Source organism: Manacus vitellinus, unplaced genomic scaffold (genome assembly GCF_001715985.3).
Source record: "Manacus vitellinus isolate BGI_N305 unplaced genomic scaffold, ASM171598v3 scaffold_3_pilon, whole genome shotgun sequence".
In the NCBI taxonomy this organism is placed as follows: domain Eukaryota; kingdom Metazoa; phylum Chordata; class Aves; order Passeriformes; family Pipridae; genus Manacus; species Manacus vitellinus.
This window is the reverse complement of record NW_021940535.1, coordinates 44,166,968-44,311,146: the sequence shown is the minus strand read 5'-3', so window position 1 is coordinate 44,311,146 and position 144,179 is coordinate 44,166,968. Positions and strand designations below refer to the sequence as shown.

Below are 144,179 nucleotides of genomic sequence, written 5' to 3'. Positions count from 1 at the left end.
TTGATTAAATCTGGGGCTAAGACTAGCTTCAGCTGCACCTAGATTTTCAGAAAGCAAGGGGGTCCTTTCTGCACCCCTTCAACAGGAGGGCTTCTTTAATAAACTTTGTCTGAAGCTCCTATTCTGCCCATGACAACAGGTAAAGGCAATCTGTACCAAAATTATTTTCTAATTAAATTTATAAAAGATTCTCCTGGCATAGTGCTACTCAAAGGATTGAAAATAGAAACAGAGAGATATCCTGCCCATAATGCTATCAAACAATAATTCTGCCGGGAATCGTGTCATAATGGGAGGCAAGGAAACGTAATGGAAAGAATAAACAAAAGTGGTCAAGTACATGATGTTATTTATAAAAAAATAATTCAAGGAATTAGTCAAACTAAGGACTTCAGATGTCTGAGGGTGGAGGTATCTTGTTTCTGTTAATGGTCAGGAATACATCAGCAACAGGTCCAGAAAGGCTGAGAGGTGCTCAGCTGCCCCAGCATAGGCTGTACGATGTCTGAGAGACACACAGGTGCAGCACAGAGCCAACTGACTCCCTGCAGTGAGGGTTTGCTGCTGGCACTGGGGGGTACCTGAAAGCACACATTGAATAGAAAAATGAAAAAGTATGCATCTGAAACAAAGAATCAACAGGAATTCTTTAAAATGTTCTGTGTATATCTCAATTCTTCCAGACAGCGACAGTTCCTGAAGTGCTTCTCCACAAAACCTTACTGGTGATCTAGGGCAGGTCATGCATTCCCAGTGACCTTTCGCTGCAATAGGAACATCAGATTTCACCGTCATGTTTCAACATACTTCCCTGAGGTGTTCCCTTTGTACAACATCTTGAGTTCCATTTTCCTCATTTTATTGTGTTGTTTCAGGGATAACCTGTTCTCCTTTAGAAACAATTTGTGGTTTTCTGCGTACTGTAACAAGCATGATGAAATATCTTGCAAGGTCTCATTTCCTGTTGTATGTTGAATGTTTTATTCATTTCAGCTTGAAAATTTTTTTGCAAGAGAGAGAAAGTGGAAAGAAGAGATGAACAGAAAACTTGCTGGATGCAAATGAAAATCCCTCACTTAAGATCTGGACTTAACAGTGTAATTCAGTATCACTTTGATGCCTTTTTTTTAGGGTTGATATGTCATGGTTCATATGGGGAATAGGGTGATGAAGACCTTAAGAAAATGTCATTTAAGCACAGTCTGTTGTTTCAAAAAAACCATTTTGCCTGGTTTCTATTCTACAAGAAAATGTCCTCTATTCCCTTTCTCCTTTTCAGTCTAGGGCACCTAGAGAAAAGAATTGCATTTAATTTGGATTCTTTGAATCAAAAAAATAGCTTGGAGAAGTCTTTAGGTCAGTACATATTACACCTACAGTGTGTAGTATAGGACTAGTTTAGAGAATAAGAAACCTTATTTCCTGGAGCTTTTCACAAAAATACCAAAAGGAACATACTGCAGAAACACTCTTGGCTATTTGCTGGCCAGTTCTTATCTGGACTATTACCAGTGTATCTGCTGAGGTTTACTGTGAGTTACTTCTTTTCCCACATATATATTGGAGTTTGGCAGTATTCAGAAAGACTATTTCATATTATGATCTGTTTCAACTTATTAGTCAGAATATATTCTTTATTATACCCACTCAGAAATATTCCTCTATTTATTTTTAAAAAAACCCAGCAACTAAACAACCAGAAAAAAACCCAAACCAAACCAAACCAGTCCCTAAAGGACAGAGAAAGCTAAGTTTTAAGTATTGTTTTAGGAAAAAACATATTTTATATTTCTTATAGGTTAGTGGTTATGGAATTTACAGCTATGTAGTGTTGGTGTGTCTTCCTACACAGAGAAAGAAAATTTTCAGATCTTGCCCTTCTAGGGTTCAAAATACCAAGTAAGAGCAGGAGGCAGTCTCTGCCAGAATAAAAAACCACCCCCACACATGGGGCCTGATAGTGTTATTGCACCAACATCACAAACAAAAGCAGTTTTGAGGCATACTGCATCCTCAGCTGGCCTTCAATACCATTTTGGCATCTCTAAATTAATTTTCTTCAAATGGGAACAAGAATACAGACACAGGAAAGGAAATGGTGTTGCTTCATCCCAACACAGATTTGCTTCTTGTCACAACACGGTTTGGGCATGCACTGAGAGGTAATAGCACATAATTATTCTGAGGTGTCTGAACACAGCCTAAGAGAATCAGGAGCAAAAATTCCATGGAAAATGTACCCACTTGAAGTATAGAGTAGGCCTTGTAAATATTAAGGCTTTTGATTGTAAATTCAGTCTTGTAATCCTAGTTAATCTGAGGACCTTTACTGAAACACATGGTACATTTATTATGTTTTTAATTAAATATAAGAACATCCTGGCCTGGTGAGATTCAAACCCTAATTCACTAGATCCAAATAGAAAAGAAAATTATTTCCTGACTGAAACTACTGTTCACTTGCCTGGAATGCACATTCCACATTTAACATCTTCAGAGAAGGGAAAGCAGCTGTTATACAAAGGGGTATAACACTCAGAGTAAATATTGGGAGCTGCAAGATGAAACAAGTATGAAGATGAATCATCAGGAATGTTTGGCTGAGCCTTTGTAGTCGTATTCCCATTTATCTAGAGCACTCAAATGGCAAAAAGCACAATGACCGTGTGATAGTTTCAGACTCTGGCAAGTTGCATTCAAAGTTAAAATGTTTGAATTTATATTCTGTAGCTCTTTCTGATTACACTGTTAGGCTTGTAGATTCCCAGACCTTTGACTAAAACCTCTTTCTCCATGCTTTTTTAACTCATTCAACTAATTTTAATACCTTAGGAAGGGTTTTGACATGGTGTTCCAAGATAGCCTTTAATCAAACCGGTGAAACACAGTTTCAATACATGGGCTATGAGGGGAAAACTGACTGGGCAGGGAAGGGGTTGCAATCAACAGCATAAAGGGTAACTGATAATGAATTCCCTACAGTATTCCTCAGGAGTCATCAGATCACAGAATTATAGAACTGTTTAGGTTGGAAAAGACACAGAACCACTCACTGCCCCAGCATGGAATCCACTCCCTCAGCTCAGCTTTGGTGGCTGCGGAGCAGCTGTCTATGCTGGGACCGGTACTTTCCATGTCTTTTTTAATGACCTGAACAATGGAAACTCAGCAGGTTTGTAGAGAATATCAAATTGGAGGGAAGGGGTCAGTACAGGAGGGTGGAGGAATTTCAGAGGAATTTCAATGGACTAGGGATACGGACTGCTATCGTACTCAACAACGGCAGATGGAAAGTCCCATACTTGGGATGGAATAACCGCACTCAACTGCACACACTGAGGGCTGCCAGCTAGAAAGCAGCTTTGCAAAACGAACCTGTGATCCTGGGGGGCATGAAATGAATCAACATTGCATCCTTCCAGTGGAAAACATACTGGTATCTATTAGCAAGGGCTGGCGAGCAGGTCCAGTGATTATTCTCTTCTATTCAGCACCTGTGAGAACTCACATGGAGTACTGTGTCGAGCTTGAGCTTCCTAGCACAAAACAATATTGTCATACTGGAGCAAGATCAGCAAAAGGGTCACCAAAATGATTAGTGGGCTGGAGATGAGTAGGGGCTGAGACAACTGGGTTTGTAAGCCTGAAAGAATGAAATTTAAAGGAAGGTCTACAAGTGTTTGAAGAGAGGGTATAGAGAAGACAGAGCCAGACTTCTCTTGGATGTGCAGAGTGATAGGACAACTAGCAGTGGACACATTGCAATAAAGGGAATTCTGACTGGTATGAAAAATCATTCACAATGACAGTAATCAAAAAAATTAAAAAGAGTATGCAGAGAGACTGTATCTCTTCATAATGGAGATATTCAAATATCAGCTGGATACACGTCTGTGAAACCTGTCCTAAGTCTGGCCCCACTTTGAGCAGGGAGTTGGACCAGATAACCTCCAGAGCTCTTTTCTCATCTGTTTTATTCTTTTAAGACAGATTCCTCTATAGGCAAAGTTATTCCATCTATTCTAGGTTGAAGTGACTTACCCAAAGTCTCTCTCTCTTCATTGCCTAACATTATAGAAAATATATTACATAAATGCTATCTTGTAGATGACAAATATTACACAAAATAAATTCAACTTTCCTTATTCTTCATCCAGGAAATTTCTCATTAAAACAAACAAACAAGCAAAAAACCCAAAACAAAAAAACTAGACAAACCCCCTCACACTTCACCCTATACAACGAGTTTGTTAGTTATTTAACACCCAGAACAATCATAAATTTAAAACAGAAATTCTAGAGAAAAACAAACTAAACCTTAGATGAGAAGTATGAAGAAAATTAAGTAGAAATAATCCTATAAAAATTTACTTTTTTGTATACAAAATTCATTTTAGATTTACAAATCCATAGGCCATTATAATCACAAGCTACACTCCTTAGTCTATATACCAGAAATTATGTTATAGAACCACTCAACAATGATTTCTTTAAACACTTAAGCTTTTGAATAGATCCGTTAGGAGATGGCCTTGGCTAAAAACCTCAAACACTTGCCAGCTGAGATTAATCAAAGAAAATGATGCTGATCAATTTAAGAATAATAGATTTATTTTACCTGTTAAGGTGTCAATTTTTTTTGAGAAACTAAATAAGATACTTCAAGCAGACTGATAAATTTATATATTAGTGAGGTTGGACCCTGGCCCAGAGCTACAATTTTAGCTGTTAGACACCTAAGCCTGAGCTACTCACTGTAGATTCCTTTTATACTGATAAACAGCTAGACCTCTCAAGAGAACTAACCTGAGAGAGCACCTAAGTGCCAATATATCACATTCTAGAATTGCCTATTTACCTTCACTGATTGCTAAAAAACCCTCAAATGACTAACTCAGAGTAAGGGCATATTAGTGTTTTGGGTCAGGAGTATGTTTCTAAGGCAAATCTCAGATTGTGAGTGGGGACAATGCTTTCCTCTGCAACAGAAAAACACATTCCAGGATCACAACTGAATACTTCTGCTGAGACTAATCAGGAATAATCCCTCTGAAACCTGTATGGTATAGATCTCCACTCCTCAGAATCAATTGGTTGGGTTCTACATGTTCATTCCTATTGCTTGCATCATTTTCTAACAACAACATAGTCCTTGACTGAACTTTAGACCAGTATGTTTAGTAGAGATTAATCAAATTTTAAAAATTCAGTCACAACTAATTCATGTTTAAGACTACTCATTTATGCCACTATGAGGGTACAGATTATCTTCCAGTTTTCAGAATGAGATGTCACTGAAGTTCTCAATGGATTTCATAAACTAGAACTTGTCTTCATTTATTTATTTATTGACTTGAAATTGAATTTGAAAAGTAACCTTCCTGTGATAGACAATGCAGAAGACCATGGTTTCTCCAGTTCCCCATGTTCTTCAGTGAGATTCTGTCTTGTAGGCAAGATAAGAATTCTAATAAACTATTTGAGTGGTGATTAAGCTTCATTTCAGGGAGAACCAGGAAGAACCAGGTCTACCAGACCTGAAACAGTTTTAAAAGTCACAGACTCTTGCTATGCAATTCAGATGAAAGTGCATGATAAATAAAACGATTGAATCAAAATAATTTTATCTACTGGAAATCTCACTCATGGACAACTGGGAATAGATGGGGGCATAACTCACTGGTGATGGACTTAATAATTTATTTCCATATAACTTTATTGTATCTTTGTATTTAAGTTATTTCTTATATTTTTGTTGCTGTTGACTTAATTTTTTTCAATGTTTATTCAGCTTGTGGTGTTCCTTTTACCTTCACTGTATCATAAATTTTTATAATAAAACAAAATAACTAAATTCAATAAAGATGTACTAAGTTTTGCCAGGTGACATCGTCATTTTAACCCAGCGTGACATAACTTAAAAATGTACTTTTTGCTACTTTTAGTATCCAGTGGAAAATATACGCTGCAATAGTGCTAGACATTGTAGGAGTTTTTCTGTCAAAATACATAGGCCAGTGAGATGACTGTGCTAAGTCCTGTGCCTTACAGTAAAGCAAAACTTAAGTGACTCACATTTTCCACTCAGTTATATGCCAGGAGTATGAAGAATAGCCATCAATTCCAACTTGCAAGATTCCCCCAAGATCCACTCGTGACAAACACATCAGTCCCACATGAAAGGTAGCATTTTGGAAAGCAGCCTTGAAATCAAGTTTGAGATGATTAGTAGAAGTTACGAATACCTTGTAAGGCCACTCCTTGCCACTACTGAAAGTGTATTCTCTGGGGTCTTGAATCCCTCACAGACCAAATTAGGCAGCTGGCCTAAGGGTTACAAGGCTTTTTTCCAGGCTACAAAGCCTACTGAACTTAGCATATGGCAAGGAAATTGGACATTAGGAGGAATACTGGACATTAGAAGGATTTTTTTTCACAGAAAGGGTGAGTAGATATTGGAATGGGCTGCCCGGGGAGGTGGTGGAGTCACTGTCCCTGGAGCTGCGTTAAGAAAAGACTGGATGTGGCACTTTGTGCCATGGTCTAGTCAACAAGGTGGTGTTCAGTCAAGGTTGGACTCGATGATCTCAGAGGCCTTTTCCAACCTAATTAATTGTGCAATTCTGTGAAATGGCCAGGGGTACACTAGAAGGAAAGGAAAGTAGATGCGTCAGACTTCTCTCAGTGGAGAGTCATGAAGTGTGGACTGGCTGTGAAATTCCCCAAGTCTCATTGTTAAGTCATGGCCAGAGATACTCCACTCACTGCCAGGAAACCCACTAATGAAATTCTGTGAATTAAAAAAAAAGATCAACCCAGCCTGACACTGTCAGGCATGCAGTGTACAAACAATTGTCCATTTCATGAAATGGAAATGTAAACCAAAACAAAAACTGAGCTGGGCATTAAAAAACTTCTGCAAATTACTGCAAATTGAGGTGTCTAATTTGTAGGAAGGGTGGAGAGTATTTTCCAGCAGCTGGTTAGAGTAAAATGAAACCATTCAGTGCTGCTCTGAACACAAAAAGTGAAAGCTGGGAATTGAACATCATGATTTTGCACAGTGAAAAATGAAGTCTATTAGGCAACTGGAGCAATCTAAAGCACAAGAAATTAGAAAATTCAGTATAAAAAGTGTTTTAGCTATGTATGTATAGGAAGATTGCATATAACTATCCGTGTCACACTACTGACACTGCTTTCAAAGCCCATGGTATATAGATTAAATATTTATTATACAGCCATAAGTTTTTTCTACTCAGAAGTGTTTAAAAAAAATGGTAACCTTTCAAGTTTGTTTGTTGATTTTCTTTTATCAACAAAGTATGACTTCACAATTTTTAAGGTCTCACTTTCCTCTGTAATTAAAAAAAAAACCCCAGTCACTATAAAAGTTTGGTTTAAAAAATTTCAACTACTGCCATTCTCAGATCTTCTGGAAAATTACTTATTTTTTTCTGTACAGTAAATGAATGCAATTAATATTTTTATGTATGGATTTACATCCATATACATACACATCGGTTTAGAATATCTTGCAATTATATATTCACCATTGAAAATATCCTCCTGAATTCTGATAACATCAAGAATTAAAATAAACATATCACATTTTATCTTTGATTATGAGATGGGTAAATATGCTACTTTATGCTGTGAAATATTCTGGGACTTGTGAAAAATTGTATCTGTAGCTAACCACGAAAATCATAAAGCTTTAAAAGTATCTAATAATTAAATGTTATTTCAAATACCTCTTGTAAAAAACATGAACTCCTTTGTGTTCAAAAATTTAAACTAATTGAAAGCATGTTTCTTATACATTTCTATTTAGAAATAAAAGTTTCATACTTTCATGTTTCTAGGTTGTGTGAAAAGTTAGATATAGCTTTCTAAAACCAGACCTTATAAAATGCCTTTGCAATGATGATGTGTTTTCCTATAAGTACCCTGTTTAAAAAAAAAAAGAAATGAAGATTCAAACTTGTATTTGTTACTGCGAGTCAGGACAGAGCTCCTTATTACTGAAAATCTAAATAATTGAGTGACTTATAAATATCTTCTAAATGTCCATTTCTGGGAACTGAAAAGAAAATGGCTTCATTCTCTTCACATGTTTTCTCCTCTTCTCACTCATTTTGCACTGAAGTTAAGCTTTACTAAAGTAACCTGCAAAGTGTGCAATATATGTAGCAATTTAAAAATTATCTTCTACAATTTGGCCATCTGAAAATAATTAAAAACATTAATGTTTTTGAAATTTCTCATTAATTTAATTCAGGCCTTTTACAAAATCAATGGATTGAGGTAGTCCAAAACTCTACATTAACAATTCCAAAACTACCTTTGTCCATTTATCACAGTGTGAAAAAGCTGGTTTATCATACTAACGCACCTACCTTGTGTGCATCACTCCTTCATTTAAGCATACCTGCACAAGTGCTATAAGCCTAAAATATTTTTTTACAAATGAGGTTTGTACCCCCTGGATTATGAGGCTGCATTATATTAAGCAGATGAGAGTTCTGGTCTTAGATCTCTTGCAGGTTTATTTGCTGGACTTTACTTAAATAGGGGTGACTTGCTATGAATTTTTAAAGAAATGAGTAGCCTTATGTTTTCCCAAAAAACAAAATGAAGGCGCTTAGTCTCTGGAGACTTCCAATTACACTGTAGAGCAGCAAAAATGAGCCATTTGTTTTTTTACCGCACACTCAGCTACTTTGTCAAATTTACAGATAAGAATGAAAAAATAAAGCAAAAGTCATTGAGAAACCATCTCGGATGTGTCCATACTCCTCTGTTTTATTTTTACAGACTTAAAAATCCTCATTTCTGGAGATGTACTTGAGAACCAAGGACATTAAATTTTCACTGGAAAAAAACCTTCTCATTTTAGATTGTATTATTCATTCTTCCTGGTTGTCCCCCTCTCTTTTTAAATCCTAAAGCTTTTACATGCAATAATTAGTAAGAAACTACCAGCTTCTGAAAGGTTGTAAGTCCTCTGGTCATTTCTAATTTCATTCAGAAGTCATGTAATGAAATTTTCTTGCAGGTAGTTGGTGAAATCTTGTGAATAATGGAGTTTTTCCATATTATAGGCTAATGCATATTGACCATCTATTACAGTGCACATTACATATATATTTGGAAGGGGAAAAAAAGTAGCTATAACAGTAGGCAGTAATGGCTGCTCTATAGAAAGGATTATTTTGGAACAATTCCAAAAAAAATTGAATTCATATTAGATTCCTGAATTATACACTTATGTTCAAAATTTCAGTTCTGAAAGCCTTAGAGATGCCTGAATTTAATAGAACTTCAGCTTTTTTAAGTCATTTATTCCATCCATGGAATGTTCTTCCCCTGGAGCCCAACCAGCACCTATCTCATGTTTAAGCATGGAGTGGATCCAGCATCTGACAATCTGAAAGGAGCCATTCCGGTACTTTATGAAGACAAAATGAATCAGCTCTCTAGAGAGAAGTCGATGAAGTTTGCTTTTAAAGCATATCTGAGGAAGAACAGTAGTGCTTATTGCCCACTGTGTAATAAATGAAACTTATTCTTGGACTGGAAGGCTGTGGCAGCTCTCACATTGCCTGTACTGCCTTAGTAAGCAGTTGAGGAAGGCATAAGACAACCAAACATAGCAGATAACACAAGCTGGATGGCTATTATGTTCATCCCTTGTTGGTACGGGGTACCCTAATCTTCAGGTTATACTTTATTCTAAACTGAGGAATATCACCCACATTTCTGGCTGTTCCTCTGTAAGTATACTTTTTTTTTTTGGAATAGAGATATCAAGTTAACACAATGGTCAGCAGTTCTACTTGGATGAGGGTGAGGTTCTGTTATAGCCTCTCCAACAGTTTATTCTAGGTTAAGTTCCCAAAGCATCCCTACTGTCTAACCAACACAGGTCCTGGGTTGATGTACTATGGGGTAATGTTTAGGAACACCAAGCCTTTCTAGTATTTGAAAAGGGAGCCCAAAAGCAATGCTGACAGCCTTGGATGGAGGGCACTGCCTTAGGTCTTCTAATCCATCAACGCACATCTTTTAATCTAACTCACATCCCACAGGGATATGTGATGACCTAGCACACGATAACCCAGCACACCACCTGCCAACCCCATTGTCCTGTGCCCTACATACAATATGCCTCTGCAGGGCCTGCACTGCATGGGCACAGAGTATCTCATTTATAATAACGAAACTACAATGAATGAGATGTCAACTAACATGAACATGTCAGCCAGCCAGCACCCAAAGTAATAAATCTTAACTCTCCTCTCCATGTGGACATGGTAGTCTCAGAAGATGTCCATGACCAGCACCAGCAAGCTCCAACACAATACCAGGGTACTGATGATGAGTGAGAGAAGACGAAAAATGCCTGCCTTTGTAGGCCCTTTATGCTTTTATCCTACACTGTAAAGCAAAATAATTGCTCTTTCCCAAAACATTTGCCCTTGTATTCAATCACTCAATCATAGAGCAGTTGAGATTGGAAGGGAATCCCAGGAGGTCACCTGGTCAGTAAGCAGCAGACACTACCTATCTCAAAGAAGAACCAAAAAATTTCCTTTTCAGCTCAGTTTCTCAGTGGACTTATGTTTCAGATCTGTTTTATGGCATCTGACTTTTCCAGGTACCCTTTCTGGAACCTTTTTGCCCAGCTCAGGAGCCTAGACTCCACATCAGGAAATATGTAAAGATAATGAATATTATGAGGCTTAAGAAGTTTGCAGAGATTTGAAAATCAGTAGTTTTGCTATAATTATGTTTCCTTCTTATTTTATTTCTGTTTCTGTTACTTTATTGGTCTTTCTATTCTTTCATTAGTGCTTTCACAAAGCAGGAATTTCATCTGCCAATCACAAAACACAAGGTTTTCTGATGAGAATTTCTATACTCCTGTATGTCAGTAAAGGCTTTTTGTGCATCTTATCGTAACTGTCAGTCATTTATGCTTTCAGCATAGAAATACTTTGTTTTTAATTGCATTTGCCTTTAATAAGTGAGGAATTATGCAACTGGATGGGAATTAAACAGTTAATTGATCAAGATCTTAATTTTAAATTTTGAATGATGAACCGTCACAATTCACCTAATAGCTGAACTGTATAGCTAATTAGCAGATTTTCCAGAAATATTTTTGTATTATTTTCTGACAGAGTTAATTAATAAAAATTAAATGCTAGCAAGACTTACATTCATGCGTACAGAAACAGGGTAAGTTTAAATTAAGTTTTAACAAAAGATGCGAGGTTAATGCAAAGATGGCCATAAGACGCATGTCCATGATTTTTAAAATAATTGATTTTTTTTATATTTTGAATATTAAAATCATGATTTTCAGAGACTGAGAGATCAGCACTTCCAGGAAGCCAGGCCTTTTGCTAGTGCCTTGGTCTGGATGCCAAAATAATGACAACTATAATGCTTCATATTACAATATTGGTAAAAGAGATTATGTAAACCACAAAGTTCTTCCAAACACGAACTCCGGAATATTCAGCACATAGAGATTGGTCATTGCACTGCACATTGAAAACTGTACACTGAAAGAAATTAATGAGAATTCCAAAAGAGATATACAAACTTCAGGAATGGAAAGCAGTGATTATTAAATGCTATGGAAGGAAATGATACCAAAAGTAGCAAGGATTAACCATTCTCAAATGACGTTCAGGCCCCATCAGAATGTTTAACCAGAATGTTTGTACAAGTACAATTATTTTAATTAGTGATGTAGTTGTGAGAACATCTGAAAAATAGGTAGCTTTGTTTTACTGTTGTTTTCTGGCTTTTGGATCACAATTCAATCTAGCTGAGTTAATACTTTCTGAAGAATGTTTACTCTGGCTCACATCTTATGAAAAAAAATATGCAGAAACGTCTACCTTCCAGCACTGGCACATATTGGATTGCATTATACTTCCCATCAAGTTATAAAGGTTGTGTGTTAATACAAAATATAATTTAGCACTACTCCAATTAAAAAATTGTATCAGAATTTAAGAGGTTGGGAACTTTCTGAATGACAATTAAATATTGGTATGTTTAAAATGGTCCCTCTATAGTGGAGTATCTCTCAAAACAGCTGTGCTAAGTACCCTGCAAGGCCTGGTCCTGGTGAAATCAGGAAGCTATCACTCCTCTGCACTACTTCTTGAAATGCAGGGAGGTTCCTTCAGCTTCCTACAAATATGAAAGCGCAAGATCTTCGGAGTAATGTCTTCAGGCCATGTTGTCCATAATTGTCACTCTCCAAAACCTACCCCTACCACCTAGTGATGCTGCATACACAGAGGTTCAGAACTCAAACAATACCTTTTGAAATAAAAAAAACCACATTGGAATGCAATCCAAATTTAATCACGTTTTCTTTTCTTCTAAAATGTAGCATGCTAAAATGAGAGAATACTGACAGTCAAATAAAAAGGAACTAAGACCCCATAATCATAATTTGATATTAAGTCACCATTGGTATTCTACATTCAACCTCTGTACTCTCCTATGTCTAATGTCCTAACAGTCACAAACACTACAACCTATTACAAAACTTCATTTAAATTAAGAAGTGAGACAAATAGTGAAGGGTTTTTTAAGCAACCCGAATTTCTTACCCATGAAGCATCAGGTACCTACACGTCACAAAATACTAGTATTCTCTCCCCTTTCTGGTAAATATTTTAGTTTCAGGGTTTTTCATTCTAAGCTATGATGAATTTGCAGGACAACTGCCTTGTGGAAACCAAAAAGAAAAATCTATATTGTGGAAACATGGTTTACATCATGCTGCAGCCTCCTCAACTAAGAATGATGTGAATGGTTAAATTATGACAGGAAAGAGTGAAAGCAATTTTTTTTTTTTTGAGAGCTATGATGCAATCATTTCATTTACAGGACTTTACCTTGAAATTCTAAGTGGTGAGGTTAGATGTTTAATTTCCAAGATTTTTGGATTCCTTTTCCTGAAGAGCAGGAAATTACTTTCTCTGAGACGTCACTTTCACTTTCTGCAGGTTTCTCACAGCCAGGTGCACCTTCGCAAACAAAGCCAAAAAAAAAGGGTGGGGTGGAGCAGAAACACCTCTCCCACACACAGACACAAACAGAATGGGATCTTCTAGCACAAGGAATTTTTATAGTTCCATAGAAATACTGACAGTATTCAATTACCTCATTTTGAGGAAATGGGCTGCTGTTCCTCAGTCAAACCAGAAGAAAGAGGCCAAAACACAATAAAGACTACGGTTCTTATGATCAGTAAATATTCTATGAAATAATTTTCATTACTTAATTCTTTTACAAGTCTTTTTTGCTTGATTGCAAATACTTTAATTAGAAACATGGCAGAACAAAAGTTTTACCACATTACTCTTGAGATTCTTATAAAAGGAAAACCGCAATGGAGGAAGAAAACATTAAAGCAAAAAAGCTAAAGCATTTCAGATGCCAGTCCCGGTCAGTCATGGAGTTCCAGTGCACCAAAGAAAATTATATTATCCTGAAATGTGAAGCCTAATGTTTGAAAGCTAAGCAGGGTGGGAAAAATGAAGTGGCAAATTTTCAAACTGACAAATATCAGTCATCTTTCAGACCAAGCAAAGTTAAACACCACACAGGTAGTATTTATGCTGTTAAGATAGTCTAAATTTAAAGAGAAATACATTTTTTTAAAAATCTAATATTGAAAGATTTGTAGATTCAAGTAAGATTATTTATACAGCTAGAAAAAATGTAATGTTTCCTCTTTTCATTTTTTGTGTTTTTCTTCAAGAGAACATATTTGAATTCCTAACTCACACAAATTATTACAAAGACTAACAGAAGTGAACTGGAGGTTCTCAATATGGTTATTTGATCAGTCTTCTGAGAAAGAACCTCCACCAGCAAACATAAAATAAAGAAATCTTTTGAAAGCTGATGTGTTTTAGCTGCAGCCACACTGCACTCCTTCCCTGAATACACTCTTCGAAGTGGTCCAACAAAATTTTATCAGAGATACAATAAAATTATTGAAAGAATACTTATGATTTAGTTACAAGACACTACCCAGCAATCATTGTACATCATCTATCCTGTACTCTTGATCTCTCAAGAAGCCACAGTGAGGAGAGGAAGAAATGAGAAGGTAAAGATAAGGAAGGTAGGCAACATTCATGCAACTCTTCTCCTCCCCCAAAATACTTCTCTGAATTTTTCCTATTGAGAGTCCATTGATGATGTAGTATATAACACATATTTTATAATTTTGATGTCGAATCACGTAAATTTTCACTCAACACATCTGAATATATATAAATCCCTGAGATGTAGATCCACATCTGTAGCATCAAGTTAGGTAGTCAGGTGGCTCACACTGAAAGGTGTGATCACAGCGAAATAGGCAATGAAGCCTGAAAATGTTCCAACTTCCAGCAAGGATGTCCACTTCGTCCTATTACCAGTGCCCTCTATTCAGTACTGACACAGCATTATCCTAAGACAGCAGTACCTTCAATTTTACCCTGCCCTACTGTTTCATGTATTTTACAGTAAATATTCAAGTCCTGTATAAAGAATCTACTGCTGAAAAGATGTTCATGAGACACCTCCAATAAGGCCTGTTTTACCACACACACGTAACTACTTATTCACAGACAAGGAGCAAAAATTGCCCTTAATTCCAGATGTCAAGTTTCTTATTACAATTCCTGAAGATTTATGAATGGCACATAGAGAATTATCATCCACTACCATTAGTAAAGTAAAATTATTCAGGATGGGCAGGTGTTCTTTAATGGGGCAAACTGACAAAATGTTACAAATGAAAGATGCAAATATGATTTTAATGAACTTTCCAAAAGCTGGATGTTGGGTATCAAAGGACTTTTAAAATTACAAGCCAATCCATATAAAAAGAGCTTTAAAAACGTGGTGCAAAACCCTTTCTGTCTGCAGTGCAGTGCTTCACATTTGGCTAAACTATCACAGAGAAACTTTAGACAGTAAGATGAAGGAGCTCCGACAGGTATGAGATAACAAGAACAATACAGTTGGATAGTAGACCTACTTTGAGTGGTTGAAAATCCCCAAGGAGAAAACTTAATGAAAAGTTTTGATATTACTTGTGGAATTAAAATATGTGTCTATATACATGTGTGATGTACATATATGTGTGTTCATATGAGCTTGTGCTTTTACAATTGAAAGTAAATATAATAATTATAGAACTATAAAGTTAGAAGTTCACATAGAATGAGTACCATTAAACCTTACTGTTCAATATTACTTACACAAGTATAAATCACGTGGTTACATTCATATTTTAAATACAGAAGACAATGCTGTTCATATTTAAAAACTGTGCTTTGTATTTTATCACCTGCACGTGAATAGTTACAAAATGTTAACAATAAAGTTACACTAAAATCGAGTAAAATTAAAAAATAACATTTTGTTCTACAGACTTCAGTAATTTAGTTTTTATCTGTTTAAATAAAAACTTCAAAACATGAATATGACACCTACATCTAGCCTCTCTATTGCCTGGAAATCAACACACCTGAAAGGATGGAATACTGAAAGAAGTTAGTTTCATTCTGCATCATCTACTGAGAGGAGGTGGTCAAAGATTTTTAGAAGTGGGAGAAGAGTATTTAAAAGGGACTCAGCAGACAGAATGGTACCCCAGGATTCCTACAGAAGTGCACAACCAGGAGCTGAGTACTATCCACAAGGTAGGCTTCTTTATTTTTCATTACTGATTTTTCTAGATGAAATTAATTTACTCATTTAATTTTTTCCTTTTTGCTTTACTACTGTAACACAAAATGAGAAAACAAAATCTGACTAAAATACAACCTTACATTTAGGAGCAACTGCTTTAAATCATGTTACGAGTTATAGGTAACAAGGTTACAGGTTACTACACAGCAAACTCCTGGGGGAAAAAAATCTAACTTTAATTCATTATTAGTAGGCAATAGTTTATATTTAGTCAAATTTTCTACAGCAAATAATGCCAGTTTTCTGGACACTGTATGTTTATCCATATAGAAATGTAAGAGAAAGTATTTCAGAAAAACAGAATAGGATTTTAAAAGAGAAAAACATACATGCAACCCTTTACATATTATATGAATACTACAAAAAAGGTTTTTCTTATACAATTTTTTTCTCTTTATACATTGGATAAATGTATTCAATTTTTAAATGTCCCACCATAAAATCAGAACTCTTAGGCCTATCATAGTACATTAGTAAATACAGAGCGTAAGTTAACAAGCAGAAGCAAATGATTGGGTACCCTTGTGTGACTTAACAAAACTGTAAAACCATCCTGATTCTATTAAGCCTTCTGTCTTCTTCTTCTAGTTCCAGAACTAGACAATGTATTGCCCCAGGAGCTGCTTCTTCCTCTTAACTGTCTGCCTTATTGCTGCATCCCTTGGTAACCACCAACGCAACAGCCACCAATGGTGCTTCGAAAGTGTGCAGTGGAGCGAGCTTTTACAGGAGATTGAGGAGCTGGTAAGTCCAAGTGTAAAACACTGTCACAATCTATAGACGTCGTTTTCCACCTTTCTTCCGTTTAGGTGTAAGGAATTCTCAAATGTGTAGTAACTGCCTGTGTACAGGGGTTTTTTACGTAATTAAAAAGTTATGAGTCAGATGCCCCTTCTCTACAAAGCCCAAAATCTTAAATTTAGGCTTTTTAATTCACACTCATCCCATTGAATATATGACATTTGTGTGTCTTGCCAAGAAGAGCTCCACATCCTCCCCAGAGCACTCATATATTTTAGAGGACAGAGTCATCCGGGATTCCCACTAATTGGCACCATCTGAAACTATAACACTGTAATTTCCTTTACCATAACATAATCCCATTGAAAGGAAAGGACATCCACAGTTTGGTACAAATACTCTCTGAAGGTGTTTTTGAAATCTGCTATGTGGAAAGCATGTTTCCTTTCCCAATTTGGCTTCTTTTGAGGCCTGCCCTTTCCTCAGCACAGTACATACAGAGATCCCTGGAAAATTTGAGAAAAGGTGAAACAGGTAACAAGCAGCTATTTTTTTCCATTTTAGATAGACTTGGGAACATACAAGCAAATGAATCCTCTACACACAAACTCATGAGATACAGTGTCCTCTGTCGATGTAGTCACTTGAACATTGTTAAGAAGCCAATCGAAAAGTGACTCTAGTATGAATTGTTTCCATAGTAAACTTCATTTTGCACATGCTTAAAGTTTCTACACTGATGTTTTCTTTAAGAACAAGAGAGGTTTTTCTTTGGAGTGTGAGGAAGTGAGCACCGAGGATTTGTGTTTCCCCGAGCAGATGCTGAAAACAGTAAGTAGAAAAATATATGAAATTGGTAATATCTCATTGTAGCAGCTCTACCTCACACAGCCCATGCACATTGTCATGAGATTTCTACACTAGAATTATGCCATACTATAGTACAGGTTTAAATGATAAATCTGACTGTCAACTTTTCAGTATAAGTTCTTTTCCCTGACAGGCTACTTATTGAAATCACCGTTTTTTATCTTATCCTATTATTTAAGCCACGATGTCACTTTTACAAGAATAAAGGCTATATGTTTTCTTGTTAGTCCTGTTGTTCAAAGGGGAAAATTAGTTGGAATCAGTCGGGTAGCCCGGAAACTACAAGAACAGCATGACAATCTCAGTTTCAGTCAGAAGCAGACGCCATAAAGGCAGGGCAGGGGTAATTTTATGTACTGCTCAGCACATACATGCACTTCATGTGCACAGTTCACTTTCAGTCCAGGTCTGCAATGCCACAAAATAAGAAGGTACTCGTTGAGAGTGTGGTACTGCACCCCAGCAACTCATTTAGCTCGCTTCCAGCTCATCTCTTAAGGGAGGTTCTAAAACGCACCCAGGGAACAGAAGGGACAGACGACAATATCGGCCTCTCTTGTACTTCCTCTTCTCTGAGGTAGAGGGAGCTCCCCTTCATCAGATATAGAGAGTGCTGGGAGGAAAGACTTGCGCAGTCTCTTGTCCTGGCTCTGAATTCAAAAGATCTGCATTTGACTCTTGGCTTTTTATTGACTATTAGTTACACATTGCACATATCTAAGCATATAAATGCAGCCCAAAAATGAAAGATACATTTACATTACAAAATAAGGGTCCACCTTATGAAAGCAACTTGAAAAGTCTGGAATTGAAGCAATTTATGAGTTGCAACTGGAAATTGAACATACAATTCCCGATTTTCAAAGAAATACTGTCTTTGCAATGCATATTACTAGCTACAATGTTTTCTACTAAAAGAATTAGAAAAGTACAAAAACGTGGTGAAAATTGTTTAAGAACTTATGATAACTAGACTCAGGTAGTTGAAAAATTAAATGACATTTAAGCACAAACTTCAGAAACCAAATTTCTCTATACTTATTTTTGGTCATCACAGGTTAAATATGATACTGCAGCCATTGTTCATATAGTGCATGAAATTGCTGAGTTTTTCAAGAGAGCAGACACTCCTTTTCAAGATAAGAACACTTTTCTAAGAGGAATGTATGAGGCTTACGCTCAGCTCAAGACTTGTGTAAGTATAATTTTTTTTTATTTACACTGTATGATATTCAAGTCAGATATTCATGGTGAATAAAACTGATAATATGTATGCTGAAAATGCAGTAGAAAACTTGAAAGACTATATTTTCAAATAGTGATACCTAAACATCTTTCTGCAAGTAATTACAGGCATCTTTCAGCACTTTTACTGACCTCTATGATATAGGCAATTTTAAATTCCCTCATTTTGTTTATGAGCTTATTTTGAGAAGCGATGCCTAAAAAGCCAGTACTGAACTTGCTTCTTCCTAAAGATTGCACTAGTTCTACACAGAAATACTTATTCTCACTCAATATGAATTTTATGTGCTTTTCTTTAAGTACTTATGACTCCTGTCAAGACAAGCTAACATAAAGAATTACATGCAAACTGTAGGTAAAACACTTCAGGAAAATATTAGATTTGCATTCAGCCTATTTCAGCTGAGTAAACTACTTAAACAAATAGTTAATTCAGTTGGGGTCAGCTTAAGAACTAATTACAGAGGACAAAGCCTCAGATTTACTGTAGCTTCCCTACAGGGCAGGCACTAGATTTGCTAAGAAACCTGCAGGAGAACAAACGTGGATATATAAATGTAGAGCCTACTGTACCCTTCTGTGTTGCTGGGGAGGGAACCTGCTGCACTGTTCTATAGGGGAGGGAGGTTTCCATGACTGGACATTTGTCTGAGCAGGAGGATCATATAAGCACTGAACTAAAAAACCCACGCTGCTGCTTCTGACTAGGCCAGGCCCCAGGACTAGATGTGTACAAGAGTGGGCAATAACTAGTTCTTAATATTTAAATATATATATATTATATTATTTATATATATATACACATGACAGACATATGCACATCAATAATTCTTTTTTGTTTACTGATTGAACATAATCCCATTGGTACATCCATAACATGTCAATGACCACCAGGTATTCTGAAATCCATTTCCTTCAAAGACAGCATACATAAACAAGACCAGTATTTGTCACAAAACAAAAAAAATCCATAAACCCTTACCTTGCTTTGAACATTGATATATTCATTTCCTGATCTCTCTGTAAACACAGCAAGTGTGTGCTACACTACCTTTAGCATTAACACATTCAGCAGGATTGCATATGGCAGCAGAACGACAATGCCCTCAGTCAAGGATTGTATCTATCACAGGGCAGTGTTTGAACTTCTATTTACTGTTCAAACTAACAGTTTCTTTTCCATTAAAATAACAGCTGAAGCCCAGACTTAACATTATCCATGAATCTATAGTGAAAGAGTGCTTCGAAAAAATGGATAAATTTGTGGCCAAGGTAAGTAGGCTGTTTCTTTACTTTCAGCTCAGTTTTAGGAATTTTAAAGATAAAGAGTAGCTTCTTATAGAAGCAGTCCCACTGCTGATCAGAGCTGTATGAATCCGTGAGACTGTGCCACATTACCTCACACTGCGGATTTTCACTCACACAAAATCTTTTGGTCCACATCCATTTCAGGGTCAATGTATCATTAAAAAAAAAAAATAATTCTAATTCAGCACCATAACCTTTGGCACATAAAGTCTGTGCCTTTTTAGAAAAACTTAACCTCACATGGTTCAGGACTAGCCATGCATGTGATGATGGAAAAGCAATGATCATCACATATACCAAAGAACATTTGTATTTTAGCTAGACTTCCTAAAATTAATCTTTTTTCTTAAATTTAAATAAATTATTACATACTTGTTCTCAATTCACATTTTGCTTCCCATAATACTGAATGTTATTTTTTGTGAAACAGTTAATAAACACCTCTTAATAACCTTTTCTTCAGTCAAATGACCACTGCGTTTGGCAAGAGATCCATGCACTGTCCAGAGAGATACTCCAAAGAATTGAAAACTACTCCTTCAAGAGAAGAGCAACACATTAGCAAAGTCAGTTTCCACCCCATACTTCGAGGATCTACTATCATGTCAAGATCTAAAAATTAAAGGAAGACGCAAACAGACAGTTTGCATTTAGGACTATAAATAAGTTAATTTATTTTTGTCAAGATATTTTTCTAAACTACTATAAAAACTTAAGCCTTAATAAAAATGAAGCAAAAGAGTATGCCAATGTTTGTGTTTATTTGTTTTACAAAAAAAAAAGGAAACATTTTTCATCAAATAGGTATCATAGATATGGCACTCCAAATCTTGTTTTCAAGCTGAGTACATTCATCAGGTTATGGGAATACAAACCTCTGACAGCCTAATGCTTTTCCAATGTCTCATACCACTCATTTGCACTCTTGCACTTTTACCACTGCAGCTACAAGGCTCCCTGGCCTTTCATGTGTGAAAATTATGCCTGTTTCCACAACGCCACACTGCCAGGCCTCCACGGCCATTCGGGAATTCCGAGTTTCAGTTTGGTCATCCAGATGTAAATATTATATATGTATATGTGTTTTTAAAAAAACCCAACAAAACAAACAAACAAAAATCTCTACATCCTATGGTACAGACAAGACTACAAACAGCAAAACACCTTTAAATGCTTACATGGTATCTAATAGGCACTGGCAGCACTGCATACTGGCACATTTTTCCAAACAGCTCACTGATTATTTGAAAGCCTGTAAAAGAAGATAACATCTATGAAACTGACAGTTTTGAAGGAGAGAAATGAGGGATACAGTAAATGAACAGTGTTTTATAACATCTTTTAGTGGTCAGATAAGCCTTACTCCCATGGTTCTTGATTTCTAGGCACTGGTTTTCAACCTGTCTCTTCAGAGAAACACAGATGTTATAAGAAATCTTTTGAAAAAGATTCTAATATTCATACTTAATTTAGATTGCTTAAGAATGAAAAGAGTAAAAATATTCATAATACCATTCGTGTGTCAATTTCTTACCATTCTTGAACACTGGACATCAGTTTTGTTTGGGGTTTTTTTTAAATCTGGTTTGAGTCTTTACAGCCAGCCTAGCACCTCACTGCAGTATGACATTCCCAAACCCAAATGATTCCCTTAGCTCTCCTTTCAAAAAATGGCTTTGGGAAAAAAAAACCCAAACAAAACCTTTATGTTTTACAGAGAAAAATAAGAGTAACCACTTAACCAATATTAACCCTTTTAGTTCTATCCCTTTCTCACCACGTTTAACAACAAACACAGCTGTGTTGTTTCATGGCACATTCATTATACTGCCTCATTCATGCATCATCTGAATTGGAAACTGTTCACTCAGCTGAGACCTGATCAGTGTGCAGAGAGTGCAGACAGTCTTCCAGTTGTAAAAAATAATCCCTTGAAGTTGCACAGTAATCAGTACAAGAATCAAAGATCTTCAATGAATAAATTCAACTAAGGCAAATGATAAATTAAAATAATGAACAGAATTCCCATGTCTTTGAACTAAGGAAGTGCTTTTGCACCCACTGCACTGCACTCTAAGGCAGATATTGGTATATATTAGTGCGGTTTGGATATGGATCTGACCTTTCTATCATAACCAGTACAGTGCCAGTTTATCTATACTGATAGCATTAAATACCTAAAAAGAAAATAATAATTAAAAAGGCTTACCATTACCTTTCCAATGTGTTCCCTTGAATATAGTTCCATTTAAAATATATACATATTTATTCCTTAACATGTAGACATCTGTAAACTGAGTTTTGGTAGAACTATTATGCTAATACATCTGTCTAAGTATTTATTTTAATAATGGTTGTAACCTATTTTAATCAGATTGGAAAGTACACTAATTATTTAAAGTATTCAATGCAGAAAATATAAGCAGACAATAACAACTTTGCAAAAATAAAGGAGTGAAGAGATGCACTGTGCTTTCAAGTGACAGCTAGTGAATCATTTGATGAATGCATCATTTTTACAGTGTCTATCGCAACCTCCTGCCATAGAGGAAGACCAAATAGTATTAGGAAGTTTTTAGGTGTCTAGCAGAGGTACTGTGCATTTCAAATAGAAGCCAAGGACAGAAATTTTAATTCCTGCTGGAAAAGTTGGCAACCTTCTTATATGTTCAATGAATAAAACAATCTGTGCTCTCTTCACAGGAATATATTTTTCTGTGTATTCACAGATACGTGGGCAAAGCAATATTAAAGAAAAATATATTACACTAAGACATCTCTTATCTTCTCTCTGGGGGATCACAATCACAAATCATGGCCACAATCCACTCTGTATGCCAGACAGTGACAAAAAATTTGGACTAGCAGGTATAAGGCCTCCATTAAGACCATTCCAAGGACATCTCTCTCCAGCACAGGGTAGTACAAAAATACCTTAGCAAGGTTTAAAACACTTGGTTATAACATGATCAAAATTGAGGTTAGAGCTCATAGTATCAGTTCTTGAATTAGGCTGTGAAGCAGCCTTGATTATACACAAGAAAAATGCAACATGAGTCAAAAAATACCAGTGCATACATAGCTCACTATCATGAGCAGTTTATTCCAATTTCTTTTTCCTGAAAAACTATATTAGAATTGCTAAAAGTTTTTATGTTTTGGTAAAAAAGGACAGAAGATATTCAGGATCTTCTAAATACCATTTTTACTGAGACCAGATTTATTAATGAGTCTCTAATTCCAAGCTGTGGAAGAGACAAGAGAGTGGTCACTCTTTCCAACATACATGCAGATCCATGATGACTTTGGAGGTTTGCATGACTGCATTCTTATTTCCATAGGCTTTTCCCAACATTACACAATGTAATTTGATTTTAAAATCTTCCCCAGTCTGTATCAGATAACCAATACCACATTAAAAGTCTGGTGGTACCCTCCTTATAGCCTGAACTAATTAATTTAATGAAGCACATAACATAACTTGGTTTGTGGCTCAGATTCAGTGCATATATTTTAGTGTATCCAATATGGTACGTGCTTGTAGTTGCCCTTGACCCAGCTGTTACTCAGGATAAAAGAACCTGGCGGCAAGCACATGTGAAAATGGAGATATTTATGTTATTAGCATATGACAAACCAAATATACACTAGTCATTTAAAGTCTGAAGTTTCAAAACATTCCATTTGCACAGAGATATCTCAACAGGGACACGGAAGAGCAGCATGAGACAAAGTAGTGAATGGGAGAATTCTGCTTACTGGTGATTTTATCCAGCTATGGCAACTGAGCTGTTCAGACAACACAGGAAAACAGTAGTGCATCAGCTTAACATGAACTCACAGCCGAAAACAAGAAGAAATGAGTGCCACAAATCAGCTTCTAGACTTTAATGAGAATACATGGCTTCCAGTTTAATCAGAGCTAACCACAACATAGGAAGAAAGCAGCCCCACATTGACATTTTATGTGATCTTCACTCAGACATAAGAGAAAAAACCTTGCTACAGCAAGGCCTGTTGCAGGCTGGGGAAGCTATTTGTAGCTAATAAGAAAAAAATACCTGCCCTGAATTATACTCCAGAGAATTCTCCTTCTTCCCTGATCATAATAGAGAGTTTTCCATTTAGCTTAAGCTTGTATGAGTCAAGAGTCCACACTGAGTATAAAAACCCTAACACTTTATGGTGCTTTGATGAAGGGATAATTTTGTATTGTTTTATTGGACTTTGTCAACAACACAGTCTTCATGTGACAACCTTATTGCTGTAATCATCCTAAGCCTGGGTGTTTAGTTTGATTTAGACAATTCTAAAATATTTATAGAAAAAGATGTTAAGGATTTTATAACAACCATGTTTCTCCTTCCAATTTACTTTTACTACTTCATCCACTGTGATGATACAACATTACTAAATTTCCACTTCTTGAAAGTCCAGTATAAGTTAATAACCCCATTGTCTGTAGCTCCTTTCAAATATCAAAATGTTTCTTTCTAATAGAAATTGTTCACAGACAACACTCTTTTTGACAAATGGAACAGCAGTTCTGCAATAAAGAGGTTGCACTTTATGATAAAAGCTCTTTTTCTTTCCTATTGCGTTTTTATATTGTTTTTATATCCTCTCCATCTTTCTTCCTGCTTCACACACATTTTCCCTGCACGTGCTACAACTGAACATTAGAAAAACTCAGAAATGTCTTGCTGAGATACCAAATCCTTTCCGAAGTAAGGCTTTCCTTGCAGCATGAAGGTCTGAAAATATTTCTGTCATCAATGATCTCAGTTTATAAGACACTGACCAGTTTACCTGCAACTCCAGCTTTCTCCTCTACAGGGGCAGGTCTAACACAGAAGATGATGTTTGACCTTTGTCCAGCACAGCGGATTCACAATTGCCATGGACACTCAGCTCTCAGTGTCTCTACTGATAAAATTACACAGACAAGACTTCAAGAACTGTCTGGACACAAAATCCTGTGCAAAGTGCTCTAGGATGACCCCGCTTGAGCAGAGAGGTTGGACCAGATGACCCCACAGGTGGTCCCTTCCAATGCTACCCATTCTGTGATTCTGTGACTTCCCTCTCTTGTCACGGAGCTCTTAATGTTGTTGGATAGAGCAAATTATTACCTCAGATACTGCTCTTGATATTAAAGCACAGTCCATCTTTTTGTTTTGTGGATCACTTCTGCCTCTTAAGAAACAATGTAGATAATCCAGGTAAAACTGCCAGTGAATATTATACATTACAGATAAATAATGAAAATATTAATTATTTACATTCCTAATATAAGCAATAGACTGTTCTAAGTTTCTAGTAAGTTAAAATTCAACTATGGTCCTGTGAATTTGAAGAGGGGGAGAAGTTTAATTGTGTTCAATGTATTTATTTTTTAAATGGGCAGATCTAGCTCCAAAACATGAATTATTAATAAAACTAAAACACTATACCACTTCAACTAAACTGTCATATGGTACTTTATTACAGGTGAATTCTTTATTTCTTGTCAAAGAAATTTTCTTATTAAACTCTCCTGTCCTGAAAGAGAAAACTAAATGAAACCTTTATTTTTAAGTACAATATCTATGCGGAAAAATTATTCGAAGTTATTTTGAAAACTACTTCAAGATTGCCTTATATCTGATATCTCATGCAAATGAAGTTTAACTTGAAGGTGTAACCCACAGCAGAGCGGAAACTGTGCTGCAAACATGACCATGTGAACTCATCACAAGGCTGGGAAGGTTGTAAAACTGAATTAGCTCCATGATAAAGGAACAGAACACAAATCTCCTCCCACATGCCCTTTTAATGGGATCCTTGTGCTGGACACGTGCTTGGCAGCCTCTCCCTCCAACACCCATACTATATCTTTCCTGTTAAGTACAGTTATCACTATTTGTCCACGTTTGCCAACTGACTGACAGCTGCTTGAGGGTGCCAAGGAAGGGACTGCTGCTCCAGACTTGGCTCCATAGCACCAGACCTACTCTACAAGTTATATTCAGTTTCATTTTCAGTACTGCCCTACTGAACTAACTCCATAGCAAAATCCTACCCCTCGGTGACATCATCTACAGCAGCACGGACTGTGGCCTCCTGCACAGATTTCAGGAGCATTCTGGCCCTGAAAACTGCAAAGGAAATGCCTGCAATGTCAGTTATTTTGGCCTCTTCATGTATCTAACAATTCTTCTATCTAAACAACTAGGTACCCCCTTGTGTTTGACTCTCTGAAAGCTATGAACTGTTTCCTGCCTCCTCATTAATCACAATCCTGCACTGACTCATGCTGCTCACCCTGACAGCCACACAGTGAAGATTTCCTCTCAGGATTCCAAGTTCCTAAAACTACACTGGTTCTTTCTTAAAACAGAATTATTTTCAAGAGCAGCTGTAACCAGGTTGGTAGTGTAGCCATGCTTGTAACCTCTGTCAGATGTTTTGAGCCTGTTACAGTGTTCCCTTCCATGGAAATTCTATACCATACTCCAAAGAACAGTCACATCCTACACTGGGACACAGGGGAGGAGGTCAGTCACATGGATCTTCTGATTCCCTGAGGGAAAAAAATTGAAGAGAACTTTACTGTAACACTTGTGAAAGCAATGTGAGATCTGTGCCAACCTTCCTTGGCACTTAGACACAAAGAATTTTGGAAACAAGAAGAAAACAATTGTTTACTGGCCCAAATAAAAGAAAAATTGTTCCGAAATGTATGCCTTCAATCATCTGCTTATTTGCAACTGCACTTAGAGATACATAAATACTTGCCTTCTAATCCATTCAGCTAAGAAGTTATTACACACATTCATCCCCAGTAATTTACAAAATTGAGTAATAGTTACAGAATCATAGCATAATTTATGTTGAAAGGGACCTCACAAGATCTAAATTCAACCTCCTGCTCAAAGAAGGGTAAACACTGAATCCCAGGCTTTGCCCAGTCAGGTCTTGCAAACTGCCACGGTAGAAGTTGCAAGAAAAGCAAATATTCTTCATATCAGTTCACATTCTTTTGTGATTCCTGATAAATTGCTTCTATTGGCGGCAATATGAAGGTTAAGAAGGCATTAAAATGTTCTTCCTAGCAGACATTTTCTCTGCTATATCTGTTCCTGTCTTACTTATCCTTATGTGATTGGTTTTATTCTGTGTTCTGCTTATTTAACTTTCAGTTATCCACCCTAGTCTGGCCCTACATACTGGAAGGGATCAGAGTTTCCCAAGGTAATAACTTGCTTGATTTATACAGTACATGTGTGACTCTCAAGGACTTGTGGATCCCAAGCTAAGGACAGTAACATTGCAGCAGAATTCTTTCAGGAATGGGATGGGAATTCCTTTCCTGCTCAGCTACCTAGCAAAATGGAAGCACTTTGCCACAGGTGTCTGATTGGGTTTGGTGAACACAATCTTGTGCCACTAAAATAGAATGAAGCTTCACAGGAGCAGACCATCAACCTGGAATTCAGTTGATCCCTTTCTTGCCCAACAAAAATTATTTCCCAAACTCCCAATGACCCCTCCTATTCCTGTCTACTCCTTTAGAATCCACTCCAGCATGTCACAAAACTGAGCTGTTGCTGTAAGATAACTTGTCCTTTTGGTTTGGAGAGTAAAATTTAATTTGATTGAGTTCTGAACTCAAAAAAGCAATAATGATTAGTAAATACCCTGACAGATAACCTCTTGTATCATGTTAATTAAGGAGTTAATTTTTCATCTATCTAGAATATTTGTTTTCCTTTGCAGTAAGAAGCATTTTCTTTTTAATGACTCCACTCAGTTGCAGTTATTGTACCTGCTCTTTCAGCAGTTGTTTAGTTGGGTTTTTTTTAAAGTGCAACTATTTAATACATAATATTGAGATTCTACAGACAGGATACTGTGTGGGGCATTTGGTCTCAGCAGCAAATAGAAGCATTCAAGGTCAAGGAAACACTGCCTTTCTGGAAGGGAAATGATAAGCCTAAGATCATTGACTGTAAATATTAAACATTAAACATGCTCCAACTATGCTTGATCCCAACAATCATCTTTCAATTTACTCACAATATGCTGATTATTTTCACATATGATCTTAATGGTATTACTTAAAAAGGATTTTGGTCACTTGCAAAAACAATCAAAGAAATCAATTTTTCTTCATTAGAATTCTAAGAAGTTCCAAGGAATTATAATGCAAGTAAAGAAAAAGAAAAGTAAGAAGCCATATATTTAATATAGTCTTGGCACTAGCTCAAACTCTTAAATTTTATACTCCATAGAAGTTTACAACATCATTTATTTCATAAATAAAAACAAAACTAACCTGTTTTGGATTTTTTCCTCAGCTCTATTCCATAGTTCAAATACGTTTCTTAAATTCTCAGCTGTGCCTGTCAAAGTATCTCTAAACTGTAGGTTCTGGCATATGCAGTATGGGGTTTTTTGCTTGACTTTTTTTTGTTTTGTTTTGAGGGTTTTTTGTGCTACAGAATGTGAGATTAGACTTTTTCCGGTGTCACTCTCTGCATCGGATGCATACATATGCATTTTCCCCAGAAATCAATATTAAATACATCTTTGTTAACTAATTAAATTTCATAGACAAGGAGAAATGAGATATTAGTAATTCCCCTTCCAGAAAGAAAAGAGACCACATTGCATAAGGCATCCAGACTGGCTTCTTGCAAATTAAAATTACTCCAACAGTCATTAAAGGTTATTTTTTTAATTCCATAAATAGAAACATTACATATTTTTCATCATCAGTTATGATACCAAATCAGTGTCATATAAATATTGAGAAGCAAGAATATGAAAATTGTACCAGGTAACTACTATACTAAAACTAACAAGTGAAAAAACTCCTGACACTCTTATCTTCAGTGTTAGGAAGAAAGAGGTGGGAAGGAAGTTGAAAGTAGTGAAAGCAAGGAGGAGAAAAGGAAAATAGATGATAGGAAAACACATGAAAGAAAGAAGAGTAAGGTTGGAGTGGGGAGGAGAGAAGTAAGAGAGCAAGCAGATGCTAGGAAATGAGGTACTGACTACCAGGGTGCAGTATAAGTAAAAATAAACACGTCCTCTTAAAGAAAAAAACTTTGCTCTTATACATTATTCATGACACTGTAACAGAATAAAACAACACACATATACACCAAAAAAAAAGTAAAGACTGCTTCTTGAAGTGCAAATTATTTGGACCAAATACCTAACTTTATTGCTTTCTCTAAGTACTTGCAACCTCTCATAGCCTGATGGTTGCTAACACAGAAGTTTAACAATTACCCCACAATCTGCTCTATTACCAAAATGGCATATCTAGTCTCATCAGTCCTTCAAAGAACTTTGTGGCACTGTAATCCCCAGACAGTTTGTGGAAGAGATGAAGATGTCCTGTATACATTCCATTTAGAGCAGTTACGCTCTCCCTTCACCTCACAATCCACCAAATCAATGTCTCCATTAGATTCAGGCAATTTTGAATCCTCTTTCAGCCAAAAGACACCACACTGAATAACAAGAGCCTCTGAAGGACTGGGGTCACAGTAGGCACAATAAAAAGTGCAGTCATATATCACTCTGTCCATCTGAGCAGTCTATCACTAATGGCTGCCTGAGGTCTCCACAACCACGCAGGTTATTTTAAGAGTTGCTGGAGCTTCCATTTCCAGGCAAGTCACAAAACTGCCAAGAAAGCATGCACAATCTCTATTGCCAAGAGTGAAATCTATCCTCAAAGGGAAAAGAATCCCATGAGAAATATATATCAAATTCATTGCTTAGCAGTACAAATAAAAGCAACATAAATTCTATAACTTATGCAAAACCATTTGGTAAGTAGGAAGCTGAGTATTTACACTGCAACGGAGAGCAAGTCCATCTATTTAACTCGTGTATTAAAAAACATATAAAGATTGCAAATCATAAACCACAGTTTCAATCAGTTTAATTTAAGAAAAACTAAAATTCTCCAGTATCACGAGAACTGTTGCATATCTAGGGGAATTTCTGCATATTTAGGGGAACTGCTGCACATATAAATATTTGGGAAACTGCATTTTTAATTCATCATATCAATAATCACGTAACTACATTTATATTACCTTAACTATAATGCCATGTTAATTCTGGATTATAAAATTCTAGTCTTTGTGGAAGGGAATGACCATTGTGATGTTTGCAGAAAATCAGAGCTTACATTTAGAAATGAAGTTACACTTACCAAACCAATTGAATTAGATCAGATCATTACTAACGTTACCATTTTTTAAAATGTAGTTAAGAGTACATAAATATAAGTAGAAAAACATTTCTGTAATTTTCTGGTTGTTTTTCTTTTCCACATAAAAATTATTTCCAAAGTCATAAAACAGGGGAAGAGACTACTGGTTCCTTAAGGAGCCCTAAGTCACACAAATCATACACATTCTTTATCTCTCCTAATTCTTTCAGAATTTTCTCCCTTGCAGTTACCTCCATCAGTTCAGTTGAAGGAAGAAAATAGACAAAGCTTCAGGTCAAATTGTCCATTTGGCCCCAATCCACATAAGCACTTAGTTGATGTGTCCTGTATTCATGCCTTTTTGGAAACAAATGGCTAAACACTATTCCAATCAAACTCAGCTGAGGAATATGATATCACAAATCCTCAGAGAACTTCTTAGTATCATCCACTCTTCAACAGAAGTGGCCTCCATGTAAAATTCCACAGTGCATACCTTTTATATACATAGCCAAACAATGACAGCACACGACTAGGAAGACACGACACACGTGACTCTGTGAGGTAAGTTTTGCCCAAGTGCAGTGAAACCTTCCTCCACAATGTGTCCCATCACTCAGGAGGACATTTTTCTGGACCAGGACACTCCAACACTCCTGCTGAAGCTATTGCAAGGATTCACTAAATCAGAAGTACCATACAAAGGATAATACCATCTATAATCAATTAGTTAGGGTACTCATCTATAAGTTTTGCATTCTAGACAATGTTCTAAGATTATTTTTCATATTTTTACACTAAGCACTAAACAAACATGATTCACATCCCATAAATAGTACTGATTCTCCTTGATATCCTAAAATCATTTACACTACTTAAGAGAAAGCTGCAGAAGTGCCACTTTCTGAGAATGCCATCAGTAGCCTATATCCTTTTAATACAGATTATGAACAGCTATACATGGCCCTACCCATTTCCCAATGAGACATACACCTTTTGGCTCGCTAGTATGGTGCGCTGGTTTTGGCTGGGGTAGAACTAATTTTCTTCACAGTGCCCAGTATAGGGCTGTGTTTTGGACTTGAGCTGAACACAGGGTCGATAATACAGAGATGTTTTTGTTATTGCTGAGCAGGGCTTATACAGAGCCAAGGCGTTTTCTGCTTTTCGTACAGCCACACTGGGGACAAAGTTGGGGGTGCATGGGAGATTGGGAGGAGACACAGCCAGAACAGGTGACCACAACTGACTGAAGGGATATTCCAGACCATATGGCATCATGCTTCACATATAAAGCTGGGGGAAGGAGGAGGAAGGGAAGGTTTGGAGTGATGGTGTTTGTCTTTCCAAGTCACTGTTCCCTGCTCTTCTGGGGATGCCTGAACACCTGCCTGCCAGTGGGAAGCACTGAATGAATTCCTTGTTTTGCTCTGCTTGTGTGTGCAGTTTTTGCTTTCCCTATTAAACTGCCTTAATCTCAACCCACGAGTTTCCCAGCTTTTATGCTTCCAGTTCTCTCTCTGATCCTACTGGTGGGGGAGTGAGTGAGAGGCTGTGTGGGCCTTGGTTCTGGCTGCCGACAGTCGCAAGCTCACGAATTATCCTGTGGTACCAAACAATGGCTCACTGTGGAAGTTTTCTAGGTGAGAAAGGCTTATGTATTCTTCTCCCCCAAACCAGGAGAAGTAGCTTAGTCAATTGTATGACTCATTAATCATTTAATTAGCACGTTTCCTTTAATCGAATCATTAGTCAGGGTTTTTTTCCTGTTTCTGAGGGATTTTTTTAAACCTCTGAGCAATTATGATGACATGTATGACTAGCATGGCTTAATTTTTCCAAAGAGAGTATATCTGACACGACATATCTTTTATAGTAACATACATCCTTTTTGATCTGCAATAATTTTGGGGGGTGTTTAGCTCAGTCATGAATTTTTCTACCCAATAAAACATGAAGAGCACACTTTTAAATTAAGAAGTGGATTCCATGTCACATCAAATAACAGTAAGATGCATATTAAGGAGCTTAGAACTTGGTTTTTTTTTTTCCCAAGAATAAAAGTTTGAAAGTTAGAGACCCTAGAAACACACAGCATGTTAGTAGTATTTGTTTGATGGTAGCACTGAGCAGTGAATTTAGCAGCTGGCAGCAGGAAGAAGAAAAAACAATGCCACATAATGACCCCGCTGAGCACAAATTTAAAATTTTAGTATGTGTCATTTAAGAAATCATACATGAATTTACCAGAGAAGAAATAACTATCAAGCCTAAAGACCACATGACATATTTTCCATATAATTACTTATTGAACATTTTCCATAAAACCCTGGAGGCTTCAAAGCTACTGTGAGCTGAACAATAGCTTTTGGTTTTGAAGCTATGTTACAACATTCCCATTCAAAATGTTTTGGTTAGGAATTAATTTCCTACTGATTTATTATATTTTACATTTAGATTCTAAGATAAAAACACAATGGAGGAAATAACTTCTAGAAAAATGCTGCTAAATCATTGCATTTTTAAATTTTAATTAGAAACAGTTATCGTTAAGTAAACATAGCAATTACATTTGTGCTTTTCAATTACAGAAGGCCATTCAAGTACCATTAAAAAATCTTGTAATTTTATTTCAGTGGGAATTTACTCAGTGCCTTAGATTTGTACCTAAACTGTCAACTGCAGAGTCAGGTACAGCAAATTCAAAGCAACAGCCGTTTGACGTTCAAGAAAAGGTTGTACCTCATGTTCAATATATGATTTTCCTTCATGATGAATATAGTGATGTTTTATCAACCCTCACTGAAAAAAACATAAAACATCCTCTCTAGATGACATGTACAGCCAGGGAATATTGTAGCACGAGGAGTATGGGAGCATTATGGAAGAAAGCAGTCAGCTCTCTTAAGGAAATCACTGTCACCATCTGCCCAGAAATGATAGCTCAATGACTTATTCGTTCCTTCTTTTCATGCTGATCTGTGCATTCTATAACCAACCTGTTAAATTTTAAAATGCCAGGATTTCTGTAAATCCTTCCATCTCATTTTTTGTTCTCTGCCTGGTTTTTAATAATATTAAAAAGTTGAATATACAGAAGTTATTTGTCGTTATGATTCACAAGTGTCATGAAAAAAACAACAGCTGGGCAGAAGAGACAGTTCCTCTAAGTGCCTCAGACAAACCTGGAAGTGTGGGCTTATGTATCACCAGATGCCAGAGAATCCACACATGCAAGAAAGGTCTAGCTGTAGAAAACAGCTAGTTTCAGTTGGCTGGAAATTCATTCATTCAGCCCTATTATTCCTGCAATAATCTCATTTTCTGTGGGCATAACTTGTTCTTCCCAGTTTAACCTAATTGCAATGGAAAATGCTGTGCCAAATGTAGTAGTGGTATTACAGTTTCACAGTTCAAAGGCAACACGTGTAATGATGCTGGCACAGTAAGTGGAGGTGGGTAGCAATCCAAAGTATTTTAAAGGGTCAATCAGGATTTTTTAGTTAGTGATAAGATTCAAAGATAGGCAGATAGACTTTATCTATATGGCACAGGGAACAAACAGGCAATGGGAAAAGGATACATCAGAGCACCTGCAATGGGCAGTATCAGAGAACAGTCAAAACACAGGGGCCCCCTCCCTACTCCATGTAAACCGATTCTATTTAGTGTTACAGTAATGGGACAATTATAGCACCTAATGTAGCATGCAAATTACCTGCTGAGGTTTTATTCAGATACACAGTTTCTTTTTATCAGTTTGCATATCTCGAAAGAGCCTATTCTCTTAGTGTCAGCATGATTTATACATGTGTACCTAGCTCCATTGCAAGGATAACCCACAAGGCAAAGTAAGACTGTTTTCCCCAACAATCTTCAACACTTAAGCCAGGCAGTCACTCCTTTTAAGATTATAGGCAATTGTATTGCTGCTAGATATTTATGTATGTTAAGACAGCCTCGGGAACAAACAGTTCCATATCCTTTCCTCTCCTCCCACCTCTTCTTTAATGACCTGACACAGCCAAAACACAATTATTCCCCAAGAGCTCTGCTGAAGAACAAGGAGCAGCTGTAATAAATGATGAAGACAGTGAAATCAGAGGTAGATTCCTAGTTATACAACGGTGATAAAATACATCACTTTTAAGTTTATGATGTACCATTAAGCAATTGGAGAAAAAAAATACTTTTGGAAAATAAGCATGAAGGCTGTATTTGGAAGCAAGAGGGACAAGTCTACTTCCAGATAAAGTGTGAATGCTTTGGCTGATGCAAATAGCCAACTTTAAAAAATGGTGAAATATCTGCACCAAACCAAACAGAAGAAATAAAAATCTTCCTCCAAGTGCTGCTGAGATGACAATGGTCATTGGTCAATGACCTTAAAGTAGTCATAATAAGTTCTATTAGCAAAAGACATTCCTATTGATTTTACAGGTTTGGATCAAGCCCCAGATCACCCAAAGGCCTTAATTTAGCTTTTGTAGACTTACTCTCCAGGAAACTAACATGACTTCAACTCAAACAAGAACCCTTCGAACACAGTGTGACTCCATGGATATTTACATACTTCTATAACAAAAGTTCACCTTCCTTATAATCTGTGACTCAGAGTTCTCTTCAGACTCAGGAAAGGTTACAGTAAATTCCCTGCAAAATCACTATTGTTCATGATATGCAAACGATTTGGCAATAGTCTTTTCTGTTGTCAAATCACACTCATTTTAATCTCTGTAGGTTTGCAAACGTGAGCTGCCCACACTTTAGGTGTAGACGTCAATTTGTAGATATGGCTTCTTCAAACATTTATTGAGTAATTTTGACTCAAAGTACTCAAATGACTGTACTGCCACATTGGTCTGTGGGAAAGAAGACAGGATGAGCACGTGTATTTTTACAATGTGAGTTGTCTATGATGTGATGAAGATGTCGAATAAAACCAATAATTATTACAGCAATTAAAATATAAAACTTGAGTCACCATTTTGATGCAGTTCCAGACTCTCTCCCTAAACTGCTTTATGATTTTTGGCAAGTAACTTAGCCCGATTCTGCAAATACTTTTACTTACGCTAAGTGCCACAAAGAACTGTATACAGGATAAGGTAGCTTTATTTGCTTAAATTACCAAAACTGGGGGCTCAAACTGTTTCTCTGACCATACACACTGCTATGATTAACAGAATTATTCTGTTGTACCCTAGTGAGGTGTTGCAATACAGTGAGTTTAAGAGAGCACTGTTCTAGGAGTATTAAGCACTTCCCAAGAAATGCAACCAGTGCCCAATGGGAGAACAAGGAAGGCAGAAAGACTGGGATTCCTACTTAAGAGTAATTTCTCCCAAGTGCTTTGCCTGTTGCTCTCTTAGCCTCAGTCTCTAAGCTGTAAACACTCACTGAAATAAATTCCTTTTCCTACTGGCTCCTGAACTTCTATTACGGCAGAAGTGAGATGCCTCAGCAGGGAGACACACCTGAGGAGGGATGAGAAATAAAAAGAGAATGAGCAGAGCTCCGGACCAGTGAGTTTCCCTGCCTGCCGAGGGCCGGGCCCTGTGATACGGCCCCTTGCCAGACGCCAGGAGGATCGACTCTCTGCCTATTGTGCATTCCCAGTGGGAGCCGCGCTCCGTGCTCCCCGCCGGAGGCTTCCGAGCAGGCGTGCGGAGGAGGCAGAGCCGCCTCAGAGGCTTCAGGAGTCGAGGAGCCGACACGCTGGAGGCGGATTTCCCCCCGGAACCTGCGCTGACGGCAGCCCCAGCACGGCCGCGACCGCCGGGGCGCTCCCGCCGAAGGGGCTGCCCAGGGTTCCCGCGGGCGGGCGGGGACACCGGCGCTCCTCAGCCGCTACTGCGGGCAGGATGAGCCAACTCCGGCCGAAACAGCTCCCTCCCCCGCGCTGCAGCCCTGTTGAGGCGCCAGTCATGTTCCCGCATCGCCCCCACCTGAGGCGCCGGGGGGCAGGGAAGGGGAGAGAAGGAGGGAGGATAGGCGGCGCTGCCACCCCCGCCTCGCGAGGCGCCGCCGCCGCCCCCTCCACCTGCCCGCGCCCTCGAACGCCACCCGGCCCACGCCCCGCCCACGCCTCGAGGCCGCAGCTCGGCCGCTCATGGCGCGCCGGGCCGTCAATCACCGCCGCTCGCGCAAGCCGCGGCAGAGGTCGGGCCGCGCGGCGCTGTCAGCGCGCGGCGGGAGGAGCGGCGCCGGGGGCACTGGCGGGGGGCGGTGCGCGGAGGCCAGCTGCCGGGCTGTTGCTCCGCTCCAAGGCTCTGCTCGCTTTTCTTTCTTTTTTTTTTTTTTTTTTTTTTTTTTTTTTTTTTTTTTTTTTTTCCCGAGCATATTTTACACAAGCCCGCTCGCTCACCCGCAGTTCTTCTGCGGAGGTACACTTATCGGTACTGCCACACCTAGCGCGGGCGCCGCTCAGTCTCTTCCCCGCAGAGCCCGCAGCGCCCGGTCGCAGCGTGAGCGGCGGCCCGACCCCGCGGGCCAGGGGCTCCCTCAGCCACCGCGCCTCTGCCTCGCCCGCCCCTGCAAGCGCCGAGTTGTATCATTCACCAGCCCAAAGTTCTTCAGAGCAACCTTCTCGGGCGCACGCGGAAGGCCATCGGGGTGCTGGACCAGCGGCCGGCGATGCCCAACGGTAGCGGCTCACACCGCGCGCTCCGGGTGAGGGGGGGATGAGGTGGGAAGCGCGAGAACGCGGGCGCGAGCTGCGGCATGGCGGGGAGTGGGGCAGTGGAAGGAGAGGATGAGGAGCCCCTCGGGGGCGGTGTGAGGGGGACAGGAAGGAAGGAAGGGCCTCCCCGGCTGGCAGGACGCCCGTGCGGGAGGCCGGGGGTGCCGTCGCAGCGTGGGCTGCCCCGGGGCTGGCGGCGGGAACCCACAGTGCAGCACATGGAGTGGAGAGAGGGCTCCGGGAGTGCGCCACGCGGGATTGCCGTGCTTCTCGGCTTCCTCTCACCCTGCTGGCCTTCGAGCCGGCTCTCCTACTAAGAGCATTTAAAAGATAAGTAATAATTCTGTGCGGCCTGGGTGCCTGAGCTGCAAACATCCCCTCAACCATTCCTCCTCCCTCGCTGTCTCGTCACGTTTCCTCTCAGCCCGCCTAGGCAGGGGAGAGGGTAGAAACACTGCAGTAACTTTTACCACCAAGATGTCTCGTCCCCTCGGGAGGTGGTGGGGAGAGGAGGGTGAGGAGGGATGGCTGATGCGAGCGGGGGAGGAGGAGGTCGTGCCGCTCTGCACGGCGGGTGGGAGGGAGGCTGCGCTGCTGGGGCTCTGCCAGCCCTCGCCTCATCTGCTTTTCGCTTCCTTCTGGCACCAGGAACACGTCTATGTGCCTACCCGTGGTTTAGAACGCTCAGATGGCAGTTTACTCTGCCCCTCTTAGGAGTATGTAAGGAGTCTCACCTCCTTAAATCTCTTCAGCGTAGAGGGAGTCGTAGCTACTACAGGACAGGGCGAACAAAAGACCTACAGACATTGAGAGGGAAGGGCAAGAAAACAGGCTTCATCGCAATATACCTAGTCAAAAATTTAGGTTTTTCTACTCTTTCGTTTCCCCTTTTCTACCAGAAAACCTCCTTAATAGTTCGAAGTTTCAGTTAATTAAAGTTTCAAACGGGAAATGCGCCGTGCGATTCCAGAGGACTCTTGCTCTGCGTGTGCCAGGAGAATTGTTCAGTGATGATTGTTTTTAGCTCCTTCCCTTAAATTATGGTTATTTTACTTTTTTTTTTCCCCGGGAGTATCTCGAAACTACTTTCTCTTAAGAGAAAAAGCGGCACTCATCCGCATTTGTGAAGAGAATGGTGGGTGGGGGTCTCCTTTCTGCTCGGGCTCGGTGGTTTAGTGACCAGTCTCTCGCCAGCTTTTACACGAGGTGTCGGGACCAGCCCGCAGCCCCGGGCAGGGAATCCTGCTCGGCTGCCCCGGCGGCAGCAGCAGCCTCTCCTCTCGTCTCCTCTCCTTTTCCCCTCGCTCCACGGTGCGTCCATGTGGCGGTAGCTCGCATGGACCAGTGTCTCCGCGCTCCCTCCCACCGCCGGTGTGTACGTGATCCGCTGCGAGTCGCTGCAGATTCCGCCTCTTTGCGTCATCTGGGCTGGGAGAAGCATCCTCCCTCCCCCTGCCCGCAGAATAACGGGGAGCCCCCGGGTTTACCTGGGATTATCCGAAACTCTAATCGGGATGAAAGGGATTTGGTGCCATCGGAGAGGAGAACGTTGCAGTTCTGGAGGAAAAGGAAATTGATGCGTTTAAAAGGCTTCTTTTTTGCCCCTGGGTGGGGTTACACTTGTTCAAGTTTTATGCTCGGTTTGCTCTCAGTGACATCAATTCCGCTGCTAAATGATTCTAGGAGGGACTGGGAATCGGGGCATCTCTGTCTTAATGATCTGGTCACCAAATCGCCATTTTAATTTAAAAGTGTGGCAGGGCACTGCCTCAAGCAGCAGTAGCATGTTCAGCAAGAGGCTGAGCCCTTCAACTTGCTTCCGTGTGGCTGGAGATTATATAATGCAGCAGCAGATGCATCTCCTTTTATAAAGTAATCTGCACTTGCCACTATGTGAATTAAGGCATTTAAAGGACTCGCACAATCCACATCTAGACTTTATTATCTGGCAGATTGCCACTGAAGCATATTTACAGGGAGAGTTCCAAAGTAACAGGCTGGGAAAGTTGCTGTCTGAGGAGTGGGGTTGTCACAAAGACCAAACAAAGTACACTGGGTGCCTTCCAAGCTGGTTTGTCGGCAGCATTGTTGTCCTAACTTAGAAGAACAAGGAAATAAAAACCCTAACATTTTGGAACTTGATAATTTCTGCTGAATCACACAGCACAGTTGAGGTCCATAACCCTGTGTAACCTACCTATCTTGGTAACAGCATAGATGTCTAAAATATGCAACCTCAAGTCAGTTTGCAGACTAGATTAGGAGTTAAACAAGGGACAGAATGAGTCATGCCCTGTCAAGGTCATTTGTCCTCTGTAGGACAGAGTGTAAACCTGTGAGAGAGGTGAAGTCCTGAAGTATAATGTAGAAGGAAATATACTGCTATTACTGATGTTTGAAAATAGTATGTTCAAGCAAAATGTAGGTGAAGCAAAGCTACTAACTCTGAAGTAGGCAAAAAAGTTTTAATATTAAAAACGAGTTCCAGTCTCCTGTTTTGTTTTGGACTTGTTAGACACTAGAAATCAGAGTATCTATAATCCAAACTAAACTCACAAACAGTTGAGTGGAAAAAATACCCATTATTGTTGCAGTAAACACATAATCTTCATATCAATAGGTGCCATGATTTAGATTGGGCTGTAAATCTTAGTGCAGATTAAAATATACATGAAATTATTTTAAAATAGAAGTTACTACCTTTGCTGTTATTGTACTTCTTAATAATTTAGAAGTAGCATTATGTAAATTACACAAGCCATTCTATTTGTAGGGCTTGTTAAGTTTTCAATTACTTCCCCCCATTTGTACTATTTTCTGAAAGTTTTTTTTTTTTTTCCTTTTTCTACCTGTAGAATATTAAAGACTATAGAATGTATATGTGTTATACCAGGACTCTTATGGTTTAGTCATTGTTCTTTTGTTTGGTGGAGTTAATTTATCAGTGAAAAAAGATTGGTATTTTGTACACCTAATGTGCATAAGTACTAAACTTGATAGTCCATCACTTTAGCTTGCCAGCTGTTAAATTGTGAACTAAAATACTTCCCACCATAATCATGAGTGCCTCGAGAGGCAAAAGAAGTTTTGACAATTGATTCTCTATAAATATTGGGTTGGTTTTCTGGGCTATTTCTAAATTGTAGTGGTTGCAGCTCAGAAAAGTGGTTTAGTAGATGGGTTTTAAGTCTCACTTTTGTTTTCCCTTTGTGGGATTTTCTGGCCATGGTCTGCTTCAGGTCATGAAGTACACTGCTTGTACTTCATGTGGGTTACCAGTGGCTGCCACAGACAATTTTGGCCACCGTAGGTCACTTATGTTCCACAACCTCCAAACAGCTGCTTATTCTGGGACTGTGGTAGGTACAGCTTCACAACAGGAAGAGTCATCCGGGAGCTGCTGGATGAAGGTGATTGTGCACTGCTGGGGAAGGATGTGTGTGTGGCTGCTGAGCTGCTGCCCAGTTTACTGGCTCTGGATTATTGTCTTTGAATATGACCATGTTATTTTTGAGATAAGCTCAAAAGATTCAGTGTTGTGGAAGACAGCATAAGTGAGGGACATAATGGTCGGGAATATCATAGCCCATCCTGCTGCAGTAACGTTTGAAACATTACAGGGTTCCCAACATTTCAAGGCATATTTAGTATAGTGGTGTAGGTGTATGGCTCTTGTCCTGGTAACTTAGATTGGAAGAAGAAATCTTGCCACTGAAAAAATAAAAAAGCTCAACTCACTCAGCAAATACTGGGTTTAGAAAAGCTTAAAAAGAACCCTATAGCCTCTTGGATTCTGGACTTTTGGAGTACCACAGACCATGACTGTGGAAGCAAAGACCTACATATTTCTGCTCTTGAAGCATTACAGGCTTCCGAGGAACATGATGAGACATATTTAACGTGGTAGCACAGATGTACTGATCTTATCCCAGTGGCAAAATGTCTTTTTTCATCATAGGCCACTGAACTAGTACAATAAAATAAATAAGTTTTTGGGGTTTTTTAAGGCAGAAACAAACAAACCCAAACAAACAACCCCCACTCCTCTTATGTTGTCCAAATTACAGAGTTTTGTTTATTAACACTTAGGTGATTTGAACATATTCACAAGGAATTTTTGAATTCTGGCCCCCCCAAAGGCACCCAGCTAAGAATAGTGCATGCATATAGACATATATATGAAATCCATTTGTATGTGTCCAAAGATACAATGTTATAAATAGTATTTGGGTGTAAAATTAGAAATGTAGTTATTAATGAATGAGTGTAACTATTTCAATGTATTTAATATTTCTGAGGAACTGCTACTGTAATTAGTGGATTCTGTGATTGAAACTGGTCTCTTAAGATTTTTATTTTAGTTTTTAAGAAGGAAATAAATATGTGTTGTCTAGATGTTTTGCTGTTGTATATGTTTGTGCAGTAGAATGTTCTGATCTAATACAGCGTTACTGTTCAGAAAAATTGTATAGTATTTTCTTCAGGTGTCTAGAATAATTACTGTGATTATATGCAATAAAATCTGTGATGTCATGTCATTATATGCAATAAAATCTGTGATGTCATGTCATTATATGCAATAAAATCTGTGATGTAATTAAAAGTAAATAGAACAAACCCAAATTGTTTTCTTCAGGCTTTGTTCAGTTCTTGTACTTGACTGCTTTTCTTTTGATGATTATAGGCTCTTACATGCTTACTGACATAGCCATTTACATATTTGAATAAAGCCTTTTTTTGGATAATGTTTAGACATTTTCCTTGGTGTTTTTTGCTATATAGTCTTGTAAGTCTGAATCTTTATTCAGGGTGCTGAATAAACATATGTGCTAAGTCATTAAGCCTGTGTTAAAGCCAATGTTTATCTTTAAAATTGGTGGTACTTAAGTATTTCTTGATGCTTGTCCAAGATGCATAGTTTTGATTTTTCTTTTGTATGGTTTGTATTACAGTTATTTATTTAAAGGCATGTCTAGCTGACTAAAGTGGGGCAAGCTGGGCTTAAACACAAAATAGTGCAGAACCTCCTCTGTTGTAGTGGTGCATATGTACGTGGAGCAGGATTTAGGCACAGGAGAGGAATGCTCTTTTGGAGGCAGAGATAATGTAAGGACTTCTGCAGTACTGTTTGTAACCCTGCTATGAAAACTAACTCTTCTTTTTTTTAAAGACAATTGAATAGGCAATATCAAAGACAGTAAATTATCAATTTTTAAGTTATTCAGATGTTATGTAAAGCCCTGTAAGTAGTTACAGTTTACTTAATCTTTGCTGAATCCAAAAGAGCAAAATGAATCTTTTCCTCTTTCCAAGGCTTCAATGCACAAACAAGTGGTAATTCAGAAAGATTTTAAATAATTCTTATGTTATAAAAAAACCATACTGGTTTTACTCGTGGCTTTCTTTTGAAGCTGCTATTCTAATCCTGTATGTTTATCAGGCTGCATTTATTATTCAGGACTAAATCCATGGTTAACTCAGTAAACCTCTTTTTGAGTAATAAACATATAATTACATTTCATAGTTATTATGGTAATTCATAAATACTGTTGTAAGACTCCACAAATAATCAAATATGGCAACATTTTATTAGACAAGTTCTGCAGAGGCTTTATGAAATTTTGTGTATTTTCAGACTTGAATTACTGCAACCAGTGTATTTAGATTTAGGCAGCCAAACTGTAGCAAGCTAAAGCTTCAATGTGTTAACTGTATTTTGTAGGTATCAAATTATGACATGCTTTAGTCTTCAGCCATTCTGAAATCTAAGCCACTTGCTTAGGAACCTACCATCACCAAATAATAATAAAATGTATGTTGTATAAACTTAAAATGTTACAGTGGTGGTACTGGGAAGATGCTTTCTGTCAGTAATCTGTGGGGCTTTTTTTCCCTGGGCTTTTGCCCTTTCTTGCAGCAGGTAAATTGTGAATTTTACCCATTTTTTCATTCCAGAAACATGGAAACTGGAAGGTATTCACTAAGAAAGTATGTGGCTGTATTATGAATATATATGTAGCAAATACATATAGGTACATATAGGTACATATAGGTACATATATAAAAATACATAATATATATATTTTATATATATATATATATATGTATATATATATATATATATATAAACCCTCCATAAACAAAACAAACGAAACAACAGCAACCCTCCTCCAAAAAAAACCCAAAAAGCCAAACTCCAAAAAAATTTCCCTGCCAAGCAATGACAACAAAAAAGCCTCCCACACAACATGTGCACTAATAGAAGCAAGCTGTGGCTTTGGTGAAAGGAGTACTTTGTGCTGACGTCTTCCCTGTTTGTGGAAAATGGCAGTGCTGTGGTGGACTGTCAGTCTGGTCAAGTTAAAGGTCTTTGTCTCCATTTTTCAGGGGACATGGTGTGTGAAGGGGGTGGGGGTATTAATTTTGTTATGAAAACTGTTTCCCTGAGGAGATAACTTTGCCCTGCGTAGTGGATCTGTTTCATCTGAGATTTAACATGCTAACTTTCTTTTCAGTACAGGCTGTCAGATGAGATTCTCTACTTTCCTTTGGCATCATCCAGTTCTTCGTCTAAAGCTGTGCTTTTAGCTGCCTTGGCATTTGAGAACTTTTTCCAGCTCTGCCGCAAGGCTGACTCTGGCTGAAAGAATTCTTGCTGCTATTTCCTAATACAGAATTGATTTAAAAACACTTGTATTACTTGTAGCTCTTATCTTAAGTTGAAGTGACATTACAGAAACAGCAAAAGCAACTTTTTGATTTTGGCAAAGTTAACGTTTTTAGTTTCATATTGGTTACCTTCAGGGACTTCCCCGTGTGTTCTTGAGGAATTAATCTTAGAGAAAACCTCAGCCTCATTCTTTATTTAGACAGGATGACTTACAGCTCAGTATTTTTTCTACTAATGGTAGATACTATAGGATACTTTGTGGCTTGCTGTGTTGTGGGTTTATATATTCTAGTTACCGGCTTTTTTATTTCCAGAGAAGTGAACACTTAACGTCTATATGGAACATCAGAGCTGACCTGCTACTTTGCTATTTTGTTATATTTAGTGCATCAGATTTGGAGAATTGGTGCCCAGTGCTTTGCATTGTCATGTGTCTTGAATCCCTTTTCAACTGATGTGCCAAGGCTGTTTCTTTCTGTCTTCATGCTCTGCATAATCTCTTGTGTCTGTTATAGTTGTATGGAAGCAATTAATTTATTACTTTTCAAAAGTTCCTGGATAATGGGTAAGGTAATGCAGTATCGGAAGGGACGGGTTATAACAGAAATTCATTTCACCCATGCAGGGGCACCAGTGGAACTTCCAGTGTTGCTCGTGAGGTTAAGTGTTTGACCATGGGACTTTAATGGAAGATTTACAGGAGTAGAATTGTCAGATGTCTGTGAGCAGGGAATTACAACTTCAGCTTGCAATTCTGGAAGCAAAGTAGCATTTAGACACTTTCTATCAAATGAGTCTATGTTGCATTTTTTATGTTAATTTACTGCTATTTCTGTCTTTTTAAATGAGCATCTGTCCAGGTCAACTTTGACTCTGTTCCCAGCAAAATATTGTATGTATATAACACCTGTGTTACTTTGGAAATCTCAGAAAAAAGAACTGTTACAGTATAATTTCTCATTTCAAGAAGCTAAGTTTTAACTAGCTGAATGTTTTGCATTTCAGATAGAAAACTAATCATTATTGTGAAATTAATTTGCCTTCTTATTTAGTAGCTGTTACTTTTACAATGCTGTTTTACAGTCAGCAGCAATTTAATCTCTGATTAACACACATACTGGCATCCACATAATTATTGCAACAAAGACTAGGTCTGAACCCTTCGTGCTCATGGGCTGATTGCACTGTCATTAGGCAAATTTCTGTTTTAATAGATGCTGGTCATTTTCTCTAGGAAAGAATTAATGTTACCTTTATTTTTAAGACAATATTTGTAGCATACAGAAAATATTGGATGACCTATAACAGTGTTTTTGCTTTTTCTTCGCAGGTATGAATGCTGCTGTGCGCGCAGTAGTACGCATGGGAATCTATGTAAAAGCCAAAGTCTATTTTGTTTATGAGGTTAGTTTTTGTTTTATTCATTCTGTACTTTGTCCTCTGACTGCACTTGAGTTTTTGTGGAAACATCATGGAGATTAGTATAAATTAAAAAAATGTAGATGCCATCCCCTTTCATCATATGTTTTATTTAGTATTTTTTATTTTTGTGGAAATTTACTTTTCACAAGGTGTTCTGAAAATATGTAATTTAAAAGTAATTTTTTAAATGTATGGAATTCTTTATGTGCTACCAGAAGCTTGAAAATACTGAGAAAACCAGAGATGGTTGTCACCCAGCAGTGAGCTGTGTATCTGTGCACTTGTTAGACGTTTGACCCCATTTATTGTACTTTATAAATACTTCCCTAAACCCGGTTGAACTACTGATTTTTAACCTTTGCCTTTCCCCAGTCTATTTTCCCAGTGTATGATGAGGATGTGTCATCACCCTCATTTCACAGACTGTACAACTTGGTTTTGATCAAGAGTACTGTCAGGCTGATGCCATCTGTCCTGGCTAATAGGTGGAAAGTTGTTACTAAAAAAAGTCAACCAACAAAAAACCAACCAAACGAAAAAACCATCAAAAACCTGACCATTAGTGGTGTGTCCAGACATCAGAATTTTTTGGTTGAAGCTTGTGACTATGTGTGTGTAAAGGTTGTTACTTCTGTAACAATTATGTGATACGAAAAAATCATGAGACAAGTTTAATGTAAATGTGTAGGTAATACTTATGTGTATGTTTTACTGGAAGACTATGTTAGAGTTCTCTATAAAGGATGCTTTCAGTTTTTATATAATTTGCTGTAAATATATTTAGTAAGAAGTCATTCTGTTCCCACTGGAATTCCTGTACAAATCCTTAGTAGTTTGAGATTACTACAAATCATAATAAAAAGTTGATATGGGGGAAAACTTGATAGACAATATTCCTAGTAAACTGTAATTTTAATGTTTAATATAAAAATAAGGAGTACTAGAATTCATAGAAGTGATAGGAAAATACTTTGGTTTTAGTTTTGTGCATGCCAGATATACAATTTATCTTTTAAAAGTAGCTACTTACCCATTTTTTTCCATGTCTGCTTATTCCTATGGCTCATTTACTAATGAGATGCAAAGTATATTGAAATGCAAATAAGCAGAGGACTGTGCTCCAAAATTCTTTTGTACTACAGTGCTACACTAAGTTGCTCTGAACATTTAGTGTGTGCTAATTACATGGCCAATCTCTGGAATTCCCTCAGTGTTCAGCTGTTTTGCATCTGAAGTGGGTCAGATACTTGTCTGGAAGTAAGGAGGGGTTTTTGACCATCTTTAGGCCAGAACTTGGATTTTAATTTATTTTAAATTAGGTTTGACTCAAGAATTACCACCTCTTTTCAACTTTTAAAAATTTTTTTGTATCACAGAGTGTATTCAATGATAAATTTCTAGAGAAATTTGAATATTTGTTTTTTCTGAACTTAGCAAAATAGTTATGATGTTCCTCTCTGAAGTGTTAGAGCTTGCCAGAGTGAAGTCACAGATATTTCTGAATGAAAAGCAATTGTAAAAATCAAGTCAGTGTTGGGAGTTTTGAGTTACCATTATATATTGTCATTCCATCTTCAATGTAACATTGTGGTCTGGGACAAAAATGCACATTTCACTGTAAGTATGGGCTCTGAAAAAGATCTTTGCTTCTAGATTAGTCCATTCAGTTCTACATTTTGGGAAGTACCCAATGCTAAGCTTTATTCTTCTCTGACTTTGTGGTAATTGAAATATGAAGTCAGTTTTCTTTCACAATACATCCAAGTACTTCAGAGAAACACAGCTACAAGCTTGGAAATGAAACAGCTGTTTAATTTCACACCTTTGGAATAGGAAACAGATGAGGTGACAAGTGTAGTAGAAGGTAAAAATCTTAAAGTGAGACTTGTCACTATTGTTCCCTGTTATAAGCCTTTGAATGATGTATTCAGAGATGTATTTTTGTGTATACTTGAAGTTATGTAATACTTTCATTAAGATGTTTCTTCTAAATTACAGTTTATCGAATGCAGACGAGTGTGTTAAGCAAAGAGAATAGTATATTTTTACCCTACATTTTGAGTACACATTTTAACTAAGCACACATAGGTCAGGGGAAAGTGATAGTTGTATTGAAGTTGCTCTGAAAAAGTGAAGGAAAACCTGAAGTGACAATATCCAAAAGGAGAAAAAAGTTTTCTTATTTGGATCCAGAAATTCAGTTAAAGGTCTCAGACTTTTCAAGCTTACTTTGCTGTAGAGTCATCATACACTCTGTAAAACCAACTGTCTTCTACAGGTGTGGCCAAAACTAGCTCCTTATTTAAGTAAAACAATAACTCTGTTTTCCTTCAGTTTTCTAATTCCATTTTGCTTCATTTCGTGATGAGACAGTACCAAGATAAATAAAAATTGATAATGATTTAGATATGTCATTTGGTAGCCTTTTTTAAGTTGGTTTTACTAAAGCCTAAAGAAAGAAACATTATGTATTGGAATTCATGGGCTATTTGGACATACTTCAATTCCCAAAAGGAAAAAAAAAAACCCAAACCAACTTACGTAAAAATTAGGGTTTAAAATAATTTATATAAAAATATAATTTGTTATATACCATTCATATAATTAATATAAAACCCTGTAAATTTATAGCTATAAAATACAGTGAATTAAGGTGTTTTTTTAAAAATCTTAATTAATTAAAATTAACACATTTCAAAATTTTGCTGTTAATTTGTGGAAGAAATGCTTACTCTATCCAGTTGCCATACGTTCATGTGTTATACATCTTATCATCTTAAAGTATTTAATTTTAGTATATAAACAGTCTGTAGTCACCCTTCTTGACTAGCATCACATTGTTTCTAAAATCTGCCCCAGTCTGAAGTAAAATCTGAATACTCATGGTTTAATTTCACTCATGCTATGAAAATCTAGGAGATGGAAGTATGTGTAGAGTTCCAGGCTGCTCTAGGAGGCTAGTTGACTTTTTTTTTTTCACTAATCAAAAGTATTAAAGTCAGTTTGGGGGTTTTTTGTTGTTGTTGTTTTTAATTGAGAATGGAAAGAAAAAGTGATACCTCTCATTTCTGGCAACTCGTTTTAGAAACTGAGGTCTTAAATATTTTTACAAATAACCTGCCCTTTTTCCAGGATTGAAGCACATAGTTCCCACTGGATGCGTGCTCTTACTACTAAGCTATGGAGCTTTTAGATTCTTCATCTTGCTTAAGAGTCTTTTTCTCCAGAGGCCAGCATTGGAAATGCAATGGTACGGCAGTCACGGATTTCTGTGAGGAAAACTTCATGTCTTTTATGTGGTGGTCTGTGCACTCAGTGACACTGGTATTTTACGTTGTCAAGCAGTAGCTTAAAAATCTCAGTAAGTAAACTCAAATAACTTAAAGCCCCAAATGTCTCACATGTAACATATCAGAAGGTGGCTTGTTTTTCAAAAGTTCTTGTCTTGAGAGTGTAGACTGGAAGCAAGGTTTGCTGTCCCTGCTACTCTCTCCAGGAGTTGCAGTGTGTATGTATGTACCCGGTGAACATTTGACCCACAGAGATTTCCTCATGTTCATCTCTGAATGTTCAGATTTTGGGTAAAGGAAGGACAAAACATAAAGTGGGGCACATCTTCAGATACTGTTTTCTGTACTTTCGACAATTTATTTTTTCCATTCTTGCCCCCTAGTTTAGTATCTTAGTACCCAAGCTGCTATTTTTAGCATCTAGGTAAGGATTTATTTTTTGTTTTTAGTGTAAATTGACAGATTCCCACCCTCTTTTTATTAAGGTCTGTATTCACATCTACCAGTAACTTTCAGTAACTGTATAACTGTAACAGTGTTGAACTATTTCTTAACCTAATTCAAGTTAAATTCCACCTTTAAAATGGATTGTCCGGCCTCCATCAGTGTTTAAATAACTAAAGCGATAAATGGAATCATGATCGTTATTAATACTTTAATTATAATTAGTCATCTTTTTTTTTCTCTTTAGATTTTCTTGAAAGCTGTTTTAATTCTATAGGTTGTATCTGTTAATAGCATGGAAAACAACATGGAAATTCTAACTACATTGTTCAGAGGTAGCTTACAGATACTCCTCAGCAAACAACTGAATTAGGAAAAGCTAATATAACAGTTCAAATAGATCAGGATTCCAAAGGCTCCCCATCCTTACCTTGTAAGGGGAGGAATTGTTAATGCATCCCCAGTTCTCAGTTGTCTACACAGATATGGATTCCTGATCAAAATGCATGAATTCTTTCTACTTTAAAGATGCACGTTACAGGAATTGGTCATAGCTCCTCCTTAGCCTAACTATAAGATGTTTCAAATCTTATGGACAGTTCTCAATAGTAGTTCACCCCTTGGCTTTTTTCTATGTTTTAGATTCAGTAATATGTTAATTGAGGATTTTAATCCATGAGTCTCGTGATATGCATTATGTATATATTTACTCTATATTGCAGTTTCTGGGGTGCATGTCTTTTATTTTTCCTCTCAAGTTAGCTTGTGGTTCAGCTTACTAGAGTCGGTGTTACGAACTGAGTTAAGGTACACCACCACACTACTCTTTCAGGTTTTGTTGCTTATGGATCTTTGTGTTGTTGTAGTTGTCAATAGCAATACCAATTGGAACAGCTTTCACTCTGTTAATGAATGATATAAGGAACGTTGGATTCTTTGCTTTTAAAAAAGGGAAACTAGCAAAGCTGTGATGAGTGAACTCTAGGAATTTATGAGCCTTCATCAAGCTCAATGGAGCCACTGTAGTGTTTCTTCTCTGTGGTGACCAGTGACAGAACCCGAGGGAATGGCATGAAGTCGTGTCAGGGGAGGTTTAGGTTGGGTATTACAAAGAGCTTTTTCACCCAGAGGGTAGTTGGGTGCTGCAACAGGCTCCCCAGGGGAGCAGTCACAGCACTAAGCCTGACAGGGTTCAAGAAGCATTTTAGCAATACCCTCAGGGACACGGTGTGACTCTTGGTCCTGTGCAGGGCCAGGAATCAGACTCAATCCTAGTGAGTCCCTTCCAACTCAGCATATTCAGTAATTATTTCTGAAGATCTTTGCACTTTATCTGAGAAAGAATTTTTTTTTTTAAGTTGATGTGTAGATTAAGCATTATTCCTTTTCCAACTTGCCCTAATTTTGAAGAAATTGTGTTGATAATGTCTTAGCTTCAAGTCACTGTGTATACATGAGCATCCAGGACAGTATGTCCTGTATGTAGGGGCCTACAAGGAGACTGGAGAGAGATGCTTCATCAAGAGCCATAGTGATAGAAAAAGGAGTAATACGTTCAAACTGAAAGTGGGGAAATTTAGGTTAGATATAGGAAGAAATTCTTTGCTGTGAGAGTGGTGAGTCACTGCCACAGGTTGCCCAGGGAAGCTGTGGATGCCTCATCCCTGGAAGTGTTCAAGGCCAGGTTGGATGGGCCCCTGAGCATTGTAACAAGAAGATTTTTAAGGTCCCTTCCAACCCAAGCCATCCAATGTGTATGCATTAGACACATGTCAAAGTTAGCTGGAGAGGGTACATAATACTGAAAAGGTCTGTTGGATGATAGAAATTAGAGACAGGTAGTTTTCCATCTGGATGTTTCCTTGCTCTTACTTGATCATCTTATATGTAAGTTAATCAGTCAAGTCTCACTGAGCAGTAACTTTTCTGCTTTCCGCTTGGAATCTGTACTAGAATCCTAGAAAGCTTAATTTGAGTAACTTGTACTTTTACTATGCCCAGGTTATCTTTATATTTTTACCCTCTCCTGATAGTAAGGACTCAAAGTTTGACATAGTATTCATATGATGTATATGGCTTTTTAAGCCTCTGTAGGCTTAGTACATTTCACTGCTTACTGAATAAAATCTGCATATACTCTGAATCATGCCAAAGTATATGTCTCTAATTTATAATGTCAGCTTTGCTGTCTTCTGAACTCCCTTCTTTTTCTAGTTCTACCTGATTTTTTTTTCTGAGAACCCTAAAGCTAAATATGTACAGTTTTGCAAAAACTGCATATTAAAAAAATGGTAACTAGTTGTTCCTTGGCATGGGGAATATCTAAAAGTGGAGACATAAAACATTGTCATGGTTATTTTTGTTTAGTGTTTTTTTGTTTCTTTCTTTAACCTAGAGTATTTTTCTCCTTGGATTTAAATAAATGTTAGAAACTAAATGGTAATTTCAGTTTTATTCTGGTGTCTCTGTCAATTAGGATTTTCCAGGTTAGAACTTTGCTATGTTTTCTTATTTTTTTTTTTTTTCTAAATCAGTGTTCACAATATCACCTAGTGGAAAAGACTCTACAATTGTCATTCTGCTAGTATTTATGTAGACAGGTATGACAAAATCCTTCAGCTGCACGCTGGATAGGTTTCCTTCTTTCTAATATGTGTAGTTCTTTCCATAGTACAGCATGCAGTGGTTTCTGAAGACCATTTAAGTTAAGATATTAAGAATTTCTTAAATGTGTCACTAAAAATTGTAATTTCTTCTCTTAAATTTCTTTATTTATTATGGAACTCCCTCAAAAAAAAAAGATTATGTGACTTGATTTCTTTTATGAAAAAATTTTGGTTATTACTCTTTATTTTGTTTTGCTTATACCAACTTGGGGGGAAAAATATACAATGTGTTACAAAGGTAGATTCCTAAGATCACAACCTCAGGCTGAGGTTCTGTTTTTAAGAAATGTATTTTATAATGTGTTTCAAAATTCTTTGTAGTTTTTTTTTTTTAAAGTTACTATTTATTCCTAAGAAAAGAGTAACACATTGACATTCTAGTTTAATAGCTGTTTAATCTGTGTAAAGTATTACCTTATCTTCAGGTTGTCTTTGGAACTGGTCTTTTAGGAAGGGGGTTTGCTTTGCCTTTTTCCCCCATTAAAAAAAAGCAGTGATACCTGCTTGAATGTTGTTTCATTTAAATTGAGTATTTTTTTTATTCAGTGTTTTTAATTACTTAAAGTTGCATTGAAATTCACAAGGTGAGTATTACTGCAGTGGAAATTTTATGCCATTTTTAAGTCAGATTTCTGAAATACTTCTCTTTCAGGGTTACCAGGGAATGGTTGATGGAGGTGATAATATTGTAGAAGTTTCATGGGAAAGCGTTTCAAGTATCCTGCAAGTGGTAAGTGTTAAGGGGTGGGAGTGGGACACAAACCCTTCTTTATTTAAACAAAAGAGTCAACATTTTAGACCCAGCCAACCACTGTAATTATGTATTTGAACTCTGATGACTGAGTGGCCAGCATGTACCACTTTCAGTAGAGCCTGATTTCTACAGTATGGATGTCTGATACTCTAAAGATCTCGGTGTGGTCTTGTATTTGGTGCACAGAAATAATCTTGAAAACCTTTGTCCTAGATTTTCAACATCACATGTCATTAGCCTCCTAAAGCCATATTGAGAAGTCTATATTTAATAAAAAAGGCGTTATAGGGCCAAAACATGAAACAATTGTGTTTTGTAAGGCAAATATTTTCTTACGAAACCCTGTTGGCTTTCTGTGTAAGTGGATTTGGAATTACAGTAATGGATGTAATTACAGTGCAGTTCTGCAGAGCTCAGGTAACACCAGTGACTTTGTACATTTTTATTACAACGTTTCTGCAGTGTGGCCTTTTGGATCTCCTCAGCTTTTGCTCAGCATGGTAATGTTGTTACCTCTTCCAGAGCAGGTGCTATGTTTGGCGAAGAGGCCTTACTGCTTGCCAGGCTTTCTGAAAACTACCTCCAGGTGAAGCGTGGGTTTCTTTGGAGCTTTCTGTAAAGCTAATAAACATAAAAGAGTTAGCAGAGACTTTTTTTTTTTTTTAAACCAGTGCCCTGGAATACTGTGAGATATTTTGTCCACTGTGTTGGTTTTTTTCCTTTTTTTTTTTTTTTTCCCCCATGTCTATCTTGCAGAATCTGTAAATATCAAGTTGAAAGGGACCCATAAGGGTCATTGAGTCCTAAATCTGAACAATATGACCAAGAGCATCTTCCAGGTGCATCTTATGGTTAAGAGAAAATTGAGTTACCCTGGCTGAGCCACACAGGAGTATAGGCAGGAGCAGGATTTAGGCATATCCTGTACATGTATATAGGATAGATAGTATTAACAAAAACATCTGAGCTTGATGGATAGTAATTCAACAGACCAGCAGTGAAGCTGAGGATGTACCTTCCAGAATGTGTTTAGTTGTTTTGACTGGAAAGGTTTATCAGCCCAACATATATTTCTGTTTAATCAGAACAAGTAGTACATCGTTTCAAATATATAATTTCTTTTCCACTTAGACCTATGTTTTTTCTAAGTTTGAAAATACCTAGTTTAGATGTGTTTTTTAGTCCTGATTTCTTTTTAAGAACATCTTCATTTTGTATACATCTAATTTTTTGTCTGGAGAAAGCTGAACTGCTTCTATTCCATTTTTTTTTCTCCCACTGGCAGCTGTGCAACATAGATGGCAAATTAGTGCCTAAGACTGGCTTGAAAGCTGAATCATATATTGATAGGGCAGATCATATCAGTACAATGTCTGCAGATTTGAAGCTCAAATTTAGATTGGCATGACTGATTTATTATAAGTTAAAGTAAAGGAAATGTTTATGCAAAAGTGAGCTAACCATCTCCAGATTTGTTTGCAGGAAAGAAAAAGTTTTACAGTCTTAATTGATATTACTTTTTAGTGTGACAATAAATAAGGCAAAAATTAAACTTCTTGAGTGACTGAACAACATAAACACAGAAGATGTGTAAACAGTGTGTTCAGCAAGATGCCCAGGAATTTTGTGAAGTGACAGGGCACTTCAGTCATTTTTGAAAATAATAACTACCATTTCTGAAGGAAGTTCTTTAAATCATATTAATAAACACAGCAGATAATTGTAAATCGGAAAATTTAGCACTAGTCTGATCTATAAGGCATTAAAGGCAGTTCTTTCTGTAATTCAGTGGAATGACGATAAATGCTAATTTTGAATTTTAGGAATGTATTTTTTCTCTTACTGTAATATATTTCATGATATTGGGGGAAAATGTCACACTAAGGCAAATTCATCTAAATATTTAACTAGTTAGTATATTACTCTCACTAATGTCATTACATATAAGTAACAATTAGCCCATTTATTGTAATGCTACTGAAATTAATCCCAAATCATTTAACATTTTCCTTCTGGAGTAGCTGTTTATCAGTAAGTTTTTAGTGTTTTTTTCATTTTTCCCCTGTGTATCTATTCTCGAGAACATAAATTCCCACAGGTTTGTTAATTCTTTGTTCATCATCACTTTTTACTCAGAATTAAAGATGGATGTTATGCCACAACATTCATCGTTAATCCATCTTAAAAATATACAGTAACATACTAGACTATAAACTAAAACTGCTGTACTTCCTTTTCCTAGGGAGGTACAGTTATTGGCAGTGCCCGCTGCAAGTCCTTCCGTACCCATGAGGGCCGCCTGCAGGCAGCCTACAACCTGGTGCAGAGGGGGATCACTAATCTCTGTGTGATCGGGGGGGACGGCAGCTTGACCGGCGCCAACCTGTTCCGGGAGGAGTGGAGTGGACTTCTGGAAGAACTGGCACAGAACGGTGAGTTTGCCTTGAAGACCCTTTAGGCTTCCAGTCCGACCTGCAGGGAAGTTATGCACCCTAAACTATAAATCCAGAAACTATATCCAGAGAGTACTTCTAAAGTTCAAAAGTCAAATACATTCATTCTAGGAAACGGTATGATTCTTCATAAAATAAGTTTTTGATTTCTGTACATCCTCTCATGCATATCATAAAGGTTCGAAAAGGACAAATAAGTTACTGGGCAAGAGTCAGTGTGCCTTTTTTCCTCTATTATGAATCATTTTCAGGATCTGAGCTTTGAACCTTCTGCTTGAAAAGCCGTATGCCCTCATATCCAAACTGAGGTGGTAATTCCTTTCCTGCAACAAGCCACACGTTTGGCTGTTATAAAATTATAATGTCACTATTTTTTTAAGATCAGAACATTATGTGGCTGTTGATGAAAGTACTTCCAGCCCAGTAGTTGTCTTTGACAGCATCTAAGAGAATGCATAGGGAAGAGTAAAAGAGTAAAATAATGCTGTGTTGATATTACATGTTATTCATAATATGTAAATACTCTGATAGGTTCCATCCATTTCAGCCTTCAGGACTTCCTGAACCAGATGCTATTAGCAGTCCTTAATGAATTTCTCTTCCATAAATGTATACAGTCTACTTGAAAGCATACAGAGGTTTGCCAAAAGCATTGTGTAGCAAGGAGTTCTACAGCTTCACTGAATAATGAAGATTGGGAAGAATCTTCTTCTGTTTATTTTGATCCTGCTGGCTTCTAGTATCGTTTGATGTCCTGTAATTTTTGTATTAGAGCAAACAGTGAACGATCAATCCTCCTTCCTCTCTGCATGCCACTTGAGATTTTACAGCTGTCTTATTTTCCCTTCATCATCTCTTTTTCTAGATGGAAGAGTCCTAGTTTGCTTATTTGTTCCCTGTATGTAAGTTCTATACCTTTGATCATCTTTGTTGCCCTTCTCTGAACCTTTTCCAGTTCTACCATGTTTTGAGGTGTGGAGGACCACAACTGCACCCAGTATTCAAGATGAGGGCAAACCATGGATCTGCACAGTAGTATAATGATCTTTGTTTTGTTCTCTATTCTCTTCCTAATATTTTCTAATATTTTGATTTTTTTTTTGACTGCTATTGAGCATTGAAGCTGATTTATTAATGAAAACAGCATTATTATATTATGCTGGAAATAGCATTATTTTGTTTGAAATGTTAGGGTACATTTTTCATGTGTCTTAGTTTACATTTATCTGTAATGAATTCCATCTGATACTTTACTGCACATTGTCTTGCTAGTCTTCTTCATTCCTTCTCAGACACTCCATACTTTTAGAACCCAAATAATTCAGTTTGATCAGTAAACTTTGGCACCTTGCTGCTCATTCCCTTTTCTAGGTTATTGCTGAGTGTGTTGAACAGTGCAGATCCCTGTAGAACTCCATTGGTTACCTTGCTCAGATACAAGAACTTGCATTTACCATGGCCCTCTCTCTCTTATTTTTTCCCCTCTGTTTCACGTTATTTACTCGATGAGAATACTTCTCTCTTATACGGTGACTATTTAGTTTCCTCAAAATCCTTTGGCAAAAGACCTTGTCAATGGCTTTTTGGAAATCTGAGTACAATGTATAAACCATATAGCCCTTATTCATGTATTAAGTCACCTTTGGAACTCTAGAAAAGGTTTGTAATGCATGGTATACATTCATAAAAAACATTTTGATGCTTCTTCACAATGCTGTGTTTATCTTCATGGACATTAGTTATATTTTTCATTATGGTTTCTACTGTTTTTCTCTAATATAGACATTAAACACACTTATACATAGTTTTTGAATCCTATATTAAAAATTTGGTATTATATTTACTACCATCCCATCCACAGATACTAAGGTAGTTTTAAGTGCTTAAGCAGCTAAGGTACTTCATCCTTGAGATCCTTTAGAACTCGTGGATGATGCAGCATTTTCACTGGTGTCTTGGGAGACACAGCTAAGACTTAGAAGCTTTTCTGTTCTGTTTGCTTATTAATAATGAAATCAAGAGCCTTTCAGTGTTGCAGAAGAGAAATCTTCAAAAGTTTGATGCTGGTTTTTAATTGTTTACATATGCCCATAATCACATCCACTTTGCATCCTTTTACTTCATTGCATATTATACACTGAGACCACAATTTGAATAATACTGTGTAAAGTCAAAACCATCAATTTGAAGGTTAGTTACAAAACTTGATAATTTGCTAACGCTTTGAGATGGACTGAAAAGCTCTTATTTCCTTCCTTACTGTAAGGAGTTCTGTGCAGGATTGTTTTGTTTGGATGTTTGATTGGCTTTTGTTTGTAGTTTCGACTAACCTTGTTACCTAAAATATCTAAACATAATTTAATGTTTGGATATGTTTAATTTATGAAAGTAGAGCACCCAAGCAATATGTCTAATGAATTTTTTTTAATAGTTTTACAGCTTTTTCTCTGGATACTTCTTTACAGGAAAGATTGATGCAGAGGCTGTTAAGAAATATGCTTACCTTAACATTGTGGGAATGGTTGGATCCATAGACAATGATTTCTGTGGCACTGATATGACCATAGGTACTGACTCAGCTTTGCACAGAATAATTGAAGTTGTTGATGCCATCATGACCACTGCTCAAAGGTAAATTGTGCATATTATAGAGATTGATAACAAATATACAGTTGTTCATGCTTCAAATCAAAGTTTGCTATTGCTGCAGAATAGTGAAGGATTTAAGTTAATTTTAAAGAGAGATTAGGTAAGTAGGATTTGTGAGAATAAAAGTTCTTCTTGACTTCATCTTTCAAATGTCTTGGTTTCTCTCTGTCTTTGTAATTGTTTTTTCATCATTGCTGTTACGGCAGCACTTTAAGCATGTGATTGTGGAGATTACATCAGCTTTAGTGTCAGACTTTGGTTTTTAGTATGTTTTTATTCTTTCATAGTCTATTAGAAGAGATCCAGGTGCACTTTGAATAGTACAAAATAGCATGTTTGTATATAAGCTTTGTTTCATTAAAATTAAAGCAATTAAATTAGTAATTTTTTTTAATACAGGTATATCATTGCAGTTCTTAACTATGGATCTTCATCATTTACATTTTCAGTAAATGTTCACATCTCCTAGCTGCCTATACATGTTTTTGAATAAAGTAGTAGTGAAAAGAAATAATGCATTGGAAGATACGTAATTTTAAATACATTATTTAGTGTGACCTTCTGTTTTGCTAATGAATTCTGTGTTTGGTTAGCATGGTGAACAGGCTGTTTCTTGATATCAGGTTCAGTTAATTTGCTTTCTTATTTTTACAGCCATCAGAGGACATTTGTTCTGGAGGTTATGGGAAGACACTGTGGGTATGTGTTGTCTTCAGCATTTTGTGTCTTGTACAGGTATAATTATGAAGGGTCAAGAAATATGAACCATAAATCTCTAATCATTTGTTCTGTTTATTAGGTACCTAGCTCTGGTTAGTGCCTTAGCCTGTGGTGCAGATTGGGTGTTTATTCCCGAATACCCACCAGAAGAAGGCTGGGAAGATACAATGTGTGTTAAGCTTTCAGAGGTAATCAATTAATATGTTCGAGATTCCCTGATGACTTTGCAGATGTTCATTTGACAGTAGTGATTAAAAAATATGATCAGGACTTTCAGGAAGTCTTCATTTTTTGTGTCGTGCAAAGTTCTCCATGATCTTGAACATAAGAACTGCATTCTGCAATTTTTTGGAGGAAATATGTGACCTGCTCTGGGGATTACTTCCGATGTAAGCACTGTGTGTACCTTTCCTCAGTAATTTGATGTAAAATATTTGAACTTCATCAGTAAAAAAAACTGTATGAAAATAAAATGTATGAGAACACTTCAAATATTAATGGTCAAATATAAGAAGTATTTCCTTGAATCCTAGAAGCTTAACATAAAGCAATTGATTATAAAATTGTGCTGTAAAGTCTTTTTTTGTTTTTTTTTCTTTTAATTACATGGTTGTGCTTTTATTATAGAATCGTGCACGAAAGAAAAGGCTGAATATTATCATTGTAGCTGAAGGAGCTATTGATTGCCACAACAAACCTATAACATCAGAGAAGGTTAAGGATGTAAGTGTCAGCATCCCTATGATACACACTTCTGTTCTGTTCATAAGATGGGGCTTGCTGTTAACAATAACATTGCTGTAAAGTAAATCTGTTCCTGCAAGGTAGCTCATTACACAGTTGTATTTTTGTATTTGTGCTTTGTATTCTGAATCCAAGTCCACTTAAAGAGAGTCTTTTTTAGAGGCTATTAATTAGAAACTTTGATCCTTGTAATATAACATAGCAGTTCAAAAGCACCTGATTCATGGGTGCCTTAATTGATAGAGAATTGGAATTCAGCTCAAATCAGTTTTGTAAATCCTATTTCGCTCTGTATGTCTTGTAAAAGTATAATACTGGTCTGTCTCACAGTGAAGTTATACTGTGTGCTTTGGACAAAGTCTTATCACTTCTAAATGGTTGCTTTGCTAAAAATCTCATTTGTGTCTAGAAAAAACTTTTGAGCTGAAGTTATTCTGCTCTTTTTATGAAGGGTCCCTTAAGAATTTGGAAAATAGTCATTGGCAGAAAGGAGCTGTGACACTTTGGGTTTACCTGGGGTTTATCTGTCCTGTGAATATGAAGTTTTGTTTTCCATAGCTCTCAGTTTGGGACAAATCTTTGACTTTATTCAGAATTGCCGTTTTATGAATTAAAATTTAGCACCAAATGGTGTTAAATGTACATAGCAACAGCTTACTGTGCATTTATAGAAGAAACATTACTTCCTTGCTACAAATTTCAGCCAGTTAATACATTAAAAAACTACGAACACCAGGAATAGAAGATTGTGTAACTTGCAAAATTTTTTTCTGCTTTATGCTATTCTGTGCTTATTCCTAACCTTACATGCTCACTAAAGATATATTAATAAAGCATATCTTTTGCTGACTTTAACTTTGATATGTAACAGAGAAAATGGAACAAAAGTGACTGAAAGAAATAGTTTTATTATCATACTTTTTACTGTGAGTTTTAAAGCCTTGTCAGATAAGGTTAAAAGTCATCCTCACTGAACTTTTACTCAGAATCTTTTGGGACATGTAATCTTGCACATAAATTCACATGAAGTGAATAGAACACTGTAATTGAACTTACTTCAAGTATTAGAATATTTAGACCTTTTGTAACTGTGCAGAATGAAGCCATTGTAACTGTAGTTAAACCATTGCATCTAAGCCACTGTTTTGCCATTATAAAATGTTCCTTTAAATTAGGAACCTGGAGTTTAGGTTAGGAATAAACTAAAGAAATTCCTGTAATATTTTCATTATTGTTGACATACTAATGTATAGTATATGTATAATTTTATTATAGCAATGGCACATTGTGTATAAAATAATGATGGTGATAAATTTTGAAATTCTTTGCAGCTCGTGGTTCAGCGGCTTGGTTTTGACACCCGAGTAACTATCTTGGGTCATGTGCAAAGAGGTGGAACCCCTTCAGCTTTTGACAGAATTCTGGTGAGTGTTCCTAAAGTGACTACTCATGGCACCACACAGTACAATGACATTTCGATTATTTATTTGGGATGTGGTGATTCTTTACCTGATAAACTTCACACCTCCAATTATTATCTCACAGTAACTGTCTGAATAGTTCAAATTTAGAGTATTGAATCACTTTGTGTAGAGGAATCTATTAGGATTAAAATGCAAAGCTGTAAGAACAATCATCCGTACTAAAGGGTACTGAACAGCCCACAACATTCTCATCTTGCCAAGGAGTAACTGGTTTCAGCTTGATTCAATGAGAAATCAGGACCATTTCTGTGACTGGAAGCCTTGTGCTTTTTGCTTGCTTGAACACTGAAACATTATCTGTTTCCAGGCAAGTCGTATGGGTGTGGAAGCTGTGCTTGCCCTCCTAGAAGCTACTCCAGCTACCCCTGCCTGTGTCGTGTCCCTGTCTGGAAACCAGGCTGTCCGTCTGCCTCTGATGGAGTGTGTGCAGATGGTGAGTTTATGGTGGCAAAAAGCCAATTTATAGTTGTTCATTTACTACAGCAGACTCCTGTGTACAATAATTGTCTGTTTCGTTAGGACACTAATGGGAATGTGTGCAGCACTTTTCTGCATTTGGGAATGAGTAATGAAGGTCACGTATGTTCTCTATGTGTTATTACTTATTTCCAAACCACTAAGGAACAAAAAATAAATTTTGTTTCAGATCTTCTCATTATATTGGTCTAACAAATTCTTCAGATGCTTACATCCATTTACACGTCATACCCAAGTCATGTTTCTGCACTAAAACTGCTCAGCTTAAACTGAAAAAAAGAAAATGCAAAATAGATACATTGATTATTTTTTTTTTGTCCCAGGAAGGCTTTAGGTGTTTGTTTCTACTTTCTTCTTTTCCTGTACACTGTAATTTTTGCTGCAATAGAAAGTAGCTCATAAATTGGGGAAATATCAGTATTTTTTCACTGTGGAAATATATTAATATATGGGAATATATTAAATAATCAACTTCTTGTGTTTTTTAAACATACTGATTAATCAACTTGTTTTTCCAAGACTCAAGAAGTCCAGAAAGCCATGGATGAGGGAAGATTTCTTGAGGCTGTGAGGCTTCGTGGAAAGTATGGCAAATGGCTTATATCAATTTATTTGCTTTAGAAAAGCTAAACTGCTTTGCTGTTCTGCTGGAATGTACCATTTTATTTTAAATATTTTACTATCCATATGATTTTATGTGTTTGAGAATAAGAGAGGAGACAGAAGAAGAGTTGCCTAAATAGAATAATTGAAATTTTTGTTTACATATAAACGTGCAAAACAAAGAAAACTGTAGTTCACTGCTGTATCAGACTAGTGACTGATAGTAGGCTGAGTAGTCACAAAGTAAAGAGCTTCTGTGCTGTATGAGCTGACTGGTAGCAACCACACGTTTGTTTATTCGAGGTTTTGAGGCCAATCCTATGAGCTTGTTTGTAAGTAGCTGGTAGTTTTCCATCAGTGATGTTGGAGGGAGGCGTTCTTCACTCCTGTCAGGAGAGCGCTTTCTGTTTCAAGTAATTTGATAGCAAAATGCTTTATCCCCAATCCAGAAAACTAATTTGCTAGCTGTGTAGTTATTTTATATTTTATCGCTGTTATCTTACAGGATTGAGTATTTTTCTGTGTTCTCTCATTTCCACTTTTTACTGTGTTTTGCATTTTTAGTAACAGTGGTATTAATATTTCACCAAGTGTTTCTTTAAAAGAACTATGAGTTGAAAATTTTACTATTTCATTTGCTTATCTTACTTACTAATTTATTTAGGAGCTTTGAAAACAACCTAAACACTTACAAATTACTGGCGCACAAAATACCAGATGCCGAACTTCCAAAGGTAAGGGGGGTTTTTGAGTGTGCAATGCATGTCTGCTTTTGGGGTATCCTAACAAATAGTGGTTTTTTTCTGCTCTGCCCCTCATCCTACCTTAATACTCCCTTTAGTTTATAAAATTAGTTAAATATTATAGAATAAAGTTGTGTGTTGCAAGCATCTTTCTCTAATAATAAGTATCATTTTTTCAAAGTGAAATACCACTGTAAGTAGAAAATTTCTGTGTAGACAGTTTCTTTCTGTCTTGTATGTTGGGCCCCAATTGTTACAGTGTCTGGTCCTGATAGTTACTGTTTTACCCTCTGTTCCTCACCATGGAGAGAAGGAAGGGAGATGTAATCATGATTAAGACTCTAAAAATCCTGAGATAAAGGAAGATTCAATATTAAAAGAATTCTAACCTAACCCTTCCTTTTGAAGGGCAAAATCACTTGAGCAAGGGCAAGTCCAGGAATTCATGGGACAGAATATTGAAGACAGATGAATCACCTTTATCTGATCTAATAAGTCACTGTGCATAATACAGTAGTGGACGTTTAGTTCTTTTCTTTTTAGCTCCTAAGTTTTGTGTAAGAATAAATTTCAATTTATTAGGAAGCAGACACTAAATTTTGTGTGCAAACAAATTTTAGATGGGATTTTTTTTTTTCATTAAACGTTTATTGAATAATTCTGGGTTTGATCATTGTTGGTGACCGTGTTACCTCACTGGTTAATTCCTCTTTTAGTTGTGTTTTGTGACCATTTGTTACTTTATTTTTGTGATTATGTTGCTGTTACATTTTTTAGATTTTTTTCCAATTAAATAATTGAGTAATGATTACTAATATCTTCTCAATATTATTAAGGATAAAAATGGCATTGAAAATATAATAATGACCTAAGACTGACCTTCAAAAGATCAAGGAATTGAGGACTTTTTTGGTCGATATTTAACATTTTCTTTGCCAGATCAGGTGTTTGAATGGTGATTTTTTTTGATTTACCAATGCAAATTCAGGACTATTAGCTTTCGGGGTTTTTATTTTGTTTTAAAATACTTTGACCATACCTTCTTGTGATGAATGGCATTAGGAGGAAACGTAGGCTCATGTAATTATTAACTACTTGGATCTGACCACGCTAAACAAATTTGTGCTTCAGTAAAAGAGGTTGAATGAGAATTAAAAAGCAGATGAAATGTGCATGTCACAGGAACTGAGGAAAAAGCTGAACTGATGTGATCAGTAGAGCCAGCTGAATGCTCTGCTCCAGCAGTGCTTCTGCACGAGTTTGGCTGCTTCTGTTTCCTTTCGTTTTTCGATTATTCTTTGATTGTACCAGAACTAAAAAAGAAACCATGTATATTTTGTTTTGGGTCTCTTTTTCTGTCGGTTTGTTTGGGGGTGACAAGGGAGTGGTGTTAGTTTTTTGTTTGCTTGTTTTGGTTTTTATCAGGAGAAATTCCCTGATCATTACTTGACACCTATTCTGTTATTTTTGTTTTGTATTCCCATCTTCCAGGATAGAGCTAATTAAATTCTAGCTCTGCCAAAGCACCAAATTGATACGGTTTTGTCATATCAATAGTTGTATATGGTTTAGGGTCGTCCTTCTGATCTAAACCATGATGGATTTTAATATATTATGTGCAGGTTGTCAAGTTTTCTTGCCTTTTGCTTACATGGTTTGTTGTCATTTAAATTCTCTTTGCTAAATTTATGCAGAGTGTTTAAACTTTCCCAAAGCTCAGGCATGTAGAGTTTTAATTCTTTACTTTTATTTTGCTCTTGGTATTAATTTCAAAGGTGAAAGATTAAACAAAACTAATAAGTAGCAGTCCTTCATTATTTGGTTATGGATTATATCTGTTGTAAATCAACACTTCCTGATGTCAGTGAAACTGTATTGATTTATACTGCTGACAGTTTCTTAATCGAAGAGAGTGGCCTGTGATTTATCTGAAAATGAGAATTCCATTTCAAGGAATGTATGATATACAGAAGATCTACATTTCATGCTTTGCAGTTTAAATTTAATCCACAGATGCTGATTAGCATTTACACCCAGTTGCACTCTGGCTTTATGTACCAAAATATTTATTATTTCATGTTACATTTTAAATAGAACTTTCTCTCTTATGCTGCTTTTGGTTTAAATTGCAACTGTATTTTTTTTGATTTTTCAGACTTTTAAGTTCAAGTAGCTGCTTACCTGGGATACTCATTAAACTTGGGGGGACACTATATAAGCAGTTATTTTGAGTCATTATAAAATACTTTGCAGATTACCATCATCTGAGAATGTATGGTACTGTGAAAGATGCTGAGTGCTCCTGTTTCCTACTAAATTGTCAGCTGCTTGAAAAACCTGGCTAATAGCTTAATTTTAAAAGTTGTCTGTTCTGCTCTGCATGTTACTGATGATTCACATAAATGGTGTGGTGCTAGAATCAGCTCCTACTCTCTTTTTTTTTTTTTTTGGTGTTCAGGGCTTTTTCCTAAAAAAAAATATTACTGCTTTAATAACTTGAAGCTGGTTGAATAACACTGGCCATGCTAGATGGAACTCTGAATGACCTGGTCTAGTGAAAGGTGCCCATGGCAGGGTGGTTGGAACTGGATGATCTTTATGGTCCTTCCAACCCGAACCATTCTATGATCCTGTTTCTCGAACATAGCTGAGCTAGAATATAAAAACCTGAATAACTTGCAAACAAAATGAAAACACGATAAAACCTTACTTAAAAACAAATATTCTTTTCTTTTAGAATGGTTTGTCTCTGATATTCTACAAGTGGGGAAATACATGTCTATATCTTCTAGTTAACTTTAATCTTCAGTGGGTTTAGGGGCTTTGAAATTTCCTTTTCTGCATTCCAGTATTTGGCAACTGTGTATGATTTATAAATTAACCATGATGTAGAAATTAAAAGTGCTTATTAAGTATTATTTTTATCTTTCAGACTAATTTTAATGTGGCAGTTTTAAATGTTGGTGCCCCTGCAGCTGGAATGAATGCCGCAGTGAGGGCTGCAGTAAGAGTTGGCATAACTGAAGGCCACAAAATGTTTGCTGTCATTGATGGATTTGAAGGTTTTGCTAAAGGAAAGGTCAGTGTCACGTGTGTATTAGCTAGTTATGTGTACCACATTCCACATCATCACCTTTGTTTGTTCTTAGGAGGCATGTTCTGTCATAAGTGCTGTGAGAACTGCTTCTGTAGGTTCTTTAATTTCATAAAGATATATAAGACCCAAATTGTAACTGTATTTCTCAACTATTCGAGTCTATAGAGTCATTTATGCTGAATATTACTAATCACATGCTGCAGAGCTACAAAATTAGTTCAGATGAATCCTGTGTTCAAATTTTGGTCAATGTCGAGCATATTGTAGGATTTCCACAGAATAATTTCTGACTCTGAACAGTGAGTTGTTGCATCTGTGTTCCTTTACTATAAGAAACTTTGCAATGGAGCTTGTTGAGGGAGGAGGCTTCCCCCCGCCCCAGATGAGTTAGATTCTTCTATTCCTGTTTTAAATGTTAAGCATCAGTTGGTATACTGAAGAGAAACTGAATACAAGGCTAATGATGTCTATGCCTAGCTGGAGCCACAGATCCCAAAACTAACTTCAAACACCTAGTTTTAGGGTTTTGTGTTTCACATTCAATAGGAGAGAATGTGAAAATAGGATCAAGATATCAAACAAGGAGGCAGAGTTCATCATAGTCTGAAGGAAGAAAGAACAAATTGAATGGAAAGGGATTCAAGAGAAATTAAGTTAACCTCTTGATGCTGTTTTCTTTCTTTGCTGCTCAGTTTTAGTGATGTCTGTGCCAAAAAACTTGTTCCAGCAGTCTTACAAGAAGTAGTACCTGGTGTTGGCTGCAGATCAAGAGAAGTAACTGGATAATTACTTAACAGAATCTCCTTTGTTCTTTCTATTCAAAGATAAAGGAAATCAGCTGGGGAGATGTTGGAGGCTGGACTGGTCAAGGAGGATCAATTCTTGGTACAAAACGGTAATGGAAATATTTTTCCAATTGATATGATGAACTCTAGTGTTTTGGGGAATTTTAGAATCATTGTGTTCCAGCTTGGGTATCTTTATGGTACTGAACCAACTCTGAAGAGAGAATGAAAATGGGAGTTGGAACCTCAACTTAAAACTTTCCTGGGGTCCTTAGGTCCTTACACTTTAAAGGATTGCAAACCTAGAGTTTCTTTACAGCTGACATGATTCCTTAGTGGTTGTCTGGAAGAGTTATTTATATGAATAAATATTTAAAATAAAAAATATTGTGTTGCCTGCTCAGTTTATGATTTCAGCTTAATAATTAGTTCTTATTGCTGCAGAGTCTGTAAATTTTTATTTTTCTTTTGGTTTGATGATTTTTAGTACTCTTCCGGCAAAATATTTGGAGAAGATTGCTGAGCAGATGCGCACGAACAACATTAATGCCCTTATGGTTATTGGTGGATTTGAGGTACACTGAAATATCTTATTATGTCTACGTAGAGTAGAACTCCTACCAAAGTGAATAGACTGTTTCAGTTTTTACCCAGTCCTCATGTAAAATGCATTTGGTTACAACTGTAATTGATATACAACATAAATAGTGTTTAGGATCAGAAGTATTGTGAATCAGTGATTCTTTGGAAAGCTGACAGTCAAAACAGTGACTAGAACTGCTAAATGCATAAATAAGGTGAGCTTGCATTATATTATTTGTGCATTAAAATACAATAAACCAGTGACTTCTATAGTGCAAGTTCCAGTCTGTATTGTATCAATACGTGGAACATACTTGCAGAAGTTCTTGGCTTTTAGTAGTAATTGCACTATGGTTCCTTATTTAGCCACTCTTCTCACATAGTGCATTTCAAAATCTGTAATTGATCTAGAGAAGTATGTTCTCTTTTTTTTTTTCTGTATTTTGTGTTTGCTTTGTTTTACAAACATAGTGAATTTTTGAAATCTTGATTCAGGAAAATATTTTGCCAGCTCTTAACAGAGAAGAACATGCTCATTGCTTCTAGATAAGGAATGAATCATCATTTTTGTCCAGGCTGTTAGCCATGACCCTCACTCAGGAATATTAAAATTTTTAAATGAGGAGGAACAGTAACTGTGTAAATGAGGCGTAACAGTAACTGAGGCTTGGGGAACTAGTTTGTGTTGTAAACTAGTTACATGTAAACTTTGTTACATGTAAGTTATATATTCTCTTGAAGATGAATATTTATTGTTTGTTTTCAAATGTATATCCATTTTTAATGCTCTCTTTTTTGTGTCTGTGTTAGATTTTAGTAGTTCCTTAGTGCTCTGACTTGCTGAAGTGTGCTGTGGTAGAAATGGCTCCCTGTGTGGCCCTTCCCATTTTGTCACTCCAACTCTGCCCTTTATTCACCCTAATTTTTCACCCAATGCCTGTACCCAACAGGCTTACCTCGGACTTCTGGAATTGTCAGCTGCCCGGGAGAAATATGATGAATTCTGTGTTCCAATGATTATGGTTCCTGCAACTGTATCCAACAATGTACCGGGTTCAGATTTCAGCATTGGTGCAGATACTGCTCTGAACACTATAACTGATGTAAGTCTGCTCTGGTGTGTGCACTACTAACAAAGCAGTTCTGTTTAAAACTGATTCAATTGGCTAGAACTGGATATTTTTGTAGACCAGAACTTTGGAAATGTAATCTGGAAAATTACAGTTAGTTGATACAGCCACATTCATGACACCTGTTTAAAAAAGAGGAAGTCCAGGATCCCAAATACTTCCATTAGATTTCCCTGAAACTACAATGACCTGTAAATTTTTGAACTACAAAATAAGATAACATCTGCCTGTTGTGTACTAAAGCTGAGACTTGATGATTTGGTGCACTGTAGAGGGGAAAATATCCCCACCCATTGTACATAAGAGTGTCAGTATACCCAGCTGCAACAAACACTGAGGGAATATTGCTCTGTTCAGAAAGAGATCCTTAGTTATGTAATGTCTTTATTCCTCAAAGAGAATATGTAAGGTCCATATTTCTCTAAAAATAGGAATTGCATTTATTCTACTAATAGTAGATGTAATAAAAATGTGTTATCAAGTATACCTTTTAAAAATCAAATCCAGTAATACAATATAAATTTAAAATTGCATTATTAATCTATTATGAAGGAAAACTTCTTTACTTTGAATGTGACAGAGTGCTGGAGAAATCTGCCTAGAGAGGGTGTGGAGTCTCCTTCTCTGGAGATATTGTCAACCCACCTGTGTAATCTGCTTTAGCAGAGGGGTTGGACTAGATGATCTCCAGAGGTTCCTTCCAACCCCAGCCATTCTGTGGTTCTCTGGTTCTCTAATACTAAACTCAGTTGGGCAGAAAGCATAGTCAGCTGGACAAAAAGAGTTTCAAGTTGCTTTTGAAAATTAAATGACAATTCTTCTATCATTTAGCTGTATTTGAAAATTTTAATCATGATGGTATTTCCAGAAATTTGAAGGATTCTTCAAATCCTGCCGACTTCAAAAGCATTACCATAATTTTGACTGTTTGTTTTGTTTTTTTTTTTACTATACCAACATAAGTAATTATATCTTTAGCAAAAGAAACCTTTCAGTTAGGAAATACCAGTTTCCTTAACTGTCGACTTAAGACTGTAAGCTAACCAAAATTTATTGAACATATTCTTTATAGAGAACTTAGGTTAGAAATGTTGATGTTGTTTCCAGTTCTGGTAAATAAAAATATCTCTCCAAAATGACTGATCACAGACTAAGGTGAGTAAAATGATTGTGCAAAACATCTGCTTTCCTTCTTCTCTTACCTTCATAAGCTTTGTTAACTTAACTGATTTCTTTTTATAGGTTATTTCATGTAGAGGGGTATATTGTACTCAGTCTCTCTCTCTTTGTTACTTTAGTCTGCTTCATATTTAGGTTTCTAGATATCATTTGCCTTCATTAGATAAAATGTTGTTATTTCCATATTTTCAATGCAGTAGTTGAAAACTTTTGAAAATGATATTTTTTTGCTAATAGCTTCAGTCTTGGTTTTTTTGCATTTTATTTTGCCTAGATTTTTCTCAGAAATAAATACAAAAAATACTGTTTTTGCAAGATTTAGATTCAGTGGAGTGGAAAATTAAATTATTAAATTTGGGTGTTTCTGTGGGAAGTAGCAGACTTTCGCATTGGGGAAACATTTCTGCTTGGTATCTTCGCAGCTCCGATTGTTTGAACGTGGTTCACTAAAACTGCCACTGAGAAAAATCTATCCACTGATTCCTGTGTCATGCTCAGGTCAGGTTCAGTAGGAACTGAGCCCCATGTTAAATGCGACCGATAGGCTCGATACACATCACACAATTGACTGTGGTAAACCAAAGTAGGAGATGGATAATTGTCCATTAGATCTAGTTTGTATATAGTTTTTTTATTCTTATTACCACTGTTAGGTCAATAAATGCATCATAGTTTTTGATGTTCTCAGAGTAGTAGTACTCCTTCTGAACACCAAAATGTCATCACACTTAACTTTTCTGTGGTACTGTTCGTTCTTGTAAGATCTTGACAACTTGTAGTTAAGGTAAGTACAGTTGTAGTGGGTAATAAGGGCTTGTTGGTGTTTGGCATTATTAGACACCTGTCAGCTGTTTATAGCTTGTCAAGGTATATAAATGGTACCTCAAGGCTTGTATGTATATATTTAGGCATACCAGATAAATTTTTGAGGATGGCAGGATAAGAACACGAACTTTGAGTTTTCTGTGAAATGGAGCATCACTAAAATAACTACCACAATAAAAATACCTATATTTTCAACTTTATGTTACTAATTCAGTGAAATGAGTAGAATATTGTTTCAGATAGCAGACCTCAGGAATGTGACAACCAAGAAATGTTAGGTTTTTTCTTACAGAACTGCGAAAGATGGAAATTTCTTGTCAGATGCAAGTTAGATTACTTAATAGCGATCAAAAAGAGACCTTAGCAATACATTTTGCAGGTGGAACTGAAAAGCACCAACCTAGTCTGTAATTAATTAAGCAGAATGAATTAAAAGTTAGACTCTTGGCAGCAACTGACCATGGAAAGGATGAAAATTTAATTTGAAAACAAAACCCACTGATAGGCTAGAGGAAGTTGATGGAAAAAGGGATAAACCACAACAAGGTATGGAATAAAATTCATTTGATTTAGAAGATGTAGAAATAAATGGGGGAATGAAAAAGGTATTTGCTAGAGAAAAATGGAACCTGAAAAAAGAAGAGGCTAAAACTTGCTTATGTGTTTCTTTGACAAACTGTCTTTTCCTGTCATCAAAGGGAAGGGGGTACAGACTGATGAATTGCTTTTGTGGAAAAAAAAATAGCAAACAGCCCCTGAGGAGCAATGAAAGCTACAGTTAGATTGCCTTAAGGTGATCTCCACACATTTCCCTTGGAAAGCACAGACTCCTGTACCCTCCCAGTATATGTGGCTCCACATTACTCTGAACTAGGAAGCTGAAGATGAGCCTGCCCAAGCTAGTTACTTTTTCATCTGTTTCAGCTGATGAAACAAGCTGATGAAACAAGCAACAGCTGATGGGGAGCAAGGGCAGTAACTCCAGTCCCTTCCAGGGCGGTTTGCATTTAGATACAGTCAGCAAACCAAAGTCTTTGCTTGACTGCACATATTTTTATAAAAGCATCCTTGGTTACAACAATAACCTTTTAGTAACACAAATTTAATAAAAAAGTGGGAAATGATTAAACCACTTTATTAATATTATCCCTCTATGATCTTACTGTAGTAATTCTGTACAAAAAATAGTTATCTAGGAGTTATTAAAACCATTGATCACTTGCTTACCCTTTATAATTAAGTGACCCTACATTGAAAGCATTTTCATATTTTGCTGCAGTGATGCGAAGATGTTGCATACAGTCATCTAATGCTCATGCTTGGTGAAGGTACAGCCTTTGGATATGTTGGCTGAAATCACTTGCATCAAATAAAATGTCAGTATTTAATGCAAGTAAAACATATCTTAACTGCATCTTAACATATCATAAATTCAGACTAACCAATTTTGTTAGTTATTCCCCCAAAGCTCCCTTTGACTTGGTTTTCCAGAAGTCTCAGTATAAAACCTTTTAGAGAAACTCATGTTTTGCAGATCTACATGTGGTTTTACCAAATCACTGTGACTTTATTTTTTTGGTAGAAATGAAAATTCACAGCAGCCTGACTGAGTTGAGTTGGACCAGGCAGTTACAGAAATGTCATCAGTGAGGTCTCATCTACTCAAAAAACCAAAATCCCCACATTTGTTGTTGCTGTGACTATACAGCTTCTCAACTCTATGGGTCTGAAAGTTCAATATTTTAGGCTGTGTTTCTGCCTTAAACTAGAGGTACATCCTAGCACTGAGCTTCACTGAAAGTTGCATTTACAAGACATGCAAGAAGAGACAGATTTCAGGAAGTCAGTTAGCACTTATGCACCGACAGCCAAACATAACCTTTCACTGAACAGGATCTGCTCTATCTATGACAAAAGCCTAGAGAGCAGAACTCTCATAGGTGAATTTTTTTCCCATTATTTTCTTCTAAGTTATTGCTTAAATCAGTCACTGCATAGATATGCCTGGACGTACCTTGATAGTTAGCTAATTTTGATCTGCAATAGTTTGCTTCTCTGAACTGATTTGAGAAATTGAGAAAATGAGACTTCTGTGAACATTGGTCCTTTCAGGGAGAAAGATGAAGAAAAAGTAGTGTACTATGTAATCAGGCTTTCTTGTGGAGAGTCATTACATAGTCAGTTTGAAAAACTGTCACACATCATGAGATGCTGATTAGATTAGAAATAATTGGAATAATTTAACTAAAAAAAAATATATTTACTGACTTAAAACAGCTGCAAAATCTTAACCTTTATTTTGACATGATTATTTAGTTTGTAGAGTCTTTCAAAGGACCTACAACTACTTTTCAAAGAATCCTTGAACTATACTTGCAAACTTTATTAACTCATCCATGTGCACATGTTTCTGGATTTTTCTGACCTATATCCAGTTTATGTGCATAGAGGCAGATGTGTGATGTTGATAGAATCCTTGAAGACATGGGCAAACTTTTTTCCTTTTTCTTGGTGGAAATAGATGTGTGTCTTGATAGGATAACATAGTTTTTTAAAAAAGCATCTTTCTTTAAGCATTTCTTTCAAATGGCAAGGGTTTTTACTGGTTAATTTTTCTGAGCTCCTTAACGTATCAAACCTGGTTCTTCATGTGCTTTTTTGTGGAATGGTTTCCAGTCTGGCCTTATGCCATCCTTTTCTGCCCAGCTGCTTCAGACCTCTCTGCAGTGCACACTTCACGTTCAGTCTGTGCTAACTTGTACTAATCCTCTGCATTTCTTGAAAGAGCATTGTGCCAATGCAACCCCAGTGCACTGTTGTGGTATGAACAGGATATTTTCCCCCTCCCCAAATAATCTCACCAATTGTATTTGCTCGGGCCAATGGACAGCCACGTTTACCATCACATGCCAGGAGTCATTAGCAGAGCAATCCAAAGACAAAGAATGTGTCACTCACACTTGTACCACTGCTTCAGGCCTATGAAAGTTGTCTGCAGCTCCAGGAGGCGCGTTCCCGCTTTGAGGAGTTTAGCGTTCCTATCTGTGTGTTGCCTGCTACTATTAGCAACAATGTGCCCGGCACAGACTTTAGCATTGGTGCCGACACTGCCTTGAATGCTATTGTGGAGGTAAGACTGCATATCTTTTAAAAGTTAAGATGATAAAATGCATACTAGGAGGGTACTTAAAGACCTTGAAATGTCTAGTTTTCTAAAGTAACTCAGTAATGGTATTTTTTTACGGTTTATATTTAAGAGGTTTTCCAAGACTGATTAAAGATTAACCTTATAAGAAGTATTATATTGTGTATTTAACTTTTGGGTACTCTGTTCTGTTCTTTAAGACTGCTGCATTAGTGCTTAGGGTATTTGCTTTTACTGAGAATAAAATATTTTGCTTGCTTTGAATTCATTTTTATCTTATGTATTACTTAGGTAAAAGAAGAAAGCACATTTTATAAATAAACATCCCATTTATTGCATGAACTACTGACCAAGCTCAGTGCAGTAGAGCATTTTAAGTACATGATTAACACTAAACACATGAATAATCCTGTAGACTCCATCAGGCTTAACATATATAAGTGCATGTAAATGCATGCATAGCCTAAGCAGTTAAGTCTGTCACTGATGTTTGACTAAACAGTAAAAGGCCAGAACTTGCTATGAGTGAGTTTTTCATTTCAGTCAAAACAATCAGTTTTCTGGTTTTAGCTTTTTTCCCTTGGGTACAACCAACTGCTCTATGAGCTCTCTCAGTTGTTCACTTACCCTGTTGACTCTGCTGGTGACACAGCAAAGGGAACTGAGTTGAGGTCTAATTCAAGCAAATGAGTAAATCTGTGAACAACTCTGGGTTTTATCAAGCCCCTCATTAGCAATCTGTATTACTAATTATGAAGTAATTGGCCAAGAAAGTCAGTCTAGAGATTCCAGGGGGTTGAGAAATGCAGGTTTGTTTTCCTTCTCTAATGCAGTGTTACTTCTTTATGTACAGTGAAAAAAGTCCAGTAGATAACTGGAGGAGCTGTGTCAGAATACAGGATGGCCTGGTCCTTGGGAGCTGCAGGACAGCATCCCTGGGGTGAAGATGTCCCAAGGTGCAGTGAGGGCACATTGTAGCAATACATCTGTAGGCAGGACACAGGTATTTTTACTACTCCATTAGCTGCTCTCCCTTAGCCTGACATTTATAGAAGTAGGTAAGTCTGCTAATATGACTTCTAATAGTGATGCACCTTTAAAAGTGAAAACATTAAAACACAGTGGGGCAACAAATGATTCCATATAATGCTGCTTCCTCTTATTTGATTTTTTTAGTATTAATTGCAATTTGTACAGCTTTCAATAAAGCTCTCAGTAAAAAAAAAAGGTGTGTAATTTTATTGTGGTTAGTTTATTATTCGTTATAGTAACAGTGGAACACTGTTGGTGAAGTTTTGAATATCAGGATTTTTCATTAAGCTGGATCAGTTCATATGAAAGCTCAACTAGCAATGGAATTCCAAAGAGTGCTCCAAAAAGAGTCCACTTTCCTTCATGTTTAAGATGTCTGAAGCCTGCACCAAGCACTTGAGGTTTGGCCTTTCCAGCCTGTAGAGTAGTATATGAATTAATGGTTTGTTAAAATCCATCTGTGCCATTTTTGTATTTGGGTGTTTCTATCACAGTCATTCTGAGAAAGCAGGAATAGTGGAAAGTTTCTACTCTGTCTTTTGTACAGTCAAGAATAAAAACCCTTCTAAGTAGATTTCAAGTGGTTAGTCCCATAAGCAACTAATGATTTACATCCTTGCTTAGAACCTGGAGATTCTCAAAAGGCAGAAAATTACACTCTACTACCAGCAGCTGGAAAACTTTTTTGAAATTTTAGGGTTATGTTTTAAGTCTTAAGGCTTAAAATGCTTTAAGTCTCTCAAAATGGTGGAAATCTTTACAAGTTTTTATTTACTTAGGGTCTGAAGCCAAGATTTTTTTTTTTATAACATAAGCTAAACGTGCAGTACCTATCCAGTTTCTGGCAGCTTTTTAAAAGTGAGTTAACACTGGTTCAATTTTGCAGTATTCTGCAAAAATTCTCGTGAAGCAGTATCTGGAATGGGAAAGTAAAGTGCCTGAGCACATGCTAAAATCCTAGACAGGTAAAAGAAAGTGTTGTTTTGAAAAACTGATAGTAGGCTTCTGTGACATAGTTTGTTATGGAGATACTTTCTGCTTAGGATAACAGAATAACAATTCATATTCTCAATAAATTCATGTGAATTCTGCATCTGTGTGCATCTATGCAAATATAAAAATGAAACACGTATAAATGAAATTACATGTGTATCTTTTGCTAGGTGGACCTAAATAAAGGCATACACTGGTCTTAGGCTTTCAGTGCATTAAACTGTATTATGTTACAAGTTCTAGGGTTTGTTTATTGTTTTAAATTTTCTCACATATCAATCAATTATGTGTTCTGTGGTCTGTTAGGTATGTTTTTAAAGATCATATTGCTCACAATCTGAATTTCAGCTTGAAGTGGTATTTTCAGTTAGCTGAATGGATGTCCTGGTTTTAAAATTGAGAAACAAATACCTCAAATCTTACAGCATCTACAGTTACTCATTCAGAAAATCAGTAAGGCATGGGAATTTTTAAACGTTACCATAACTCAAGTTTCAAGATGACAGACTTCCCAGGTACTTCTGTTTCCTTGTTTTACTAAACAGAACTGGTGTTGGGGCAGTACATCAGTTTCACAAAATCCTTCCTGTCACAAAGCACGGTACATCCTATTTATTTATTTCTAAGACAAGGAAATAGGATATTTTTATTTCTCTCTCTTGCTTTTTGAAAGGAGGATACATTAATTGACAACTTTAAAATTACTTGGAATGACAGAAAAATTCATTACAAGAGTTGATTTTGTCAAATACATTTTTGAATATTATTAAAACCTAGAGGTGTGTCATAACCTATTTCCTAGTTTCTACATTTTCATAAGTTTCCTAGGTCTTGCCACACCGGAGATTGTTACTTTCCAAGTCTCTTAGGCAGCTCTAATAAATATTGGTTTTAATTGGTTTCATGTAAGCAACTGATCTTGTAGAGAACATTCCTTATGCTGGTCAGAGTAAGGTGCAAATGGAGATTGCAGTCTTCTTATAGTATGTACCTATTAGTAAAAAAGCAAAAACATTTTAAAACATGCACCAGTAGTGCTTGAAATAAAGATACTTGTGTGGATATTGTTACTGAAAAGTAACAATGCTCAGGACTTACAAAGTTGTAGCTGTTCGGTATGGTTGGGAATGCAGTGAATTTTAACATAAAAGAAATAAACTTCAGTGCTGAATAGAGTTAAAGAAAAGAAGAGAAACTTAGTCATACCAGAATTTATTAAAAAGCTCCATTATATCTATTTGTATCTGTGTTAAAAAACAGATACACAACTGTTAATTCTATTTACAAGCCAAAATGAGTTCTTGTTTTAGTATTTGCAGGAAGAAAATAAATGAGAGTTGATAGTAAAGAAACATTTTATTTTGACTCTGGTGTTCAGGGTATGATTTATATGAAAGACTTTATTTGGTAATTATTATAGTTAAATGAGTTATGCTGTTTTGGAATTTTTAAATATTTTTTTTTCTAAGTGCTTTAATTTAATTATTTTTTTTTCCAGTAAGTGACACAAAGTTGCATGACATACAAACACATTAAAAAAATCAAGCTTTTTTTAATGTATACTTAGAATATCTTGTCTCTGAGCAGACGTGTGACCGGATCAAACAGTCGGCCAGTGGCACCAAGCGCCGCGTGTTCATCATCGAGACCATGGGGGGGTATTGCGGTTACCTGGCCAACATGGGGGCCCTGGCAGCAGGAGCTGATGCTGCTTATATCTTTGAAGAACAGTTTGATATTCGAGAGCTCCAGGTATACAGCAAAAAAACCCATTTTGCTCATTTTTAAGTAGATCCTAAAGTTGTTGTACATCATAATATGTGTACATGAAGTAAATGGCTCGTTTAAGGAAAAGAAACAGTTTATATTGTGTCTAAAAGCTGTGCTTGTCATGCGGGTTCTTATGCCATAACATAAAGGAACATAGTATTGACACCAAGTTCAGTAATGACAAAAATAATTGTGTCAGCCATTGAACTCTGCTAGATGAATTGTTTCATTTTTAGTCTTTTGATTGGAATTCAGATTAAATGAACAGACTTAGGTAGTTTTAAAATAAAACCAAAAATAGAGCTAAAATAAAACAAATATATTCTTTCATTATGGTAGAATTGTGTTAGAAGGCTGTTCAGGTCAGGAACTGACCAGTTTGTCAGGTTTGTTAGGTACTGACTGTTACCACAGCTATTCAGAGCATGTCTGGAAGTGTTACTAAAATAAAGACCTCAGGCTTTAAGGATTACAGATTAGGGTGTGTTACATACACAAGCTGACATGGAACTTATCTCCTGTGAGGACTTCAGACTTGTGCAGTAGTTGGTGAGAGCTGTGGTCACGGACAAATTCAAAGGTAAACCAATAGAAATTTCCTGAAAGGCACAGACATGTGAAATGAACCATAATTATCCCCACTCATTTTTTCAGTGGCATGTACTCATCATATCCTGTAGGGGAATACCAGCACAGCAGGGTATCCATAACAGGACTGTTGGCAGGACTGGGAGTAAGGCCAGCTATGGTCTTCTGTGACAGTTTCTGTATTTTTACATATATCAACCTTGATGCTGTACCAGTATAGCATATAAAACCGCCTTTTTTATTAAAATCAGTTACTTATTGTATAGAGGGAGCTGTTAGTTCTAGCCCAAGATGAATAGTCTTGTTACCCTGGATCTCCAAAATTTTCGATTATTTGAATTTACACATAATGCTCTATGTGGAATACTTACAGAAGTTCTCAAGAAACGTAGGCTCATAAAAGTTGTTTAAGAGTTCTGTATGGCTCTTTGAAAATACTTTTGTTGTTTTTAGGCTAATGTGGAACACTTGACTGAAAAAATGAAAACCAGTATCCAGCGTGGTCTAGTGCTGAGGTAGGTAAAAGTAATTATAATAGATGGCATCAGTGATGCTGAGCATTTCCAGAGAGGTTGGCTGCTTGGCCACTTGGAATAACACTCCCAAGTTTGTACTCTTCGGTTATTCCTTTAACATGTGATTTTTACTAAAGCTGTTGCTCCAGAAGGCAACTCTGGGACCTGTCTGGAAGCTTAAGTCCAAAACTTACTTCTTTCTGTGTAAATATATTTGCTCTGTAGTCTAATTAATTTTATCCTGTTTTCAGTCTGTTTTCTCATCGGGTTTGTCCTTTATTCTAGATTCTTTCTTGCTACAGGTAGTGTGTACCGTAAATGTGTACACATACAATATGGCTTTTACTGTAAAAATGCTGCTTAGATTTTAGGAGATAATGTAGAATAAAATACCTTTCAGAAACAAAAATATTTAAAACACATTATCATGTTTTAAAATCTACCTCTGTAGGCAGCCTGTAGCTTCTCTCTTCCTTGATCATTTATTTTCAGTTTGCCAAATAGTGGAGGGATAAAAATTAATACCACCATAACCTGTATGAGAGTACCATTATATTTGTTCAGGTTCTACTAGTTAAATGATTGGGGTGAAAAGTATCCTACATTTACAATATTAGTAAGGAATAGCCTAAAGGTGCTGTTCATTATCCATGTTTTGATAAAGGGCAAAATGATGACACTGGATGTTGATGACTTTTAGTGCAGTTTTTCCTCTGTGTAATGAATTTGTCAGACTTAAAACAGTTATTTTTCACTGCTGGATTCCAAGTGACCTGCCAGTGATGTAAGTTCAGTAACAGTAATGCAGACTGCAAAATTATGAGCAAGTTACAGGGAAGTGAGCATATGTGATTAGATGAAAATGTCAGAGCCAGGATTACTCATATCAAGAAAATGGGAAAAACGCTTGTCATTCAATAGCTGTAGAAGCATCCAGTACTTCATAGTAAATTTGCTAAGTGTACCTGGCCTTAATTGTTACAGAAATGAGAACTGCAATGAGAACTACACAACTGACTTCATTTATCAGCTGTATTCTGAGGAAGGAAAAGGAGTGTTTGACTGTCGAAAAAATGTATTGGGCCACATGCAGCAGGTAAGTATAATCTTAAAGTTACACACAAGACTAACTTTGTATGGACAAAGAACATACACTATTCAAGCATTTCGAAGAAGTTTGACTCAGGATTAAAGAAAAAAAGTGTGGATTTCTGTTTGTAGGTAACTCAGAAGTACTGGGGGTTTTTTTAGCATTAGATTTTATTGCAATCCCTGTTTAAAAATCTAGGGAAAATATGCATAAGATTCTTAATGATTTTCATATTTATTCCTCTCCTATTTATATTAAGCAACAACTCCATTTTTTTTCTTATTATTGTAATACATTCTTGTATAAAACACTTATCTGCCCATGCATAATGTATCTGCCTTCTGAGCCCTGTAAGAGATTGGATTTCATTAGGGAAATCTGTGCAGATGGATATTATTGTGGAAGAGAGTAGTGGGGTACTCTGGCCTCTGTACTACATTTCTTTATCTCACAGTGCAGCTTGTTAGTGGGCAGAAAGGGAGTTTCTGATTTGGCTACACTTACCACCAAGGCTGAGGTGGAGGAAAGGGCCAACAGTGCCCTCCATTCATCTGAGATGTAGCACTGATTCCATGAGAATCCTACAGGTGCTGAACACAAATTTTTTTAAATGCCTTAGATTGATTTTTGTGCTGGGGTTTTTGACTTACTTGTTTTGCTAAGTGGGGGAAATGAAAATAAGAGACAGAGCAGGTCATTAGCAGAGACGACTGATAAAACAGACACAGATCCTGGTTTGATAACTAAACTAACCCTCACTTAAACTTTCACACAGGGTGGAGCACCTTCGCCGTTTGATAGAAATTTTGGGACAAAAATTTCAGCAAAAGCTATGCAGTGGATCTCCAAAAAACTGAAAGAAACCTACCGGAAAGGTGCAGAAATGTTTGGTGCAATCTCTTTGTCACTGTATTTGATTGTCTGTCAGTATATAAGACTACTCCACTATGCAAACAGACTAATGTTTATTAGTCAACATATTTCTTGCCCTCTTGATGTTTTTATTATTCAGTAGTGCCTTGCTGTGCTTCCTGCTGCACGAAGATTTCCACTTGAGTGAGGTCAATAATTCAGATAGCTATTATATCATCTTTCTTAAAAAAAATGCTAGTGTGATTGCAGGTTTTCATGCATGAAGGAATTGATGCTTATATAGTTACATGTGTTCTTCCTTTTTGTTTCATGCTGCCTTTATGGGAGACAGAACCAGGTAATGTGCCTTCTTTGGGAGTTTTTGTAAAACACTATTTCCTACAATCTAAAACTGGATGCTAAAAATCAGTCTTATTGTTGCTTAATTGCACTGTTACTTCGTTGGTAATTACCAAAGCTAAGCTAAAAAAGTGAAAATCTAACCCTATTAAAGCACTAATTGATGATCATTCTATTAAGTAATCAGTAGCTGAAATAAAGCTACTGTAAGCTTCTGATTCAGTTTAATTACAGAAAAATGGTATCTGCCCTTGTACATGTGAGAAAGATCCTGAATTACTTCATTCTTTTTAGGAAAAGTATTTGCCAATACCGAGGACTCAGTGTGTTTGCTGGGAATGCGCAGACGCAACCTTGTGTTCCAACCGGTGGCTGAGCTCAAGAGTGAAACAGACTTTGTGTATGTATACCCTGCTTACATGTTAAACACCTCGGCACAGCCTTCCCTTCACCACTGCAACCAAACACTCCCCTGCAGTGCTCACAGTGCCCCACCTCTCACTGCTGTGGGCTTGGGCTTGTCTTCGGCCACCAATTCACTCTGATTTGTTCTCTGGTCTTTTCCCTTCATGCCTTCTCCTCATCCTCCTTATACTTGCAAGTCTCTCATTGTGAATTCTGGGACTCTGCTGCCTTTTTAAACAACTTTAACAACTTTTTTGTAATTGCTCTAATGCCTGGAATTACTTCTGGTTCAGTTCAGTGCAGCAGCATTTTTGTGCCAAATTCAGTATTATGCTTACCTATAAATAACATCTTCCAGGATTCTGACCTTGATTCTCCTCATTTTGGGTCAGTGTTTACATCCCACCATAAAGGTCAATGTCTGATCCTGTTTATAAGGAAGGTGTTTGCCTTACCCCCCGTGTATATCAGTCAATGACCTCCCTGTTTTCCCCACCAGGCACAGGATTCCCAAGGAGCAGTGGTGGCTGAAGCTGCGACCACTGATGAAGATCCTGGCCAAGTACAAGACTAGTTATGATGTGTCAGACTCAGGCCAGCTGGAGCATGTGGCCATGCTCCCCAAGGAAGCAGTGCCCGCAGCCATCTAAACACATCACATTTAGATCGTTGTCATAGATGCACATTGTGAGTAACAATGCTTTAGAATCGTTACAGCTTTGTTTTGTAACATTTAAATTATTGTTCCAGCACTTTATGTGAAACAAGACGTTCAGCTGTCACACAGATTTTGTCCTGTATGTGTGTTATGTTTGAGACAAACCCTTGCATCTAATGGAAGAGCACCAGTTACTGATACTGCCCTTTTAACAAAGCAAGTGCAACACCGTTCTATGCACTCTGTAAGTTACTCATCTACTGCACTTTGTTTCAGAGTACTTACACCCCAAAACTAAGTGTAGATGGCTAGCTTTGTGTTGAGTTCCAGGATGTGCTTAATGTTCCTGAAGTGAAATAAAGTACTGTTGCAAACATCACGCGTGATGTGTCACAAATTGTGTTCACCTGCTTTTACACAGGGAATGACACTTTGTGAAGGATTCTCTATACACACCAGTGAAGGAAAAAAACTGCCCTTTTTGCTTGCACAGGAATGATAAAGCTATGTCTGGGGGATGGGAGCAGGGAGAAGAAGCTCTAACAACTTGAAGCAAGGTTACACCCTTCTGAATCTGATATTTCTGTTTTCTCAGAGCTTCTTCAAGACTATTAAAAAAAACCACCAATAATGATCAAAAAGAGTAATGTGATTTTTGAAATTAGGCTGCCAAACAGCCAAAACTGTTTCCTCATGCCAGCTTATATTAACTGGACCCTGACAAGAAGTTAAATACTAAACCATGTCATACCAAAACGACTGAATGCTGCCCAAATTTGCAAACTAAATAGACTGTCCCTTGATTCATTAGGGATTCGCCCACGGCACTGCAGTTCACCCACACTCAGCTCAACACAAGGTGGAATGTACTGTCACAGACTCCTTTGGCTGTAGGTGGCTTATGCAAAGGAAGCTGGAATTACCACACAACAAAATGAAATCTGTCAGTATGAGAGACAGTTCTTTATGTATCCAACAGCAGACATGATTTCAAACACCATTTAAAACTAGAGTTTTACATATACAAAAATATTTCCTTTATATAGTATTCATATGCAATTGGAGGAGTGAGGCTTCAGTAAAAGATTAAGGTCTGTCTTTGCCATGCAGAGCATGTAATTCTTGCTCTTAAATACTGTATGGTTAGAAAATTTTTCACATCGTTATTTCAAGGGCAGCTTCTAACTGGTTTGGTGAACACTTAAAAACAGCAATGAACCTTTCAGTGTTACCATAGCACTATTAAAAGTTACTAAAAAAACCCCTAATGATGTAGTCACACAGATTGATTTGTTTTGTGTTAGCAGGGATAGATATTCAGCAGCAAGTCATCGTTTGACCCATGAGGGATCTTTGGTGATATCCGCATTCTCTGGGCCCAGTACAGCTTGACCACGAGTGCTCTTCCCAGCTGCAAGATACCTGCAAAAAAACCCCATAAACAAGTGAGAAGCTGGTGCATTCAGTTATCCATAGCTCTGCTCTCCAAGTTAAAAATATTTTCATCTCAGGAAAAAGTCTTCTTTGATGTGTACAACTTGTTAGTGTTTACTCTGCAGTAGTGGAATTCTTATGTCTACAGTGCAATTCAGAAGTCAGACACAAAATGCTACAACTTGAGTAGAACCAGCTCATGTAGTGAGTGTACTGACACTCCAGTTAGTTTCTGGACCTCTCAAAAGAAAAACAATCTCCCACAAATTCAGAATGTAGGAGGGAGTTACATCTGCTACAGTGCAGAATATAAAAAGCAGGATATAATTAACATGTCTCTTTCTAGGTTACAAAAGAAAATAGTGAAAGTAGTATGTAGGGCCAAGGGGAGAAATCCAATATCTTAAGTATGACAACTTTCACAGACTTCTTAGAAATCAGGTTTTTGTTCTATTTTTCAAGTAAACATCCTCCTAAATTGAGCACAGGCTTACTTGTTTGATACATCAACCAGGTTATCACTGTTGACAGCAAAGAGTTGTTCTCTGTGTGACTGCTTCATTTCATCTGAAATCCCATACAAGAATTGACCCATTCCTAGGGAAAAGAAAACAAAACCCCACATTGCACTGTAATCTCAGTCACAGCCAAGTGCAGGAATGAGTGCAAACTACAACAGTAACACGTGCTGGAAAGGAACAGAGACTACTATCAGGCCATTGTTCTGAGACAGTATCTAACTGAGTCAAGAATCAAAGGTTAGAATTGGGCTGAGTTAGTAAGAGTTTCCTATTTAGTAAAAAAAAAAAAAAAATTCATATTCTATTCTGGCAAGTGATTTGTCAAAAATCTGAACATAATGGTCTAGCAAAGTTCAGGCAATTCATTATGAAGAGTCTTGGTACTTTCTGAGTAGCTGCAAGCTGCATTTCGTAAAGCTGCTATTTTTGGAACTCTTAAAATTTGCAATCAGTAGTGATATATGTGCAACATGAAGGTCTGATCACCTTTTTGTACTACACACAGAAATCTGCATACAAATGTTTTAATGCTCTTGTTGGAATACTTGCCTACAGTATTTTAATATAAATACTATGGCTCCTTGAACAACCAGAGAACTCCAAAATAATCACAGAAAAGCTTTTTGTCAGGCAAATAAGCATAGGGGGAAGAAGGTGGCTTGGAAGGACTTCTGTCAACAAGTCCAAGCTCCTGCCCAAGGCAGGGCTGACTTCCCAGCCAGGTAAGGTTGTTCAAGTCCTTGTGCAGGGCCTGGTGACTGAAATGAAGTAACAGCATGAAGGGACACCCATTCTCTCTGCATCAGTTCCCAGGCCTATGGAACAGAGCTCTCCATTCAGTGTTCACTGAGTTTGCCATCGCTCTGTTAAGATCTGTGTTCAAATGCCAAAGAATGTTCGTCATCCCTCACTAACACCAACACCCAATGTGCAGGCACTGCACTCATGTGCACCTAACACTGGTTAATTGCCCAGACCAAAACCAGATTCTGTCAGATAAAAGTCAGCTTCACTGGAACTTTTCTTGTTTAGTAAGTTAGTATTAATACGAGCACATTTTAAAATAATACTAATCTTAACCCTGTATACTCTTTATGTATAGGAAGGGAATGTATTCTAACTTGGCAAGTTTTGGATTGAAATTCAGATAAGAATGCAGGAGGGAGGGAAAAGCAAGGACAGTAAAGCAACATGTAAATAAGCTGAAAAGATGTCAAGATATTACGAAGGCATCGTGAGTGTGTAAATATATAAAGAAGATAACACCCTCTACCCCAGCAGACAGATATGCTTTAACTTCTTCAGAAAACAAGCACAAAGGGCTAGTGACAGTCACAGTCAATATGCCTGCTTGGGTCACAAAAATAATCCTTCAGCTTTCCTTGAATCAGAGGACAGTATTTCTTTTTATTCGTTTGCATTTCATGTCCTTTCCAAACCTAAAGTTGTTTTCCTCAATCTCCCTCCACCTCCAGCTGTATGCACCTGACATCAAGGAGCAGTAGGAATGAAAAGTTCAGCAGAGAGCCTGCATGCATGTGGTGTGTCTGAAAAGAAGCAACAGAAACTGCCTGCTTCATTGAAACTGCAGTTAGCTTACATCTCCCAAGTACAAATTTTATCATCTGACACAGTTTAGCAAACTAAGTATTTTCTTCCCCTTAAACTTAAAAAAATAAATACACACTGGCAGCACTGGGAGGCTGGTGAGAATATACCTTTATCCGAAGGAGCTATCGGTGCATCCACAGCAGCAAACACTGCCAGCTTAGCTTCATCAATGTCTTGTTGTGTGAATTCTCCAGATTTGGCCCATTCGACTGCTTTTTCAAATGTTTTCAAAGTGGCTAACGAATTTGGGTCTCTAAGAAGAAAAAGAAAACTTAAAATCAATTACTTCAGTCTTACAAAATGAAAAACCAAAATGGCTGTGTTCTCGTTTCATTCATAATTTACTATGCATCACACACAGGGAAAAATAAATTATAAACTTCCTTTTTATATACAAGAGAGGTTTTGGGGTTGCTTGGGTTTTGATTTTTTCCCCAGAAGGAACTAGTGTTATAAACCAGGCAGATTTAGAGTTTGAGATACATGGGTGCAGTTCAGTTGCCTAAAAGTTCCAAGACAGTGTGCAGAGAACTGGTCTAATAACAGAGGGTCAGCTAAGCCAGCACTGTTCACAGGGCACTGTCAATTTGCTGCAGCAGCTCAGAAAGCACATCTGCTGTTACTACCCACACCAGTGATATTTACGATATGCCGTATCTTCTCTAAGCTGCTTTTCCTGCTACACCTGTTTTTGCTCTCTGTAAAACAGGTGCCACAGGTTAACAACTACTGGCAAGTAAAGGACTACTGCCAGGACAAGTCCTACCACGTTGAAGCTTCACAGAGAGGCAAAGCTGCTCAAACTTCAGTTAGGAATCCTGACCAAGCACTGTGCTAGGCTGCCTTTAGGCCAGGAAAACTATTTAAGCCCGGACTCCAGCCACGTGACATTTCTAGTGGGGTTTACAACTACTTTTTAACACTTCCAGTTCAAATTCCATCTGAAAGTGCTTTGGTGAGCCCAATGCAAGGTAATAGCTCTGGACTGACAAAAAAGAGAAGAAAAGAAGGAGAAGGCAGTTCTAGCTCATCACCAGCAATGCCTCCTGCTAAACCTCCAGTGATTCCAGCCAGTCACTGAGGGATACTGCATAACCTTATGGAACATGATCATCCTACTTCTTGGTCTCAAATTTAGAATAGTCTTAAATTCCCTTTTTTAGGGCCTCTTCCACCCAGGACGAAACAAGGAAAAGCCAGTTTTACATAAATCTGGTACCAAGACAGTAAATATCAAAGTACAGAGACTCAACAGTGGTTGCTACCAGCACAGGTAAATTAGGCTTTCCCAAGGACACCAACCACTGAAAGCAAGGAAGAGTTTATTAAGCAATTTATCTAACTTCATCAGCACTGAATCACTTCCTTGTTATTTCATTCCTTTTATTTCACTTCATCTTGAAAGAGAGCTACAATTGAGTTGAAAATAAGATACAGCCAAGTGCAGTCAGTGGTCCCCTCAGCCATGAACAGGAAAGAACAAACCCACTGTTACCTGTAGGAGTAGAAAGTGAATATGCCATTGTGACTAAGTTTAGCACCTCCACCATAAGCCCCTCCTTTCTCTCTGATTTCCGTGTGTAGGAATTTAGCTGTCATCAACCGAGCGAGGATTCGGAGGCTGGAATAAGAGAAAGAGCAACAGCAAAGATGTTCAGTGAACTGGACAACAGTAATATCCTCAACTTCCTCTAAAGCTCACCAGGATCCCCATTTGCAATGCACTGCTTCTTGTAATTTGCAACAGTAACAACAGCAATATTCTAATAATAGCTGAATAATGTGACATCACTGTAAGAGTGGCACTGCTCTGGATCATTCCTTGTCTATTTCTATTTATTTCACTTTAATGAAATATGAGAGCAGCATTCTAAACTTTATTACGTGCCATAGGATTGTCAACTCAGAACACATCCAAGTAGGCAGGGCTGTTTATTCCAAGTTAGCAGACAGCACCTCCCAATACTTCACCTCAGCATTTATAGGGCACCTCCAACCCAGCCATGCATCAGTTGCTTCGTACAGATTTTGTAACAAATGCACTGCCAATCATTTTCTATCAACGCTCCATTTTCTGCAGTCAGCCCAACACTTTCCATTTGGTTTTGTACTATGCAGCACACAGAGAAGTTCCCTGATGTTCTGCTTCCCACCTTGCATAGTCTGGAGCCGTGTAGGGAACTGTCCGAACGCATTCCCCAATGTAGTTCACTGGGAAGGGAAGTACAAAATGGGTCTTCATCTGGCATGGTTTGAAAGTAGGATCCTAAGAGAAGGATGGATTATTGTCACCGTTAGCAGATGATGCAATTTATATAATTTATATAATGTATCTAATTGAGAACTGTGGCAAAATTTCCCCCGTTCTCAAAAAAGTCAAACATACAGACACACAAATGCTAAAGCTGCCACTTATCCCACAGTGCAACCAGTGACATTTCGCTTGTGCCCATATCCAGTACACAGAATTGCCTTGGGAAACTGAAGTACAGGGACACCATCCACCAGCTACCCATCCTCACACCCCAGATTTTCAGTTCTGCAGATCTTCTGCCTCTGCCAAGGAGTCTGGACTTGGCCATGGATTTACTTCTATTGAAACAAGTGTTCATAACTCTCCACTTCTATGTCATGTATGTACATAGTCACCACATCGTATTTCAATCCATCTACTAAATTCTAGACATTGAAAACAGGTTCCAAAACTGTAACCCACAAAAACCTCCCTACTATTTATGACAGCAGCTGCAATACGAATTTCTACTCAAACACCCCCTGCAATAAATTCAATTCTTCCTTACCACCCCACTTCAAAAATTCCAGTCCTTTCCATGTCTCCAGGTGTCTGTAAAATTTGCTTCTTTCCCTCTTTCACAGATACACTTTTTGGTGTACTCACTTGAGCATGAATAGACCCTCACACATCTCCAGTAGTTTTAATCCACCATTTCATTATTCCCCCACCCTTTCTTAACTTCAGAGACCCCATTCCCAGCCCCTCACACAACTCTGGCTGGCTGGCCAAGCAGAGCAGTGTATTTACAGCACTGGTCAGCAGGCAAAACCGTGGGCTGAGCTCTCCCTGCCCCCTTCTCAAAGGAGAGCTCAGGGTATGCCAAGCTGCTTTTCTGTCCTGTAGCCAAATACAGATTTTCATTTTCACTTAATAGTCACTAATGCTCTTCTGTCAGGTGTCATTCACATTCAGAATCATTTAGGGAGGAGACAAAGGAAAGGAAGGGACTAATTGGATGTGATTAAGAAGTCTGATGGCTAGTTTAAGGGAACAATCCAGTCAGAGGACTGTGGAACTGAGGGGCACATTGTGTTTCAGTGCTGTGCCTCCGTAACAGCTTAAGATGGACCATAAGTATCAGTAACAGCCCAGTAATACCAATATCCCCAAGTAGTAATGTACTTACATTAACTAATTTCCTTGTCATCTGCAAACCAGTAACCATTTCACTTCCCACAGGTTTCACTTCTGAAGATTTCTACAAGAGATCCAGTCTTCATATTAAAAGATAATTTAACGATTTATACCAAAAATACAACAAACGCAATCCCTTCCACTCAAACCTCTTTAAAACAATCATCAAACTGTGCCTTCACAAACATAAGCAAAATACTCAATTACTTCTTCGTATTTTCTAAGCAAAAGCCAAATGAATTTCCTTCCAAGAGTAATTTGGCACTGAGAGATACCAAGACAGAGATTAAATGAGGCCCATAAAGTTTCAGACTATCATTTCACTCATGGGTAGGGAACTTATTCCAGTCTCATCAGAAATTAAGACAAATCTGCATATTGACAGAGCAGATCCTTTGTCAACTCTACTGAATCAAGCACTTTTTGTGCCAACTGTCCTGAACACCCTGATAACGAAACAAATTCCTATGCAACTGAGGAACTGCACATCATGCCCTATTTGCTTTTGGCCAACACTTCTAGTAAAGCTCAGCTAAAAAAGAAATTAGTTTTATGCAACAGGGAAAGGAAGAAATTCTTTTTCCACATCCCACGCCAAGGCAGTAACCTCGGGGTAAGGCTTAACAGCTGATCTACAGGATTTCTATTGTCTACTTTACTGCAGTGAAGACAGTCTGTGTGGCAAAACACAGAGCAGCTGATCACAGAGCTGACTCTTGCAACTTTCTTCAGACATCTTTGTATGGACTTAGTATCTGAGTTAAAACAATCTTCTCCTGATTGCACAGTGGTCATGACGCGATCGAGTGAACTGTATTTGATGCCTTAGTCACACATGATGTAATTTCTCACCTCAATCACATGGGGACGAACAGGTTTTCTCTCTTTTTTACTTCTAGCTATGCCCTTTAAAAATTTCTCTACTTCTTTAGATGCTTCTGGTATCTGCTGAGGTGCTGCATTCACTGAACATCTGTCAAAAATACATATCAAGTTTTTAAATATGGTTTTGTGTTTTCAGACAGTCTTTTATAATTTTACCACTTTGTCTTTCTAAACATTTTCTATCATACCATCATAATGTTAGATCAGTGGTCTCTGGTAATCTTAACATAGAAAAAGGCAAAATATTCATAATCCAGCATCTGATGTAGAAAAGAAAAGAAGTCACAGTCCAATTGTTATTCTTTTGCTTGACCTAAAGTTGAGCAGTAGCAGTCAAACCACTTCTGTGCACAAGACAGGACTACCTCAGTTTTGCAAATATAAACGTCTCTGAAAGAAATTAGTGCCCTCTGTATCTTATCTTTACAGGCAGCCCTACCATGGTTTTGAACAGTATAGATATTTATATAACTTCACTTAGCATTTCATGCTTTCCAAAACAAAACTCTGCAACTTAGGTCAGTTCAAACAGACCCAATTTTGGTTCTAATGCATCTGACACTAAACACCATAGTGTGTTTACTTTTTACTAATGTCTTTACATTTTCCAATATATGTATAAAGCAGATTTCAGAATGTCACTACTTTCTTTTCAGGAGAAAAAAAAAATCCAAACCATACTGTATTAAACTGTTACAATACAATATAACAGTATTTGTATAATGAGCACCTTTAAGGGGAAAACAAAAAGGCAGAATTTTGAGTATTTCTGTAAAATCCCACAGGTCACTTACAAACTCTGGGTACAACAGTTACATATGAAAAATTGAATAAAATGAGCTACCATAGCTACTATAGTTGCCATTCTGTAAGCAGGGAGAATTTAAATTAACAACATTCTTATTGTTTTTCCACAGACCTTGTTTCAAAGTATGCAATGAGAGGCACTGAGAAATGCACATTCACAGGCCATGGCCTCTCTTAACCAAAATGCCCCTCTTCTTTTTTGCTGGAGCTCACCTGATGTTGTCACTATTTAACAAATACTTCTTAATGCGTGGTAGTTTGCGCAGTATTGGTTTAATATCGGACATTTCTGCAATTCTCTTCATCAACTTCACCTGTGTGGGAAGGGAAGGCAGAAATATTACAGATTAAGTCAAAGAAAGAATTGGCAAAACCCCAGCACTGCAATTCCAGAGTTGAGGATTTGGGCCTCACTGAAGGATATTATCAACTTTTCACCTGATCCATCCCACTGAACATTTCCTGCAGTTCTCCAGAAGGGGTAAGGTTTTTGCTGGCTCTAATAGAAGCATATAAATGCCCACAATCTGGAATGCCATTTGACAGCTCCTGGGCAGTCTTCTTAACTAGCACTCTGAAATGTTCTTCCTCGTCAAATCTTGGGCTGAAAAAGAACAGAAGCAGATCTCATGCAAAAGGACACCAATGGAATGTCTTATACTGAATAATTCATCATCCCAAGTTCAACAAAGAGCTTTTAAACTGTTTGTTGTCCATTTAATTCACTCTATAGTCATGCACTTGATGCAATACTTAGGTTTAGAGAGACACTAAAGATTTAGTGACAAAAGAAATCCCAAAGTAGGATCTCTAAGAAGAGGAGAATGGCTGGGGGAAGAGTGTAAAAGAGAACCCCAAAACACATGCAAACCCACAAACAAACAAAACCCAATGTACTGTACTTGTTAAATATTTCACTCCATAAATGCATCATGTCTGGCAGATTTCTATCCAAGCACAGAGATGAAAAGAGCACACCCTGAAGGAAAAAATAAAAAACAAAACACGAAAAAAACCCTTCACACAAGACAACCAAAGCAATGGCCCGAGAAATACACAATAACATTTTATGAAAGTGATGTAATGATGCCAACCTAATGCTAACATCACAAAATCACTCTAATGCAGGTTGTGCTACTAAATTAGAGCAAACATGAAATATGACTGTTGTTCTCACAAAGCAAGCCTCTCAACTCCTGCTCCTACACTCCTCAATTCCTCCTTCTTAACAGACAGCAGCAGTTCAGAAAAAAAATTTCTTTTTTTTCGCATAAAGAACAAGTCCAGCAAAGGAGTCCCCCTAATTCAACTCCAGGTTCCATGGGGAACAGACCACAGAGCAGACCCCCTGCAAGTTTGAAAGAATCTTAGGATATATTGCTAGAACTGTTATACCCAACACAGGCTCTAATGATCCTGCAAACATTGACATGTTAACAGCACCCTCTGTGTATAACACTACACCATTCTGTCCTCTACCCTCTGCTTCCAAAATGTTTTGCAGCACTCAAAAACATGGCAACAGATGCTAATGAAGCACTGCCTTAGACAGGATACCCACGTCAAGCACTCCCCTTCAGACAAAATACTGCTACTGTAACTGTCTGATTTATATCTTACACAAAAAGGCACAAGTCCTTTTATACACTAAGTTTTCAGTGCACATTAGCTGACCCTCTACCTGGAAGCCCTGACTGATCCTTACCTACACAGCTGTTATTGCAAGTGTAACACCTGCAGGTTTATGATTAATTTACCTGTTCATACACATCTAGGTGTGAATCATCTGGAATGATGTGTGGGCTGACAGACATCCCACCTGTTTTCAGTTCTATTTGCTGGGCCTGTTCCCTGTAATCAAGGGCTCCACATCCCATCCTGTGAAAAACAAGAGACATTTGTTTCATTTTCAGTGTATGCCAAAACAAGGATCCATACAGCATTTGCAAAGTACTGTTTAGGACAACACTAATTTAGCAACTAAACAATCTGGGGCATTATCAAGCAAACATAGTACTTCACACCTTACAAAAGCTTCACATCCAGCTTTTCAATGAAAGCATCCTGTTAATTTAAAATGGTGTATTAAAAGTGTGCTTTATGTGCAGGCTTCCATAAGGAACTACATTCATAATATCACATAAGCTGTTATCACCAAAAAAAGAACATATTCCTCCCAGACCAGGTCACTTGTTCTGCTCTGTGGTCCACTTTCCCTTGTAGGTCACTGTTCCTGTGGTCACATAGTGAAATCAGACCAGAAGTCTATTCAAGTGAAAACTTTCAATTTCTGCTATGTTATTTTTCATTTACAGGGATTTTCCAATCTGTTCAGGGAATGCCTGTGTTGACACTGGGCAACAAGGCAATGCAGAGAGTGATGGAAAAGGGAAAATGAGTTGGCAGCTCTTTGGAGAAGAGAGAAGACCACTTTCTGCAGGAAACCAACTTAACAGTATTTCCCTTCTACAGTAAGAACAGATGCTGAAATTATTAAAGGCAGTATTATTTTGGCAAGCTGTATTACAGCCTGTTGCTTCAGCTTCTAAGGAAGTAAGCCTCTCACTTCGTAATGACGTTGCAGAAGAGCGGCACGTAAGGTTTGAGCTCCTCGGGAAGTGTGTTCAAGCTGGAAACAGCTCGGAAATAAACCACCCCGTTGGTGGGCTGAGCACAGTACTGGACAGGAACTTCATCAGCTAGGGATAAAAAAAAAAAAAACAAAAGCAAAGAACATCAACAGCTTCCTACTATAAACACACAAAAGCAAAACAATTTCTTACAAGAACCTCCCATTAGGAATAATTTTCTGTTGGCATTTCAGAGCCACCACTTGTTTAAATTTTGCACATTATACTGAACACTGGACTGAAAGATTTTATTGTGTCTGTCCATGGTAAGGTAATGGATACCTGGACAATCTGAAAAGAGAAATCTGCTGAAAGAGGTCATATTTTAGAGATAGCATTCAAATAAAGGAAACGGCAACTTGTTTCTGAACAAGTCAAAAAGTTTTTCTCTCTTATTTTTGCCTTCATCACCTCAAAAGCTGAGGAAAGCAGGTTTCTGCACTGTACACTCTCTAAGCTAGGACATTAGAATATACACATTAGAATTTTTGCCAAACCAGGTCTTTTTTAGCATCAAAGTTATACAGTCTTGACACTTGGTCATTTTTGCAGGAAAGTGTCTGTCAGAAATATACTACAAAACACTATTTACCTCCAAGATTCTGATAGAACTGTAACAATACTGAGATCTACCATTTTCTATCATTCCATGGGGAAAGCACTGGCAAAGCAAGGAGACACTTCCACTGAAGTTATGCAGAATGACAATTATGTCTTTTTTCCAATGGCTCCTGTATGTCACATTCTGTAAATAACGGAGCAGGGAGGGAGTGCAACAAGGAAGGCTCAATGCACCAGCTGCCAATAGTGCTGCACCCTGGTAAGTCTTTGGAAAGTCAGAAGATTGCTCAAGAGCACTGAACATGCCACTCAGAGACTCCTCTGATTGCAGGGCAACTGGGGAGTACACCCAGAGCAAGGAGCTGGCATCAGGAGCACTCCCACCAGATCCTGGGAAGGGCAGGAGGCTGTTCCAGTCAAGCACAGCCTCACATTGCCCCTCAGAGGTCATGGCCACACTGCAGATCCACTGCAATCTGTCTGATCAGAGGTGGGAGGGAAAGGACCATAACTGTGGACAACAAAGTGAGTCCCTCTGCTTTGCAAGGAGCAACAGCTAGGCAAGCAGGCAGGTAACAACCCAACAGTGCTGCTCTTTTGAGCACGAAATAATGGTGACACCAACCTGTGAGTGTTGTCTCCAGCACAGTAAATGGGATTTTGGGCTCGATGTCAGACACTTTTAAAGCTGGGAGACAAGAGGTATCCTGAGGTTTGCTTTGAAGAGCAATTAATTCCAAACCTAGTAAGGAGAGAGTATCAGCTTTTAGTGAAAGTGCTGTCAAAGCTTAAAACCTACTGCGGTGATAAAGATCAGAAAAATGGAACTCTGAAGTTTGGAATCTTCTATCTGCAATTCTTTCAAATATTTTACTGAAACAAATTCTGCAATTATCATGCAACAACAGCAAGCAGAACACTCTTTGTAAATTATCTTTCCAATTCCCTCTCCATATCCTGTTTACAGTAACATGCAATTTAATCCCTGAAGAAGAGACACCTGACAGTCTGCCCTGTCACCCAATTCTGAACTCTGACTCAGACCAGGCAGGTAAGAAGCTTCTTTCTAACCCATTCCCCCCAGTTCTTACTCAAGTGCTCTGATGCAGGTAACTTCTTGTGATTAATTACACATTTCAGCCTTTCAGATTCTAGCTGGTCACTGTTAAGTACTCTTCAATTTATCCTGGTAAGCAGAAAGCCTCCTCTGATTTTGTGCTCCCCTGTCTCCTGTCTCACACCAAAGCTTCAGAAGATTAACACTGCATTCTTGGAGGATTTCTATGACTAGATCACTATATCACTGCCTTCACAAAATCAGATTACTGTCCAAGGTTTCCAAGTTTAAGTTATTATCCAGAAGTAGTTAAGCACAACATTACTTTTATAGTTGGCTTGATAGGTAGGAAATATAAGAAATAAAATTACAAAATACAGGTTTTATAGGTGCATGGAACAGACCTCATGCTCATAAGCAGCGTCAAGGTACATGATGGTATGTATGTATCTGAAGGGAGGGTGTCAAGAGGATGGAACCAGGCACTTCTCAGTGGTGCCAGGCAATAGGACAGGAGGCAACAGGCAGAAACTGATCTACAGAAAGTTCCTCCTGAATATAAGGAAGAACTTCTTTACTGGAGGGGTGATTGTGCACTGGAACAGGTTGCTCAGAGAGGCTGGGGAGTATCTCTCACTAGATATCCCAGAACAACGTGGACACAATCTTGTGCCATGTCCTCTGGGATGACCCTGCTCGAGCATAGAGGTTGGACCTCTGTGGTCCCTTCCGACCTGAACTACCTGAATTCTGTGAATTCATCTCCCATTTAGTGCAAGTTAATATGGGAAAGAACAAGGAGGTTGGTATTTTAAAATAATTCCCTTTTTTCTGCCCTAAGAGACATTGATAATTCTATTTTTGAGTGTTAAAACTACAAGAATATACCAACAATACACTGTAGTGTAAGCACTGCACTGCACAGCCCCGTAATACATATACCCAAACTTCCAACAAAAAAACCCATCCCTTTCAGAGCAAATGCTGAAGTGTCCCTGAGAATTTAAAATGTTCTACAGAACATCAGCTAAAAAACTGTGGTTTTAAGCAGTTAGAGAAATAAAAATGTGAAAAGCAAGTTAACCTTTTTCAAAAATTTGGGTTTTTTCTTCTTCAGAAAGTGCATTGACCTTTTTTTCCAGCTTTTCTGCTTCCATTTTAGCTTGTTTATCATGGTAGTCTTCCTCTGGACTCATTGACAGAGTCAATCTGTGCGGATTATCCTGCAGAAACATATCCCAAAACGAAGCATTATTAATTCTGAGGGCAGCTTCCTTGCCTCAGATTATTGCTTCATCAGCAGTAAATAAAAATGGTCTGTGCATCATTTGGCTTGCATGTTATCAACAGCATCACACACACAGAGTCTGAACTCTCGATTTCATCCAGAACAATCTGCTGTGCGGGTGGGGAGCAGAGGCAGCTCACCACAACAAGCATGAACACCCTTCTGTGAAATTTCAGCACAGACTCAGAATCCCTAAACGGCACACAGGACTCATTAGTCTAATTAAATCAAGGTTAAACAACTGTACGTAACACCACAGAGCAGCATGCCACAAATTTTATCTGGAGAGTACTCTAAGACGAGGAATTTCATTAAAAGCAGGAGGGTTTCATTAAATACCTTCTTTAACCTGCCCAAGCTTGAGTGCACAGACATCCCATATGATATAATATATAATGATATGCATGCCTTATCCTGCTCAGAAATGGTTTACATCACCCTTGCTGCCACAGAACTCCAGGTATAATGCAAATGTCACAACTGCTGCTGAATTCTTCTTCAGTTATACCAGACTATGGAATTCTAATATCAAAATTACTCAAGCAGCTTCCATTTGCCATAGTACTGGGAGGCCAGTCAAAAGACAGTGACCTCAAAAACTGCCCATTTCAATGTAGGAGTCAAACAGCAACATCTGTCGCTGACAGACACTGCTAATAATCTGGGACAATGTAATTGGATTCTGTTCTTTATCTCCCCCACGCCTCTGTGAAAAGACTACAGAAACCCAACTGAGTATGGAGTTGAAGAGGGAAATGCAAAATTAACCGGCTATATTAAAATGGACAGAACAAATGGCATTCTCTCCCTTGCTCCCTGTCTGCTTTATTAACTTCCTGGTACAAGGCAGAACACTGCATAATCTTCTGATAGAAGAACATCCAACTATTCTCATCATTTCCTGCTGAGTCGTGTTTTTGCCTCAGCCCCCCCAGCAGAACTGTAAAGGACATTCACAAAAATACTGCACCTACAAAAGCCAAAATTTAACAGCTCCCTACTGCCTCCAGACACTAACAATGCCTTTAGGAAAACTGATTTCAATTAAGGCCACTGCCTCTTGTTGCCTTTGAGTATATGAGAACCAACATTTACACCAATCAGATTACTTATTGGTAATTATTTATAACACATCTGCCTTTCAACACAATTTAAACAAGTTGACTAGGGGGGGAATCACAAGCAAAAACACAACCCTACCAACAAAACAACAAAAACACCAAAACAAAAATCAAAACAAACAACAACACTCTCCCCCAACTACAACAAAACAAAACCAAACCACTTTTGCATTACTATCAGTGAATTTTTTTCATTTCTGGCATTAGCTAATTAAGGGCTTCAGAACTATTCAGTGCTGTAATGCCTTTATAGATTTTACTTCTGCAAGAACTCCAGAAGTACATATGGACAGGAAAACATAAAAAGAGCAGAAAGTTATTGGCACTGACAGCAAAATTCAGACAGCAGTTCAGTAAACATGAGGAGCACCAAAATAATCTTATTTGTAATCAAATCTTTTTCACCGAAGAAAAGATACACATTGCTATGTCAATATTAAGGAACATGTAACTAGGTCTGTAGTTCTCTCAACTTCTCAGCAGGAAACACCCCATGTGCCCTTCTGTAGCATCAGGCATCACAGTCTGGTAAAACATTAGTATTTTATCAGTGTTCTATTAAGTGTGGTTCCAAATGTCCAACCAGATAACATTTTTCCATTCTGAAAAGCTTTCATTTAACCATCTGAAATTAACATGCTTCATTCCAAGTGCTGCTGTTCAATCTACACCTAGAAATAGGCAACATGGTGACAAAAAATAGCCTTCAGTTTAATTTTAAATACAAAATTAAATAAAAAATTAATACTGAAGATAACTTTCCATAAGGTTGCCTACCTTAAAATATGTTTTAACTTTCTCCTGAAGAAATGTGGGATTTTCTTTAAGACACTGCCTGAACCGAGAGACTTGATCTGCAATCTTCAGAAGCTCCACTGGATCCCCATCTTGATTCCAGCACGAGGCTATATGCTGAATGGAAAAGAATAATTAGGTAAGCAGGACAATCCATCTGCATTTCTCTAACTGACAGCCCCTGTGTTCCAAAACCACTTTACCATTTATATTTGAATAACAGACATATAATGAGTACTTCTAACATTTTTGGAGAGCAGGAAAAAAAAGCTGAAATCCTTGTTCATATTAAGGGACAATTCCATCATCATCTGTCCCCTGTTCTCTCCATTCTTGCCTCAATTTTATCATACAAAACCACTGTCTAATTATTACCTTTTTTTTTTTGCAAAGGTGTCTATACCTGTATTCTGAAAATATGTCATAATATTCATTCCTCCCACACATTTAAAATAAATTAACTTTTCAGCTCAAGAAAGCAGGAAAAAAGAAACAGGTGGTAGGGACAAAGTAGTATATATATATATATATATACACACTACAGTCTATCCATTTATTGTATCCATCAGATGAAATGATTTATAATAAGGTAACTCAAATATGTAAAATAGATGGGACTTTGGAGAAAGAAGACACTAAATAATCAGAAATATCCCCAGGATATTTCTTTTGGAAAGTTTTTATTCTAGTTTTATTTTCTAATTTGAGACTATTGTTTGCTTGAGTTGCTATTGAAAGTTCTTCAAATACACCACAGAGCAAGATACCAAAAGCTTCTGTATTTCTACTCTGTATGAATGGGGAAATAACAAAAAAAAAAGGAAAATATAAAAAAATCCAAGAGATATGAAAGAAAAAGCCTTTACTAGAAGCATATAGAGAACAAATCCATCGTTAACTGTCAAAACCACCTTCTCTTTTCTTACCTGTTTAATTTCAAGCAAGTATCATAAGCCTTCAGCCTTTTTCAGTAATAACTATTTTTATCTATTCTGTGGAAATTCCCTAATGTGATTTAAAGAATAGTATTCTTTCAGAATATGCCTGAGTTAGTTCTCTTTAAACAAAAGAAGTCACTCTACTTGAGGCTTCTGCAGGGTCATTACAACAATTCAGTGCTGGTTCCCAGTAGGTAACCTAAAAGTTTAACCAAATATCTAAGAGCATTGCCCAAATGTTTTTTGAGCACTGAGAGGCTTGGGGCCATGACCACTTCCTTGGTGTCACAGTTTATCCCTGGCTGGCAGCCACACTCAGCCACTTACTGCCAGCACAGCAGGATGAAGGAGGAGAATCAGAGGGGTGAAAGTGAGGAAACTTTTGGGTTGAGATAAACACAGTTTAAGAGGAACAGCAAAAGCTGTGCATGAGCAGAGCAAAATGTGGAATTCATTCCCTGCTTCCCCTGGGCAGGCCAGGTGTTATGCTCTCTGCAGGACAGCAGGGCTCCATCACATGTGATGGTGACTTGGTAAGACAAAATGCATCACTCCAAACGTCCTCTGCTTTCTTCTTTCCCCAGCTGTTGTTGCTGAGCTTGGTGTCACATGGTGTGGGACAGCCCTTGGGTCAGCTGGGGGCAGCTGTCCTAGCTGTGTCCCCTCCCAGCTCCTGGCCCATTGACAGACTCCTCACTGGTGGAGTGGAGTGAGAAGCAGAGAAGGCCTGGACACTGTGTCAGTATAATGAAAACATCTCTGTGTCATCAGCAGTATTCAGCACAAACCCAAAACACAGCCCCATACCAGCTACTGAGAAGAGATCTAACTCTATCCCCAGCCAAAACCAGTACACTTGCCTGTTCCAGCACTTTACCACCCTCACTCTCAAGAGCTTTTTCCTAAATTGATGTCACCTATCTTGACTTTCCTAACACCTTTGACAGTCCCACACACCATCCTTAGTTGCTAGATTGGAGAGACACGAGTTTGATGGGTGGACTATTCGATGGATAAGGAATCAGCTGTAGAACCACATGCAAGCAGTTGCACTCCAATACTCAACATCCAAAGGGAGATCAGTAACAAGTGTTGTGTGTTCCTGAGGGGTCTGTACTGGTTCTGATACTATTTAACACCTTTATTAACGATATACAGCCAGTGGCACTGAGAGCATGCTCAGCAGGTTTGCAGATGACCCTAAGCTGTGTGGAGCAGTCGACACACTGGAGAGAAGGAATGCCACCCAGAGGAACCTGGACAGGCTTGAGGTGTGGACCCACATGAACCTCATGAAGTTCAACAAGTGCAAGGTCCTGAACCTGGGCTGGGGCAATGACTAGTAATCAGTACACACTGGGTGATGAATGGTTTGAAAGTAGACCTGCAGAGAGTGGCCTGGGGATGAGAAACTGGAAATGAGATCAGAGTGTGTGCTCACAGCCCAGAGAGCCAATAGTACCCTGAGCTGCATCACAAGCAGTGTGACCAGCAGCTTGAAGGAGGTGACTCCGCCTCTCTACTTCACTCCCTCCAGACCCCATTCAGCTCTGGGGCCTGCAGGACAAGATAGACACTGATCTGTTAAAGCAGATCCAGAGGAGGCACTCAAAAATTATCAGAGGGCTGGAACACCTCTGCTACAAAGAAAGGTTGACAGACTTGGGTTGTTCAGCCTGGAGAAGAGGAGGCTTTGGAGAAACCTTACCGTCGCCTTTCAATATTTGAAGGGGGTTTATATGAAGAACTTTCCATAGCAACTCAAGCCAGGAATTGAATTAGTGTACATTTTCACTTGTGAATCTTGAAATTAAGTTACAGCAGTACAATCCTAAATTCCATAGAAAAATACAGTCCTCCTATTTGGCTTTTAAAAACACACAAGGCATCCAGCCAAAACATACAGTTCCCAGAGCCAGTATGGCATGTCCCTCACAGAAGTAATTAGTGCTACTGCAATCAAAGCTACTATTCAGGCAGAGACAACAGGCTCACTGCCCAATTAAGTCATACAGTGAGGAGTCCAGAGGTAGTTTCACGGCTACTGAAAGAAAAGATGCCCATGAGATGACAAAGGAAAAGCCCCTAAGTAAAAAGTTTTACACACCAAGAGCCTACAAAATGATCCCATATTTTATAAAGATATAGGCAGTTGAGTTTTTTATTCTTAAAAAAACCACACACACACAGACTTACAGATGTCAGGGCAAGTCCAAAACTTGTAGACTGATGCTTCAGCTGGATTTCAATTTTGTGAAGCAGAGCTTCAATCCTATCTTCCTCAAATCCTTTCCTTTGGGAAGGGATGATGAGAGAAGGAAATCATATCCATTAACACTAATCACTTTAAATGAAGGTATGAAAATGAATTATATCATCGATAAAGGAAGCATTACAACATAATGTCTTCCCTATTGAATTGAAATTGGTATGAAATAATATTAATATGTTGTGTCATTTAGTGAAACTGCACTAATATCATTAAACTCCTGAAGATTACACTGATGAAAAAAAGTTACAATAGAGGAAGTAGCAGATACAAGTTTTAAGAGTATTGAACAATATTACTGGTTCTTTGATGCGTTTATTGTAATGTAACTAAATTTTTAAGGCATATTATTAAATATATATATATATGTATTATTATATGCCTACATATTATTATAGTAATACCTAAAAGACTAAAAACTAACAGTATTCTCAAAAATTGAGCATTACTCACGCAATAACTTCATCAACTGTTGTAGCAATTATCTGTTTCACAGTTTCAATGTCTCTTTCAGCAATACCCTGTAGACCCACACTGAAATAAGTTTCTCTTGTTGAGCCATTAAATCTAGAATAAAACATATCCAACTCAGTGACAAGTACTACAACTTAAGTGTTAAATCTGCCAATAAAGGCAGAAGGAGAAAAAAAACACCCATCGTTTCCACATACACACACAAGACTTTAAAGCTAGATAGAAAGAAAACTAATTATCAAAGAGTCAAGAAATGGAACTTAAAAGCAAGTTTTGTTCAATTTCAGTAGTAGTAGCCACTGTTAAGGAAACACATGGCACGTGGTATTAGAGAAAAAAAAACAGTTACAAGAGAAAAGCTGGTATTTGCTGTTCATCTTCCCATTCATTTGTAACTTCTTTCAGGTAAAGAAGTCTCACTTTTTGAGGTGAAAATTTCAGCTGCATATATTACCAAACACATATATTCTATAGACTTAAGCAGGTGAGTGGAATGGTACTTTTAAAGCAGTATTTTTAAAGTAAGTGGTCAAAGTGAAGTGTTCCATGAACACCTAGCAGTCCAAACCAAAGCCAGTACACAAAATGTAATAGGTGCTCATCAGCTCATATACAACCAGCATTCCACATCTAAAAAGCACAGAAGGAATTCAGTGGTAGGCTCAGGTACTGAATTTTTCAACAGTGATCTCTGGACTCAAACATTTTCTTCTAGATTGATTCATCAGCACAGTCACTAAGGCGAATTAAAGCCAGCTCACTGTACAGTTCAACCCTGTATCAACAGAGCCAGCCTGGAAAAGGCTCAGCTGACCAAAAATACAAACTAGTCAAAATACACTTCAGTGTCTAAAGATGGATTCCTATTGCCATGCTCTGGAATATTAAGATGTCTGCATGGCACTGGCATGCATGACACAGGACTTGCAGGAAGCCAATGACTTCACATAGAGACTGGCAGAGTAAGACATTAAAATCACAGTGAGCACAGTAAGGTTTCCTACTCAAGCCTCTGAGACAGTCAGTGCACTGAGGCATGATTTTTGTCATCCTCAAGTCTAAAAATCAGTCAGATGCACCATGCCTGGAAAGTGCTTCTTTCTTTGTGCATACAATAAAGGCAAAATACGACAAGCAGCTGGCCCTGTGGTTCAGTGAAGACTATCCACCCACCCTCAGGCTGCAGCACGAAGACACTCAGAAGACTGCAGGAGCTACAGTTTGAGTAAGTGTTGCCTCAAATACCCATTTGTACTGAGGGGATGGCAAGCTGATGTTACCTAATTGCACAAAGGCACATTTGTGACAGACCTACCCACTCCTAAATCACAGAATTGAAGCAAAAAAAGCAACATGGTACAGAGAAGAGCTACCAAACTCTTCTGAGTAACATTAAATGTCCAGGATGAAAAACTTAAGTAAATTAGGCTACTGAAGGTATATCATGCTTTATACCATCTATCCATTTTTGTTGGTCATAAGCTTTAAACAATACAACTTTGTTTAAACTAACTTCGCATCTACCAAATTATTTTGATGAGCTAAAAATTACACTTGAGAATGGCTTACAGTTCACCAGAAGAAATTCTTAATATGTTTTAATATTAAAATAAGATTATTCTGGTATAAACTGCCTGTATGAGAGAAGAGTTCTCCTAACTTAATACCAGTTTTTAACTTTTCTAATACTGCTTATAGTGATGAAATGTAAAGTGTAACACTTACCCAACATCAGGACAAAAATCTGTACCAACACCAGACTCAATTAAGGCTTTGTAAAAAGGAGAATTCGGCCCATCAACCAACAGTGAAGACAGCAGGCTTAGTGTGAACGTTTCAAAAGTGTCTGTAATACTAAAGAAAAATTAATAGTTCTTAAAAATCATCAAATTACAAATGTGTGACACCCAGCAACACCAGGTCCATTTCAGAACTACTTTTACAAAACAATGTAGAGGAAGCCAGAGAGAAATAACTGTCAGTTATGAACACTGCTCCAGACCTTGGGGAACTAAGAGAGCTCTGCACCCCTCACTTGTTATAACTACCAGTAAAGCAAGTTAAACTGGGCTGCGAGGGGAGATAAGTTAGTAGTAGGTCATACAGAAAAACTGGCAAATGACAGGAAATTGAAAGGAAAACAGTGTTATCAAATATCTCACTCACTGAACAGTTGTGTAAAATGCCTGATTTTCCTTGTGTCTATCTGCTAAAGACAAATTTTGCTTAGCAATTAAACTTCTATTTACTAAAGCAGGATTTGTCTGACTTTCCCATGGCATTACTTCCCCTAAAGATGATGTTTATCAAGGGGACTGGGGACATGAAACATACCTACATCTTGCTTAAAGTCCCAAAATGAGCCTTTGATTCAGAATTTCATTTTTATATACTTACTCTGTTAACAAGTAGCTGACACTGACAGTTGTCTGCTTGGAAGGATCAGCAGCAAATGAGTCCAAGCCACATGTTACACTGTGTTCTCTCTGGAAAGTAAAATAAATGATACAGACTAAACTTAAGAGCAGAAGTTACAAACAAAAAATGACTGCTTGCATCTTCATAGCATCTTCTTTCTAAAGATTTAAAATAATTTTACAGATACTCACGGGTAAGTTTAATATTCATGAGCAAATATACAAACACGGGATATCTTGAAAAATGTGAGTGGTATCTCAGTTTGTAAAAGTGGACAATAGAGAAGAGGCTGAAGGAAATCTGGCCATAATTAACATTCTGAGCTGGTTTTCAAACAAATGCTAAAACTTTCCGGACAAGTCAGGGAGGAAAAGGAGGAGGGGGGAGGGAGAGAATGGAAAAAAATATTTTTGACACCAATGTTTGGAGGGTTGGGTACCATTAGAAGGAGTATTTCCTGACACTATGTATCAATATTTCTATCAGTAGCACCAGTGCTTCAGATGATGAGGGCCTTGCAAACCGGAAATAATAAATATAAACAATTGCATGCAATCATTACTGAAACTCAAAATAAACACAGTTTGTCCCCAGTACAACCAAAAATAAAAATACTTCAGCTCGTTTACGCAGTTCTAAACAAAAGAGTAACTCCAGAGGTTGGGCTAAAATATTAACCTGGTATATTCAGTTTCTGCAGTTCCAAGACTGGATGTGTACTGTTTCTTTTTATTTAATTGTTTGTGGGTTTTTGTTTTGTTTGGGGTTTGGTTTGATTTTTTTACTTACAGGTTTTTCCCAGAGCTTCTGTTTCGGGATGTCAGTTTTTGATTCAATTCTTTCAAATTTTACCAATGCTTCCTCGTGTATTTGCTTCAAATGTTGCTCCAGTGGAAAATTACCATAAGTGAAAAACCTGCATTTCAAATAAAAGATTGGGATTAAGCATCAGATTTCACATGAAATTTAGAATATACTCTGTATGTCATGTGTTTTCCAATAATTCAGTTACATCTTGAGAGGGGCATTACAAACAATGTCTCAAAGTTAAGACCCACCAACTTGGAACATACATAAAAATCACAGACCTCTTGGTAAAATTCCACATTTTTCAGCTGGGTTTTATGCTTTGGAGGCCTCAAAATGCCTTATGATTTTTCTTATGTTCAGTTTTTTTATTTTTAAATTTGTTCTATTGCAGCAATATACAAAGATACAAGAAAAAATATTAGTAACTGAAGCCAGAAACCCAGTGCACTCAAGTTTCAGAGGACAAAGTTCGTACAGTCCTCACACATAAAATATAAAATACAACGGTCCATGCCTATGATCTATAAAACACAGCTGGGTTCCATGGGTCAGTCTACCAAACACATTCCCATATCTACAAGCCTTCAGGGAACTATATGAGCACGAGGTATGTCTCAGGTAAATCTTATCCCTCAATTAAAAAATCTAAACACGGTACAGTAGAATACTTCGGACGATGAGAAAAACAATGGCTGGGAAATTCACTATCAAGAGACAAGCTGATGTTCCTTAAGTGAATTAATCAGAGTAACAGATTGAGAACAAAATTAGTACAGAAGAAATAATTATTTCCCTCCATGTAACTTTCAAATTGACTTTTAGTTTAAATACCTTATTAGCAGCAACCAAATTAGTATCTGACTCAAATGAAGATCCATTATTTGGAATCCACTACAGTAATATGTGATCTGGGAGTAAATTAACAGTTATTCATTTGTAACTTCTAACTTAATCTGTGTTGACTTCAAAGAGGGCAGGAACCCCTAGATTCATCTATGCTACCTGTATCATAACTCCTTAACATTATTGCTAAATATGTATTATTGTGCTCCTTTCCCCCCAACCCATGTGAGTTCAGGGTCAAACATCTGTAAACAAAAACCCCCAAAACAAATCCTCATGATCAAGCCAACAGAAACACCCTTGAAAATTACCCATCTCTCTTTCCTGCCTCAAATCCAACCTCATTGCTCTTCCTACATGAAATTCCTTGCTTCAATGCTGTCCTAGCTGCTGTAGGGCACAGGTTATCCATGTTCCTGGCCATGTGGATGGAAACACTGTACCGGTGGTCTTCCCCTCACAGAAATATGAACAAAGTGCTAAATCACTACATAACCTAGAAAGTTAGTCCCAATTTCAGATACCTGGAATTGCTTGGATGATAATGTGTGGCATGGAACTGTTTAAGCTGCTCCCATGTAAGATCAGGAATACATAATGGATCTCCACCAGATACTACACCATAAGTGTGATCGGGAAGGATTTTGTTCTGCACGTGCTGTGCAAATATCCTCTCATTATCTGTCTTAAGAGGAAAACACCACATTTCAGTGAAAGTCATCAAAACACATTTTAAAGATAAAAGGTGCTCAATAACAAGGCCTCAGAGCTCCAACTTACTCAAGAACTCCCTCCTCACATAAGCATTTAGTTCTGCAGTCCCACATACGTTAATAAAACGTTATCGTGTGAACGTAAGAGAAAATTCTACAATGAAATACATTATCAAGGTGCTGTTTTATATGTAAAAAACCTTTGACAGGCTCACTTTAAAAAAAAAACAAAACACGCCTATGCAACAGACTGTTGACTTTAGTAAATTTTCAAGAGGAATGAGAATCTCTGGTGCAACAATGCACCACGTGTAAGATCTTAAACCAAACATTCACAAAACTTACAAATGCCCCTTTCATTTCATTAAAAACAACTCCTTTGAAGACTAGAGGTGTCTGAGGATCAGCTGGGTTCTCATGTTCTAACCTCCAACCTTCTTGCCTGAAAAATTAATAACAGAAGTGTTAGGAGTTTGAAGGTTTTGTTGATTTTTGGGGGCTCTTTTTTTACTTTAAGGTTTGCACCATGAAGTGCAGTTTCAAGCTGTCTTACCAGAAATCTAATTGCCGTAGACATGGAAAAAATGCTGCATCCAAGTACACAGACAGGAGATTCTGAAAGTCCTTGGGATTTTGTGTTGAAAATGGGTAGAGTGTGTAATCACTAGCTGCATATAAATAAACATAAAAAAGATCAGCATTTTAGAAAGTCTAAGATGCATTTTGCCATAATTTATTTTTAACTTTTCATCCATATAAATAACTGGAAGAAACAGTAAGTATGAAATGTATTCTTGTCGAGGAATACATGGACTTTTAAAATCGCAGCTATTTTACCACAAGAGCTTTGCTTTAGCCATAGATACATATCAAGAATTAAATGTATTGCTGTATACTACAAAGCTCCAGCTCTACTGGGACTTTGTAACTGCCAAATGAACAAGATCTATTTTGTTGTCTTGCCTTGTTAGTTTTTCAATATCTCACTCAAAACATTCACACCTAATAAAAATGGCTCCCCAAAGTGAAATTAAGGAGAGCCAACAGACAGCCATAATGCAATAAAACCTCATGCATTTTAAGTGGCATTATTCACTTTTGGCTTACCTGTGAATGCATTCATAAAAGTGGACAGTGACCTGTTTAACATTTTAAAGAATGGATCTCTGCAAGGATACTTCTGAGAACCACATAACACCGTGTGCTCAAGAATATGTGGGACCCCAGTGCTGTCCATTGGAGTGGTTCGGAATTGTATACTGCAAGACAGAGAGCACAGCGTGGAATGCACTCATTTGTGAGGAGAAGTCCACCCAACTCCTACCTACAGCTGTGATTTATGGGAACATCATCACTGGCTGACAGCTAGTGTGACACACATCAGGATGCAGAGTTATTGAGTTCTTCAGACTCTTGAGTGCTCAGCCACCTCTTTCAGAGGGTGTATAACCTCTGCACTTCTATTTCTGGAGGTAGTACAGAAGCTCTTAGCACACGAGTAAACACATTTATTTTTACCGAAAAGGTTCAGAAAAAAAAAACAACAACAAACCTTTGTGGAAGGTTATGGTTGCATTATTTCTGCCTTTGGAAGTTTTGAAGGCTTGCCTGCATAAATGTCTGAGGAACTGCACCTAAATTAAATACTGACCCTGTTTTGAGCAGCAGACTGAACAACAGACTTCACGACATCTGTTCCAACCTGAAAAACTCTAAGAAGACCCACAAACTAAGTACTACCCTCTCTGTTCTTACAGAAAAATCCAGTCATGAAGCTAGATTACAATTCAAAAACCACAGGGTGATGTTGAGATTGAATGTATTATACACATATTAATGTTTACCTGAACAGATTATTGGAGTCCTCCCGAGCCACATGTAAATATCTGGCTCCTGTACCATCATGACTAAGCTTCACTGCAGTGAGGAACAGCTCAGGAACAGCTGTCACCTGCATTGGAACAAAACATTTGTATTGCAGTGTGACTGAAACTGGGTCAAATAGATCATGGATGACATAGGAATGTTCAATTAGTTGATCCTGTATATAATACTGTCTTATAAAGAATTAAATAATTTTTTGTTCCTATGGTGTGACAGGAAAAAGGCATTATGCAAACGGAAAATAAAATTAATAACCCAATTAAACTAAACTACAACCAAAGAACCATACTCTTATGGTATAGATAGAAATTCAATCAGAAATACAAAGAAAATGCATATATTCAAATGCAGGTGGCTAGGGCAGTAAAAGAAAAACCAAGGAACCCTGTTCTACCACTAGCTCTGTCACTAGCAATCACTTCTCGAAAATAACCCTCACTTTCTGCTTTTTTTTCAAAAAAGCAAAAAGAAATTCAACATGTTATTTCCCTCACAGGTTCTCAACAAAGGTGTTAAAAGTAGCTTAGAAGAGAAAATATTGCTTGAATGTGTTTCATAAAACAGCACACAATGCAGTTCAGCTATCAGTCAGGACTTTTAGGAGGCCACACCGAATGGTCACACCTGCAGCAGACACACAAGATCGCGGGGTGCATTATTTACTCTAGAATTACCTCCCTGTTCTTGCTATCTTGCATTGGCCTCTTTAGCCACCAGCACGCCTGTAGCAAATGTGGGTAGTCCTTCCCAAATCTTCGTTCGCGAAACCTAGCCATGATGATCTCCCTATAGGAACACGTGTTAATGGTACCTAAAGAATCTGACTGCAGAAAGGTAGCTACAAGTAACTCTTGCATCATTTTTCTGACTGATCACCCAAAGCATCCTTGTAAGTCTTCAGTGTGCAGTGGCCTCACGTAGGTGCCTTCCAACCACGGGGAAACTGATGTACACAAACGCAGAGGAACCGCAAGCGGCGGGCGACGCTCACCTGCTTCACCGTGAAGCCGTGGATGTGCTCGCCCACCCTGTACTCCAGCGCCCTCTCATTCGCGGGAACGCTCTTCCACCTCCACGACTTCCGACTCAGGGACCTGAAACAACACAATTCCCTTTAAACAAACGCGCTCCCGCCGGCGGCGCTACAAGCCGCGAGCGGCAGCGGTCCCTCCAGCGCCCGGGGTCCCGCCGGCCTCCAGCGAGGTCGCGTGCCGTCCTGGGGCGGCGGGCCCGGGGCAAGCGCAGGCGGGCGTTCCCCGCGCGGGGCCCCCGCCCCCTCACCGGCCGCGCCGCAGCAGCCCCCGGTAGCGGCCTCCACATGGCTGCGGGGATCGAGCGGGCGGGACCGACAGGGCGGGCCGCACCAAGCCAGCACGAAATAACAGCCCGGGCAGCAGCCCGGCAACAAGCGCAGCACAACCGGGACCCGGCGCCAGGCGCCGCCGCCCCGCCCGCATTGGCGCGCCCGGGAGCTCCGCCCGCCCTGCCCGGGCGGGGCCGCGCCGGGTCCTCCCCCGGCACGGAGAGGCCCTGGCGGGGAGGCCCTGGGGGGGGACTTTTTGAAGGGGTGTATTTGCCATTTTGGTGAGGGTTGGCATTGGGTGGGAGGAATAATCTCTTGGAAGTGTCTTTGCCTTGTTCAGGAAGTTCTCGGGAAAATCGAAAGCGCCGTTGGTTGTGAGAGACCTTTGAGCAGCGCGTGTTGTTTGCTTTTCCTAATTTAAAAAGCAAACCAACCAAAACAAAACAAACAAAACAGCACACGCATCGCTCTCTTGCCCTTGTCTTGGTGAGGAAATGGGCAAAGTCAGCAGCAGTAAGTGGGGAGCTAAACCTGGCTGTGACAGTCGCAGAACCAGCTAACTTGGAAAAGACCTCTGAGATCATCAAGTCCAACCGTGGGGCTGTGACTGTGTGTGCAGAGCCCCGTCAGCCACACAAGGTCCCACACAGGGACCTGCACAGTCCGAGTAAGCTCAGAGACATCAATGATCTTCTCCCAGTCGATGTAAGAGGGATCTCAGCGAAGCTTCACAGGATGTCGTTGTACCCAACAGGAAAGTGCTTGTACATGGCTAGGCTTTTATTCCTCCTGTTTTGCAAATGAATAGGATTTTGAGGCAGTAACTTGAAATTTGATTTCACATTGCACGTTCGTGAGGTTGCCCAGAAGGACAGCACCTGTGAAGTATGGCCACCAAATTACCAATACCTCGTTCCTGAAGAACCCCTAAGAGCCCCATTATCTATATGGACATAAGAAACCTGATGCCAAAAGAGACTACGTGGGATTTTAAACAAAATCATAGTAAATGACAGGTTCTCGGCACGTCTCATGCCTTTTGTCCTCAATTCTTTGGCTCTGATGTTAACTAAAAAAAAATTGGAATGTAAGGCATCCTGGGAATTTTTGTCTCCACCATCTCTGACCTTTTTCTCCCCTTCTCTGTCTGGCATGCAGTTGCCTTCCTCCTGCTGCTGCTTCGATCAGTCCCGTTAGGGATTTTGTCACCTTCACTGCCCTCCTGCCCTCCATGTCCCTGCTGCTGGGCTCACTGCCCTACAGCACATCTGCCACCTCCCTGCGAACCACATGGCTCCGGATTGCTCCAGCACCCTTCATTTTCTCTGGTTGCCTCATTTGTGTGTTCCATGTAATTTTCCTATTTCATTAATTTTTAAATTAAATTTAAAAAAAAAACCCAATAACTTGATGTACTTAAAGTCTAGATGTTGTGCATTAACCTATATAGCCTGTCATTTATCTTCATTACATATCTTTCTCATTCTTTTTTAAGGCTAGTGAAAAGATCCAGTAACTCATGTAAAGCTTAGATCCTGGGTACTAGCAAATGCAATTTGTTTGCTCCCTGTTTTCATTATACCTGCTTTCCTCCCTGCCTTCCACCATTTCACCTCCTCTGTTTGTCCTTTTTTTCTGTATTTGTTTCAGGTTAGGTTCAAGTCATACCACTTTGATAGGACCTGCTTCCAGTGTGTTTCTTTTCAGTATATGTTTCCAGAAACTACGTTTCTAACACCAGGAAGAACCACTCATGGTTCTTCTATATTTTCTCAAGCTAAAAATAAACCATTCCATAAACGTATAATGAACAATGTTCTCCAAAGACTAAACATATTAAAAAAAGTGTTTCTGAGCCTTATGTAGAACCATGAATTTACACCGCATGGTTAAATTTTCGAATATTTCTGAATGTTTTCATATGCTTATGGTTTATTATTAGTCACTAGGTTAACTTGCAGCAATTTTTATATTAAAGGCTATACTGCTGTTTCTGTTGATTTTTCAGTTCCATACTTTTACTAACAGTTTCCTAATCTGACCATAAGCTTCTGTCTCTTTTTACAGATTTCTTGTCATCAATATTTAGTTTGCTTCATGGTTTATAACATTCATCTTAATGGAACATCAGGCTGGCATTCTGCTGCAAACATTTATTTATTTTTAGTTGATGTTTATATTGGAAGGATGATTTTCTGGCTGTCTGTTTTCATATCACTGACATAGCGTTTGACAGGCAACCTTTCACAAACTTAACCAATCTGAGCAGGCAGAGTTTCAAAATACATCAAACATCATTCCTAAACTTAATCACAAGATGGAAGTCTCTTATACTATACCTTGACCAATTTTAAAATATTTTTTCCTTCTGCTATTGTCTTTGATGTGTTTTGTACATCAAAGCTTTTCTTCTGTGAAACAGAACAGAAACTGATATGGTACACTACTTTTTTTTTTTTTCATTTTCCTGTTTTGTAAGATTTCTGCATAACAGATATAAAATTATCTTGGTTGACTTGTCTTGATAAATGACATAAAACCATTTGGATTACCATGACCAGATTTTGCTTTCAGTTATTTAGCAACAAATTCTCTGTAACTGCAATTGCTTCAAGTGAGCTTTTCCAATGGTGAAAATGAAATGACAATTTCATTCTCGGCATTTGAATAAAGAGATATTTTTACTTAGTGTTTTCCTTGAAAAGATTTTGTTTTCAATCACAAGTTTATTTAATTAGATATTTGGTCTAAGGAGTCCCGTGCCCGCAGAAGCTGTTTCTTTCAAAAAAATCAGCTGAACCTTTTCAAGAATTGGAATGCTATTTTGTGTTTAACTAAGCAGTTCAATTCTTTATCCTCTGCAGCAGAGGTTGGTCCCTGCTACTTGATAAGACAGACTTGACAAGTGTATCTTATCTTCATGGACAGTGAGGCCCAAATTTTGCTAAGTTAAAATCTCTGAAAAATACTTGGCAGATGCTTGTTACAGCAGCAAAACTATATTTGCTATGGTGTCTCCTACCAAGCATGGTACCTTTCTGTCCCCAAATTCCGAAGTGCAAAGCCCCGGGTTTAAGTTGAAGGGTTGTGTAAGGTGATGGCAGCCTAACCCAGTAAAGTCTTTTTCCAGTTGCCTTTTAGAAGAGGTTTTTGAGCAAACTATCTCTAATTTTACTAGATTTCGTTTCAGGACTAGGTTATTCACTCCAAAAGCGTGAGAGCGAATTAATGTTTATATGATTTGAACCATCAGGGGGTGGTATAGCCAGGGCCTGTACTCCAATAGCCAGAGCAGCAATTCATTACTAATCATCTACTTTTCCTTGTTTGAATGCTTGTTCAAAGCTGTGTACTCAGCTGGGTGTATTCTGACATGTTGAATTTGCAGTGACAGTAAAAATGCCATATTTGCATCTATGTCTACTTTAGGTATCAGAAGTTTGTTATGTGAAGAGATAGGTGTTTATATAAGTTGTCCCATGATCGGCAGGTATAACAAATATTGTTTCTTGTTGGCTACATCCATTACATTGAAATAAAGCCATTCCCCATTACCTTTGCATTCCCATATTGCAATGTCCCTAGTCCTGCTGGCCACACTATTTCTAATACCAGCCATGATGCCATTGGCCTTCTTGGCCACCTGAACACTATATAGGCCACCTGGGCAATCATACGCTGTAGTTGATTTGGAGTGATGCATGGGCAGATTGCTCAGCAAGCTGAACATATAACGTATAGACTCTTCCTGCTTTTCCCTCATCTGAGCGCTTCAGCTTTTCTGCTGCTCATCTGTCTCTTTTAGCAAAACATGGAATTTAATATCCCTGGGACTTCTGCTCTCATCAGGTTCCATTGCAATTAGTTGGCAGAGGAGAGGGGAACTCAATGACAGACAAGAAAAGCATGAGCTGCACGTCTAATTTTCTTAGCAAACCAAGATGTACAAATGATATCAAGTTAAGTAATCAAAACATTCTCCAGTTCACTGACTGTTTCTGAGAAAAGCAAAGCAGTGTAATATTTTAAATTGTACTTGGTTTTAGATTTTGTACTGGCTCTTACACAGCTGTTTAAAATGCAACACAAAATGCAACTTGACTTACACTTTATTGTTGCAGATAAATGCTAAACAGAAACCATCTGTATCTTCTACTGTTAATATCTACATGGTGCTGTAGTTGGCCAACTCTTATAATCACATTCTAGACATGAGACACAATTTTAAGTCTTGTTAAATGTCTTTTTCATGTCATCATTTTGTATCATTGAAGTTAAACTTTAAAATGCAGGTCATTGTTCTGAAGACTCGGAGTCAAAACACTTCAGAAATATTGAAGACTGTGCATAATTTCTTAATTTGCTCAACAACCTTGTTTTCAGTTAATCTTTAAGTCTCATGGTCAAACAATCTCTGCTAACTTACATATGGTGCAGTCAGTCATACTGAAGTAAATAGCATTTCATGAAGTAAACACCAGTGCAGTATTGCCCCGTGGCTTTTTTATTTTATGGTGTTTTCTCCATATCTGTAGTTGTAATGGCAGCCATCTGGAAGGGGAAGTGCAAGTACTGCTACCACCAGAAAACCATCCTGCTGACAGGCAGCTGCAGCTTCTGTAGTCCTTGCATTTCAGCCAGCACAAACCCATTCCTGTAAATCTCCTGGGAGATTTACCTAAGTAAGGTTGCAGAACTGAGCCGGGGTTTTTATCATGCGTATTTCATTTTTACTTACAGTTTTCAGGACATATAACTCTCTCTCCTTTGAATAATCCATAAAGTCTTCAAATAGGCAACGTGACCTAATCTGCTGAATGATCTCATGCTTTTGTCAGATGTAAAATATTATCCAAAGTGAGTGAAATAAGATGGTTTGAAGTTTTGAAAAGATGTCTCTGGAATGTATGAACATGTTTGTTTCATCTTCCACATGTAACCCAAATAAAGAGGCTATTATGATGTATTCCACATAGTATACAGTTCATTATGTTCAGCAACATGTCTCTCCCTTCGTGTATTAAAGCAAAGTATTCTCTTTCATCTCTGTTCCTCATAAAGACCTGCCACCTTTTACTGCTTAATAATTGAAGGCAACCTACTACAGAAGCTTAGTGTTGGATGACTGCCTGCACCAACAGTATGAAAAAGAATCAAGTTAGTATTTTTGATGGCTTTAGTAGTTATTAAAACTGAAGATTGTATGTCATGGCTCTGGGAATCTTTTAACTCTGCCACTGACTTACAAAAAGAAATCCTGGCCTTGCTAAGATGAATGGTGACTTCTGCATCACTATAATCTCTACTCTAGTCATCAAGTCTCTCACTGTTTCTCAAAGGAATCATGAGTTAAGATTGCTATTCTTATCTGCTTTACAGGTAATAGAATTACATTATTAATCAATAGGACTCAGTAACATTATTAATTTCTTTGTCAGAATCATGTAGCACCTATGTGTTGACATATATGGGTGAAACTTCTTCTGGAGTTCTTGTAAAGTTGGCACACTTTTAACTGATATGCAAATTTATTTTAATATATTTGAAATTCAAATATGTGTTGATCTTAATCCTTCAGTATGAATTTCAAAACAAGGTATTTTTTCTGAAATATTTATTTTGCGTAAATGGATTTCCTGAACAAATGGATCTAGTTTGAACAAAGACTTCTCAGTCCCCTTTGTTGTGGTTTTTTTGCATTTTGACAATTTTTTTTTAATGTTAGTTTTCTTGGCAACTTAACTAATTCAGGAGTGAATCTTTCACAAGATCAGCAAATTCTCTAAAGCTTGTTTTTGCTTATTTTAACCAAAACCATATCAAAACCAGTGTAAAGAGCACTCATGATATTAACATTGTAGCTACAGTCTCCTGCATTGTTAAAACAAACAAACAAATAAACAAACAAGCAGTATTTCAGTGTGGATTGCATCCATATGTATGTGGAATGTATATGTCACTCAGATTTTTATCTATTTGGAAGGTCATCTCCCATGTCTTTCACAAACAAATGGAGAATGAAGAGGATGTGAAAAAAATGCTGATCAAATCAAGGACCACTCTGCAAATGGGGTCAGCACTGCAAGGTTTCGGTTATGGGTTTGTCCTTTCATTTTATCAGGGGAAATGATGGCTAGAACTGGACTGCACTAGGGTATGGGGTACGTAGTCACAAATAGAAAAAAAATCCAGCTGTGAAGCTATGATAAAAGGGAATTAAAAAGAAATTGGAAGGCTAATTAAAAATCTGTAGCTCTGAATATTGAATCCTTGAAACCTCCAAACACTCTCAATAAAATATATATAGTATTTTTCATTTTACCCTTTCTATATACTTCACATTTCTGTACTTAGCAAAACTGAAAAAGGCATTCTGTTTCTGGAGCATCAAATACCATTTTCCAATTTGCCCTATATGTTTAATAAAAACATTAAGGCCAGGCAGCATGTAAGTGTCAGAAGACTGTCTCTAGAGTGACAGCTAAGCACAAAAGTGAACATGATAATAACTTTGACTTATTCAACTCTTAAACATAACTTAGGGTGCATTCAGATGAGGCAATGTCTAACCTTGGCACACAGAAGTGCTGCTATGGGCCAAAGCTTTTGCCCTCTTGCAGTTTGTGTGCCATTATTATGATAAGCTTTCCTATTGTGATTAACTCAAGCACATGCAGTTTACCATTCAAAACAGAACCAACAGAGCTTTCAATAAATGGAATAATGTATACCCTGAATGTCAGATACAACATCAACCATTAGAAAAATCACCATACATGCAAAAATCATTGAATATACAAGCCCCAGGCCTGCTTACAGATACCTTTCTTTCAATAGTTGTCTGTTGATAATCAAGCTCACAGTTTGCCTTCAGATAACTGTATTTGGCTAAAATAAACTATTTAACTGTGTGTTATGTAGTGTATCAAGCACCTATGTATATATCATAGACATGCAAACAATTTAAAAAATAGCAAAAATGCAAAGAATGCATCCAGCTTGAGATTATAGATTCTGCTGTCCTAATGTTGGCCCCAAACCTTCTTCTGGTACATCAACAGTTTTCAGAGGGAGATTTGATGTAATTAACTCACAAGAAGAACTGCATTTATTTGCAAAACTAAACTGTTACAGTTTCTGCCCCAGCTTAACACATTGTTCAAAAATAGAAGATATTAAATACAGCTAAGAAATCAAATATATTTTCATTTTCAAAAAAAAAAATTTTGCACAAATAGGTTTTGAAATAATATCTCATGGGTAAGCTTGTTTTGAGAGAAGATTAATTGGAGAATTACATAATGTTGTTAGTAAGCAATTAAAATTCAACAGAGCCTTAAAATTTACACCTTAGGGAATGCTGGTCAAATTTACACATCTTTCAAAAATAAAAGTACAAACTGCTTCCGAAGTGCCATTACATGCCATGCATATTTAAGAGTTTTCTGTTACATGATCCATTTAGAATTGCTCAAACAATCTTGGGAATACTCTTTTAGTTTGGTGACTTTGGAACTATAAAAAAATGCTTTGTCCTTCACGACCAAACAGGTTTTGTTACACCCAAACCATTCCTTGGATGGTAATTTTGCTTTCTTCACACATATTAATGGCTCATTTTTTAAGGAATTGCTATTGGCAATGGAGAATTTTAGGTTTGCATGATGGTAGGTGTTGGATCATCTTCCACGCCTCTTAAGACTGTGGATACAGTACAAGGAAAACTACAGCATGTGATGGAAAGCTGGTGGACATCTGTGCCACCTATAGGGAAATTAAAGCTGGCCAGGGAAAAGGTAAGGGAAGGAGAGGTAAACTGAGGCTATGCCATGGGCAGTTTTAGGTGAGCTTGAGGATCAGTGCAGAGTTAATGCTCAAGGGATGGTACCGGAAAGTGACACCTGCTCCAATTTGTTCCATGAAAGTCACAGTCTGCAAGTTTATAGCTCCAGAAACTCTGGAATCATCTTACAGACAGCTTTAGTGTCTAGATCAATAGTAGTTTTTGCTGTGACAGTTTCATGGTTTCACCCCAGGCAGTAACTAAGCCCCACACAGCTGCTCGTGCACACACCCTCCAGTGGGACGGAGGAGAGAACTGGAAGGGTAAAAGTGAAGAAACGCATGGGTTAAAGACAATTTAATAGAGGAGGCAAAACCTGCGTGCACAAGCAAAGCAGAACAAGGAATTCATTCTCTGCTTCCCATGGGCAGGCAGGCTTTCAGTCACCCCCAGGAAAGCAGGATTCCATCATATGTAATGGTGACTTGGCTTGACAAACTCCATTGCTCTGAACGTCCCTCTCGCCACCTTGCTCCCCTGGCTTTGTACACTGAGCATGACACCATATGGTGTGGGACATCCCTGGGGTCACTTGGTGTCAACTGGCCCAGCTGTGTCTCCTCCCAGTTTACTCTACACCCTCAGCCCTCACTAGTGGGGTGGTGTGAGAAGCAGAAAAGGCCTTGTATGTAAGCAGTGCTCGGCAATAGCTAAAACACTGGTGTGTGATCAACACTGTGTCCAGCTCAAATTCAAAGCATAGCCCATACTAGCTACTAGGAAGAAAATTAAGTCTGCTCCAGCAAAAACCAACACAGACAGCTTCTGGGACTGCACACCACCCCTCCAGCCCAGCACCCCTGCAGCCCAGGAATTTTGGTCGCCTGAGCCATTTCACACCTTCATGAGCTGCAGTAAAGGACCTATGAGCTCAAGAGAGCCAGGGCTGGCTGTTGGTCACCAGGTCTCTGGAGAGTGAGGGCTCCCTCCCATATTTTAAAATCTCCTGGAAGCAGGATTGAGTCCTGTTTTACAGTGCTGCTTCTACTCCAGTCTTATTTAAAGCTGATGTTATCACTCTTTCTTATGGCAAAGCCTTGGCTTAACCCCTGCTTTCTTGTCAGTCACCCTGCTGGTTTTAGCTTCCCTACTTTTGCTGCTCCAATTGCACTATCGATTGGGCTGCCTCCAGAAGGAGCTTTCAGTTGACACAGTTGGCATTGAGACAAGCCGAGCACTTAGAGCTCATTAGGTGGGTGGGATTAGATTCAAAAGCTCAAATCTGACGCTGCAGCAAAGTGATAAAACTCCTCCAATGCTATTCACAATCTCCTCTGAAAATTGATAGCATTTCTTGCATGTGCAATTTATGATTTTCTTTTTAAATGATCCTGGTTGAGATGTGAATTTCCACTGAAATTATGCAAAATTTATAATATGTGGTCTAGGCTGGGTTTTCATTGTTTACTTTTCTAGAAAACTGGCCATGCCATGACAGTGCTTTGCAATGTGATTATTTTAACTCAAAACTAAAAGCAAAATCTAGTGGGTTTGCAAATGGAACCAAAAAGAAGTATACTTTAAGGTGCCATAAAGGCACTGCCATCACTGAAAAATCAAGCTGAAGGTATTTCATAATAGGAGCAAAAATGGATAGTCTTTTTCCTAAACCAAGAAGAACAAGATAACTTTTCCACAGCATAGTGGAAATAAGGCCATGTTTGTGTGATACAAGACAACACTGTGTTCCAGACGCCAACTTCAAGTTGTTTGGTATGGCTAAAGGGCAAAGCACATTCCCATGCAGAAATACTTGGTGCAGATATACTCAATGAATACTTGTGAAAAAAGGAGCTATGACTATAGCATGCAAAAGTCATGAAAAGATGAAGCATCCTATGTGCACTTATGGCTTTAAACAGCACACAGTAAATAAAAATCACAATACTGAGTGTCCTGAGGATTATTAGGACTATAAATTTACAGTTATCTGTTATCAGGAGTAAATAACACTGTGGAAAAAATAATGTGTGATCAAAGAAGGGGTTCATTAATTAAAAATAAGTTAACAATCTTCAGTCTTGTATTTTCTATGTGCTTGGTTTTGTATACCAGATAAAGGCTCTTAACTTAGTTTTGTGAAATAAAATGCAAAGATTGGTATGTAATGACTGTTTCTCTAAAGGAGACAGGACTTATGAGAAATGCCTTTACTTGGCAGCCTGGGCAAGAGATAATCCAGGAGGAAGATAACTGAATTATGAAGAAACAACCTGAAGAGTCAAAGCCAAGAACTACAGAGGCTCTGTAAAACTTCTTGGCTGTTACAGTTCCAAGGGGAACCACAGACAAGAAAAGAATGGAAGCCTCTCAACTTCAGATGTAAGAAAACAAAGTTTGGGCACTCACTGATCCGTGAATACTGCCCCGTGCAAAACATCATTCTTTAATTAAAACTCTTCCTGTATGCCAAGGGAGATGGCACTGTGTGGTTTTGCTGGTAGCTAACTTTAACAAATAGATTGCAGGATTCTCTATATACAATATTTTCTTAAAGAACTGGAAGGCTGTGGTTGAAAGGAATTAATGTTTCTGCCCTTTGCACCCTTGAACAGAGGGAACACTAATTGTCCATGAAGAAACAGCCAGCTAGGTTTTCCCATGGCCACTTAAGCTGTTGCACATCTGCACAGAATTGTTATAATTTACAGCTAAAAATATATACATATGTAAACTATGTATTTATTAATTGTAGTTGTGTTTAAAGGCCATGATTAAAGATCAAAATCTTCTTACACAAAGGACTTCAGATGAAAATGAAAGGACAGTTTTTGTCCCCAGACTGGCTGAGGGAAAGCCAATTAAAATACTTCCCCATCATGAACTATGATTAAACAATGCCTCGAAAAAAATGTAATGAAAACATTATCCATCATTTTCAATTGCAGTTTTCCAATTAAATCAGGGCACAACCTATTTTACAATTAGCATGCAATGATGTCTGTCTGTAGTGGTAAATAAATATCAGTTTGACTTTGGGATGATGACAGCTTTTATTTTTTAAAATGTTCATGCGTGCACGTGTTTGGAACTAGGCTGATACCAAATATGTCCAACTGGAGTATACATCCCACTCACTGATGGAATCTAGTTAGGGGTGTTTTCTGTGGGCGAAGTTCAATACAAAGGAACTGGAAAAGGGGCCAATACTGTAAGGATTTTTGAGCTGCACAAAAAATGCTCCATATGTTAGCAACTGAAATCACAAGGCAGAGTGCTGAATGACACAGGGTGGCAGCACAGATTAAGAATACTACCTTCTGCTCATGGAAAGAATAATAAATCCCATGTCCTTCATGCAGAAATTTGTGATTTTTATTGGGGCTATTTTGTTCCTGCCTTATTGTCACCACATGATTGTTTTCCTTAAAGGTCGTTCACCTCAGGTTGGATTGAAGTCAAGGTAATCTGCTCTGGTTTGGTTTAGTACTAAATGAAGTCATTACTGGGTGAAGAAACAAGCTCCTGGAGAACGCTTGTTCCTGAGTGGGTAAAGTTAGATGTTCCAGGTGGAACCCTGACATTGTTGAAATCAAATGAGTGTTTTTAATGCACATACGTTGAGGAAGTGTTTGATATTACATCTTGGCAACACTGTTCCTGGAATTCCTGTAATTGAAGGGGTTCAGTTTGCAAATTTAATATGTTGTTTTAATGTCCACGTATTCCTGTAGTGTAGTGATATCCACAAGATGAAATTAAGCTATAATTTCCAGCAGAAATAAACATAATATTAATTTCTCCATAGCTAATATGCAGAAATTTGGGTTAATTTCTGTACTCATATCAGCTGCTTTGTGCATCTGGGTTTCCATCCCATAAAGACATATGCAGCTTCTTAACTTTAGGAATGCTAGTTTTTCAATTACACTCACATGAAATTACTTCCGTGTTTAAAGTGCATGTTAACAGAATCAAGGACATTAAGCAATACACTGTGAGATAGTGAGCATTCTTTAAATTCTGTGACTCAGTGGAATGTAATAAATGAATAACGCCCTTGCATTTTCGAGTCACAATGTCAGCTTTACTCTAATTTAATCCACTGTATTTATTATCTCAGGAACAAAAATCTCATTTGTTAGTAATCTTGAAAAATAAAAAAAAAACCATTATTTTTCTTACATTTTCTTAGTCATTTGCTCTTCTTTAATGTGCTTTCAACTCTTGTCCATCCTGAAAAACTCTATAGTAACTGGAGATACAATGAAATTATGACATCTCAGGAGAAAAGAGACTGAAATCTGAACAAATGAGAAAAGAAAGGATTTTTAACCACTGTTCATAACTCTTTTCACTCATTTTGAGTGACATCTACTGAGCAGGAGTGTCTACTAAACATTATATGAGAAAATGGGTTTTACTTTTTTGTATAACTAACACTGAAAGTAGGTGCTTTTTTGTGCATTTGATTTCGTCTTCTGAATTAAAAACCAAAACACTTCACCCATCCTTTAAATACTGCAGTGAAGATAAAGGTCAAGTGCTTTATCTTCATATAAAGATGATTACAATAATCTCCTTATGTATTCCCTTCAAAAAGCTGACTTTTCAGTGCCCTCCATGTCTTTTGTGCAGTCCTTCTTTGCTTCTGGACATACTTGTTTCATTCCCATTTACTGGGAGTGCATATAAGAATACTGCTTTGGTCCAAGTGACTGCACATTGCACCCACTATCATTAGATACAGTGAAGATAATAAAGGAAAAAGAAGTTAGCTATGAGCAGGAAGAATTCTGTGATGGGTTGAGGCAATCTGTGTCAATGTCAAAAGGAGGAAGGGCATTTGCACAGCATTTGTTATGCAGCTCAAAACGCTTTCTTGAATATACATTCTGAGCACATAGTCCCTATGATAGAGGTTGTAAGGGGAGTTTTAACTTTTATTCCTCAGGGCTTCATCCTGCAACGTGGTGTTGAAAGGCTGCAACTCCTTCTGAAATCATGAAAGTGGTGGGAAAATATTAGCTGATTTAAATTCTTGTAGATCCATTGAAGTATTTCTCCTTGTTTCGATAACAGTTTACCCCAGCAAAAATCCTAGTCCTTAGAAGACAAATTTTGACAATGCTAGAAGTTGTTCATTTTTTACAGGATCAGATCAGCAAACATCAGCAGCACCATGAAACATATTCCCAAGGGACAGCTGGGATTTCATACATCTTGAGCATCTGTCAGAATTCTGGTGCTAAGAAAGCAAGAATAATTCAAAGAGGCAGAAAAACCTGAACAGTAACTACTTTGTTACTAATATTAAGGTGGCATCTGATATTTGAAGGTCTAATCCTGTCATATTCTGATGCCCTCAGATTAGAAAGTAAATGAATTTTTAAAATAGCCAAGATGGCCAGGGATAATTACAACCAAATTGTCCTCAGTATTTTTTTAAAGAATCATTAAGATAGTAAAGATCATTAAAAAGATTGCCCAAAATAGCCCCAGCTATATTATCTCACCTGCAAGTAAAAGTACCCCAAGATGATTCTATCAGCACATCAGAGCACTGAGAATTTCTATGGAGATGTGAGGTGTAATGGATAATCTGACAAATGTAACTATTATGGTTTGAGCACATCACCAAAATAGCTCCCTGCCTTCTGGAAAGTAACAGTACGTTTTAGAATAGCTCAGACTCAATTCATATTGATCCACATAAAGAATAATGGCCAACCACACTGTTTCAGTAGAATTAATCCAATCTCTTTCCCTACTTCCCTTGTTGAACCCTCAAGAGAGAATTATAGATTTCTTATACTGTAATGCTCATTCACTTACTATGTGGCAATGACCTACTTTCTGTTTAACACAGTGAACGCGGGACTCTGTACGAACATAGAGCATTAGGCTTATGCATGTAGAGTTGTGATTGTCAGAGACAGAATCTGACATCCAATGAGTCTTTGATCTTGAAAGGAAATAGTGCTTATTTGCATCTAAGTGCTTGCAAGCAATTGCAGGTAATCCAAATGCAGAATCAAAGCCAGAGAAGCTTTTTGTGAGTAATTCACATTTTAAAATTCTACGCAAAAAGCAGTTTGGGTTTGATTTACTCAGAGAGGCATGGGCACTAAATTTGCACAAGTTTACAATAGAGTTTTCTTTCCAACTCCCTGTGACCTTGCCTTTGGTCATTGCAAAAGAAATGCTTATTAATGGAGCATAAAGTGATATTTATTTGTTCCTTGTAAGTCTCTTACTTGAGAAGGGTGCAACCAGAGGGGATGTTGATATTGATTATTATAAAAAACAAATAGTATGTTTCCTCAAATGCTACAAGCTTGCACATGTACAGGAGAGAATGGAAAGCCAGGTAATGAATAGTAGGAAGCTTTGGCTCAAAGGCTTGTGAAGTGCATGTAAACATACCTCAGGATTGTGGGCACGTAAGTAGTGTGAGTGACACGTGGTACACTGGGCTTCATGGCATGACTGCTTTGGTACTGGGCAAAGCTGTAATAATCCTGCATGTTTTGTGCCAAGAAGAAAATTGATTTGCTTGAAATGTGGAAAATTAGATGATCCCACTCTCAAAGAGATATGTCCTTCATGTGAAGGCAGGAAGGATCCAAAAATCAAAAAAGGATTGGGAGATTTGAAAATTCCGCTAGAATAGAAGAAAACTTCAACTGCAAAAATTCTCTGCAGGTGTAATTTTCACTGGTGGTTTTGATTTGTTTTGTTTTATGGCAGCCTGGCTTTTTACAGAAAGGCCGTTTTAAAATAAAGCTCAGCATTTTGCTCAGAAGTACTGGGCAATATTTTGTGACATTTATAGGACTTTCAGGTTTTGTCTAATTTAGATTCCTCAAAAGGAATGCAGACTTTGGTGCATGCAGGTTTTGACTGAATTCATATTGCAAGTCAGGTTTTCATATTTTTCTTTTCAGTCAGCATTCCTCCAGTGTCTTCCCAAGATTCCTGATGGAGCTGGGTGTTGCTCACTACAGATAAAGTTATCAGGCTGGCTCTAGGTGAGTAATTAGGACTTATCTACATGAGAACATTTAGCCAAAGACAGAGTTTAGCTGTTTGTCCTAGTGTGCATGTGCTAGTTTTTCTATTGTTATACTCTTGTGAAACATGGATGCATGGATATATAGATATATAAATATATATGTCAGAAGTTCCTTTATTTTCCAGTTTTATTCTTCTTCTATTTTCTTTGTTTGAGAAAAGTAACATTTTCATCTACAAAAAAATAAAGGAACTATGAAATGAAAAAAAAACTTCACTTTTTTTTTTTTAATGTAGTCTAGTGATAAAATATCAAGAAAAATGTACATCTTTACAATTTCTGGAATATTTTAAAAATTAATTTTATTTTCTTCAAATTGTTCCCTTTCTTATATTCCAAAAAAATGAAGTTTTCTCTTGAAAATGAGAAAACCTCCATAACAAATGAAAAGCAAGACTGAAACAAATGAAAATGCTACAAGACATTTTTAGTTACAGATCCTTAGATTTACTTTTAATGTAGCATATATGACAACATATTTTTAAAAGTTCAGAGCTATACCTCCATAGCTGCTATTTGCCCTGTGTTATTTGACAATCAAATCTTTTACAGTGCATCAAAGAACAGGATCACTAGTCATTTCTGACATACCAAGTTTCAGATGCAGGTTTATCTGTCTTTTTTAGAGCTCTTTCTGGGGGCAAAAGCACTCATATCACTACTTTTCATAATTCAGAAGCAGCATGGCTTTTCACCTTCTCATAATTCAAAGTACCTAACCAACTTTACTCATGCTATAAAAGTTAATTAGCAGCTATTATAACATTCCTTTTACTTTCTGACAAGCTGTGTCTGTGTGTGTATGTATATATATATAATTATAGTTTTACATCCTCATTCAGTGCATTGCATCATCTGAACCTGCATGGTAAATGAGAATTACTGTCTCTATATTTTCGAGCTATATTAATGTTCGAAGTCACGTCGAAGTGTCCTTCGTATAAAGAAGTTTAATCCTAGAGTAATTAGGTTCTTCTTTCATCTTCTCTCACAAGATGGAAAAGGGAAAAAAAAAATCCAAACCACTAAAGACATACAGTCGTAGAATAAGTCTTTCCATGATGACTGTAAGCCAACAAATAGACCGCAAACTTTTTGAAACAGTCAGAAGAAATCCTTTCATGTGGTCTGGATCTCAGAAACCATGTTTGCAAATGTCATGTATGAAATGAGTTATGTTGGTAGTAAGGCTGCTCCACTCCAGCAACTCCACTCACAGTGCCTTCTGGGTTGATTGAAAACAATCAGCTGGAAAGACCTGCGTACACAGGGAAATGACACAAGTGGCCCTTACTAAGATATGTAATTTTCCTCTTATTATGCTAATTAAAGAAAATTGCCTTCAATAGTACTAAATGATATATCTATATTGGTTCAATTTAACTAATGTTCCATAGCTGCATAGGCAATCCATGAAAGCAAATAATAAGATATGCAGCTAGAATTTATGGAGAGTGTTCAAGGAACTCTCTAAAAGGAGGGCTGAGGTTTACTGTTTCCACACTGCAGATCCTGCTTTATGCTGTTCAAGAGATTTTCTACATTCTTTTTCTGATTTTATAATATAACAATTTCTGACTCTCCTGATAAATCTAATTCGATGAAGACAATATTACAAAGTGAAAAATGCTGTCTCCTTTGACAAAGAGAAAGCCCATATTTTTTGTCAGAATTATGTAATTTTTTTTCTAAAGAACAAGAACAAATAAAACAAAAAATCTCTTTTTGTCCCAAGCTACTGAAGATTCATTAGGTATCTTTTAAGTTAACATTAATAGAATTTCAGTCTAAGCTGCCTTAACCCTGATTTAAAGTGAGTAAAATAAGTTATGATGCAACTACATTGTGCAATGTGGAAAATATAATGGCTGTTGTCAGAACCATAGTTTTGTGTTCCCTGATTCATTTCCAAACTGTCATTATATCTTTGGGGTATACTTTCATGTAATTTCCATTTGTTTTAGGAGACTAGAGAGCAGAGCAAAATGTATGGTTATTGAAGTGTCCCAATTTATCTTGAGCATAGAATTATTCTTTAAATAAAATGTAACTGTATTGACTGCAATAATGACAGTTTATGTTTCGGTGGCAACTATGAGAAATCAACATTTTCCAAATGCTACTGTAAAGCTATCATTTTTTTTCTCTAAATGTGGGGGATCATGATCTTATATAAAAAAGGGTGCAGAACTTTAGGTTTGTTAAGGCTATTTGGTGACTTGATAACTACTATGGTGTAATTTGACTGTCTACGGTTGTGTTAAGTATAGATGTGTTAGGTTTGGCAACCACAAAGCTTATACCATTGGAGAGAGGATCCATTTCTTTATGACATGTTAATGTTTTGCTAGCACTGTGTGCAGGAGCCTTAAAACACGCCCACCACCAGCTAATGAGTTACAGCCATACAGCAATGACACTATTTTGCTAACAGTCCCAGAGCAAGTGCCAAGAAAAGTTAAAGTTAGGCTTTAACCTGTGAGCTTAAACCCTTGTGGGAAGTGGAAGGACTCCTAGCAATTCCAGCTTGGGAGCGCACCCTGTCACCTACAGCAGCAGAAGGACCTTGCACACTCTTCAACACTTGGAAAAAGATTCAATTTCCAAACCTCTTAAATCTTAACTTGTTCTGTTTGGATTGCCAACAAGTCACCCAGAAAGTGCTAGTTACAAAGTGGTTTCCTGTTCAAGGAATGAGGTGCAAGTTGTCAATGAATTTCATAATCAGCCCCTGAGAGGTTACACTTTGATTAGGTTTTAACCAGTAATCAAAGTTGAAAGATTCTGCCCAGTTGCAGGTTTCCTAAATCGTTAAAACTCCCACCTCTGGGCAAAACTTATCATCCTCAGCTCATATTTTAAGTTAAATGGATATTTAGAAACTTAATTTAAAGCAAAGTGACAGCAGGATGAATGAATTAATTTACTTTGTAGCATTGGCAGAAAAATGGAAACTGGACAAAGTAAAATATTTCAGCTTTACTGGCAAAAGATTCAAAAAGGAAGACAAGTAGTTGGCTTTTAGGAAGTGCATGTAAACTGTACATTGGGTTGCAGTCAGGTCACCTTGTTTTTCAAGTAACAAGGTTTTTTTAAAAGATCTATTTCTCAGAAGTATCTGAAATTCACTCTGTCTTCTGTTTGTACTCTCATTGAAGTTTTATCTGTCTATATTTTTTTCTGGGTTGTTTTTTGTTTGGGGTTTGTTGTTGGTTTTGTTTTGTTTTTTGGTTTTTTTTGGGTTTTTTTTGTTGCATTTGATTTTGTTTGTGGTTTTTGTGACCATATGAGCTATGCACCTCACAGGATTTAATTTTATGCTTAGGGCACTCATATTAGGATTTTTTTCAGAATTTTGAAAATACAATATCAGAATACAGAATTAAAATTCTTCAAGGTTAGCCTTGGAGAACCATAAATTTTGAAGAAACTGTATCACCTACCGCTCCCTGACTGTCATTCATACACCAAATCTATAGATTGTGATATTCTTTTTCCTCCAGTGCAACGTTAAAATGTTTTAGAAATTGGTGATGGACCAACAGCTTCTCTTTTCTGCTCTATTACTTAGAAGCAGAAGAGAGAAGAGAGGGCAGATAAGCCAAATATCAGAACCAAGGAGATTGCTGGCAAATTTCCTAAGCTTGGAGAAGTGGAAGATCAAGGCATGTTTCAGATGCACAGTAAAAAGGAAAGGACTGGAAGGCAGACAATGGGGAAACAACTCACATGTTCCGCAGAGCTTCCAAGATCAGCTTAGATGGCAGTGAGCTTTTGGCATACAGAGGGATAAGTATGGGCTGAAGGCCCAACTTTGGATCCCAAGAGTTGATCCAAACTGCTATTACAAATATACATCCTGTTCAGTCAGCTCTACATGCTGATAGTAGATACCACTATCTTTTGGGAGTAAATCAGCGTGCTATTCTCCGATGTCTTTGGCATGCTTAGCCCCACCTCTGTCTGATCCCATCAGGCTGCCTGCGGGAAATGTTTTGCACCACGTGTGTTCATGCTTTCCCCTTTTGCAGCACACTGGGCATCCAGATGATCTCATGCATTGTGTGTTCACTGTGTGAACAGGTGACTCTGGGTCTGGTGTTGGGTTGAGGCCGTGCTCACCTGACCATACAGATGGCTAAGGAAGGAGGGAGGAGAGAAGGCACAAATGGCAGCCACTGAAATGATGTGTTGCTTGGGAGGGCAAGCTAAGCACTGGGGACAGTTCTGCAAAGCCTCAAAAGGGAGTGTGTTTGCACGTGTATTTGTCTGGGGCAAATCTTGGTCTTTGCACGTGGTGACCCCTGTAAGGCACAAACAGACCAGGGCCATGAGTGTGCAGCATTCCCAACTACAAATTGAAGGGAATCTGTTAGAAGAAAAATTGCAGTCACTAGATATAGCATAGTAATCCCATTTATTCATAATCTGTCCAGTTGATTCTACTCCTCATATTGTAAATTTTGCCAGAAATCAAACCACTTTGATGAGAGAAAAAAATAAAGTATAGGGAAACTAAATGCAAGGCAGCAAAGATTTGCAAGAGGTCATTTTGTGCTGAGAGATGTAAATGATCTTACAGTGACTTCTAGGTAAAATTGTGCAAGCTTATAGATGTTTCCCTCAGAAGGCATCTATCTATCTCTTACAAAATCTATTTATAAAATTTCTTATGTTACCTTTCTTGAACTTCATTTGGTGTAAAAACTCTCTCTGATAATACTATGAAGACTGAGAGATATCAAGAGAGAAAAACCTGAGCTCTTTAGTGAGATGATAGGAATTTATTATTCACAGCTGCATACACATGATTTTGAGTTCTAACAGCCAGCAATTAGTTTAAACAGTAATACCACCAAGGGAAGCATAACTTAGTTAAAATTTACATTTAAATGAGATCATTTGGAGAAATCAAATGCAGAACAATCTGTTATTTTTATATAACATTTCATAGTAGATTTTCTTAGCAAGGTATTCCTCACAATATAGTTTTATTACTTGCTGGTCGAAAATTACTGTGATACATTTGTACGTGTAGGGAAAAAAAAAGTCTCACCATTTGTTCATTAACAACCTGATGCAGAAAATTATCTCTGCTCAGGAAAGCATATTAACCACATTTAACTTTACACTCGTGCTTGGCCCTGCTGAAAGCTAAGCACGTACTTAAGTGTTTTTCTGAACATGAATTGAAATTCTAAATACATTTGCTTGCTCTCTTCAATCATCTGCTCAACTTACAGTGATGGAAACGGTTTCTGTTATGAAGCTCTTTGAATTTGTCAGCTATTTTAAATGCTTGTAACCAGTTAAAAAACAATTATACATCACCCTGTGTTAAGACATTGTGGAGACTTTTACTGCAGATAGGAAACTCTTGGGATTTAATTGTGAATTTTGAAATAAGAACAAAATGATAATTGGATCTTCCTTCTTCTGGGAAGCTCCTTTATTTCAGTCTTTTTTTTTTAAAATCTGAATTTTTGGCCATTATTACAGTTAAAACCTTCCACAGAATTAAAAGTTTCTAAATAGAGATTATTGACACTCCCAAGTGAAAATAAGTCCATTCAGTTTTGTTTTGATGTTAAACATTAAGCTGCATCTGCCAATGAAGGGAGAGTATTTCATAGGGTTTCAGAAATATTTTTTTCCAATTTCCCTCCATAGCTGGACTTTCTGTCTGGATTTAAAACATGGAATGTGTAATTTTTAAGGACTCTGGAGTGTTACAGGCTTTCCTCTATTATGAGACAAAATTTCCAGCTATTAGCTTAAATAGGATCCAGACAAGGAGCAGGGGAAAGCTTTAGGGGCATAGCACTCTGGAAAAATACCTTGAAAAGAGATTAGCAGAGTAGGACTCTCAACTCCAAACTCCCTGGAGAGCTCTGCCATCCAACCTGGGGAAATACACAGGTTTCTGTACTGGGAGGTGATTCCTGGAGTGCCTGTGTAATCCTTTGCCAGAGTTGGCAGGTAGCAGGTGCAGCCTTCAGGCAGCGTGCAAAGGCACCTACAGGAATGTAGCTTGTGGAGTTTATCATCAAAAATATAGCCAGCCAGGACTGTATCTCCTACTGGAAGGGTTGCAAGAGTGTGCAACCCATGAGCCACTTTTCTGCTAAATAAACTGAGTAACTCTATGACAGAGTAGACCAGAAGCCTGTAATGGATGACTTCATTATGCATTCAGCACCTGGAATGATCAAGTGTTTCATATAGGACACAGAGTAAGATGGGTCCGTGACAGAAAACATTTCTATAAAGACTTGATGGAACAAGTAATAATGAAAAACAGTTACATGTGCAGAATAAGAAGGTCCAGAACACAGAGGTAGCTGCACTGAATTTATATTAATCATGAAGAGCTCTGTGTTCTATTAATAATAGAAGAATCTACTCTTTCATTTCTTATTTTTATCACTATTATTTCTTATTTCCCCCCTTTTGTGTTCCATTGACTTACTGAGTGGTTTTTAATACATCAGTGGTGTGGCATTTTCTGACTCAAAGCTAAACTGGGCGCTTTGAGCTTTCTTCACACCACTAGACAATGCTAATAAAACCTCTCTTGAAAAGCATGAGGTAAACCTATTTTGAGATGGGTAGTTGGATGGGGATCAATAAGGCCTGTGCCAGCAAAAAAGTTAAAAAACATAAAAGCGAATGGTCAAGGCCAAAAATGATGTAACTTAATGAAAACTTGGCCATCCTCAAACCCGAAACCCAGACTCATCACTCATTCCTGATCACTGCTGCAAGCTCCAGTGTAATAAAACAGAGTTTTAAACAGTCTCGTTTTGACATGTTTATGCATTTGTGATGCACTCTTGTCTCCATCTGAAAACGACCCTCTGGCAATGTCAGCAGACAGAGAGACCAGGAGTGGGATAGGCATGGAGGCACTTGTCCCTAATGGTCATCTGTCTGCCTGGTCAAGAGGGAGCAGGGCATTAGAAGGAGCCAGCTCTTGTACCGCTTGTGCTGGCCTCCTGTGTACCCAGCTGTGCCACTTACAGGAAACACTAAAATTCATGGTTAAAAATGTCCCTCTGAGGAATTCTAGCAGCTGACAGCAAAGCTCGAAGTGATATTGTTTGTTCGATTGAGAAATTTCTTTTAATTATCAAGTCAGTCTTCATTACAACCTCATAAATGTTTGGTTTCAATATTTGTTTTCTTTCATTTGGACAGGTCCTTGTGTACAGCCACAGCTTTTCTCTCTTCGTTGTAGGCAGAATGACAACTTGTCAGGTTTCATTGTAACAGTTGCCAGCAATTTTAGCTCAGAGTTAGCAGAAACCTGAATTTGAATAACTTCTCAGGCTTTAGCATTTTCTTTATGCAGCACAGACACGTGCAACCAGGATGTAGAGCTGGGTGCAGTTACGTGTGATAAATATTTGGTTACCTGTCTTGATCAGTTGATACCAAATGAGCAAACTCCTGTTGTGAAAATGCTGCAGAATGGGTGATTCATTCTGTTCTGGGGCAGCAGCCTCCTGGCTTTAGTGGGCTTTGGCTCAGACCCTGAGTTTCCAGCAGACTTTCAGATATCCCTTCTGCTGAGAATCTGGATGAGTTAAATTAGAATTAACTCCTTGTTATGAGGGAATTTTACTGCAAGTTGTTCACGTGAAAGAAAAAATCATCTGTAACGGCTACACAAGTACTGCCTCTTTAGAGTCAAGCTTTCTTTGTTATGTCATATGTGCAAAAAAATAAGGCCTTCTGCTATGTGGTTGCATCTGGCAAGCCCCTTGTCGGTGGATCCAAACAGGAACTGAATTTTCAGTTTCCAAATCTGCAAGAAAGGACACCTCTTCCTCTCTCCTGTACTTAAGTATATTCACAGGATCACAGAATCACAGAATATGCTGAGCTGGAAGGGACCCCCCTGCACCTGGTGTGACCATCCCTGAGAGCCACACCATGTGCCTTAGAGTATCATCCAAATGCTGCTTGACAGAACCTGGCTTTGAGAGGAAACTGATCTTTGCAGGATATGCATATGCTATTTCCTTGCACAAGCAGAAGTATTTGGCCTTATAAGAACAGTGAATAAGGTAAATATAGGCTTGATCTGTAATTTCAAGAATTCAAACCCATCAAAGTTGACATGATCCAAAGGTACATTTGAAACGTTGCACTTGATTTCGATAACATGACTGTTGTAAGGAAAAAATCAGACTGTCCGTCTCTAGAACAGGACTTGAATTTTTCAGCATTTTAAAAGCAAATTAAAACAGAAACTGCAGAAGAACTCGCTTTTATGGTACATCCCATTTTGAAGAACTTTTAAAAATAACAATATCCTGTTGTAATATTTATAAAACAAAATGAAACAAACTGTTTTCAGTTGTTTAAGTGGAGAAGAAAATTTATGCACCTGCTTGACTCTTAAAAATTGCCAAAATTTTGCTTTCTGTTCTGTAATGGAAAGAATAATTTTCAGGCCTTATTTGGAAATCTTCAGAATTTGTATATTGTTTTCTTTTTATTTTCCTTTTAGTACTCTCACTTCTGAGATATTCTACAATTATGGAGTGAAACTCAGTATGCATTACATTAAACCAGCTGAAAGCTGGACAATAAATGTCAAGGACATTCCATTACAGTGCAGGAAGGTATCAGTTTTACGTCGTTCTTTGGTAGCAGTTGTAAGTCGTTGGTCCTATCTCCATTGCCATTGAGCATGAAAAGATTATGTTTGGTTTTTCCCAGTCAAAGATATTGTAGTGCAAATGCTGGATAGATACTGCTGACTAATCCAACTGTGCTGACTGTGGTGCAGGTGAACAGAGCAGAAGAGAAAAGATTTTTCCTTCTCCAGGAAATGATGCCCTGACTTCAGCAGGTTCCATGAGTACTGATGCCCAGGTCAAGGAGGGGATGCCCAAATTACTCATAAGTGAGCAGGGACAGCAGAAGCCATTGATCTGTCCTTTGGTTCAGACAAGGTGGTGAGTAAACGCAAATGTGGTCTTTACTTGTCTTGTTTAAGGGAACTTTCCTCCTCCTGAACTCTCACAGGGCTGTGTGGAACACCCAGGATCAATGCCAGGCTGTGTACTCACAGCAGTTGCCGAGCTCATTTGTGCTTCAGCAAATACGAACCTGGTGCAGGTCTGACACAGTGTGCTGCTGAGTGGGGATGGGAACTGAGGTTCAATCACGGGAGATTATGTTTCTCACTCCTGGTTTTGCTTTCTATCTATTTGAAGTGTAAAATAAACTGGACATGTTCATAAAAAGTTTCAGCAAATGCTTGTTATATCTTGGGTCTCATTTTCTGTGTGTGTTGATCAAATACAGACAGATGGAAGCTGGTGGTGATTTAAGACACTCATGTGGCCAAGGATTGTGCTGTAAACCATATTATAATCCATGTTTCATATGGAAGCTGAAATTCTAGGCTGAATTACAGTTTTACTGTTCAAACACAGTGCATTCACTGTCATTTATAACTTAAAAGGACAACTGCAGAGTAAGAAAATAAATAAATATGTGGGGTTACTTGTAGGAAAGCAGAATATTTATCTATTTCAGCTCGAAAAGGTGTCTCTGGATGTGATTTAAGAGGGAAATGATTGCAATAAATCAAATGAAGCAGGGGCCTAGATTAAAGATGAGAAAGCTAACATAGCCAAGATAAATGCATTTGAATAAAGTTACTTATTTGTGATATTTGCAAGATGGGGTTCAGCAGCTGGTGCAAGAACCATCCTTAATTTTTATACTAACAGAATAGGTTTATAAGGACCGTGTTTCTTGCTCTATAACACCATGAACATTGTATTTTAACTAGAATTCTTTCATATTCATGTCTATTCTATTAAAAGAGTCTGGCAAATAAATTTCAATGTCCAGATCATGCTGAGGTGTATCATGAACTGGCAAATATTTGTATCCACAATTATAAGTCAATCATTTCATTCACCCATGGCCATAAACTTATAATGCCCTCAGGTAAGTCAAACATATGGACATGTACATTTATACATTTATATCTCTGTGTGTGAATAAGTGGGTTTGTATATTTATCTGTATTTATAATTAAAAAAGTATTCCTTTTGAAGCTATTAACTTTATTTTCCGAGGCCTTTGTCTCAAGCAAAACATTTTGTTACTAATATTTTCTATCCTTGGTCTCATTGGAGAGGTCATTTTTAAAGAAACCCCACAAACACAAATGTTTATAATTTTATTTTTTTGTAAACTTCGTCCATTTTATCTGATTTAAGTATTTTAAAAATATTTCATTTTTCATCTTTGTTCATACAATGAATAGAGCAGTGGAGAAACTCATAACAGAAATTGAAAACACTGGGATAAAAAAGACAAATCAGGGAATGCGATAAAAAAATGCTAAATAATAAAAAGTGTAGAAGAGGTAGATCAGGAGCATCTGTTCTCCCTGTTTCATAACACAGGAATATGGGGACTTTTATGAAATTAAAAGATGGTAAATTCAAAACAGATAAAAAGAAATACATTGTTGCACAGAGCAGGTAAATATTAAAACTTCTTGCAAAGAATGCTGTTAAGGCTGAAAACTGAGTAAGATTAAAGGGTAGCTGGATGTTTATATAGTTACCAAGAATATACTCATTTACAATACTGGATGATAATATAAATTCTGAAAGATTTAATAAGCTTCATGCCACAGGTCTGTTATGTTCTTTATCTGTCATAGCTGTGGACTCTGTCTGGCAGGCATCATGTTTCTTGAATGTTGTGTGATCACCTACGTTTGGTGATTCCCTGGGAAAGGGCTGCAAGTGAGGCTGTTGCTCCTACAAGAAGAAGTAGCCTTTTCTTATAGTATTGGTATTCACTTTCTTTGTATTCCTTGGAGTATAGAAATGTAAAGTTTTGTACAGAACTATGTAAAGAACTCATTGACTGAGACCCTCTACACCCAACGCTTGTTCCTCCCTACCAAGGAGCTGGGTGGGCAGTGAACTGGAACTTCCAAGGGCTGAGACTTCACTAGTCTCTATTTCCAGGGAGGTGATTATAGAAGATATAACCTGACTCATGATTATGAGCCTTGTGGTGCAGCTGAGATCTTTGGGACTTGTGGGCAACAGAAGGATAGATTTACTTAGGCATCTTTGAAGGAGGAAGAGTGAAATGTAGAGAGTAAACTGGGATAGAACACAGGATTATTCTGAAATGCACAGATCATGAATCATATATTTTCAAGGATATGACTCAATTAGAAAACCCAGCCTCTGTGTATTAAAACAAAAAAAAAAAACCTCAAGGAGCATGGTTTATGGATTTATAAAATTATAAACATTTAACAGTGGGAGGAAATTGAGGTTTGGATTTGCAAAGAAGTATAGAAGGATTAGTCAGATCCTGTTCATTTTAATTAACAGGTGAATTATTTCCCTCTCTCATCAGTACTAAGACTTAGATGACATAAATGGACAGTCTATACTATTCCAGGCCTGGCAGAGTTCCCCTTGCCTCTGGGCACTTGGTTGACTGCTGAGCTTGGACCTCACATGCTTGGCTCAGATGCAGCAAGCATCTTGGATGGGATTCATGTAACTAACTGTAAGCATCTACCTTGGACATAAACAGTATGAGTATTGACAAATAGAGGACATAAGGCCTAGCTCCTCAGTCCTTCTGCTCCTGTACTCATTGACCTTTTTGACAGACATCTTTGGCAAGTGTGCATTGTCTCCTAATTCTCCACTAGGAACAAGCACCATTCCCAAACCAGTAATTCATAACTTTTACTTGGAGCAATGAAACACTTCAAAGCATTTTCTTGCCTTATTCTCTGCATTTTCTTTAAACTTTTGAACAACAGGTGGAGAGACCTTCAGGACCTCTTGAATCACTTCTAAATATGTCTCTTCTTCACGTTGTAGTTCTCTTCCTCTTTGTTCCTTCCTCTTTACTAAACACGGAACTACAAATTTCCCTTCCTCAAAAATTTTTCATTTTCATTTTCCCTTTTCCCTTTTTTCTTCCCCCTTACCCTTCCCTTTCCTCTGCCCTTCCTTTTCCCTTCCCAACTGGCTTACAACTCACTTTGTTACAGTGATTTCCTAAGCAGTCCATAGCACCACTTGTTCATCTTAGCCAAGACTTCAGATTTGAAACATTAGCGCATCCTGGTCTGTAGGCACTGCCTTGTCCCAAAGTGTTTATTACAAACAGATGATAATTAAGATTCAGATGATGATTAAGGTTTAATGACCATTCATTATTATCCACGTGCCAGATGCAAAATTTACTTCCAGTGGAGTGAAGTCAATATAGAGTGAAAGGCAGCAGGGATGGTAAACAAGCATCACATTTATCATGACATAGTGAAAAATCCCTGGTATCAAGTTGTACTTAGTGAGGTACTTCAAACACACAGTTGGTCACGGTTCACATTACAGGTATGGATTAGTTGTCATTTATAACTCCCTTGTTTGACTAACCTGCAAGCAAACAAGTTCAGGTCTGACATTATACACAGAATAATTATTATTTAAAACCTTGAATTGGTTCTCTGTGTTCATGATTTTTCTCAACTTTCCTTGATTTTGAAAAGCCATTGATGTCTGTCAAAGAGACACAACTCAAAAATACAAGTTGAGAACCTAGCAAAAACCTTCTTCACTTTTAAACTGGTGGTTATCCTACAGAAAGACATATATGTAATAGAAAAATTAATCTTCAAACCTTTTGTTTCTCCCCCACTAATATGCAGAATCTTAAGGATATGCAGAATCCTTTCTGAGCCTCTCAGTTCCATTTCTGGGATTTAAGTGGACAGCTTCCCCTAATTATTCAAATAAATTAACGCCTTGTTTAACTAGTTCTTGGAGATCAAATCTCCAGAGAGAATTTCAAGTGTGGAGTTTTGGGGCTCCAAAAGATTATGTCCTTTAGGACTGTGGGAAATTCTGTACCGGAGACAGTGGAATCAGCCTACTTCAGTGTATATTTTGTGAAATCTAAATCCAAGAATGATACCCCAAATGCTAAGAGCATTTGTCCTACAAATCAAATGAAAGTGCTGACTGCAAAAAAGAAGTGACTGCAGCCTGAGAGAAAATGGGAAAAATCATATGAAACTGAATAATCCAGCACCAAGGAACACAAGAGAGATGGAAATGTTTGTAAAAAAAATAACATTGACCTTTGTAGGGGAATAAATGTTTACATGGGTGCTGGGTGCTTGCTTAAATTACTGCAAGAATTCCTTTTCCACAGCATCTAGAATCAACAACCTGAATTAAGAGGAAAAATTAAAAGGCGTGTTTGGTTTCTGAAAATGTCTATCCTGGGAATACATACCTTGTCTACAAATGTGACAATAAATTTAAAGTAAAATGGTAATAAGCATAAGAATAATTATGTTCTTGTGAATGACCTCTTCATTTTGAACCCTACATGTACTCCTGGATTTAGTTGCAGTCTCCTATCTTACGGGTATAGATGCTAGAAGCTCAGATGCACTTAGCACCAGATTAGTTAGAAGATATTTACAGTTTTTCTAACATGAAAAAATTTCCTATCATAATGAGGTCAAGGGGCTTTGGAGTGGAAAAACTCACCCTTTTTTCTCTGAATGAGGAGCTAAGAACATAACTATGACTTTAATAGAGTATAAATCTTCAACAAGGAAATGTTTTTTATATAACCATCACATGCCTTCTGGTTTATTCCAGTCTGTCTTATATGATTTCATTGCAATGAGTCAGTTCCAACTTACTGTAGTTTTCCTCAGGTATTTTACAGCAATGAGGCTATTTCTTGCTCATTAGCATGCAATTGCTATGCTATAAACGATGATAAAGGTACTATAATAATTATTCCAATTTACAAGCTTGGATTCATGTTAATGAATATTTTAAAATAGTCAGAGAATGAGATAACATTTGGTTATCATCCAGACGTTCTCTTACCCTTCAGAATATGGCCAAATGTTGTATACTGGTCATGAGTCAGAAACAAAAGGTATTTTTATAGCTTATCTTAATCTTTATATAGTATATCTCTTTTTAGTAGCAATCTATATGTTTTTTAGTTTGATTTTTAAAGGCAAACATGTATGTCTGAGTAATGATTGTAAAAATACTCAGAAAGACATTACCTTTCTTCTTTGTAAGTGGAAAATGTGTGAGGGTTTAGTCAGGGCCTCAGATGAGCTGACCTAGGAAACGGTGACTTACTGGGCTATGGATCATGCTTAATGGAAAAGTTTCAAGTCTGAGGAAATTTGGCAGTAGGAGGCAGACAGAGTTTTATGGTGATGATCAAACATGGCAGAGGTTCTGGTGCTTGTAAATTCCAGTCACATTATCTCCTCCTGAAAAATGATGACTTGTTTTGACAGTGTGTTGCTAAATACATGCCCCCTAAATTAGGAGCCTGAGCTCTGGAGGAATGAATATGGGATGGGGATTTGAGGAATGTTTAAGTCTAAACTCTGCTACTGACCTGTTCTGTAGCCAGAGGCAAGGTCGTCAATTCTCAGCCTCAATTTCTCCCTTGCAAATGTTCTTTACTTAACTAAACATTTATAATGGATAATAAAAATTGTCTCATAGCAGGGCATTGCAAGAATGGCTTCAGTGTTCTTTCACTGTTCAAAAAGAAACATTTAGTATCAAATAGTCCTTTACTCCTGGCTTCTCTGAGGTCAGTTTCTGTTTAATCATGTACTTACATCAAACTAAAGGTAGTAATCTTTTTTTTTTTTGTATTTGCATACCAAATCTTTAACTGCAGTTAAATAGTTAAACACCTTGTTGAATGTATAAAGATGTATAAAGTGCCCACCTTTATAATTTGTGATTTATCCGTCATTCCCATTGTATCAAATTCTATCTTCTTCTGTATTTTTCAAAGGTTTTAGGAGATTTCTGGGTCAGATCCTCATCTGGTTTCAACTGTCATAGTTCTGATGAAGTCAGTGACAGTGTCTTTTAGATCAGACCTGTAGGACCCGAGGATGACAGCAGCCAACTGGATCAAACTGTCACACTTCACACCACTCCATATCAAAGCTAAATGCAAATGCTGCTCTCGCACATGATACAGTGCACAGGAGTCAATCAAATCCAGCCAATTTACATCAGCAGATTAGCTTGTCTGATTCATATAATCAAACACCCAACACTCACAAAAACCTCCAAGAAATTAAAAAAAAAAATAAATGTGTGGGACAGTGATGCAACAGAGCAGATGCACAGGCTGGCCCTGCGTGTGGCTGCAGTGGAGAAAGAGGGATGCCTGGGGTTTAGCTCTATTGCTGTCACTGATTTATTGAGTGACCTTGGAAATGTCTTTGTGCCTTACTGACCATCTCTAGTGCCACTTAAATACCTTGCCAGCTTAATTGCTGCTTCTAAAGTGTCATAAGACCCTTTGGTAAAAGACATCATGTCTGTTTAATGTCACACTGTTTTATTTGAAACCCAGAAACGTTCAGAATATGAAATGCTGAATGTAACGCTGTTTAAAACCATATGTCTTATTTCAATAATTCACTGTAAGTTCCTAGGGGAAATGCTATGCAATAAAATCCCATGTTACCCTTCCTCAGATACTGTAGTTATAAGTTATCCTAGACGTCTGTAGATTTGAATCCCGGGGCTTGTCTCAAATTCCAGCTGCTTTTGTAATTTATAAATTACGGATCTCCTCCAACTCCCACTGAAATCAAAGGAATGACTTCCACTGATTTTACAGGATGCTGGAACTGGCCTAAAAAGAATATTGAGAACCACAGCCATTACAAGGCATTCATGCAACACCATTGTGTTTCACAACTGAGCAGAGATGCACAACCAGTCCTGAGATGGTGATACCTAGTTTTAAATGGTAATTAAATTTTTTTTTTTTTTGTGTAGGAGGGCTAAAGGCAGAGTGAAATAAAATTATCTACACTATGTTGTGTGAGATGCACAATTAATTTTCATATGGAACAATGCACATGCATGTGATGGTGTAATTCAGCTGGTTATGATAGGAAACCTTCAGGTCTCAATGGCTAATTTGTTACAATGAGTCAGTACTAATGTGGATCCAATTTTTTAGTTAAAGTACAAAGAAACCTAATCAGCTTCTCACAAAGTGCCCCTGTCAAATGTCAGAGTGAAATTCTGCTTTTTACAGTATGTTTTATTTATACTTGGGGGCATGTTCCTAATTACAGTCGAGGGAGTAATTTGTAGAGGGTATGCAATTTGAAAAATAAAGCCTTTCTTTCTGTTGACAGAGATATTTGCAAGTGGATGATGATGTCCTCCAGTGTCTGTTCTGAAGTTCACTTGGTGAATGTCTCTTCCAGGTACGTCCAGGCTTTGTCTGGGGGTGCCCTGAATGGAAATGTTACCTAGTTATCAGCAGTGCAGCTGATAATGCTTAGTTTCTGTCCAGTGACAAAATGCTCAAGGACACACACTCTCTCCATTCACGTGGTACAACTGCTGCCCCTAGATGATCATGATGTTACAAGGAGATGGCACAAAGCCACCTCTAACTTCTTATGTCTTTTGAGTTTAGTGTTCTGGTACATTAGATGTCAAAGCTATTTTGGACTCCAAAATAAATGATATCTTTACCTAGTGACCCCTCATTAAGGGTCTTGCTTCATACTGAAAGAATGAGAGGAAAAATTTGACTGTGGCACACACCAAGGTGAAACTTGTGCAAGATGGCATAATTTGAAAATTTTCAAATTTATGGAACTTGTCTCTTTGTATCCTTTAATTTTGTCTAGTTTCATTCTTCCAGAAAAATGGTATGTTTAGCTGCTCCATGCTATGGCTGAGCTGTTTCTAAGAGCTTAGTTCTGTCACATTTGCCTAAACAATTACAATAAACACCATTATTAATCACCACTTTATAAAGCATTCCTTAAACAATAAAAAGAGTCTATAAAATTCTAATTTGTTCTATTTGCATTATTTTGTCCTTCCTCAGTGCCTGAATTTCTTATTTGCTCTGTGGGAATTGCACCTACCAGATTCCAGAAAACACAGTGACCCTGTGCTTTGCTGTTCAGGTTCACGTCCAGCATAGGCTGACAAAGGACAGATAATCAGTCATAACAGTGTTTCTCTTTGCCATCCTTAAGGTTATAAAAGGGTTTTAAGGAAGACAAAAGTGGTCCCCAGAGGATACTTTATGAGAGGTTGGGCACAAAGTCTTACAGCCTGACTGAGAACTTTGTGGAAATTTTAGGGTGTCTCAGGAACATTGCTGAACACTGAATAATGCAACTCCTCTGTGCCCTTTGGGCATCAAAGAAAATAAATCTGTCTTCTATTGAGAGCTGGGCAGACTCTTGTACTCTTGCCCCTACATTTGGGCAGTGAAAATAAAGCTGCAGTCTATGACTATGCTGTCCCCTTGCCAAAAGTTGCAGAGATCCATCTTAAGAAATGTGCAACCAGATCCTTAGACAAAGAAACCCAGTACATCCATTGAAAGCACTGGATCTATCCAGGTATTGGACATTCTGGCACAAAGTGCAGAGCCCTAATCTTGCTTCTGATTACTCTAGTTGCTGATTTATTAAATCAGAGGTTATTTTAGGCAAATCCGTCTTGTAATCCCAGATCTGTCAGAAGGCTCCTCTCTGAAAGAAGCAGAGGCTAGAAGTAAGTGCTACTTAAGACTACTGGTAGGAGTAATTTCCTTTTTAATATCATATTATAAATCAGGTGCCTGCTATGCCTCAGCAACATAAAAGCTGGAGTAATCAAATTTAAAATAGGATGAAAGCAAAACATGTTACTTAGCTCTGTCACATGCTGTTTCTATACTATATACAATGGAAGCAGGCATTGAAAGTAGAAGTACACGACATTAAATTTTATTTAACATTTGCCTGCAGTGGATTTTCATTTAGTAATCTAGAGATAGACTCCTACCCATTCATGCATATGGCTCTTATTTACAGTGCTGGGAGTGACATGAATCCCTGTGTAAGAGAACATATTTTTCCAAACAGAACTGTAGAAGTGATGCTTTTGGTTGCTTAGAGATAACAACAGCAACAGATAGTCCCAGACTTTGCCCACTGGCTTTTTTTCAGATTGTCTGTGATTTTATTTGTTTATTTAATATTTTTTATTTATTTATATTGGGGTTTTTGCATATAGAGAAGACAGCAGAGCAGCAGGGACTTGAGTTCCAGGGTACCCCCGTTCGTAGGTGCTGGGCTGGCTGCAGCAGCGTTCCACTAGGTGACAGTATGGTCCTCGGAATCCGTGCTGTGAAATGATGGGAGGTATTGAACCTTGTTCGGACTGAAATCATCATGTGAAGAAAAATGTCCCCCCGTATAATCACTAGGAAAACTGCATACAAATTGCATTGTCTTTTCAGGAAAAGAAGAAAAAAAAATCCCCTGCGAGTTTAAAATGTGATAAAAATAGAACTTGAATATGTACGAGGAACATGCTGATTATTGTGTCCTCACCAAGGAAGAACCAGGCAGTTAACTGAGGTTAAGAACTGAATTACATTAGAAAAGAACATTAAAAATCCCCCAGTATTTCCTTTTTTTTTTTTTTTTTAAGGGTAAGGTGTTTGAAATTAAGGGGGAGGGGTGGGGGAAAATCCTTCCACCTTTCCTGGTGGAAGAAGCAGAAAATCAAACAAAACGTAAATACAGATGGCTACAGGAGAGATACACCCAACTGCTGTCCTGCAAAATGGGTGAGCCAACAGAAGGCTAAGAAAGGGTATTGGGGAGGTGCATGTTCTTAAACATTTCCCTTCCGTACAGAGAAAGGAGATGTGAAATTAGCCTGTCATTCAGCACAGTTCTCCATTCTTCTTCTTCGAATCAGAAGGAAGCTGGGATTCAAAATGAGCAAGCTGATCATGCAAACTCACTTAGGAGGAAGCAATGTGATGTGCTTGAGGATCAAGGTATAGGAAAATAAAACACTGTGATTCCAAATCTGGAAGGCATTTTCACACTGATGTCTTGCTGGAGATGAGCTGTGCTCTTGCTTTCAGCAAGACCACATGGTGTGTTTCCACTAAATGCACTGAAACACCTGACTGCATTAGAGTGAGTGACAGAAGTAAGGTAACAGGACTGAGAGGAGATTCTCCAGCCTCCGGAAGCTTATGGATCCTCTGGAACCTATTCATCATCTGAATGAAACACTCAGTGTCATAATCCTGCCTTTCTTTACATTAGTCTGAAGGGTGATTTTCTCTAAGGTGATTTAATAGTATTACTAATATTTCAAATCATCCTGTGGCTTCACCAACATCAGCGTTTTTTCATCAGTAAATTTAGTCACAGTTTTTTATGCTGTTTGGTTTTTTTTTTCTTCCCCTTTTTTTGGCTGCTGACATGAGTATTCTGGGTATGGATGCAATATTTGGGAAGTTGTGTATGTGCAGTGTGATTGCTGATATCAAGCGTGCTTCCCAAAAGCACCAGATGCGGTTCTAAATCAAGCTGAGCCTCCAGGCTTTGGGAAGTGGCTGATATCACAGAGCCTCAGGAAGACTGTAAAGAAGGATGTTGCCAAATGGCACACATCCAATTAGCTTCCTCTGTGGCATATATAGGAGAATTAGGGGAGACTTGTGGATATGAGAGACTTGTAGATGTGAATTCTTTGTAGGTTTTTTTTCTTCTTTTTCTTTTCCCTTTTTTTTTCTTTTTTGTACCCAAGGAAGTGTACAACAAACCATATGTTCTGGTTAAGTCATATGTTCTGATAACCATCATGCCTCAAATTTCATACTGTTGACTCTAGGTAATAGTGGTGTTACATTCTTAAGAATCAAAGGCACAATATAATTAGGAGAGGTATTATTTTGTGTTTAGCAGAGCACTAAATTAATGATATATGGGCATGATTCCACTGGTGCACATCCCTGTTACTATGGCAACAATATTATGTCATGTGAGTCTGTCCTTGGTGTTACTTAGAGCAGCAAAGCTTCAGCAAGCTCTTCATTTATTTCAGAGACCTAAATAGCCACCTTCCCTGTGTGTGGAATGAAATCGGTTTTATTAAAGCTACAAATGTTATATATTCCATTAATTGCTTCTCTTATGTTATCGTGTTAATTTACTTTACTTACATGGAGCATTAGCATTAACATAAAACAGATAATTAGTGAACTGCAAATGACTAATACACCCATATTGTGCAAATTCCTCTTTTCATATTCAAAGCACTACCATGTGCTTCAACTTCTTCAACCCCAACCATTAACCTCAAGGGTTTGCAGACCAAAAAAGGAGATGGAGTCAGTCCAAGAGGAAACATTCCCAGCTCCAGAAGCACTATCTGCTGATTCACAAAGAAAGAATTTCAGAAATCCAGCCTCTCTCCTTCCCTCATCGCTTCCCCTCCCAGCTTCTAAATGAAAAGAAGAAACAGTTTTTAGAAATACTCCTGCTCGGGGCACATGGTGTCAGGTTCTGTTTTCCTGCTCAGAAACCAAAGTTCTTTGATCAGGATCACTGCGACTGCTGTCAGTCTGACAGGGAATCGCAGTGTAAGACTCTACCCAGATTAGATTCCGATCATTTTGATTTAT

At 37.8% G+C, this 144,179-nt stretch overlaps 2 protein-coding genes across 5 annotated transcripts; one reads left to right on the top strand and one right to left on the bottom strand.

Moving 5' to 3' along the window:
- Positions 1-44,853: 44,853 nt before the first annotated feature.
- PFKP (phosphofructokinase, platelet) lies at positions 44,854-81,355 on the top strand. 4 transcript variants are annotated; one of them, XM_018075383.1, is made up of 22 exons: positions 44,854-44,925; positions 51,996-52,073; positions 54,340-54,529; positions 57,016-57,181; positions 57,854-57,898; positions 57,999-58,107; positions 58,547-58,642; positions 59,995-60,087; positions 60,455-60,580; positions 61,144-61,208; positions 61,892-61,961; positions 64,903-65,049; positions 65,892-65,962; positions 66,340-66,427; positions 72,546-72,698; positions 76,326-76,490; positions 77,550-77,611; positions 78,596-78,707; positions 79,477-79,576; positions 79,906-79,911; positions 80,208-80,313; positions 80,818-81,355. In XM_018075383.1, the coding sequence occupies exons 1-22, from the start codon at positions 44,854-44,856 to the stop codon at positions 80,966-80,968; spliced, it is 2,271 nt and encodes a 756-aa protein (XP_017930872.1). In that variant the 3' UTR covers positions 80,969-81,355. The 4 variants fall into 4 exon arrangements, with proteins under 4 accessions (XP_017930872.1, XP_017930871.1, XP_017930875.1 ...); XM_018075382.1 differs by lacking the exon at positions 72,546-72,698 and adding an exon at positions 67,385-67,537; XM_018075386.1 differs by lacking the exon at positions 79,906-79,911.
- A 561-nt stretch (positions 81,356-81,916) lies between these two features.
- PITRM1 (pitrilysin metallopeptidase 1) lies at positions 81,917-108,555 on the bottom strand. Its single transcript, XM_025895428.2, has 26 exons — positions 108,457-108,555; positions 107,426-107,532; positions 106,689-106,840; positions 106,135-106,249; positions 105,927-106,023; positions 105,393-105,553; positions 104,005-104,131; positions 103,195-103,283; positions 102,523-102,651; positions 100,777-100,890; positions 100,251-100,347; positions 97,099-97,233; positions 94,997-95,135; positions 93,481-93,597; positions 92,231-92,363; positions 91,422-91,542; positions 90,567-90,643; positions 90,103-90,268; positions 89,878-89,978; positions 88,825-88,945; positions 87,965-88,036; positions 86,696-86,808; positions 86,038-86,163; positions 84,650-84,795; positions 82,905-83,007; positions 81,917-82,398 (listed from the first exon to the last, which is right to left on the bottom strand). Exons 3-26 carry the CDS (start codon positions 106,816-106,818, stop codon positions 82,305-82,307), a joined length of 2,823 nt encoding a protein of 940 aa, XP_025751213.1. The 5' UTR covers positions 106,819-106,840; positions 107,426-107,532; positions 108,457-108,555; the 3' UTR covers positions 81,917-82,304.
- Between the last annotated feature and the right edge of the window lie 35,624 nt (positions 108,556-144,179).

Excerpts from the sequence above, each read along its gene's own strand:
- PFKP (XM_018075383.1), top strand. The coding sequence starts at position 44,854 with ATGAATGCTGCTGTGCGCGCAGTAGTACGCATGGGAATCTATGTAAAA. Across the intron at positions 58,643-59,994 it reads CATCAGAGAAGGTTAAGGAT|CTCGTGGTTCAGCGGCTTGG; the intron begins GTAAGTGTCAGC and ends AATTCTTTGCAG. Across the intron at positions 65,050-65,891 it reads AAGGTTTTGCTAAAGGAAAG|ATAAAGGAAATCAGCTGGGG; the intron begins GTCAGTGTCACG and ends TTCTATTCAAAG.
- PITRM1 (XM_025895428.2), bottom strand. The coding sequence starts at position 106,818 with ATGGACAGCACTGGGGTCCCACATATTCTTGAGCACACGGTGTTATGT. Across the intron at positions 86,164-86,695 it reads ACGGCTCCAGACTATGCAAG|CCTCCGAATCCTCGCTCGGT; the intron begins GTGGGAAGCAGA and ends CTCTTATTCCAG. Across the intron at positions 83,008-84,649 it reads GATAGCTCCTTCGGATAAAG|GAATGGGTCAATTCTTGTAT; the intron begins GTATATTCTCAC and ends TCTTTTCCCTAG.